Consider the following 141,807-nt stretch of genomic DNA (forward strand, 5'->3'; position numbering starts at 1 on the left):
TCCTGGGGGAGGGCTTGGGGGAAGCCCAGCGAATACCGAGGGCACCCTGACCCCGGCAGCCAGCAGGGGATCCTCCCAGCGGAGCTCCCCATCCCTGGAGTGAATGCGGCTGGAATGGGAGAGGGAGATGAAAATGAGGGAGCTGGAGGATCATGAAAAACAACGTCAACATGAGCAGGAGGAGAAGAAGCGGGAATGTCAGGAGAAGGAGCGGGAACATCAGGAGAAGGAGAGGGAACGTCAGGAGAAGGAGCGGGAACATCAGGAGAAGGAGAGGGAACGTCAGGAGAAGGACGAATCTGGCCAGGGAGAATCTGGCCAGAACCCAGAAGAAGCAGAAGGTCTGGTATGACCGTACGGCGCAGTCCCGTGCCTACGCCACCGGGGATCGGGTGATGGCTCTCATCCCTGTGAGAAAGAACAAACTACAGGCTGCCTGGGAAGGCCCTTTCAAGGTTGTCAAGCAGCTCAATAAGGTAAACTATGTGGTGGAGCTGTCTAACCGGGCGCACCACCACCGGGTGTACCATGTGAATATGATGAAGCCATATTATACCAGGGGGAATGTGGTGTTGGCCGTGTGTGGACAGTGGGAGGAGCAGGGAGATGACCCTTTAGTAGATCTATTCCCTGGGACCAGAGCAGGTTCCCCCCTGGAAACAATTCCCCTCTCGGATCAGCTAACCCCTGCCCAGCAAGCTGAGGTCAGGGGGTGCTGCATCAGTACCGACAGCTATTTTCCAACCAGCCTGGACGCACTAATCTGGCTGTCCACCAGGTGCAGACAGGGTCGCACCCGCCGATAAGATGCTCCCCCTTCCGAGTCACAGGGAAAACTGCTCAGGACCTGGAAAGAGAGGTCCGGGACATGCTGGCTTTGGGGGTGATCCAGGCATCTGCCAGCCCTTGGGCCTCGCCGGTGGTGCTGGTGCCCCAAAAGGACGGGTCGGTCCGGTTCTGTGTGGACTATCAGAAGCTCAGTGCCATCACTATATCTGATACCTACCCCATGCCCAGGCCTGACGAGCTCCTAGACAAGTTGGGAGGAGCTCGGTACCTTACCACCAGGGACCTTACACAGGGCTACTGGCAAGTGCCGCTGGATTCAGATGCCCGGCTGAAATCGGCCTTTATCACCCCTCTGGGGCTCTATGAGTTCCTGACCCTGCCTTTCGGCCTCAAGGGAGTGCCGGCCACCTTCCAGCGCCTGGTGGACAAGCTACTGAGGGGGATGGAGAGTTTTGCCATGGCGTATATTGATGACATCTGTGTCTTTAGCCAGACCTGGGAGGATCATGTGTCCCAGGTTTGCTGGACTGACTCAGGGGGCTGGGCTGACTGTAAAAGCGGAGAAGTGCAAGGTGGGGATGGCTGAAGTATCTTACCTGGGCCATCGGGTGGGGAGCGGCCGCCTAAAGCTGGAACCAGCCAAGGTGGAGGTGATCAGAGACTGGCCCGCTCCCCACACCAAAAAGCAGGTCCAAGCCTTTATTGGGATGGCAGGATACTACCGAAGATTTGTGCCCCACTTTAGCACCATAGCCACCCCCATCACTGAGCTATGCAAGAAGGGGAAGCCAGACAAGGTGGTCTGGACCAAGCAGTGCCCGGAGGCTTTCCGGGCGCTGAAGGAGGCTCTGGTCAGTGACCCAGTTCTGGCAAACCCAGACTTTGACAAGCCCTTTGTGGTGTTCACCAACGCCTCAGACATGGGACTGGGGATGGTGTTAATGCAGGAGGATGAAAAGGGGGAGAGACACCCCATCGTGTACCTGAGGAAGAAGTTGCTACCCCGGAGCAACACTACGCAGCCATCGAGAAGGAATGCCTGGCCATGGTGTGGGCCCTCAAGAAACTAGAGCCCTATCTCTTTGGGCGACACTTCACCGTGTACACCGACCACTCTCCCCTGACCTGGCTGCACCAGATGAAAGGAGCCAACACCAAACTCCTGAGGTGGAGCCTGCTCCTGCAGGATTATGACATGGATGTGGTCCACGTGAAGGGAAGTGCCAACATGATAGCGGATGCGCTGTCCCGGAGAGGGGGCCAGGAACTTCCCCAGGTCACTGGTCACTGGTCACTGGTCAGTTCAGTCTCGAAGGGGGGAGAGATGTAACGATGTGACGCAGCAGGGAGAGGGGAGTGTTGACCTGGGAATGTGCCCTGGGGATGGGAGACCTGAGAGCCTGTCACCTGAGCCAGGAGGGGGAGGGAGATGTGACACCCTGGGGGCTGCCCTGGAATGTGAACAGAGGCTGCAGGAGAGAGCCTGCTGGGGGGGGGTTTAGTTTTCAGTTTGGTGCTGGGTGGAGGAATGCAGGGAACCCCAGGGCTGGGGTCTAAGCTCCCTGCTCCCCCAGAAGGACTTGACTGAGGGGTCCTAGTTGTACCCACAAGCTCTGTTTTGGACTGTGTTCCTGTTGTCCAATAAACATTCTGTTTTACTGGCTGGCTGAGGGTCTCAGTGAATCCCAGGAAGAGGGATGCAGGGCCTGGAGTCCCCCACACTCTGTGACAATGGACAAATGTTTGGAGTGAAACAAGGCTGGAATTAAGATTTAGTTTGACAGTATCAGCAGCATTTTGCACAGGGCAGTTGAAAAGCAGCTGGAAACCGAGTAGGATGCCCATGGAATGATGGGATTGAGAAACTTGCATCATGTGACACTGAACCTGCCCTGACGAGGCACTGCAAACCCTTCCCCAAACACCCTGTAGCAGGTTGCACAGTGGGATAACTACCCACTGTGCGCTGTTCTCTGTGTTGATGCAAGAGCTGCTCCTGTGGATGTGCTCCACTGACACAAGGAACATAGTGTGGACATGAAACAGTGATATAATTACAGTGGTGATTGTACATCAACATAACTTAAATCAAATTAACTTTGTAGCATAGACATGGCCTTAGGTGTCATACTCACAGTGATTGCAATAGAAGTTAGGTGCCTAAGGAATTCTGAGGATCTGGGCCACAGTTTGTAAATAAGACATGGAGCAGAAAGGAAAACCAGGACGCTGGTATTATGATGCAGAATGACTTTAATGTGAAAAAGAAGAGAAGTACACAGGAAGAGACAGAAAGAATGCAAAGTACATTTGAGAGGATATATTTCCAGGGTTTCAAGAAGGTCTACAATGAATCACTGGTTCAAAGGTGATGCATTTCACACTAGATGTTCTTCTTTCTTCATTACAGTTGTTGAGTTTGACAATCAAGTCCTGTTTGCAACTATTTTAGGGTACTTGTTAGGTACTAGGGGGGCTAGTGCTAAATGGAAGGCAGAAATTTGGGGAGGGTATGTGATCCCGCATCCCCCCTCCTTACCCCACGTCACTTCTGGTTGCAGGCATGTTTGTGGACTCTCTTGATTATACTGGTGGACCTCTAAGGTTCCTGGCCAATGGGAGTTGCGGAGGGGGCACTTGGGGCACGGGCAGCACGCGGAGACCCCTGCCCCTCGCGGGGGCTGCAGGGACATGCTGGCCACTTTCGGGAGCAGCATGGGGCCAGGGCAGGTAGGGAGCCTGCCTTAGCCCTGCTGCGCTGCTGGATTTCTAGCAGCCTAAAATCTCCCGGATTGGCTTTAGTAGTCTCTGGGAGATAAAGCCCAATTTTGGGAGACTCCCAGCAAAAGCAGGAGGGTTGCAAACCTAAGAAAGGTATTTAGGCTCCTAACTTCCACTGATTTCAATGGGCCTAAATGAGCTAATGTGTCCTTTTGACACAAAAAGTAAAGGTTTGAAGCATGTTATAAAAACTAAAATGGTGCCTTACCTGAATTTCTTATTATAAATCTCTCAGCAGCTGAGAAACTGCAAATAAAATGTCAATGACATAACTGTGAGAAGTGTTTTTATGGAACGCCCCATTATGGGGCATGGTGGCATATGACCAGGCCAGCGCAGATCTACTTGACTCCACCTCTTGCAAATCATATCAAAGCACAGCCCTACGCCTACAGCACTGAGGGCATTTTGGGTCCCTATCAGCACACCCCTTACACAAACACAAACAAATGCACGGTGCTTGTTAAAGGGGCGTACTCACTGGGACGGTGAGCAAAGTTTCCAAGACCTCTGAAGCGTCATCGCCCAACTGCTGACAGATTTAATGAAGAAACTCAGATAAGGCACCATTTTTCCTTTCTTATGTGCTTAAAACCTTTGCCTTGTGTGTCAAGAGGCCTCCTTAGCTGATGCTCTTGAGCCCCCAAAGTTTTGACTGGGTGCCACATTCCCTAGCCATTTGCGTGACCAGTTTCTATCATCGGCACCTCTTGTTTACCCTTAAATATTTCTACTTGCAACTTAGCTGTGATTTGGCCCTATGCACCCTGACATTGGAATTATTCGGAGTCTCCTGATTAGGTTTTGGCGTCTCAAACAACAGCTGAGTCCAAGAGCTGTCCTCATGATCACATTCATTATCCATTACCATGGTTGTGTGGCTCTCATTACATGGTTCTGGGGTCTCAGACATCGGTTGCAACAACCATATAGTTGTGTATTGGGTTTTCACAACCTTGCCCATGTAACATCTCTTCGTGAGCCACTTGTCTACAGAGTGGTGACAAGGAAAGATTGAAGGGTCTTTTCAGCAGCTCCATCTTTACTCAGCAGGCCTTTTCAATGGCACATCCTTATTCATACCCTGGTCATTGTCTTAGCCAATCGTTTAGGGGCAGCACATCAAAACCCTTTTGGTATCAGGATTTATTTATCATAAACCATGTTGACTGGCATTTATAATATTACCCTCCAGTGACCAGTCCTCTTCATTATTTACCCCTCCGCCGTCAACTGCAAACTTCATCAGTAATGATTTTCTGTTTTCTGTGAGGTCACCGATAAAATGTTAACTAGCAGAGGACTACTAGTCAGGACTATTCAGCAATGTTGATGAAAATTATAGACAGAAACAAGCAAATTCAGTAAAAATGTCTGCATGGTTTTTAATGTGGGGGTCTGGGGAACTGGGAGAGAAACACAGTGCAAAGGGTGAGCGACTTCTCTGAGGGCTGATTAATGCTTCTGTGGCCGAAAGCAAGTCTGTGCTGGGATCCTGACCCACAGTGACTCTCACAGTCACCCAGCAGTCCCCGGGGCAATGGAAGCTGCCAGCCCCCTGAGAAATTCTCCAGAAGAAAAGAGAATGTGGGTCAAGCAAACCCTGTGAGCTTTCTTCCATGCCAGCGACGAAGAGAAAGGAGGGCTGCTCTCCCAAAAGGACATGCCTCTGCTCTGTACACAGTGTCAATTCCTAGACAGGGGCCGCGGCAGGCTCCGAGGCATCCAACAGCAATTTCGTTCTTTGCTTCCCTAAGGAAGGAGGAAACAAATGTCATTCCCAGAAGTTGCAGAGCTTTCGGGAAGGGGTGTGTGTTAAATATATTTGTTCTCCTCCCAGTGACTATTCACACACACACACGCACACACACACACACCCGAGGGGCAAGCACACCTTTGCATTTCTGTAGCACCTCACCAAGCCTCACAGGCTAAAGACGTGCACTGCTGGTGACATGTGGCAGTGTCTGGGGAGCTGGGAGGCAGCAGACACCCAGCGCAGCAGAGCGTCAAGATCACAGGGAAAACTCCAACAATAGCAGAGTCATGGGACGCACAATGTCTATGCAGATAGGACAGGTTTTAAGGTCACAGGCAAAAGACCCAACCGTCATGGGACTCGGCTCATTTACCTAACTGGCTGAGCTGCCCCTGCGGGGCTCACAACTGAGCTAATGGAGATTCAATCAGACAGCACTGGCATTCTCTCTGTGCTCCCTTTTGGCTTCAGCAAGGGAGTCAGCAGCCCCAGCAGACAAACAGCCCTTGTAGCTTTGTTCCAGCCGCGAGTTGAGTTGTCATAGGGAACCAGCAGGAATGTCTCCAAATGGCCATTCCACCACAGCTACAGGTCATTGTCTGAAGGCGGCTGGAAGCCACCCCTGCAGCTCTCTCACAGGGACTATGGTGCAGCCAGTCCCTGCCTTCCAGTGGAGCCACTGGGTGGGACTGGCCTGGCAGTCTAATGCCAGCGCCTTATGGGGAGGAGGTTTGGGGCCATGGCTTGGCACTTGGCCGGACAGGCTGGGAAGGCTGTGGAGGCCACAATCCAGTCTGGTGGTAGAAGGCCCTTCATGCTGGCTTTGTGGCATCAGACTCCACCTGAGCGAAGAGGGGAAGCTCCCTGTGCACAGAACTATGAAAATCAGATTTCCTGTTTGTGTCACAACCCCTGAGCTGCTGGAGGGTGGGGGTGGGAAGTTCCCACTTTTATTTCCTAAGGGGGAGATTTCCAAATGCACCGAAGGCTAATGGGGACTGAGCACCGAGCTTTCATGTTGTCTCTGGAAACCTGCCCCCACTGGCAGCAGCTGGTTTCTATGTGGGAGACAAGGACAGAGCAGCACTGTGACACCCTGCACCTCCCTCCCTTCCTATCCATCTGCCTGGGGATTTGCACCATGCCCATCCCCGTGGTATCAGAGTGCCCATCCCCCTGCATTCTCCTGGCATTGCGTCCCTCTCCTGCAGGTGTATACAGCTCACAAGAGGGCTCTTCAGTACTTGGCAGAGCAAAGCCAGGGAACAGTGATTCTTGTGATAGACAGCTCCTACCTGAGCGCTTCCGAGAGAGAAGGAGCCCGAAGACAACCACTGCCAGGACCAGGACAGAGAGGGGCAGAGCAATGAGCAGGATGTTTCTATAGTCGTACACGGCATCTTCCGCACCTGAGCAGGGAAGAGGAAGATGTCATGAGTGCCGTGGGCTCTTCTGGGCAGGGAACCCCAGCCAAGTACGCACAGGCTCTGTAGCTGTGCTGGCGCCAGGCATTGGGAAGAGGAATTCCAGCCACCTGCTGCACCATGAAAGCTTCTCACACTCCATGAGCCAACAGACCATGACAGAGTGGCGGAGGATAGTCACAGGGAAATTCAGACTGCCCAGAACTTTAGCCTGTCTACTCTTTAGCCTGCATTCCCAGCCCCCCCGGTGCTGATCCACAGCCTTCCTGCTGTTCTGCCAGGAAAGTCACAGAACCCGGCTAAAAGCAGCTGCAGGAAAAGCCAGAGGAAAAGCATTCTCCAAACACCCCCGCTGCCCTCCACCTCCGGACGGTGCCAAGAGTGAGCTGAGGCAGCAGGAAATGCGGGGGAAGCTGAAGTTCCTCTGCAATCCAGAGCGGGGAGGATTTCTTGCAGCTTCTTTAGATTTGTGGAATTTCCTCGCCCTTCCATGGATCTTCTTGTCCTGTGTTTGCAACAGTCCAGGCCAAAGTCTACTCTCAGCTACACTGGTGAAAATGCAGAGTGAGGCCAATGACTGCATTGGAGTGACTCTGGATTGACAACCATGTAAATGAGAGCACAGTGTGGCCATTACTCGTGCATTCCCTTGTATCAGCTGTGGCACTGAGGGGCTGAGTGACCTGGGCTGCCAACTCCCAACCTTTAAACTCAGCCATTGTGCAGGTAACCGAGAGCCCTCCTCCAGTGCTGCAGATGCTTCCACAGCTTGAACCCATGTGGGGGTCTGACCAGGGCTTGGATCATTCAGAACACCCTGGATATGCCTGTAGTTTTAGACTCTCTGGGTGATAATCCTCAGTGAAGATTCACCAGGGACCGTGAATCCCTCTCCACCTCATCCACCTTCACATGGTAGCAAATCTGCTATCAAAAGTAAATGCCCTCCCACAAAATCCATCTCCCAGGCACTGTCTTGTGGCTGCAGACAGCTGGGCCATTGGCTCATGCCAAGTGGCTAGGCACTGGGCTGGGCATGGGAGATGGGTGAAACATGACATACCTGTTTCCCTCTGGCAGTGTTCCCAGGGTGCGATGGTAGCTGATTCCCAACTGACAGCATTGGCTGCAGTACAGGTATAGGATACCTGCCTATCCGAGGGGCCCAGCTTAGCCCATAGGACCAGGCCAGCCTCAAAGAGAGAGTGATTGTCCATGCTCAGCACCTTGCCATCCGTCCTGCCCCAGCTGTAGGTTACGTTGGTGCCACTGGCCGCCACACAGGTCAGGAACACCTCGCAGACCCTCGCAGAGCCACTGCGGCTGCTCTCTGATGTGAACACCTGCAGTGTCAGCTGGGAAACCACTTCTGGACACAGAGCAGACAGGACAGCAGAGGGGTCAAAGCCAGTAATCTCCCCCTGGCTGGATACTCAAACCCCACCTCCCTGCGGGACCACCCGCTGCACCAGCACACCTGGTATTAGTGCATGAATACATCCATTTGCACTCACTCACCAGATCTACCCCTAGAAATATCGGGCTCTGTCTGGGGGTTTGGTGCTGCTCTCCCACTGGGCAGGGCTTTCAAACTTCAGTCCTAGTAGCCCCAAGTGTATGTGTGTGTGTGGGGAGGGGGGGTGTAGAAGGCTGTGACAGCCTGTGTGGCCAACTTCATCTATTGCCGATCTCACAGGGTCCCTCGTCATCCAGAGCCAAAGGGCTGTGGTGCCAGCCTGGTAGTTGCTTTGTAAGAGCAGAAATAAAGGCAAGGGGGAAGTCACAGCCCCAAGTTCCCTACGTGCTGCCTTGTGCCTGTGACAGCATTTCCTGGTTAGCAGAAGGGCAGTGCTCCCCTGTCCCTGCCCTCTGGGACATGTCCATTGGGTGCCCAGAATGAGGGCGATGGGACACGCAGTCACCTCCCAGGGCAGGCTGGCTCTGGATGCCCAGCTGACGTGCCCCGTGATGGCAACGGCGCTCGCCTTCCATAGTAATGCAGGGAGTGGAGGGCGGACTAGACGATCCCTTCTGGCCTTGTAACCTGGGGAGTCGCCGAGTTATACCCTCTGCAGCAGAGGCTGGACCAGGCCTCACACCACAGGCTAATCCCCTTCGCCAGCCCAGCAGGACATTTGCCCCCAGAGCTTCGTATTAGAACATAAAATACCCAAGGAGTCTGGGTAGGGTGGGTGCCCTGTCCCGGGACTGCCTGCCTGGGAGCTCAGCACAGCTGCCCCAGCTCCCTCAGGGGGCCTCTGTCAGAGTCAGCTGCTGGGCCTGGCAGCCTGCGGGGACAGGGCTGGCGCCAGGCAGCGGGTTGTTCCCTGCTGGTTCAGGTGAGACTGTTAGTCTCTAAGGTGTCACAAGTCCTTCTTTTCTTTTTGCGGATACAGACTAACACGGCTGATACTCTGAAAACTGCACAGAGTGTTCGTCCATGGAGAATTTGGCCTAGCTCCAAACACATCACCCTCCTGCGCTTAAGTGGCAAGGAAACAGGAGCCCAACCCGGCGTACCGTAGACTGCCAGGTGCAGCATGCGCGTCTCCGTCTGTCCTCGTGTGTTCACCAGCAGGGCTGAGAAGGTGCCGCTATCTCCCAGTTCCACCTGACTGATCTCCAGGGTGAGGTTACTGTGGAGCCGGCTCCGCCCATAGAAACGGGATTGGTACAGGGTCTCCGCTGAGCCCCTGAAGTAGGTGGCCACTAGCTCTTCTGCCGGCGCTAGGTACCTCCAGATGGCATCCCTGACTTGGAACCCCAGGGGGATGTCGGCTCCCAGCAACACTGCTCTCCCCACCACTCCTGTCACCTTCACGGTGGCACGGGCTGTGGCCGGTGGGGCTGGAACGAGGCAACAGGCAGATGCCTTCATGTTAGGGTCATGGGAGGAGCTGGGATAGAAGCAGCATATCTGAGGCCACAGTGGTTCTCCTCTCCCGACACCCAGGGCAGCCTTCTCCTTGCTCCCCTGGGCATCTTTGGCATCTCCATGGCTGAGTCTGAGGCCAGTACAGAGACCCCACAGCCTCTCCCATCCCTGCCTCTGGTGTCACCTTCCCAAGCTCCCTCTTCCCCTGCCTACAGGCTTCCCATCTGCAGTGCCCTGGGAAGGTGAGGCTGCCAGGACCAAAGGCATCCATGTAACAGGAGTCCTAGGGCCTTTCTCCTGGCAGGCACCCACTGGGAAGCTCACAGATGCCGAGGGGCCTCCAGGCAAAAACAAGACCAGACTTTCCTAAGGCAAAAAGGAACCATCAAACAACAAACTTTGAATCACCCTCCCCCATCCCTGCCTCTAAACCGTCCACCTGTCCCACACCTCTCTGCTCTTTCTCCATCACAAAGAATCTAAAAAGAGCACAAGCCCCATTTAAAAAATCCTGTGCAGGTTGCCAGTTAAGAGCGAATGTTCCAGCAGTTGGAAGCAGCGTGGCCGTTACTATGGTGAGACAGGAACCAACAGAGCAGCCCCTGGCTTGCTCCAGATGCAGCCTGTGATGTAGCAACAAGGAATTATGCTGAAGTCAGATATTTAACTGACATATCCTTCTAAAGTTAAATGCTGCAGATTGAGACTCCCAATAAAAAGAAGGTCCAGGCCCCCACACAAACAGAATTTGACATTTCCACAAGGATAAACTCTCTCCAGAACACTTCCTCACCAGCATCAGCTTCCTGGCCACCACAATCAGCTTCAACAGTGGAACCCTACAGACAACTGTATACAAGACACCCATGGATCACCGCACCTACCTTCACAGATCCAATAACTACCCCAAATACACCAAGAAATCTGTTCTCTACAGCCAAGCCCTCAGATACCACAGGATATGCTCCAAGGAGAAAATCCAGGATACACACCTTAACACACTTAAAACTTCCTTCAACAAAAAAGGACACTCCACCAGAGAAGTAGATCTATTATGGAATGGGCCACCCAAATACCCCAAGAGAACCTGCTTCAATACAGAAATAAAACCCCCTCCAACCACACACCTCTAGTTGTCACCTATCACACCACATGGGAACCCATATGGGGGATCATCAAACTAGTACGACCCATACTCAACGGGTGTCCCATCCTGAAAGAAATTTTTCCTGAGCCCCCTCTTTGGGCCTTGAAGCACCTCCCCCCACCCCACCCCAGCCCCCCCACAGCCTTACCAAGCTCATCATCAGAAACAAGCTCCCCACAGACCAGGACCCACCAACTCAGAGTGACACCAGACCCTGCCAGAACAACAGATGCAAAACCTGCAGACATTGCTCCACTGCTACAATGATCAACACCCCCCACAACACACCTTTAAAGACCCCTTCCATGGGTCCCTACACATGACTATCAAAACAAATGATAGTAGGAGAACACTTCAATCTCCCTGGCCACTCAATAACAGATTTAAAAGTAGCCATACTTCAACAAAAAGCTTCAAAAACAGACTTAAAAGAGAAACTGCTGAGCTACAATTCATTTTCAAACTTAACACCATCAATCTGGGCTTGAATAGGGACTGGGAGTGGCTGGCTCACTAGAAAAGCAATTTTCCCTCTCTTGGTATTGACACCTCCTCATCAATTATTGGGAGTGGACCACATCCCCCCTAACTGAATTGGCCTTCAACACTGGTTCTCCACTTGTAAGGTAACTCCCTTCTCTTCATGTGCCAATATATATTTATGCCTGTATCTGTAATTTTCACTCCATGCATCTGAAGAAGTGGGTTTTTTACCCATGAAAGCTTATGCCCAAATAAACATGTTAGACTTTAAGGGGCCACCAGACTCCTCGTTGTTTTTGTGGATACAGACTAATACAGCTACCCTTCTGATACTTAAAACAAATGGTGTACCTAATCCAGTGCACTAAATGCCTCAGTAACTACTATGTGGGTGAAACAAGACAATCACTACACTCTCCAATGAACTCACCCAGAAAAATGATAGAAGGCAAAAATACTTCACAAAGTGATCACTGCATATCTGATCTCTCAGTCCTCAGCCTCAAAGGAAGCCTGCAAAACACCTTCAAAAGACAAGCCTGGGAACTTCAATTCATAACTTCGCTAGACACTGAAAATCATGAACTCAACAGAGATACTGGATTTGTGACTCATTACAACAATCTGTAACTCACTAGCCCCCTCCCCAGCTTTTTTTTTTTCTTCTCCCCCTATGACTGGAGAGGTGTTAATGGGCCACTTCAGCTTGAATGGTCCCTTGAAATGTGCTAACTACTTATGCTAAACAATCTGTTCCAGGTTGTGTTTAGCTGTGACACTCTGAGTACAGTTCCTAGATCTGAAGAAGAGCTTTGTGTAAACTAGAAAGTTTGTCTCTCTCACCACAGAAATTGGTTTAATAAAAGAGATTACCTCATCCCCTTGTCTCTCTAATATATTTTGTCAGCTTCTTGGGGCAGGGACTGTCCTTTTGTTCTGTGCACAGTGCCTAGCACCAGAGTTCTGGTCCTTGGCTGGGGCTGCTAAGCACTATGGTAATACAAATAATACACAATAAAAATTACAACTAGCCCTGAATCTGTAGCAACCCAGGGAGATCCAAGTGAATCTGCACTGGCATACGTGTTCATGTGGCTCACCCAGCTGCCCTGAGACACTGCTGGCTGCTCCCATGGGTGAAAGGAGCTGCTCCTCTCACTCCCTGATACACACACAGGTCTGACGTGTTCCAGTGATGCTCATATCTGCGGTGAGCCCTGTGGCTGAGTTAGCATCAGGGACTGGCTGAGAGTCAGCTCTCCATCCACTCACTGGTTAAAGGTCAGCCTACAGAGACCGCAGTAAGTAACAGCAGGGTGAGGAGGGGTGAGAACTCTTACCTTTGTGCAGGAACAGAGCCAGCACCAGCCAAGCCACCATCTCGCTAATCCAGAGCCTGCTAGGGTGCTTTTTCTGGAGAAAATGAAAGCTCTTGTTGATGTCTGGCAATGGGATTGCCTGATTTTCCCACAGGAAATCCCCTCTTCTCTGTCATCACTCAAACCCGCAACTCAAAGCAGAAGTGAGAGGCTGTGCTCAGCCTGTACTTCTCAGGAGCAGTTAATGGGCCCAAGACAGAGGCTGGAGATTCTGGTCTCATGCAACACCAGAGCAGTAGCTGGCCCCTCAGAGGAGGCAGGATAGGGCCAGACTGTGCCTTGCAGGTACCAGGCCACATGGAGGCTGCATTGGCTGGGGAGGAGCACAGTACAGGCCAAAATGTTTCCAGAGAAGACGCCAGTGGCCCATGAGTGCACGATTCAAACTGCTAGTGATGAGACCAAAGCACCATGGCAGAGCTAGGACCTTGGTGAACTCTGTCCTATTGAATGGTTCTTCCATGACCCAAATATCTGGGCGCCTTCCAGCCGGGCATTAAGTAACATGATCCTGGCTTCCTAGAGGGAGAACTCTGCATGCCAGGGAGGGGGTGCTTTGGGAGAGATTTCAGGGGAGGGGCTGTTTTTAAAGGTTCTGTTTCTTTCAGAGCAGACCAGGCAGAGCCATACTGCTGGCACTGGGAGCAGGAAGTGGTGAGTCCATAATTCCTGGGGGAGTTTGCTCCACAGTCTGGGAGTGGCCCCTGAGGAAGCCCTGTCTCCAGCACAGATGAGCTTTCCCTGCTGGCGGAGAACTCCATTGGACAGTAAGAACAGTAGGACAATGGAACAGATGCCTCGGGAGGTTGTGGAATCTCCTCCACTGGAGGTTTTCAAAAGGAGGCTGGAGCCATCTGTCTGGGATGGTTTAAACACAACAAATCCTGCATCTTGACTAGATGACCCTTGTAGTCCCTTCTAACCCTATGGTTCTATGGACCTGAGAAGCAGAGCTGTCAATCACAGCCCCCCGGCTGGAGCTTTAGGCTCTTTTAGGTGCCTTGGCCCAGGCCACTGTTATAGAAAAGTGCTTATATGCTATTTTATATAAACGTTGAATAAGTTTGTTCTTATAACTTAGCATAAGTTACTAACTTAGCATCAGCGATTAAAGTAGTTGAAGCCTTAGGCCAAGGTCAGGCTGACCTGAGAGAAATGCTGAAGAAGCAGCTGCAAAACCAGTTGAGACTGCCCGTTATCACTGGAGATAAGGGAGAAATGCAAAAAGAAGAACTAATTGTCTTCAGGAGTACATCTGGTACCCGGCAACGGACTGTCCACTCAGCAACAAAACTGTCCAATAGGAAAGGACAGAGACCCCTACTCAAATTAGGGGATTGGACTTTGAACATGGGCAAGGGCGGTGTTACCAACTGTAAAGGGTATAAATGCTTGCAATTTCTGAGGGGCGGAGTCCCTCTCCTGAGGCACCCAGCTCGAGCTGTATTTCTGTTGACTAATAAAGGATGCTTGTATAAATTGGACTCAGAGTTTAGAAGTTCGTGGGATCCTAGAGTCGAATCTAACACCTAGATTGGTTAGAGACCTGCTAATTCATTTTCCTTTACACCACTGAGCGTCCCAAAAAACAGGGCTGTGACCTTGCACCTGTTCTGGTGAGGCACTACAGGTCCTGAACCGGGGTGCATAGGTCCCCAAACAACCTTTGCCCCCAGCTGCCGCCCCATGGCTTGTTAGCAACTTGTGGGCTGAGTGGCTAATGGAACCCTGGCCCACGAGAGGCACCACCCACATGTGTCCTGATTGGAAAAGCACCCGGCCACACCGATTGGTCCAGCTGCACTATTTAAGCCAGAAGGAGGCACCGAAAGTTGTTTGTGCAAACGGATTAGTTCCTGGCTGGCTGCTTTGTCGGACCCTGCCTTTTTGACTGGCTCCTGAGCCCTGCTCCGCTGACTTGTACCCAGATCCTGCCTTCCTGACCTGTTCCTGCCTCTTGGCTGTGACCACTAGGTCTGACTGCCCAAGCCCCAGTTGTGACATTTCTAAGGGGAGTCTGTGCAGGGTCTCATGGGCTCATGGTAGTCTGTGTTCTTGAGGAAATGGACTGTGGCGTTCTGTACTAGTTGGAGTTTTCTAAGGGCTGAAGGCTTCATGCCCAGGTCTATCACACTGCTGTCATCAGATGAGTGGTGATGAAGGTGTGAATAACTGAGGCCAGGTGATTGTCTGCCAGGAAGGCATGAGTGGGCTTGCCAGCTGGAGGTGGGAGAAAGCACGACTCATGGAAGCTGCATTGTGTCATGTATTTCCCCTGCTCGACCTTTACCAATTCCACAAATCTTATTGATTCCAGTGCAGCCCCTCCTGATTTACACCAGATTGCTTCAGAGTAATGTGGGTGTAATCAAGATCTGAATGAGCTCTCCCATGACATCTAGTGATGGGCTGAGGAAGAGGACTTCAGGAGCTGACTTTAGAATCATAGAATCATAGAAGATTAGGGTTGCTAGAGACCTCAGGAGGTCATCTAGTCCAACACCCTGCTCAAAGCAGGACCAACCCCAACTAAATCATCCCAGCCTGGGCTTTGTCAAGCCTGACCTTAAAAACCTCTAAGGAAGGAGATTCCACCACCTCCCTAGGTAACCATTCCAGTGCTTCACCACCCTCCTAGTGAAATAGTGTTTCCTAATATCCAACCTAGACCTCTCTATGACAGACCCCCCCATAAAGCTTTATGAAAATATGCTTATGAATATATATATGATGTATCTGGAATATGTTTCATGCTACATATGCCATGTAACATATCTATGTAAAGGTTATGATCTACTGAATATATTCATCCTATTTGTATGCATGTGCCATTGTTGTATTTGAAGTTATGAATACTGGCTGTATACTTGTTTGATTTTAAATAACCTAAGTAAAGCATTTGGTCAGCTTCTTTAGAAGGGAATTTGCAAGTTAAGTGCCCAATCAAGAAGCACTTAATGCACAATGGATCTTGGAAGGCTCCAATCCACATAAGAAGTCTACCTGAGGACGTTCAAGGTAGCATGTAAGCAATGGCTGCTGCCTGTAAAAACTGAGTCATGCATGGACATGTGACTTGCCCATGTGACTCCAAAACTCCATCTTGGAGCTGGACTTTGCATAGGAGAGAGGAGCGGGTCTCCACCTACAAGAGAAAGTCTGTTTAAGCCTGTGGGAGACCCCTCCATTTGGTCTTCAGCTGGCTAAAGAGATAGCCTCTCCACCCCCAAGGATACCTGAAAGAAACTGGAACAAAGGACAGTAACTACAGGGGGTGTGAGTTATTGCTAGACCCAGACTAGAAGGAGACTAGCCTGTAAAAGGAAGCTTACTGGAACTCCTCTGAGGGTGAGGTTTTACCTGTTCTCTTAGAAATAGACATAGACTTGCATGTTCTATTTTATTTTGCTTGGTAATTCACTTTGTTCTGTCTGTTACTACTTGGAACCACTTAAATCCTACTTTCTGTATTTAATAAAATCACTTTTTACTTATTAATTATCCCAGAGTATGTATTATACCAGGGCAGGTGGGGGGGCAAACAGCTGTGCATACCTCTCTATCAGTGTTATGGAGGGCAAACAATTTATGAGTTTACCCTGTATAAGCTGTATACAGGGTAAAACGGATTTATTTGGAGTTTGGACCCCATTGGGAGTTGGGCGTCTGAGTGTTAAAGACAGGAACACTTCTTAAGCTGCTTTCAGTTTAAGCCTACAGCTGTTAGGGGACATGGTTCAGACCTGGATCTGGGTTTGCAGCAGGCTAGCGGGTCTGGCTCAAGCCAGGCAGGGTTCCAATCTGGGAGGGTAGGGAAAGCAGGGGCAGAAGTAGTCTTGGCACATCAGTTGACAGCCCCAAGGGGGTTTCTGTGATCCAACCCATCACACTCTCCCACTGCAACTTGAGACCATTGCTCCTTCTTCTGTCATCTGCCACCACTGAAAACAGCTGAGCTCCATCCTCTTTGGAACCCCCTTCAGGTAGCTGAAAGCTGCTATCAAGTCCCCCCTCACTCTTCTTTTCTGCAGATTAAATAAGCCCAGTTCCCCCAGCCTCTCCACATAAGTCATGTGCCCCAGCCCCCTAATAATTTTCGTTGCCCTCCGCTGGACTCTCTCCAATTTTTCCACATCTTTTCTATAGTGGAGGCCCCAAAACTGAATGCAATACTCCGGTTGTGGCCTCACCAGTGCTGAATAGATGGGAATAATCACTTCCCTCGATCTGCTGTCAATGCTCCTACTAATGCAGCCAATATGCCATTAGCCTTCTTGGCAATAAGGGCACACTGTTGACTCATATCCAGCTTCTTGTCCACCGTAATCCCCAGGTCCTTTTCTGCAGAACGGCCGCTTAGCCAGTCGGTCCCTAGTCTGTAGCGGTGCATGGGATTCTTCCGTCCTAAGTGCAGGACTCTGCACTTGTCCTTGTTGAACCCCATCATATTTCTTTTGTCCTGATCCTCTAATTTGTCTGGGTTACTCTGGACCCTATCCTTACCCTCCAGCTTATCTTCCTCTCCCCCAGCTTATTGTCATCCGCAAACTTGCTGAGGGTGCAATCCATCCCATCATCCAGATCATTAATGAAGATATTGAATAAAACTGGCCCAAGGACTGACCCCTGGGGCACTCTGCTTGATACTGGCTGCCAATTAGACATGGAGCCATTGATCACTACCCATTGAGCTCGACAATCTAGCCAGCTTTCTATCCACCTTATAGTCCATTCATCCAGACCATACTTTTTTAACTTGCTGGCAAGAATACTGTGGAAACTGAATCAAAAGCTTTGCTAAAGTCAAGGTATATCACGTCCAGTGCTTTCCGCATATCCACAGAGCCAGTTATCTCATCATAGAAGGCAATCAGGTTGGTCAGGCATGACTTGCCCTTGGTGAATCCATGTTGACTGTTCCTGATCACCTTCCTCTCCTCCAAGTGCTTCAAAATGGATTTCTTGAGGACCTGCTCCATGATTTTTCCAGGGACTGAGGTGAGGCTGACCAGTCTGTAGTTCCCTGGATTCTCATTCTTCCCTTTTTTAAAGATGGGCACTATATTTGCCTTTTTCCTATTGTCCGGGACCTCCTCCGATCGCCACAAGTTTTCAAAGATAATGGCCAATGACTCTGCAATCACATCAGCCAACTCCCTCAGCACTCTTGGATGCATTAGATCTGGACCCACGGACTTGTGCATGTCCAGCTTCTCTAAATAGTCCTTAACCTGTTCTTTCACTACTGAGGGCTGCTCACCTCCTCCCCATACTGGGATGCCCAGTTCAGCAGTTTGGGAGCTGATCTCGTCTGTGAAGATGGAGGCAAAAAAACATTGAGTACTTCAGCTTTCTCCACATTATCTGTTACTAGGTTGCCTCCCCAATTCAGTAAGGATCCCACACTTTCCCTGACCTTCTTGTTGCTAACATACCTGGAGAAACCCTTCTTGTTACCCTTCATATCCTTTGCTATCTGCAACTCCAGTTGTGCTTTGGCCTTCCTGATTACACCCCTGCATGCTCGAGCAATACTTTTATACTCCTCCCTTGTCATCTGTCCAAGTTTCCACTTCTTGTAAGCTTCCTTTTTGTGTTTAAGCTCACCAAAGATTTGTCTGTAAAGCCAAGCTGGTCGCCTGACATATTTGCTATTCTTTCTGCCCATTGGGATGGTTTGTTGCTGCACCCTCAAAAAGTCTTCTTTAAAATACAGCCAGATTTCCTGGATTCCTTTCCCCCTCATATTAGCCTCCCAGGGGATCCTGCCCATCGGTTCCCTGAGGGAGTCAAAGTCTGCTTTTCTGAAGACCAGGGTCTGTACTCTGTTGCTCTCCTTTCTTCCTTGTGTCAGGATCCTGAACTCGACCATCTCATGGTCACTGCCTCCCAGGTTCCCATCCACTTTTGCTTCCCCTACTAATTCTTCCCGGTTTGTGAACAGCTGGTCAAGAAGAGCCCTGCCCCTAGTTGGTTCCTCTAGCACTTGCACCAGGAAATTGTCCCCTACACTTTCCAAAAACTTCCTGGATTGTCTGTGCACCGCTGTATTGCTCTCTCAGCAGATATCGGGGTGATTGAAGCCCCCCATGAGAACCAGAGCCTGAGATCTAGTAACTTTTGTTAGTTGACTGAAGAAAGCCTCGTCCACCTCATCCCCCTGGTCCGGTGGTCTATAGCAGACTCCCACCACGACATCACCCTTGTTGCTCACGCTTCTAAACTTAATCCAGAGACTCTCAGGTTTTTCCTGCAGTTTCATACTTGAGCTCTGAGCAGTCATACTGCTCTCTTACATAGAATGCAACTCCCCCACCTTTTCTGCCCTGCCTGTCCTTCCTGAACAGTTTATATCCATCCATGACAGTACTCCAGTGATGTGAGTTATCCCACAAAGTCTCTGTTATTCCAATCACATCATAATTCCTTGACTGTGCCAGGACTTCCAGTTCTCCCTGCTTGTTTCCCAGGCTTCTTGCATTTGTGTATAGGCACTTAAGATAACTCACTGATTGTCCTGCTTTCTCAGTATGAGGTAGGAGTCCTCCATTCTTTTGCTCTCCTCCTTGTGCTTCCTCCTGGTATCCCACTTCCCTCAGGGCTTTGGTCTCCTTCCCCTGGTGAACCTCGTTTAAAGCCCTCCTCACTAGGTTAGCCAGCCTGCTTGCGAAGATGCTCTTCCCTCTCTTTGTTAGGTGGAGCCCGTCTCTGCCTAGCAATCCTATCTCTTCAATCAGACCCATAGCAGGTCCATAGCAAAACTATCTCTTCAATCAGACAGCTGAGCACGAAGCCCTACATTTCAACAGTCTCCAGGCACAGGAAGCTGTATGTTAAGGAGGTGGGAGAAGGCTCCTGAGGGGTAACACTACCTTTGTTTGTTTGACTCCTTACTTTTATATTTTTTAAAGAGCAGCTGCATTCCACACCTTGAGTAAACTCCCAAACGTTGCCAGTTGCATTAGAGAAGGTGGCTATTTCGGAAGCCATTTGCAGCAATGGTCGGTGTTGTATATTGAGACATTGATTTCTTTAGTCATTTCTGTTAAAAGTAAATAATTAAATTACTAAGAAACTATAATATCTAAAATTATTAAATGTTTAAATACTAGACCATACTGTGATTTACCCCATCTTACTATAAATTATTTCTAGGCTAATTTTAAGTAATTATAATTAACCTATAGATCAGCGTTTCTCAAACTGGGATCTGCGGACCCCTGGGGGTCCAAAAGGGTAGTCCAGGGGATTCGCGGGCCCCACTGATCAACTCCTCCCCTTTCCTCCCAGCACCTCCTGCATGCTGCTGAATAGCTGTTCAGCGGCATGCAGGAGGCACTGGGAGGGAGGGGGAGGAGCGGGGCTGGGGTGCTCAGGGGAGGGGGTGGAAAGAGGCAGGGAAGAGGAGGAGCAGGGGTGGAGCGAGGGTGGGAAGAGGTGGGGTGGGGATGGGGTCTTGGGGGAAAGGGGTGGAGTGGGGGCAGGGCCTGGGGCTGAGTGGGGGTCTTGGGGGTCCATGAAAATTTTTAAATCATAATGGGGGGCTTGGGTTGCTATAGTATGAGAACTGCTGCTATAGATTCAAAGTGGGGGTAGGGTTTGACAGACACAAATGGATGTCAGTGAAAATGTCACCCCCAGATGTTGAGGCCAGAAGGGGCCATTTCAGTCCTCCAGTCTGAGCTCCTGCATAACCCAGGCCAGAGACCCTGACCAAGGGACTGCAGGATTAGGAAATCATTTTTCCCTACTGCATAAGTGACACTGTGAGGTCCGGTGACTTTTAAAGACATCCAGCTCTGATGTAAAGACTCCAGGTGATGAAGGATCCACCATCCTGGGAACCATTGTCCAGTGACTAGCTCCCATCCCTATTAAAATGCGTCATATTTCCGTTTTGAATTGTTCTAACAGCACCTTCCAGCCCTTGGCTCCTGTTACGTGTGTGCCTGCTAGTGTCCCTAGTGTCACAGTGGATGGATGGGGCAGATATCTCCTCCATGCGGACTCTGGTTTCTTCTCTTGGAGCTAGAGCCAGGTTAGATATAAATATTTCTTCTGGTTCCTCTTCTCAACTCAGATAACAATTTTTGCAGCCTTTAAACAAAATTGCTGAGACCACAGAAGGAAATGAGCTCCCAGCAGGCTGCTTCTGCTCAGCTTTGTTTCTCTTTGTGCAGAAGAGGCTGAGGGATATTCTGTGCAGTGGATTCCAAGGGGCAGGACAAGCCATGATCTGGCTGGCTTGCTGCGTAACTGGTGTTCTTATCATTTTGTTAGTGCCCTGGAATCTACACCAGGGTTTGTCTTACTTCTGTAATTTGTCTGGTCTTTCTTAGCTAATTGATTTCGTAAGTAACTTCTATGATAGTTATTCAATCACTACACAATAGAGTCATAGATTACTGTGATCATTTAGTCCTGTATAACACAAGCCATAGGAAGTCCTGTTTGAACTAGAGTGTATGGTTTAGAACCTTACCTGATCACTCTCGTTACGGTGTGTATGGTAACACCCATTGTTTCATGTTCTCTATGTATATAAAATTCCCCCACAGTATTTTCAACTGCATGCATCAGATGAAGTGAGCTGTAGCTTACGAAAGCTTATGCTCAAATAAATGTGTTAGTCTCTAAGGTGCCACAAGTCCTCCTGTTCTTTTTGCGGATACAGACTAACCTGGCTGCGACTCTGAAAGCTGGTGTAGAACAGCATATGCAGCCCACAAAGTGTTACCTGGGCTGCAGGTTGAGAACCACAGTACCCCCCAAACTCCTATGCTCAGCACCCTCCACCCAGAGACACCCCCCCACAGAGTGGGGCCAGGAGCGGAGAGCTGGCCATGGGGCAGGGGGCTGGGACCCCGACCCTGGACCCTGCTGCGTGGGGTTGGGTGGTAGACAGCTGCCTAGACCCCAGACCCCGTCATGTGGGGCTGAGTAGCAGCCAGCTGCCCAGACCCCGCCACAAGGAGCCAGGGGGCAGCCAGGATCCTGGCCCTTACCACGTGGGTCCGGGTGGCAGCCAGCTGCCCAGACCCTGAGCCTCACTGGCAGGGAAGCCGGGACCAGCCTTTAGCACACAGCTGAGCTGGGCTGCAGCTGTGTGCTAATTGGGCCACATGCGACCCGCGGGTTGAGAACCGCTGGTTTAGAAAAACATCCAGTCTTTGTTTTAAAATTGTCAGTGATGGAGAATCCACAACTCTTGGTAAATTGTTCCAAAGGTTACTTGCCATCACTGTTAAAAATTTGCACCTAATTTCGAGACTGAATATGTCTAGCTTCAACTTCCAGCCATTGGATCTTATTATACATTTGTCTGTTAGATTTAAGAGCCCAGTTCCCCTTATAGGTACTTGCAGACTATGATCAAGTCTTCCATTAACCTTCTGTTGTTAAACTAAGTAGCTTCAGCTTCTTGACTCTAAAGCACTAATCGACATGTTCACTAATCCTTTAGTCATTCTTCTGGCTCTTCTCTGAACCCTCTCCAATGTGTCAACATCCTTCTCAAATCATGGACACCCAAACTGGCCACTGTATTCTAGCAGCAGCCACACCAGTGCCAAATACGGAAGTGAAATAACCTCTCTGCACCTGCTCAAGATCCCCTTGTTCATACATCCTAGGACTGCATCAGCCCATTGGCCTCAGCATTGCAAGGGGCCCTTGTGTTCAGCTGATAATCCACCGCGACCCGCAAGTCTTTTTCAGCGTCACTGCTTCCCAGGGGAGAGTCCCCCATCCTGTAAGAACAGCCTGCATTCTTTGTTCTCAGATGTGTAACTTTACCTTTGGCCACATTAAAACAAATATTGTATGCTTGCAACCAGAATAACAAGTGATCCTGGTCGCTCTGTACCAGTGATGTGCCCTCTTCATTGTTTACCCCTCCACCAATCTTTGTGTCATCTACAACAGTGGTTCTCAACTAGGGGTCCGAGGGTCCCTGGGGGACCACAAGCAGCTTTCAGGGGGTCCATAAAGCAGGGCCGGCAAAAGACTTGCTGGGCCCCAGGGCTGAAAGCTGATGCTGGACTATGAGGAGTTGAAGCCCAAGGCTCTGAGCCTCACCACCTGGGGCTGAAGCTGAAACCTGAGCACCTGAGCTTCGTGGGAGCCCTCTGTGGCATGAGGCCCCAGGCAATTGCCCTGCTTGCTACCCCCTAACGCAAGTCCTGGCTCTTATATGCAGAAAAACAATTGTGGCACAGCTGGGCCATGGAGTTTTTATAGCATGTTTGGAGGGTGGAGGGGGGGCTCAGAAAGAAACGGGTTGAGAACCCCAGATCTACAACCTTTATCAGTGAGGGTTCTGTTTTCTCCCAGGTCATTAATAAAAATGTTAAATAGTCTAGTGCCAAGAACCCATCCACCTGGGACCCCATTTGAAACACTCCTACTCCGTGACGTGAGTCACCATTTGCAATTGCATTTTGAGATCTGTCAGTTAGCCAGTTTTTAATCCATCTAATATGTGCCGTGTTAATTTTATATTGGTCTCATTTTTTAACCAAAACATTGTGCAGGACCAAGTCCAACGCCTTACAGAAGTGGAAGTATATCACATCAACACTGTGACTTTAGCGCTCTGTAGTTTATGTGCTTAGTATTTAATTTCAAGCAACCACAGTGAATTGCTACAAAGCCTGGCAGACGATTCCCTGACTGTGCCTGAGAAACGCTGTGGCTTATGGTGTGAATTGAGTATGGCTGGTGCCCGAGTCTCAGATGGGGAGCATTTTATGCCATGCACTTGTGGGTCACTTCATTCGCTGCTGTATTCTCCCCCTGGCCCACACCTGTCTTTATGGCGATCTTCTGGAGGCGACTGACTGTTAGTCAAAGATACAGGGGTGGTTGTGGTCTAAGGAGTAGATCCTCTCAGGAGAGGTAAAAGGGGCATGAAGTACGTGGGCTGGAGCCAGGAGTGGTGGAAAACTCCCTAAAATTGTGGGGCCACCAGAGCCCAAACCATGGCCCTGCCCTCACATCGCCCATTCCCCCTGAGGCCCTGCCCTCGTGCCACCCATTCCATCTGGAGGCCCCACCCTCATGCCACCTATTTCATCCTGAGGCCCCGCCCTCATGCCACCCATTCCCCCTGAGGCCCCGCCCCAACTCATTCTTCTCTGCCCACTCCCCCTGTCGCTTGCCCTTACGGGTGGGAAAAAGTGATGGGGCCCCTGGCGTCCCCTATTCTGGCTCCCCAGCTGGAGCATTCAGCCATGGTGCCTGTTTCCCAGAGGCACTGAGTCAGGGGCAGGTTACACTCCTGTTTCTTTGGCTGTATTTCCAGCTGGGGTGGGCTTGTCTCACCTTCTCCCCTGATGCTCTTTCCCTGCTGTGGCAACAGAGACACCATTCCTCCTGGGTCCCCAGCCTGCATCTCTAATGGCTCTGAGCTGCCCCAGAGTGCTCTGGGCTCCTGAAGATCACCCCTGCCCATCGGGGCACTGGAATGGGGGGAGGGAGCCAGGGGGCCATGGCCCCCCTACTTTCTACCAGCTGAAAGGGCAAGTGATGGCAGGAGGGGGTGAAGAGGAGCAAATGAGGGGCGGGGCCTTGGGGGGAAAAGGCAGTGCGAGGGTGGGGCATCGGAGGGAATCAGGGCCTTGGGGAGAAGGGGCGGTGTGAGGGCAGGGCCTCAGGGGGAATCGGGGTCTCGGGGAGAAGGGGCCATGCAGGGTGGGATCTCGGGGGGCGGAGGGTGTGGTGTGGTGCAGGAGGGGCCCTGTGGCCCCCCCTTCTGTGCCCCCCCCTACTTTTAGGGTGCTTCCCCTGCTCCTGCTCCCATGCTCCATGCTGAATGGAGACAACTCTGCCCCTCGCCGGCAGGGCGTCTGAGCCACAGCCATCGATGGGTTTTAGGCTTGATCTGCGTTACCAACTTATCTCGGTATCACTGCATTGCTCAAAGGTGTAACCTCTGGTGTAGACAGCGCTGTGTCGGTGGGTGGGATTTTCCCATCAACATAGCTACCGCCTCGCGGGGAGGTGAGTACCAATGCCAACAGGGGAGCTTCTCCCATTGGCATAGCTAGTGTCTTCTCTAAGTGCTACAAACCCTTAGTCTCAGGCCCCGCGGGCAGGGAAGGGCCACCCCCATTGTACAGATGAGAGCTGAGGCACAGGAGAGGCTAAGGGATTGGGTCAAGGTTATGACACAAAGCCAGTGGCAGAGCTGGGAAGAGAAACTCGGGCTCCTGCACCCCAGTTCAGAATGCTCTCTACTAGCCCAGGCCTATGTGCCAAGGGCAGGGGGAGGTGATGGGAGCTGGGCTGAGCAGACTGGAGCTATGGGGGGATAGTGTGCTGGAGCATTGATCATTTGGGGGTGGGGGATGGACCAGCATTAGGGGCTGCTGCGCCCAGTAGTCAGCTGCCTTCATCTCCCCTTCTTCCATTCTGTCACCTGATTGGACGCAGCTGGGGCTGATGCCCTTAGTAACCAGAGAAGAGTATAAAAGATTCATGGATTCCAAGGCCAGAAGTGACCACTGTGCTCATCTTGTCTGACCTCCTGGATAATCCAGGCCAGAGAGCTGACCGCAGGAGATTCCTAGCGCAGAGCTGTTAGAGAATCATCTCAGCTTGGTCTAAAAACTGTCAGTGATGGAGATTCCATCACAACCCCTGGTGAATTGCTCCAATGGTAATTACAGTCATTCAAAGGGTCAATCCGAGCCCCGCGGCCCCTGTCCCAGCTGGCCAGGGAGGCTGGGCAGGCAGTGAGGGCTCCCGGGCAGCAGGGAGAGTAGTTCAGAGGAGGAGCTGGGACTGGGAGCTCCCCTCTCCTGGGGGCTATGTGGGACCAAGAGAAAGAGAATGGGAACAAAGGGGTGACAGGGTCTGAAAGGAACCCATGTGCCCATGCAGGCCCAGAGCCTGCCACGGAAAAGGGGTGTGTGTGTATGTGAGTGAGCATGCAGTGAGAGGGCTGCGTGTGTGTGTATACGCACCCATGAGTGGCTCTAATGGGGCACAGCCCTCACACTCTCCCCACCCTGTAGCCAGGAGGGGAAGAGGTCTCAGCCCCATCCATTGCTTTGGGGAGGGGCGGGTCTCTCCTTCTGATGGTGTTAGAGGACACGTCCCATAAATGATTCAGTCCGTTTGACTCCTTTAATGGAACTGCTCTGTACATGCCACTACCTGTGGCCAGCCTGGTAGCCCCTGTGCGACACACACGATCTATAGGCTGATACCTCTCCCTTGGGAGCAGCGCTACTTGGCTCTTACACCACTCTCCACAGACGAAGTGTACATCACCAGCCGCAGTCTATGGAGGCAGAAACTGAGGCACAGCTTGGGAAAGGGACCTGCCCCAGGTCACACAGGGACACATCAGTAGCAGAGATGGAAACAGAACCCAGGAGTCCTGCTTGCCACACTAGAGCATGATGACTGAACCATGCAATAACCAAAGTTGGTGTGGAAGCTTCTACCCCACCTCACCCCAACCCCCTCCCCATCAGACCCCATCAACCCTGACCCCAGGGACCCCCCTCAACATCTGTCCCCATCACCCCTAGGAAGCCCTTCCCCCACCTGATTCCATCACCCCTGGTCCCCAGTTGCTCCCTCAATATCTGCCCCCATTATTCCTAGGAACCTCTTCCCCCCTGACCCCATCAACCCAGTCCCAGGAACCCCCCCTCCTCACCCAACCCCATCACCCCTGGTCCCAAAGTGCTCCCTCAATATCTGTCCCCATCATCCCTAGGAACCTCTTCCACCCCGACCCCATCATCCCAGCCCCAGGCAGCTCTCTCCCCATCTGACCCCATCATCCCTGACCCCAGGGAGCACCCTCCCCATCTGACTCCATGATCCCCAGCCCCAAGGAGTCCCCCCCTCATCCATTGGCCCAGAGAGCCCCCTCCCCATCTGACCCTATTGTCCCTGGCCCAGAGAGCCCCCCTCCCTACCTGACCCCCATCATCCCTGACCCCATCACCCCCAGCCCCAAGGAGTCCCCCCCTCATCCCTGGCCCAGAGAGCCCCCTCCCCATCTGACCCCATTGTCCCTGGCCCAGAGAGCCCCCCTCCCTACCTGACCCCCATCATCCCTGACCCCATCACCCCCAGCCCCAAGGAGTCCCCCACATCATCCCTGGCCCAGAGAGCCCCCTCCCCATTTTACCCCATCACCCCAGCCCCAGGGAGCCCCCTCCCCATCTGTCCCCATCACCCTGGCCCATGAGTAAGGTGTGTCTGTCATTCCAGCTGGAGCCCGGACAGGCTGTGCAAACCCCAGGGCCTCCTAGAGAAACAAGGTGTTGAGCTGTAGAGGGGCAGTTCCCAGGCTGCTGGGTGCTGTCTGCCCTCCCCCCGTCACATTCCATACTTGTATCCGGCTAGTGCCAGGTGCATCATGTCACGACACACGGCCTGACATGTCGTGATACAGTTCACCCCACTAAGTGTGTGTGTGTAAGGTGGGTGCGGGGGGTATTACCAGCCCTACGTCTTGTTTGTGTGCAGTAAGGAGTCTCCCTAACCGTGGGGTGCGTATGGCACGGGTGGGGGGTTCTCCCACTCCCCACTGGTGGAAATGGGGCAGGGGCTCAGCAACCCTGTGAAAGAGGCACAAAGGTCAGCGCTAGGTCCCTGAATGTTGCTACCGCCCTGGGGTCTCAGCCCAAGAGCTCTGCCCAGTGTCAGCACCATCATGGGGATGCCCCCGCAGCAGCTGGGATTGTTCATGGGCTTCCCATGGGCAGGAGCAGCGTCGGAGCTCCCTGGATCTGCGCAGAGGGTGGATGGAGCCGTGGGGCTGGGCACACAGTGGGGAGGTTCTTGCTTCTTGGGTTGCTTGGAGCTGGAGCATAGCTGGGAGTCCCGCTGCTTGCAGGGGGTGCTCTCCTCCCCACCCCTGGGGGTGTTACTTCTGGCATGGCGTGTAGCTGATGTGATGCGAGCAGCCGTGGCTGGGGTGCAGGTGGCCACCTCTGTATGGGCCAGCAGGGGCACAGTCTCTGTGGGCAGGGATAGGCAGCGTGAGGTCACTCCTCCCTGCCCCTTTAGCACCCAGCCCCCTCCGCTGGCTCATTTTGAGCCAGTGCCAGGCCTACCTGGCCTGCCACAGTCTGCTCGCCCTCGGGGCGCATGCAGGGTCTCTGGGTGCCAACGCAGCCGCTTCAGGTCACACTGTCACCCTGAGCCTCGGGTCTCGCTCTATCGTTTCAGCCTCTTCCAGGCTTTGCCTGTTTCCCCTCTTTTTCCTTAACCCCCTTTCTTTCCCTGCCCCTTCCCCCTTATTCCCCACCTCCCTTCCATGGCGCCCCCTTCCCCCAGCCCAGAGGCGTCACCTGATCTCAGTAGGCACCACGGGCTGGCTGCGCCTCCGTCTGCAGTACCACAGCAGGGCCCAGAGGATCGAGAGCAGCAGGACCAGGAGGAAAATGGCCCCCAGGACAGAGCCCACAATGAGCCCCACGTTCCTTGTACCTGCAGAAGGGGAGCAAACCTGTCACCTTCTCCCCTCCCCATACCGGGCTGGGACCTACACCCAGAAAGCACCGCAGGGACCCCTGGCTGCTGAGCCCCATCAACACCCCTGCCCACCGGGCACTGTTCCCATATTCGCTCTGCATGCCCAAGGGGCGTCCCCTGCTGGGCTGCCCATGAGGCCCTGGCCAGGCCCATGTAATCCATGGGGCCCTGCATGGGCAATAGCTCCTGTGAGAAGGTGCCTGCTGCACGGGGTCAGTGCATTAGCCTGGAGCTGCAGCTTGGCCCCAAGAACCTGGCCGTCCCTGGCACCTGGTCAGCCCCAGCGATGGGGGCAGAGATGGGGCAGTCGCCTTTGCTGTCTATGGGTCATTGTTCCCAATGCAGGAGGCAAGGGGGATTAGAGTCAGAGAGCTTAAGGCGAGAAGGACCCACCAGATCATCCAGTCTGCCCTCCTGCACATCACAGCTCACCAGCCCTCCCCCCACAGCACCCCATAGAACCGGGATTACACTAAAGTACCACAGCCCAGCAGAGCCCTAGCTGTGGGGCACCAACCACAGAGCCCAGGAGGGGCCGAGTCTCCATTGTTCTCTACGGGGAAGGGGGTTCTCCACTGTTCTCTATTGGGGGGGGTTCTCCATTGTTCCTTATGGGGAAGGGGGTTCTCCATTGTTCACTATTGCAGGGGGGTTCTCCATTGTTCCCTTTGGGGAAGCGGGTTCTCCATTGTTCCTTAGGAGGGTCTCCATTGTACCCTATGGAGAGTTCAGAGTCTCAGCCGTGTTGGTCTGTATCCGCAAAAAGAAAAGGAGGACTTGTGGCACCTTAGAGACTAACACATTTATTTGAGCGTAAGCTTTCATGAGCTACAGCTACTTCATCGGATGCATCACGAAAGCTTCTGCTCAAATAAATGTGTTAGTCTCTAAGGTGCCACAAGTCCTCCTTTTCTTCCTATGGAGAAGGAAGTTCTCCATTGTTCCCTATAGGGGGGCTCTCCATTGTTCCCTATAGGAAAGGGGGCTCTCCATTGTTACCTACAGGGAAGGGGGGGTCTCCAGTGCTCCCTGGGGGCTGCTGGGGGCTGAGCTCTGTTCTGGCTCTGGCCCCTCAGGCTGCCCCTCACACTGATATTTTTGGACATGCCCCTCCCCTCGGGGTGCTCACAACGCCAGGCTGGTCCCGCTCCCAGCCCAGCCTGGGGTCCAGGCTCAGCTTCAAGAAGCTGCTGCCAGATGCTTGGGTCCTGCCCCGCTGGGCGCTCGGGTGCTTGCCCCCTGTCTGGGCCTTGTGCCCCCCATCCTACCTGAGTAGCCGATGCGAGGGATGGAGATGTGCACCATGCACTGGGAGTAACCCACCCTGTTGGTCACGCGGCAGCAGTAGGTCCCGGCGTGCTCCTGAGACAGGCTCTGGATCATCAGGTCTCCGGAGCCTTGCCCTGCTCAGGAGAGACCCAGCCCTGAGTGGGCCCCCACAAAGTACCCCCGACAGGGCGGCGGAAGCTCCTCCACCCCTAGGTGGCCCTGGGACAGCGCAGGGCAGCCAGAGCCCCCTGGCAACACATCAGGGCCATGTATGGGCCCACCCCCAAAAACACCCCAGCTGCTCCATCCATGAAAAGGGTCCCCCCGGTGCCAAGACCTCAGGAAACTCATGTCACAGACATTGCCAAGGGGATGCTCCCAGCTCAGCACAAGAGCATCCCACCCTCTGGGGGCCCCCACCTCTCCCCTGCACCATCCTGGGGCACACACCCCATGATGAGCTCAGCAAAGTGAGCAGCCCACCTCCCAGGGACCCCCCGCCCCCACTGCTTACCCTGCACTGTCCTGGGGGGCAGCCAGCCCATGGCATAGTCCCCTCCCATCTTGGACCACTGGTAGGAGAGGGGAAGGGAACCCCCATCAGAGCAGCACCTGAGCATGAGGTCCCCGCCCCTGGCCGGCTCCCCATCCATCCAGCACCGAGGGGCGGCCGGCTTCTCTGGGGAGAGACACAAATCACATCAGTTAATGGGAGCTAGTAAGGAGCAGCAGGGATGAACAGGTGGACATGGCCATGCTCAGAGACAGGCAGGCAGGCAGGCAGAGCTCGGGTACAGCAGGAATGGGGTGGCAGTGCCCCCTGAAAGGGGGAGTCAGAGGATGGGGATTGCTGATGGACAGGCAGATTGGTGGGCAGGGTCAGTGGGCTGAAGTCAGCATATGGGGACTGGCAGGCAGGGTCAGATCAGTAGGCAGTGTCTGTCCACGGGGAATGGCAGGCGGGGGTGGTGGGCAGAGGTAGGTCTGGAGGTGGCGGGGGCAGTGATAGTTGGGTCAGCGGTTGGAGTTTAGATCTGTGGCCGGGCTTAGGTTGTGGGGGGTTCGGTCAGTAGGGGGAGTTTGGGTTAGTGGGTTGGGTCCGTGGGTGGGGATTGGAACTCACCTAGCACAGTGATGGTGACCTGGTGGGTGTTGGCAGTGGGTGAGGGTGGGTCAGTGGGTGGGGGTGGGTTAATGGGTGAGGGTTGAGTCAGTAGGTGCAGGGGGATCAGCAGGGTTGCTGGGCCTCACCTAGCACAGTGACGGTGTTGGCAGGGGTTGGTGTTGGGTGAGTGGGTGGAATTTGGGTCAGAAGGTGGGGTTGGGTTAATGGGTGGGGTTGGGTCAGTGAGTAGAATGTGGGTCAGTGGACCATGGGGTATCAGCGGGGGGGTGGGACTCACCTAGCACGATGAGGGTGACCTGGAGGGTGTTGGCAAGGGTTCGTGTTAGGTCAGTGAGTGGGGCTGGGTCAGTGGGTGGGGTTGGGTTAATGGATGGGGTTGAGTCAGTGGGCAGTGGATGAGTCGGGGTCAGAGGCAGATTAAAGGTTTGTGGGGCCCTGGGTCAGAGCAAGTGAGGGCCCCTTCTGCCTGCAGAGCAATCCCCCACTCCCCAGAAGGAGAGCTGGGTGGCCAAGTAAGTCGGGGCATGGGCACCCATTTCTCTGGGGGGTCCCCAATTGGCTGGGGGCCCTGGGAATGGGCCCTGTTGGCCCAGTGGCTAATCTGCCACTGCTGGGGGTGAGGGGCCAGCAGTTGGGGGCGGGACTCACCGAGCACAGTAATGGTGATCAAGTGGGTGTCGACAGTGGCTTTCTTCACCCTGCACTCGTAGGTGGCCGAGTCCGACACCTGCAGGTTTGCCAGGTGGATGGAGGCATCATACAGGCTTGGGTCCTGGGCCACAAATGCCACCCTCCGCTGCAGGCCTGGGACGCTGCCATACCTGATCTTCTGGTCCTGGTAGATCAGGAACTGATGGGGAGGAACCGAGCAGCAGTGAGCAATGGTGAGTGGTGAGCAAGGGGGACTGGAGACCTGCCAAGGGGCAGAACCAGGGCAGGAGCAGCACTGGGGGCTGAGAATCCAGGTCCTTGGGGACCGTCCTGTACAGGGAGCTGCTAGAGATGCATGTTCTACACCAGTGGTTTCAGACTGTGGGTTGGGACCCCAAAGTGGTCACAACCCGATTTTAATGGGGTCACCAGGGCTGGTGTTAGAGTTTCTGGGGCCTGGGGCCAAGTCCAAGCCCCAACTCCAGCTCCACCACTGAGGACTGAAACCCGAGCCCCACTGCCCAGGGCCAAAGTCCCACGGCTTCTGCCCTGGGTGTCGCGGGTCAGGTTACAGGCCCCGCACCTGGGGCTGAAGCCCTCGGGCTTTGGCTTTGCCCCCTCCCCCAGCCTGGATCGGTAGGGCTTGGGTTTTGCCCCCCTCCAACCACCCCCCACCCAGGATGGTGGGGCTTGGGCTTTGGCTTTGGCCCCCAGGGCCAGGGTGGAGGGGCTCGGGCAGGCTCAGGCTTCAGTCCCCACTGCTGGGGTTGTGTAATAATTTTTGTTGTCAGAAGGAGTTACGGTGCAATGAAGTTCGAGAGCCCCAGTCTACACTGATGGTGCTGGGTGGTGGGGCAGGGAATGCCCTGCCCAGGGACTGGGGCCAACTGGGAGCGGAGAGGCTGGTGGAGCCCAAGCCAGGTGAGCTCAGAGTCCAGGCATGGGGCGGCGGGGGGAAGGGGATGTAAGGGATTCTGTGGAAGGCAGAAGCGCAGGGCCCAGGGGGAAGGGGTCAAGGCCTCAGGAGCAGAGGGTGACAGCCCCTCTTGAGGGAGGCCTCTCGCTGGGGCAAGTCACAGGGGGCAGCTGGAACAGGACAATTCAATGGGCCCTGGGGGAGACTCGGACCTGCTGCTGGGGCTGTGCCCGAGGGAGGGACCGGCACCGTGAGGGGGCTCAAGAATATGCACACACTCAAGGGTGAGGAAGGGTGGCCGGGTGCCATCAGCCAGGTTGGCAGAGGGGGCAGTGCCCAGGGGTCTCCGCAATCAGACTGGATCCGTGGGAGATGGAATCTGAGCAAGGACCCAGTGCTGGGCAGGGGGTAGCAGTCCATGAGGCAAAGGCAGGGGCAGGAACTCGACCAAGGTGTCCCAGCAAGCCAGGGGCAGAGCTGGAAACAGACCCCAGCACAGATTCCAACCAGGCATTTGATGTGTCTTGCTAAGGAAGTGGGATGAGGGGCAGGACTCAGACTCACCGGCAGCCTCTGGTCAGGGTTCACCATGGTCCATATAATGTCCAGGTTGTTGAGTCCATTGTCCTCAGGCTCCAGGATGTAGGGGCAGCCCAGCCTCACCGAGTCCCCCTGAGCCAGGTACAGCACCTGCTGGCCCTTTGCATTGATCCGCACGGCCTCCAGCAGAGCTGAGGGACAGACAGATAGAGCCACCCATCAGGACAGACAGGCTAGTGCTGGGCAGAACAGCTGCAAAGAGAGGGAGGAGTCCCCGGGCACCTTCTGCGGAGACTGAGCCCTTCCTGCAGTGCCCAGAGCCAGCTATGCAGGGAGCCAGTCCTGTGGCCTGCCAGTGTGGGAATGAGTGAGGGGATTGTCAGAGAAGGGGCTCTGGGGGAAGCATGTCCCATCAACTTTTAGAAGATGCTGCATAGGGGGGCATTATCCATGCAGGGACCAGGCTGTGCCCTGGGCAGAGATGGGCTCCCTTCCCCGGAGCTGGGCTCTATTGCCCAATATTTGTCAAGCTGTGGACATCTTGCTGCAAGGATCCCACTTGGCCCTGTCAGAATACAGCGAAGCAGGGTGGGTTTTGCCCTGTATCTGAGGCCAGTGCCCCTGGGGTGATCTCTGGTGAATACTTACCTCAGGCCAGTGAGCTCAGACAGCCCCTAGGGGGAGCCACACTGCTGATACTGGGGCTCGATTTGAAATGCCGTGCAGCAGGGGGCACTGCAATGAACAAGTGTGCACATAATGCACTCACGAGTGTGCCAGTCCAACACATTCCAGCCAGCAGAGGGCAGCATCCTGCACAAAGGCCCCCCCCGCCCCCGCGCTGATGAAGTGAACAATTTCACTCAACTGATTTTTAAAGTTGCCAGTTTCAGCAACCTGCTGGGTCCTGACTCAGCCTCGGGAAAGTGAGCGAAGGTCCTGCAGGGAATGAGGGGGCGGGGGTGTTGTTATTTATTGCACTGCTTCATTAAGAGGCTTCTCCAACTTGCACCAATTGCCAACAGCAGCCAGGGATCCACAGGCCCGGGAAGCCCAGCCATGCCCCCTGCCTGCAGCTTGAAAAGAGTCCACAGGGGAGGTTCTCAGAGCTAGATCTGCCAGGGCTGATGTGTCTAAGCCAGGTATGTCTGCAGAACACACCCAGCCTTGGTACTCTGGGAGAGCTGCCTGCTACCAGCCTGAGGGGACCTCTCCAGTGTTTCATTGTTGTGTAATTAATTGGTGACTCTTTGCAGAGCACTTTCTAGGTGCAGTGTAATCCAGGTGCAAAGGACTCTTGCTTGCAAAGTGTCACTATATGGGAGGACAGCACAGGAAGGTAACATGCCTGGGAAAAGGGTGCTGCTGGCTGATTGTCACTCCTGCGGCAGCTGAGGGGATTCCAGCTCAGGTAGATACACATATTCTAGCTTTGATGGAGCTGCTAGCTCAGTAAAAATAGCAGTCCAGCTCTGGCAGCACTGACGGTGGGATGGGCTAGCCACCTGAGCAAGCACCTGGAGTCCTGGGCGGGACTGTACTCGGGGTAGTTATCCCAAGTGTCCTACCACCCATGCCGTGGCAGCTACACTGTTCTGTGTAGCTCAGTGGTTCTCCCTGAAACGCTGCGGGTACACAGAGATCTTTCAGGGGGTACATCAACTCATCTAGATATTTGCCTAGTTTTACAACAGGCTATATGTAGCGAAATCAGTACAAACTAAAATTCCATACAATGACTTGTTTATACTGCTTTTTATATTGTAAGTACAATATTTATATGTCAATCAATTTATTTTATAAATACATCGTAAAAATGAGAAAGTCAGCCGTTTTTCAGCAGTAGTGTGGCTGTGATACTTTTGTATTGTTATGTCTGATTTTACAAGCAAGTAGTTTTTAAGTGAGGTGAAACTTGGAGTTACACAAGACAAATCAGCCTCCTGAAAGAGGGACAGTGGCCTGGAAAGGTTGAGAACCACAGATGTAGTGCACTAGCTCAATCAAAACTACTCTGTGTACACCGACCTGAGCTGGAAATTACACTGCCAGCTCCAGTGTAGACGTACCGTAAGAGGTTTCTCTCTTGCTGCATTTTGTCAGCGCTGCGCCATACGGGAAATGCCCAGATTTATGGAGCCGGAGCAGTTTTGTGGCGCACTAAGGGCTTGAGTACACACAGGTGTAAAATGACAGCTATAGGGGAAACTATTCGGCTCTAGCTCTGCCTGCTAAACTGCCCGGTGTGGACGCTTCTCTGGAACGAGAATGACTGTATTCCAGTATAATTGCTCCTGTTCCATAATGAACTCCCTGTTATTCTCGAATCAAGTGTCCACACAAGGAAGTTATTCCAGCACAACTATTATTGTTATTATTTATTAGGTGTATTACCGTAGCACCTAACAGCCCCAGCCAGGGACCAGGCCCCATGGTGCTTGGGGCTGTGCAAATGCAAAACAAAGAGACAGTTCCTGCCCCAAGGAGCTCACAGGCATTATTCCACTACAGCTATGCTGGGCAATTTCCCCATGTAGATGAGCCCTAAATTGCCAGGCTGGGAGCCATGGGGAGGGAGGGGGGTTTAGAGCCAAGTTCAGTAGCGTTCCCACCCTCTCCGGCTCCCTGTCGCTGGCTGGGGAGGGCCTGAGGGGTCCCTTGGAGAAGCCTACCTGGTGTTAGACACAAGAGGAGGAGCTGGACAGTCCCTCGCCCAGCCATGGTCCTGCAGCCTCTCCCAGCGTATCCAGAGCAGCAGAGAAGAGAGACGATCCTGAGTGGGGAGCTCGGAGACAGGGAAGCAGAGCGTCTTGGGGCTGCTTTTATCTGCCGGGGCTGGGTGTTCCTCCCTCCAAGGAGAATGCCTTTGGGGTGAGTGAGGAGGTGAGTGAGCGGCTCCAAGCCGTGAGTGTGAGCTGCCGCCCGCTCTCTCCTGTGCCTACCTGATAATTAACACTGGCTTGGCTGGCGTGGGCTTTCCTGCTAGCCGGGCTTGTTGCCCTGCATCCTTCTCGCACAGGGAGGCCTGACAGGTGGCTCTCTAGGCTCAGGGCTTGGGAGGAAGGTTGGCGACAGCTGGCCTCAAAGCTTTTAATGGGGCCTCAACCCATCCGCTGAGCTTACACCTACAGTTTCCACCTGCAGCGGCGGGCACCAGTGACCTGGTAGCAGGGAGATGTCTATTCTCCCTGTGTGGTGTGTGTGGCTGCCAGGCTGCCGGCCCCTCCCCCTGCACCATAGCCAGTGGGACACTGCCGCAAGCCCATACCAGGCGCCCGCTTGTCACACAGAGTCTCAAGGGAGAGATAGGGTTGCCAACCCCTCCAGGATTGCCCTGGAGTCTCCAGAAATTTAAAGATTAATCTTTAATTAAAGATTATGTCATGTGATGAAACCTTCAGAAATATGTCCAACCAAAATTGGCATCCCTAGTGAGAGAACATCCCAGGTCTGGCCAGGCAGTGGAGGAGGGGGCAGGGCAGGCTGCCTGTGCCGGCAACACATCTGTCTCTGGTGCCAGGGGCAGAGGGACCATCTGCAGAATGAGCAAAACCAAAGGAGGATTAGAAACAGCCAGGGAGGGAGAGTAAACATGAGTCCACCTGAGCGGCCAGTTTGGATGTGAGTGTGCGACATAGGGAGCACCAGTGTGTGACAATGAGCCTGTAACACTGTGTGTGAATGTGCAACTGTGAGCATGTGACGGGGTGTCATAAATATAAAGGGAAGGGTAAACCCCTTTAAAATCCCTCCTGGCCAGAGGAAAATTCCTCTCACCTGTAAAGGGTTAAGAAGCTAAAGGTAACCTCGCTGGCACCTGACCAAAATGACCAATGAGGAGACAAGATACTTTCAAAAGCTGGGAGGAGGGAGAAAAACAAAGGGTCTGTGTCTGTCTGTGTGATGCTTTTGCCGGGGACAGAACAGGAATGGAGTCTTAGAATTTAGTAAGTCGTCTAGCTAGATATGCGTTAGATTATGATTTCTTTAACTGGCTGAGAAATTAAGCTGTGCTAAATAGAATGAATATTCCTGTCTGTGTGTCTTTTTTGTAACTTAAGGTTTTGCCTAGAGGGATTCTCTATGTTTTGAATCTAATTACCCTATAAGGTATCTACCATCCTGATTTTACAGAGGTGATTCCTTTTTTACTTCTATTAAAAGTCTTCTTGTAAGAAAACTGAATGCTTTTTCATTGTTCTAAGATCCAAGGGTTTGGGTCTGTGGTCACCTATGCAAATTGGTGAGGATTTTTACCAAACCGTCCCCAGGAAGTGGGGTGCAAGGGTTGGGAGGATTTTGGGGGGGAAAGACGTTTCCAAACTACGTTTTTTCAGGAACCCAGATAAAGTTTGGTGGTGGCAGTGGAAGTCCAAGGGTAAAATAGTTTGTACCTTGGGGAAGTTTTAACCTAAGCTGGTAAAAGTAAGCTTAGGAGGTTTTCATGCAGGTCCCCATATCTAGAGTTCAGAGTGGGGAAGGAACCTTGACACGGGGTGTGGGACTGTGGGCATGTGACGGGGTGTGAAAGGGTGTGATGGGGTATGTGTGAATGTGAGCATGTGATGGTTTGTGGGACTATGTGTTACAGTGTGTATGAGAGATGGGATGTGACAGGGTTTGTGACTGAGCATGTGATGGGATGTGACTGTGAGGATGTGACTGTGTGTGATGGTTTGTGTAACTGGGAGTGTGTTACTGTCACACCCCATCTCACACACACTGTATGTGACTTTTGAGTGTGTGATGGGGTGTGACGGTGTGCGTGTGACTGTGAGCATGTGATGGGGTGTGATGAGATGTGTGTGAAAGTGAGCGTGTGACAGTGTGTGACTGCATATGTGATGGTTTGTGTGACTGTGTGTTACAGTGTGTGTGAGATGAGGTGTGACAGTGTGTGTGTGTGACTGCGCATGTGTGATGGTTTGTTGACTGTTACAGTGTGTGTAAGATGAGGTGTGACAGTGTGTGTGTGACTGTGAGCATGTGACAGTGTGTGACTGCATGTGTGATGGTTTGTGTGACTGTGTGTTACAGTGTGTGTGAGATGGGGTGTGACAGTGTGTGTGTGACTGTGAGCATGTGACAGTGTGTGACTGCATGTGTGATGGTTTGTGTGACTGTGTGTAAGATGAGGTGTGACAGTGTGTGTGTGACTGAGCATGTGACAGTGTGTGACTGCATGTGTGATGGTTTGTGTGACTGTGTGTTACAGTGTGTGTGAGATGGGGTGTGACAGTGTGTGTGTGACTGTGAGCATGTGATGGGATGTGTGACTGAGTGTGTGATGGTTTGTGTGACTGTGTGTTACAGTGTGTGTGAGATGGGGTGTGACAGTGTGTGTGTGACTGTGAGCATGTGATGGGATGTGTGACTGAGTGTGTGATGGTTTGTGTGACTGTGTGTTACAGTGTGTGTGAGATGGGGTGTGACAGTGTGTGTGACTGTGAGCATGTGATGGGATGTGTGACTGAGTGTGTGACAGGGTGAACCCAAATCTAGATGTTCCCATGCTCGTGTTGCTCCTCCAGGTGCTCTGAGTCCCCCCCGGGGGCCTGGGCACCACATCTCAGGTTGTATCTTACCCACAGTGTTTGTGTGCGGGTGTGAGAGGGATAGTGTGCATGTCTGGCACCATGTACATGTGCTGGGGTGTGGCTCACCAGTTAGCACTGACTGCTCGTGGGGAGCGCCCCCTACTGAGCCCCCACCCCGCTCCCTGCAATACGGCACGCCTTAGGACCACACTGTCATTGGGGCCACCACTGACTGCTCGTGGGGAGAGCGCCCCCTACTGAGCCCCCACCCCGCTCCCTGCAATACGGCACGCCTTAGGACCACACTGTCATTGGGGCCACCACTGACTTCGAGGGGAGAGCGCCCCCTACTGAGCCCCCACCCCGCTCCCTGCAATACGGCACGCCGTAGGACCACACTGTCATTGGGGCCACCACTGACTTCGAGGGGAGAGCGCCCCCTACTGAGCCCCCACCCCGCTCCCTGCAATACGGCACGCCTTAGGACCACACTGTCATTGGGGCCACCACTGACTTCGAGGGGAGAGCGCCCCCTACTGAGCCCCCGCTCCCTGCAATACAGCATCTTCTAGCACTGCACAGGGTCATTGGGGTCAGCACTGACTCTGAGGGTGGTGCTCCTGCCTCACTCCCTGCACTTACTCTTCCTTGAAAAACTCTGCCAGGAGCTGAACCCGCCCAGCTGGGGTAATCCAGGGAGATATGCCTAGTAGCAGCCCGAGGGGATCTCCCCAGCGTGCACTTATCATGTAATTAACTAACTTATCCTCCCAGAGCACTTTCAATGGAATTCAGGTGCCAATTGTTATTGTTGTTATTGTCACTGTGGAGGGAGACGATCAGGAACAGGAAGGCGTATGGATGCCTGGGGAGAAGGGTGCTGGCTGATGGTCTTTCCCGCTGAAGGGATCTGAGCAACCCCCCATGGAGGAGTTATGTCATTAAATCTGCCTGAAGCCCCCCATGAGGCCCCCAGGGCTGGTGAAGGCCCAGGATTTTCCAGCAGGTCAGAAAATGGGGACATTTGCACAAGAATTTGTCTCTTTTTCCCACCAACTTATTTTTGAAATTTTCCGGCCTGCTCTGTCCAGGTGAGAATCTGCCCGTGGCCAATGCGGCCAGCTCTTGCGATTTCATCCTGAGATTTGCAAGGTTCTTCATGCCTCGGCTTCTGGAATTGTGATGTAGCAGCAGGACCTCGGCTTTTATTTGAATAGAAAGTTAGTTTCTAGCACTTGTGGCTGAAGAGAAAAACATGGACTGAGTGCGACCCTTGAGCTCCAAACCAGGGGACAAAGAGACAGAACCCAACATTCACTAGTTTTAAAATAATCTCATGATTTTAAACCAATCTCACAACTTTTGGGCCTGGACTCCTGATTTGGTACCATTTGGGGCTGGCAGTGCTGCATGTCCCTCTGTGCCCGGCCATAGGGACCGGCGCACTCCTGACCTCCGGACTCAAGCAGAGCCACTCGCTACCTCTAGGGAGAAGCCTGCCCCGAGGATGCCCCCCAGTACAAAACACCAGAGCCCATCTGGATTTCAGTGGGATGAGCAGTGTTGGCCGCATGCTGGGCCTCCTGAACTGTGGGGAGTTTCGCTTGGAGAAACAAAAGGAGACCGGGAATCTTGTCTGTTCAGCCCCGGCTGCTGGAGCGGCCCTGGGAGCCCCAGCTGAGCAGCTCTGCTGGTGCCTATACAAACCAGGCTGCATGTCTCCCTTCCCAATCCCGTCCAAACCATTCCTGCTGGTACCAATGTGGACAGGCCCAGCTCTCCACTAATGGACAGGAAGTGGGTAGGACTCACCTGGGCAGCACCTGGCACCTCGCTGGTAGGGCTGATGTTAGAATTAAGGGGGACTCCTGTGGGGTGGGCACTGAGACCACGAGGGAGCTACTGGAGAGGATGAGGAGGGAGGGAAGTGTTATTGGGAAAATGCCCCAGGGCTGCCCATATCCCATTATCAGGCACATCGATCCCTGTATGTGGGATGGTGCAGGACTGCAGCCCTCCCCCCGAGCCTGCTGGTTTCAGAGGCTGAGGTGTGATTTGAACACTGAAGGAAGCAGGCAGGAGGGACCTTGGCTAGGATTGTTTCATCTCAGGGCTTGTCTTCTTCTTCAAGCCGTAGTTCCATCTACGTGGGGCCAGCTCTTTGAGTCCTTCTTCTCCATTGCAGTCGATCTGCACAGATCTGCCCTCTGTGGAGATAGAGGTGGTTAGGGACTATTTAGAAAAGCTGGACGTGCACAAGTCCATGGGGCCGGACGAGTTGCATCCGAGAGTGCTGAAGGAATTGGCGGCTGTGATTGCAGAGCCATTGGCCATTATCTTTGAAAACTCGTGGCGAACGGGGGAAGTCCCGGATGACTGGAAAAAGGCTAATGTAGTGCCAATCTTTAAAAAAGGGAAGAAGGAGGATCCTGGGAACTACAGGCCAGTCAGCCTCACCTCAGTCCCTGGAAAAATCATGGAGCAGGTCCTCAAAGAATCAATCCTGAAGCACTTGCATGAGAGGAAAGTGATCAGGAACAGCCTGGATTCACCAAGGGAAGGTCATGCCTGACTAATCTAATCGCCTTTTATGATGAGATTACTGGTTCTGTGGATGAAGGGAAAGCAGTGGATGTATTGTTCCTTGACTTTAGCAAAGCTTTTGACACAGTCTCCCACAGTATTCTTGTCAGCAAGTTAAGGAAGTATGGGCTGGATGAATGCACTATAAGGTGGGTAGAAAGCTGGCTAGATTGTCGGGCTCAACGGGTAGTGATCAATGGCTCCATGTCTAGTTGGCAGCCAGTATCAAGTGGAGTGCCCCAAGGGTCGGTCCTGGGGCCGGTTTTGTTCAATATCTTCATAAATGATCTGGAGGATGGTGTGGATTGCACTCTCAGCAAATTTGCGGATGATACTAAACTGGGAGGAGTGGTAGATACGCTGGAGGGCAGGGATAGGATACAGAAGGACCTAAACAAATTGGAGGATTGGGCCAAAAGAAATCTGATGAGGTTCAATAAGGATAAGTGCAGGGTCCTGCACTTAGGACGGAAGAACCCAATGCACAGCTACAGACTAGGGACCGAATGGCTAGGCAGCAGTTCTGCGGAAAAGGACCTAGGGGTGACAGTGGACGAGAAGCTGGATATGAGTCAGCAGTGTGCCCTTGTTGCCAAGAAGGCCAATGGCATTTTGGGATGTATAAGTAGGGGCATAGCGAGCAGATCGAGGGACGTGATCGTTCCCCGCTATTCGACATTGGTGAGGCCTCATCTGGAGTACTGTGTCCAGTTTTGGGCCCCACACTTCAAGAAGGATGTGGATAAATTGGAGAGAGTCCAGCGAAGGGCAACAAAAATGATTAGGGGTCTGGAACACATGAGTTATGAGGAGAGGCTGAGGGAGCTGGGATTGTTTAGCCTGCAGAAGAGAAGAATGAGGGGGGATTTGATAGCTGCTTTCAACTACCTGAAAGGGGGTTCCAAAGAGGATGGCTCTAGACTGTTCTCAATGGTAGCAGATGACAGAACGAGGAGTAATGGTCTCAAGTTGCAGTGGGGGAGGTTTAGATTGGATATTAGGAAAAACTTTTTCACTAAGAGGGTGGTGAAACACTGGAATGCGTTACCTAGGGAGGTGGTAGAATCTCCTTCCTTAGAGGTTTTTAAGGTCAGGCTTGACAAAGCCCTGGCTGGGATGATTTAACTGGGAATTGGTCCTGCTTCGAGCAGGGGGTTGGACTAGATGACCTTCAGGGGTCCCTTCCAACCCTTATATTCTATGATTCTATGATCTCAGAGCAGTTCCCCAGAAACTCCACAGATAATCAGTCCTTTTGGGTGACACTGCAGTGGGGCCTGCTCCATCCCCACCCTCTGCTGCCCAGAAACCAATCAGATGCTCCAGTGGATGGCACCTCCACCTTAGTTCTTTATAGTCCCGTCATCAACCCCAACACAGTCTTGTGCAGCAGTGGTTTCTTGTGCTTTCCCACAGGACCAGAGGGGACCAGAGCTCTCCCTCCTGTGGGATCTGAGAGCATACTAGGCTTAGCTAAGCCAATCCTCTTCCTCCTGTTGCCGGCACCCAGTGCCAGAGGCAAGCAACAGCAGGGGGTTCGCTGCTCGGTATGCATCACCCAATAATCACAATGGGGTGGAGAAGCAGAAAAGTTTATTTGAAGCTTCAAAGAAGGTACAGGGAGAATAGAATCTCAAATCCTGCACACAGAGCAGGAAGTTACGTAGGCTTTTATACATCCTTTCTTCAGCATACTTATCCAATAGCAAGCTGCCCTAAGTATCCATATAGCCAGCCAATCCAGTTACCAGCTAGTTCCCTTGTTCTCTGTACCAGCTGTTAAATCATACATAAAGCTGCTTTATTCAGCATTGTTCTTCCATATCTGTCTTGTTTGGCCTTGTTTAGTTTCAGGCAGTCTGACTCTGCAAGATATTGTTGCAGATCCTCAGCATAACTGCTGCGAGTGCCTCCAGGCGGGGGGGCCAAGGACACTTGGGCCTAATGCGCATAACTGCTGCGAGTGCCTCCCGGCGGGTGGGGGGGCCAAGGACACTTGGGCCTAGTGCGAGGGGGCTTCATCGACACTCGTGGTCTTCCATCGCCTCGAGTTACCTAGTGGCCATGCCCCAGTGTCCCCAAAACTCCCCACCCTCCTTCCTTCCTTCCTTCCTTCCTGTGTCTTCTTTTACAGCCCTCAGCTAATGGCCCCCAGACTGATCAGCTAGTTTTCCCCGGGGGTGCTCCACCCCAGCTCAGCCCTGAGGCCCTGCCCCCACTGCGTTCCTTCCCCCAAGGCCTCACCCTTGTCCCACCTCTTTCCTCCCTCGCTCCTCCCACTCCCCCCAGCACCTCTCATCCACTGCCAAACAGCTGATCAGTGGCAGGCAGGAAGCACGGAGCGGGGAGCTGAGCACCCACTATTTTTCCTGCTCCAGGGTGCCACTCTCAGGACATTTTCTGTTAGTGTCTGGAGCACTGACGCGAACGCAAAGGTGATTTGTGCCAAGCCTACATATGCTCCGACTCTTACTACAAACTGTTCACTTCCTCCACATGGCCGTCTGACTGTGGTGACAGCATCTTGTGCATGTCCTGGACGAGTCTGACAGTCTCCAGGTACCTGTTTCATTCTCATACACCACCTGATGCTTGTCTACACAGAGAAATGGACCAGAATAGCTGCCCCTGTGGACACAATAGAGTCCACAGAGGGAGCTCTTCCAGAGCAGCTGATTTCACCATAGCTGTCAGTCAGTTTCCCTGTGTAGACAACCCTCAGAAAGGAGGGACATAGCAATGGAGCTCTGGACATTCTCACCACAGGATGGGTGCCAGGAAACTCACGGTCCTCAGGCCAGATTCACAGGAGTATTTAGGCACCTAATGATGCAGGTAGGCACCTAGTGGCATTTGCAAAAGCACCTGGGTGAGTTAGGCCCCTCAGCCTGATTGATTTCAATGGGAATTAGGCACATAGGAGTAAAGACCCCCCCCCAGGGACTAGATCCACAAAGTGGCTTAGCCATTGCAATGCTGAACTCCTCGGCACCCTGCTGCACATTGGGATGCTCAGTGCTGAGCTGTGCACCCAGGCTGCCCGTACAATGCATGGGGAGAGTTGGGCGCCAAAGGAGGGGATCCTCTGACACCCGCAAGCTGAGCAGGGAGCCCCCTAAGCTGGCCAGGAGCGAAGTGTGAAGGGATGGGATTTAGGGCCCAGATCCACAAAGGGATGTAGGCGCCTAACTCCCATTGACCTAGGTCATTGGCTGATGGGCTGGATGGAGGCACCTCTCTCTACTCAGGTGTCTTAGCCGTGAACCCGCTGCAGGAGTTAGGTGCCTGAGCCAGGTCCGCCCATTCTCACGAAAGAGGGAAACAAACCCCAGCCTGTTGTAGCCAACAGCCCAGCATTTAGGACACTCACCTGGGAGAACCACATTCAAACACCTGCTCTACCTGATTTGGAGTGAGGAATGAACACATCTCCTGCTCCCAGCTGAGGGCCCCAACCACTGGGCTATTGGCTATGCTAGGGTGAGGCTCTCTCTGCCAGGAAACATGGCCTGCAGCAGAGCCAGTCTCTGGCAACCTAACGAGCGCAGCTGGCCTGTAGCGGGCTCCCTAGTTGGCTACCCTGCCTGATTGGTGGGGAGAGTGGCAGACTGACTCTTCTGCCCAGCAGCAGTAGCGGTTCATGGGCTGCTCAATGCATTTGTCCACAGCTGAGATAGTTCCCGCAGCTGCTTGTTTCCTGCGTTGTTCCAGGCAGGCCCCTGCCCTGCCTGACTCCAGGTGCCCTGGTTCTGACCCTCGGCTCCAATTTCTGACTTTGGCTCTGAGCTGGGCTCCAATTCCTGGCTACGGACGCCTGCTCCAGCTGTTAGGTCTGACTCCTGCTCTGAGCACTAGGCAGACTGCCCACGTCCTGGTCACTGACAGTTGGCTCAGCCCCAGCACAAGCCCTAGGAGAACTAGAGCTGTAACAGCGAGCATGGATCCTGCAAAGGCCAATCTCTCTCTGACAGACAGAGTGGGAGCCCTACAGACTTTGCAGGCCCAAGCTGCCATCCTGCAGACCCAGAATGATGTCCTGTAAGCTCCAGCTGTGCCACCATCAACTCCTCCCCCACCCCCTGCAAACGGCTCCCTCTGTCTGGCAAGTTTCATGGTGATTGTGACAAATTTCGTGGGTTCCTAAGTTAGGGTTGCCAACGATCTAATCACATAATCCAAACACCCTTGCCCGCCCCTGCCCCGCCCCTTCCCCAAGGTCCTGCCCCACTCACTCCATCCCCTCTCCCTCCATCACTCGCTCTACCCCACCCTCACTCACTTTCAGCAGGCTGGGGCAGGGGGTTGGGGTGTGGGAGTGGGTGCAGGGTACAGGCTCTGGGAGGGAGTTTGGGTGCAGGAGGGGGCTCAGGGCTGGGCAGGGGGTTGGGGTGCTGGAGGGGGTTTCGGGTGCTGGCTCTGGGAGAGGGCTCAGGGCTGGGGCGGGGGTAGGGCTGGGGGAGGGGGTGAGTGGTGCAGGCTTCAGCTGGGAGGTATTTACCTCGGATGGCTCCCAGTTGGTGGCACAGCGGGGCTAAGGCAAGCTCCCTGTCTGCCCTGGCCCTGTGCTGCTTCTGGAAGTGGCTGGCACATCTCTGCGGCCCCTGCGGGGACAGGGAGCTCTGCGTGCTGCCCCTGCCTGCAGGTACTGCCCCCGCAGCTCCCATTGGCCGCAGTTCCTGGCCAATGGGAGCTGTGGAGTCGGCGCTCAGGGAGGGGGCAGTGCACGAAGACCCCTAGGCCCCCCCTGCACCTAGGGGCTGCAGAGACATGCCAGCTGCTTCTGGAAGCAGTGTGAGGCCAGGGCAGGCAGGGAGCCTACTTTAGTCCTGTTGCGCCGACAGACTTTTAGCGGCCTAAACTCTCCTGGTTTGGCTTCAGTAGCCTCCAGGCGATAGAGCCCGATTCCAGGAGACTCCTGGGAAAACCAGGAGGGTTGGCAACCCTATGATCTAAATCAGTGTCAGCTCCTGTTTCTGCTACGCCCACAGTCATATCCCACTGACCAAGCCCAGGTGAGATTAATTGTCAGCCTGCTTCCCATGGAGGCCCTGGCTTGGGCACCTCCACTCCTGGGAAAATCAAGCCCACGTCTGGGACAATTTGAGGACTTTGTCAGAGCTAAGGCAGCGATCTTTGATGACCCCTGCCATGAGGACATGGCGGAAGTCACTCTTCAGGGGTTGTGGCAGGGACAGCAGAGTCCAAGCACTTGGTAGTGGACATCAAGTGGCATGAGGCCACTCAGCATTATTATGTCTGGCACGGCCTCATCCGTGGTATTAAAGATGAACTGGCACAGGAGGAGTCCGCATCCAGCCTGGATGCCTTAGTCAACCTTTGCATCAAGATTTACGACCACCTGACCAAATGCTGCCATGGAAAAAGATGGTCCTCCTGGCTCCAGCCAGCCCTCATGGCTCTGCCCTACCCCCCTCACCCGTCCTGTCTCCATCTCCCAAACACATGCAAGTCGATCAGGTCCAGCCCCACCTCTCCAATGTGGAGAAGAATTGACACAGAACATCGGGCCTATACTGCAGGCCACCAAGTCAAGCTGCCCTGTCTAGGTCCAATCTGCACCCAGGTCAGGAAACACCAAGCCCCAGCTGCAATAGGAAGGTCTGAGCTGGGCTGGTGTCCTTCTCTTTTCCCCAACAGTCCACACCAACACTCATCCTCCAGTGCCCTGGTGATGGCCAATCAGTACCCAACACATCTTTAACTCCCTCTCCAGCACCCTGTGATGTCCAACACCAACTTATAGGGTGCTGGTGGACTTGGGTGCCTCAGGCAATTTCATGGATCTGGAGTTTGCCCAAGCACACAATATCTCCTCCCAGTGCAAGGACTCCCCAAGTTAGTGAAGTCCATAGATGGGTCATGCCTTTCTATAGGATTGGTCACCCACCAGACAGCTTTCTTAGAGATAATTACCCCTTGAGGCCACTGAGAAACCCTCCAGTATGGGCTAAGTCATGCACCACATGCATGTTGTCACTGGCATCCTGTGGCTCATTGCACATGACCCGCATGTCTGCTGGCAGTCAGGCACAGTATGCTTTGACTCCCCATCTTGCCGACAATCCTGTTTCCCAGAGCTGACCTTGGACCAGCAACTCTTTATGGCTTACTCGGACCTTCAAAGAATTCAGAGATAGTCCAGTTAAATATCAACTTTATGCTGACATGTTCAACAAAAAGAAAGCCAACACCTTACCACCTCATCACGGCTATGCCCATCCCAATGAGCTCCATCTGGGAGCAGAGATTCCTTTCAGATGCATTTACTCCTTCTCTGAACCCAAACTACAAGTACTCTGGACCTATCTAGAGAAAAACTTGCAGAAGGGATTCATTTGCCCTCTACATCCCCATGAGGGGCCACAATCTTTATCGAGATGAAGGCTTTGGCCTTTTGTGGACTACTGAGTGCTGAACAAGATTACAAACTGAAACTCGTCCCCTTACCACTGATTAATGAGCTGTTCAAAAGCTCTGCTCTGCCAAGGTCTTCATAAAGTTGGACCTCCAAGGAGCTTATAACCTGGTGAGGATCCAGAAAGGAGATGAATGGAAGAGAGACTTTCATACCAGGTATGGTCGCTTTGAGCATTTGGTCATGCTGTTTGGGCTGTGCAACACCCCAGCAACTTTCCAGTATTTCATAAATGACATATTTAGGGACATACTAGACCAATTTTTCATTATTTATTCTTAAAAACATCCTCATTTTCCCTGAACGTCAGGCCCTCCACAATTATCATGTGCTCACTGTCTTGGAGAGATTCTGCCAAAATTACATTTATGCAAAGCTCAAGAAATACAAGTTTGATAGGCTACTGTAGAATTCTTGGGATATATTGTCTTTCCCAAGTTATTTACCATGGACCTATGTAAGGTGGCAGCAATAATCAACGGGGCATCACCCAAGGACGTATGCATAGTTTAGCAATTCCTGGGGTTTGCCAATTTTTGTAGGTGGTTTATTAAAGAATTCTCTATGGTTGCAGCCATAGTGGCATTCTTGCAAAAAGGGGCCTGGTTCACCTGGTCTATGGAGGTTCATTTGGCCTTTCATTGACTATAGAGGGCATTCACCTTGGCACCTGTCCTGATTGACCCAGATCCCATTAAACCATTTAGGAACAAGGCCAGTGCCTTGAACTTTGCCGTTGGTGCAGTATGGCAACATGTGGGCCTCCACAACCAACCCCACCCCTTTCCTGTGCTTTCTTTCTTGGAAGCTAACCCTTGCTGAGAAAAATTACAATATTTAGAACAAGGAGGTACCAGTTATCAAGGTGGACTATGAGGAGTGAAACCATCTTGCAGAAGGAATCCAATTCCCAATCCAATAAACCATAAGAACCTGGAGTACCTACAGATTGCTAGAGGCCTTAACCAATGTCAGATCCACTGGTATCAGTTTTTCACTCACTTTGAATTTTTGGTAACCTATTACTCAGGGACAGGAAACTGGAAGGTGGAAGCCCTCTCCAACAAAATGTTGAATCTGGTGAAAGGCCCTCTGCCACCCTCTGACTATTTAGAAAAGCTGTACATGCACAAGTCCATGGGGCCGGACGAGTTGCATCCGAGAGTGCTGAAGGAATTGGCGGCTGTGATTGCAGAGCCATTGGCCATTATCTTTGAAAACTCGTGGCGAACCGGGGAAGTCCCGGATGACTGGAAAAAGGCTAATGTAGTGCCAATCTTTAAAAAAGGGAAGAAGGAGGATCCTGGGAACTACAGGCCAGTCAGCCTCACCTCAGTCCCTGGAAAAATCATGGAGCAGGTCCTCAAAGAATCAATCCTGAAGCACTTGCATGAGAGGAAAGTGATCAGGAACAGCCAGCATGGATTCACCAAGGGAAGGTCATGCCTGACTAATCTAATCGCCTTTTATGATGAGATTACTGGTTCTGTGGATGAAGGGAAAGCAGTGGATGTATTGTTTCTTGACTTTAGCAAAGCTTTTGACACAGTCTCCCACAGTATTCTTGTCAGCAAGTTAAGGAAGTATGGGCTGGATGAATGCACTATAAGGTGGGTAGAAAGCTGGCTAGATTGTCGGGCTCAACGGGTAGTGATCAATGGCTCCATGTCTAGTTGGCAGCCAGTATCAAGTGGAGTGCCCCAAGGGTCGGTCCTGGGGCCGGTTTTGTTCAATATCTTCATAAATGATCTGGAGGATGGTGTGGATTGCACTCTCAGCAAATTTGCGGATGATACTAAACTGGGAGGAGTGGTAGATACGCTGGAGGGCAGGGATAGGATACAGAAGGACCTAAACAAATTGGAGGATTGGGCCAAAAGAAATCTGATGAGGTTCAATAAGGATAAGTGCAGGGTCCTGCACTTAGGATGGAAGAATCCAATGCACCACTACAGACTAGGGACCGAATGGCTAGGCAGCAGTTCTGCGGAAAAGGACCTAGGGGTGACAGTGGACGAGAAGCTGGATATGAGTCAGCAGTGTGCCCTTGTTGCCAAGAAGGCCAATGGCATTTTGGGATGTATAAGTAGCGGCATAGCGAGCAGATCGAGGGACGTGATCGTTCCCCTCTATTCGACATTGGTGAGGCCTCATCTGGAGTACTGTGTCCAGTTTTGGGCCCCACACTTCAAGAAGGATGTGGATAAATTGGAGAGGTTCCAGCGAAGGGCAACAAAAATGATTAGGGGTCTAGAACACATGAGTTATGAGGAGAGGCTGAGGGAGCTGGGATTGTTTAGCCTGCAGAAGAGAAGAATGAGGGGGGATTTGATAGCTGCTTTCAACTACCTGATGGCTCTAGACTGTTCTCAATGGTAGCAGATGACAGAACGAGGAGTAATGGTCTCAAGTTGCAGTGGGGGAGGTTTAGATTGGATATTAGGAAAAACTTTTTCACTAAGAGGGTGGTGAAACACTGGAATGCGTTACCTAGGGAGCTGGTAGAATCTCCTTCCTTAGAGGTTTTTAAGGTCAGGCTTGACAAAGCCCTGGCTGGGATGATTTAACTGGGAATTGGTCCTGCTTCAAGCAGGGGGTTGGACTAGATGACCTTCAGGGGTCCCTTCCAACCCTGATATTCTATGATTCTATGATTCATGTTCAAGGGTGTGAAGGGGATGATCAACAGCAGTCCAATGTCCTCCATCTGTTCCTTGCTCCCCAATGACCTGTTTGCAAGCCAGATCCACCAAATCCTGAATGATGCAGGTATTCAACTCGCCTTCGAGTTCCAAGTACAGAATCACAAGGATTGTCTTCATGTTCCACGGGGACAAGAAAAGGTTATTCACTTTGTGCGGTAACTCAGTTGCACATGCGCCTCTCAAGCCCTTCATCGGAGATTTTTAGTTCGCGGTGTAGGCCTTGCTGGAGCCCTAAGCTAAGTTTCACTTCAAGTGACTTCCAAGCAGTATCCCCAGATGGAGGAGGAAGTTTCAGAATAGAGTCCAGAACTGAAGTCAGTACTGCAGAAACACGGGCTGCATCAGATCTGATGGCTTGGATCAGGACATAATATTTCAGAAACATACACATTAAAGCCCAAGTAGCCACCCTACATATTTCAGATACTGGTACATTCTTCAGTAGGCTGTGAGCCAGAGTACGCCTGGCTTTGGCAAAATAGCAACGCACCAGGATTCAGCTAACCAAGTGAGCACATTCCTGACCAGAGACAAGAGTACAAAAACACACAGATCTCTCAAGCAACCACAGGGACACTACTCAAAGAAGAAGAGGTGACTCACCTTGTGCAGTAACTGCAGTTCTTCAAGAAGTTTGTCCCTGTGAGTGCTCCACTACCTGCCCTCCTTCCTCTCTGTCTCAGGGTATGTCTACACTATGAAATTAGGTCGAATTTATAGAAGTCGTTTTTTTAGAAATCGTTTTTATATATTCGAGTGTGTGTGTCCCCATAGAAAATGCTCTAAGTGCATTAACTCGGCGGAGTGCTTCCACAGTACCGAGGCAAGCGTCAACTTCCAGAGTGTTGCACTGTGGGTAGCTATCCCACAGTTCCCGCAGTCTCTGCTGCCCATTGGAATTCTGGGTTGAGATCCCAATGCCTGATGGGGCTAAAACATTGTCGCGGGTGGTTCTGGGTACATATCATCAGGCCCCCGTTCCCTCCCTCCTTCCGTGAAAGCAGCAGCAGACAATCATTTCGCACCTTTTTTCTTGAGTTACCTGTGCAGATGCCATACCACGGCAAGCATGGAGCCCGCTCAGGTAACCGTCACCATATGTCTCCTGGGTGCTGGCAGACGTGGTACTGCATTGCTACACAGCAGCAGCAACCCCTTGCCTTGTGGCAGCAGACGGTGCAGTAGGACTGGTAGCTGTCATCGTCATGTCAAAGGTGCTCCTGGCCACATCGGCCAGGAGCGCCTGGGCAGACATGGGTGCAGGGACTACATTAGAAGTGACTTGACCAGGTCATTCTCTTTAGTCCTGCAGTCAGTCCTATTGAACCATCTTATGGTGAGCAGGCAGGCGATACAGATTGCTAGCAGTCCTACTGTACCATCTTCTGTCAGGCAGGCAAGAGATGAGGATGGCTAGCAGTCCTACTGCACCATCTTCTGCCAAGCAGCCATGAGATGTGGATGGCTTGCAGTCCTTCTGCACCATCTGCTGCCAGCCAAAGATGTAAAAGATAGATGGAGTGGATCAAAACAAGAAATAGACCAGATTTGTTTTGTACTCATTTGCTTCCCCCCCTCCCCCATCTAGGGGACTCATTCCTCTAGGTCACACTGCAGTCACTCACAGAGAAGGTGCAGCGAGGTAAATCTAGCCATGTATTAATCAGAGGCCAGACCAACCTGCTTGTTCCAATAAGAACAATTACTTAGGTGCACCATTTCTTATTGGAACCCTCTGTGAAGTCCTGCCTGAAATACTCATTGATGTAAAGCCACCCCCTTTGTTGATTTTAATTCCCTGTAAGCCAACCCTGTAAGCCATGTCGTCAGTCGCCCCTCCCTCCGTCAGAGCAACGGCAGACAATCGTTCCGCGCCTTTTTTCTGTGCGGACACCATACCAAGGCAAGCATGGAAGCCGCTCAGCTCACTTTGGCAATTAGGAGCACATTAAACACCACACACATTATCCAGCAGTATATGCAGCACCAGAACCTGGCAAAACGATACCGGGCGAGGAGGCGACGTCAGCGCGGTCACGTGAGTGATCAGGACATGGACACAGATTTCTCTCAAAGCATGGGACCTGCCAATGCATGCATCATGGTGCTAATGGGGCAGGTTCATGCTGTGGAATGCCAATTCTGGGCTCGGGAAACAAGCACAGACTGGTGGGACCGCATAGTGTTGCAGCTCTGGGACGATTCCCAGTGGCTGCGAAACTTTCGCGTGCGTAAGGGCACTTTCATGGAACTTTGTGACTTGCTTTCCCCTGCCCTGAAGCGCATGAATACCAAGATGAGAGCAGCCCTCAGAGTTGAGAAGCGAGTGGCGATAGCCCTGTGGAAGCTTGCAACGCCAGACATCTACCGGTCAGTTGGGAATCAATTTGGAGTGGGCAAATCTACTGTGGGGGCTGCTGTGATGCAAGTAGCCCACGCAATCAAAGATCTCTGATATCAAGGGTAGTGACCCTGGGAAATGTGCAGGTCATAGTGGATGGCTTTGCTGCAATGGGATTCCCTAACTGTGGTGGGGCCATAGACGGAACCCATATCCCTGTCTTGGCACCGGAGCACCAAGCTGGCGAGTACATAAACCGCAAGGGGTACTTTTCAATAGTGCTGCAAGCTCTGGTAGATCACAAGGGACGTTTCATAGAATCATAGAATCATAGAATATAAGGGTTGGAAGGGACCCCAGAAGGTCATCTAGTCCAACCCCCTGCTCGAAGCAGGACCAATTCCCAGTTAAATCATCCCAGCCAGGGCTTTGTCAAGCCTGACCTTAAAAACCTCTAAGGAAGGAGATTCTACCACCTCCCTAGGTAACGCATTCCAGTGTTTCACCACCCTCTTAGTGAAAAAGTTTTTCCTAATATCCAATCTAAACCTCCCCCACTGCAGCTTGAGACCATTACTCCTCGTTCTGTCATCTGCTACCATTGAGAACAGTCTAGAGCCATCCTCTTTGGAACCCCCTTTCAGGTAGTTGAAAGCAGCTATCAAATCCCCCCTCATTCTTCTCTTCTGCAGGCTAAACAATCCCAGCTCCCTCAGTCTCTCCTCATAACTCATGTGTTCCAGACCCCTAATCATTTTTGTTGCCCTTCGCTGGACTCTCTCCAATTTATCCACATCCTTCTTGAAGTGTGGGGCCCAAAACTGGACACAGTACTCCAGATGAGGCCTCACCAATGTCGAATAGAGGGGAACGATCACGTCCCTCGATCTGCTCGCTATGCCCCTACTTATACATCCCAAAATGCCATTGGCCTTCTTGGCAACAAGGGCACTCTGTCGACTCATATCCAGCTTCTTGTCCACTGTAACCCCAAGGTCCTTTTCTGTAGAACTGCTGCCGAGGCATTCGGTCCCTAGTCTGTAGCGGTGCATGGGGTTCTTCCGTCCTAAGTGCAGGACCCTGCACTTATCCTTATTGAACCTCATCAGATTTCTTTTGGCCCAATCCTCCAATTTGTCTAGGTCCTTCTGTATCCTATCCCTCCCCTCCAGCGTATCTACCACTCCTCCCAGTTTAGTATCATCTGCAAATTTGCTGAGAGTGCAATCCACACCATCCTCCAGATCATTTATGAAGATATTGAACAAAACCAGCCCCAGGACCGACCCTTGGGGCACTCCACTTGATACCGGCTGCCAACTAGACATGGAGCCATTGATCACTACCCGTTGAGCCCGACAATCTAGCCAGCTTTCTACCCACCTTATAGTGCATTCATCCAGCCCATACTTCCTTAACTTGCTGACAAGAATACTGTGGGAGACCGTGTCAAAAGCTTTGCTAAAGTCAAGGAACAATACATCCACTGCTTTCCCTTCATCCACAGAACCAGTAATCTCATCATAAAAGGCGATTAGATTAGTCAGGCATGACCTTCCCTTGGTGAATCCAGGCTGTTCCTGATCACTTTCCTCTCATGCAAGTGCTTCAGGATTGATTCTTTGAGGACCTGCTCCATGATTTTTCCAGGGACTGAGGTGAGGCTGACTGGCCTGTAGTTCCCAGGATCCTCCTTCTTCCCTTTTTTAAAGATTGGCACTACATTAGCCTTTTTCCAGTCATCCGGGACTTCCCCGGTTCGCCACGAGTTTTCAAAGATAATGGCCAATGGCTCTGCAATCACAGCCGCCAGTTCCTTCAGCACTCTCGGATGCAACTCGTCCGGCCCCATGGACTTGTGCACGTCCAGCTTTTCTAAATAGTCCCTAACCACCTCTATCTCCACAGAGGGCTGTCCATCTCTTCCCCATTTTGTGATGCCCAGCGTAGCAGTCTGGGAGCTGACCTTGTTAGTGAAAACAGAGGCAAAAAAAGCATTGAGTACATTAGCTTTTTCCACATCCTCTGTCACTAGTTTGCCTCCCTCATTCAGTAAGGGGCCCACACTTTCCTTGGCTTTCTTCTTGTTGCCAACATACCTGAAGAAACCCTTCTTGTTACTCTTGACATCTCTGGCTAGCTGCAGCTCCAGGTGCGATTTGGCCCTCCTGATAACATTCCTACATGCCCGAGCAATATTTTTAAACTCTTCCCTGGTCATATGTCCAACCTTCCACTTCTTGTAAGCTTCTTTTTTATGTTTAAGATCCGCTAAGATTTCACCATTAAGCCAAGCTGGTCGCCTGCCATATTTACTATTCTTTCGACTCATCGGGATGGTTTGTCCCTGTAACCTCAACAGGGATTCCTTGAAATACAGCCAGCTCTCCTGGACTCCTTTCACCTTAAAGTTAGTCCCCCAGGGGATCCTGGCCATCTGTTCCCTGAGGGAGTCGAAGTCTGCTTTCCTGAAGTCCAGGGTCCGTATCGTGCTGCTTACCTTTCTTCCCTGTGTCAGGATCCTGAACTCAACCAACTCATGGTCACTGCCTCCCAGATTCCCATCCACTTTTGCTTCCCCCACTAATTCTACCCGGTTTGTGAGCAGCAGGTCAAGAAAAGCGCCCCCCCTAGTTGGCTCCTCTAGCACTTGCGCCAGGAAATTGTCCCCTACGCTTTCCAAAAACTTCCTGGATTGTCTATGCACCGCTGTATTGCTCTCCCAGCAGATATCAGGAAAATTAAAGTCACCCATGAGAATCAGGGCATGCGATCCAGTAGCTTCCGTGAGCTGCCGGAAGAAAGCCTCATCTACCTCATCCCCCTGGTCCGGTGGTCTATAGCAGACTCCCACCACTACATCACTCTTGTTGCACACACTTCTAAACTTAATCCAGAGACACTCAGGTTTTTCTGCAGTTTCGTACCGGAGCTCTGAGCAGTCATACTGCTCCCTTACATACAGTGCTACTCCCCCACCTTTTCTGCCCTGCCTGTCCTTCCTGAACAGTTTATAACCATCCATGACAGTACTCCAGTCATGTGAGTTATCCCACCAAGTCTCTGTTATTCCGATCACGTCATAGTTCTTTGACATCACCAGGACCTCCAGTTCTCCCTGCTTGTTTCCAAGGCTTTGTGCATTTGTATATAAGCACTTGAGATAACCTGTTGATCGCCCCTCATTCCCAGTATGAGGCAGGAGCCCTCCCCTCACAGACATTCCTGCCTGTGCTTCCTCCCGGTATCCCGCTTTCCCACTTACCTCAGGGCTTTGGTCTCCTTCCCCCGGTGAACCTAGTTTAAAGCCCTCCTCACTAGGTTAGCCAGCCTGCTCGCGAAGATGCTCTTCCCTCTCTTCGTTAAGTGGAGCCCGTCTCTGCCTAGCACTCCTTCTTGGAACACCATCCCATGGTCGAAGAATCCAAAGCCTTCTCTCCGACACCACCTGCGTAGCCATTCGTTGACTTCCACGATACGACGCTCCCTACCTAGGCCTTTTCCTTCCACGGGGAGGATGGACGAGAACACCACTTGCGCCTCCAACTCCTTTCACCAACTCCTTTCACCAACATCAATGTGGGATGGCCGGGAAAGGTACAACTCCAACTCCTTTCACCAACATCAATGTGGGATGGCCGGGAAAGGTACATGACGCTCGCATCTTCAGGAACTCTGGTCTGTTTCAAAAGCTGCAGGAAGGGACTTTATTCCCAGACCAGAAAATAACTGTTGGGGATGTTGAAATGCCTATAGTTATCCTTGGGGACCCAGCCTACCCCTTAATGCCATGGCTCATGAAGCTGTACACAGTCAGCCTGGACAGTAGTCAGGAGCTGTTCAACTACAGGCTGAGCAAGTGCAGAATGATGGTAGAATGTGCATTTGGACGTTTAAAGGCGCGCTGACGCAGTTTACTGACTCGCTTAGACCTCAGCGAAACCAATATTCCCACTGTTATTACTGCTTGCTGTGCGCTCCACAATATCTGTGAGAGTAAGGGGGATACATTTATGGCAGGGTGGGAGGTTGAGGCAAATCGCCTGGCTGCTGGTTATGCGCAGCCAGACACCAGGGCGGTTAGAAGAGCACAGGAGGGCGCGGTACGCATCAGAGAAGCTTTGAAAACCAGTTTCATGACTGGCCAGGCTACGGTGTGAAAGTTCTCTTTGTTTCTCCTCGATGAAACCCCCCGCCCCTTGGTTCACTCTACTTCCCTGTAAGCTATCCACCCTCCCCTCCTCCCTTCGATCACCGCTTGCAGAGGCAATAAAGTCATTGTTGTTTCACATTCATGCATTCTTTATTCATTCATCACACAAATAGGGGGATGACTACCAAGGTAGCCCAGGAGAGGTGGTGGAGGAGGGAAGGAAAATGCCACACAGCACTTTAAAAGTTTACAACTTTAAAATTTATTGAATGCCAGCCTTCTGTTTTTTGGGCAATCCTCTGGGGTGGAGTGGCTGGGTGGCCAGAGGCCCCCCCACCGCGTTCTTGGGTGTCTGGGTGTGGAGGCTATGGAGCTTGGGGAGGAGGGCGGTTGGTTACACAGGGGCTGTAGTGGCAGTCTGTGCTCCAGCTGCCTTTGCTGCAGCTCAGCCATACACTGGAGCATACTGGTTTGATCCTCCAGCAGCCTCAGCATTGAATCCTGCCTCCTCTCATCACGCTGCCGCCACATTTGAGCTTCAGCCCTGTCTTCAGCCTGCCACTTACTCTCTTCAGCCCGCCACTAACTCTCTTCAGCCCGCCACCTCTCCTCCCGGTCATTTTGTGCTTTCCTGCACTCTGACGTTATTTGCCTCCATGCATTCGTCTGTGCTCTGTCAGTGTGGGAGGACAGCATGAGCTCAGAGAACATTTCATCACGAGTGCATTTTTTTTTCTTTCTAATCTTCACTAGCCTCTGGGAAGGAGAAGATCCTCTAATCATTGAAACACATGCAGCTGGTGGAGAAAAAAAAAGGGACAGTGGTATTTAAAAAGACACATTTTATAAAACAGTGGCTATACTCTTTCAGGGTAAACCTTGCTGTTAACATTACATACATAGCACATGTGCTTTCGTTACAAGGTTGCATTTTGCCTTCCCCCACCACAAAGCTACCTCCTCAACCCTCCCCCCTCCCCGTGGCTAACAGTGGGGAACATCTCTGTTCAGCCACATGCAAACAGCCTAGCAGGAACGGGCACCTCTGAGTGTCCCCTGAAGAAAAGAACCCTATTTCAACCAGGTGACCATGAATGATATCTCACTCTCCTGAGGATAACACAGAGAGATAAAGAACGGATGTTGTTTGAACGCCAGCAAACATACACTGCAATGCTTTGTTGTACAATGATTCCCGAGTACGTGTTACTGGCCTGGAGTGGTAAAGTGTCCTACCATGGAGGACGCAATAAGGCTGCCCTCCCCAGAAACCTTTTGCAAAGGCTTTGGGAGTACATCTAGGAGAGCCGCGAATGCCAGGGCAAATTAATCCTTTCACATGCTTGCTTTTAAACCATGTATAGTATTTTAAAAGGTACACTCACTGGAGGTCCCTTCTCCATCTGCCGGGTCCAGGAGGCAGCCTTGGGTGGGTTTGGGGGGTACTGGCTCCAGGTCCAGGGTGAGAAACAGTTCCTGGCTGTCGGGAAAACTGGTTTCTCCGCTTGCTTGCTGTGAGCTATCTACAACCTCATCATCATCTTCTTCGTCCCCAAAACCTGCTTCCGTGTAGCCTCCATCTCCATTGAAGGAGTCAAACAACATGGCTGGGGTAGTGGTGGCTGAACCCCCTAAAATGGCATGCAGCTCATCATAGAAGCGGCATGTTTGGGGCTCTGACCCAGAGCGGCCGTTTGCCTCTCTGGTTTTCTGGTAGGCTTGCCTCCGCTCCTTAAGTTTCATGCAGCACTGCTTCGGGTCCCTGTTATGGCCTCTGTCCTTCATGCCCTGGGAGATTTTGACAAAGGTTTTGGCATTTCAAAAACTGGAACGGAGTTCTGATAGCACGGATTCCTCTCCCCATACAGCGATCAGATCCCGTACCTCCCGTTCAGTCCATGCTGGAGCTCTTTTGCGATTCTGGGACTCCATCATGGTCACTTCTGCTGATGAGCTCTGCATGGTCACCTGCAGCTTGCCACGCTGGCCAAACAGGAAATGAGATTCAAAAGTTCGCGGGCCTTTTCCTGTCTACCTGGCCAGTGCATCTGAGTTGAGAGTGCTGTCCAGAGCGGTCACAATGGAGCACTCTGGGATAGCTCCGGGAGGCCAGTGCCGTCGAATTGTGTCCACAGTACCCCAAATTCGACCCGGCAAGGCCGATTTAAGCGCTAATCCACTTGTCAGGGGTGGAGTAAGGAAATCGATTTTAAGAGCCCTTTAAGTCGAAAAAAAGGGCTTCATCGTGTGGACGGGTGCAGGTTTACATCGATTTAATGCTGCTAAATTCGACCTAAAGCCTAGTGTAGAGCAGGGCTCAGACTGCTCCTTAACGGATGTTTGGGTGGAGAAGGAATTGAGGGCAGCTTGCCACACACGCCTGTTTAGCCTTGGTGTCCTCGCAAGGAGGCATAGGGCGCATCCACAGGCTGAATGGACACTGGTTGTTGTTAGTAATGTGGACTGTTGCTGAAGCTGCAGCATTTATACTGCTGTTACTGTTGCTGTTCTTGGAACTCCGATGTCAGCTGCATGAGCAGAGAGTGCAGCATGTTAATTCAGCAGACCTCGAGTCCAAGTTATTCGTAAAAGAAAGACCACGGGGTCAGTTTGATGGCAAAGGTACTCGGCCAGGTTTATTGTCAACAAAGCACAGTACTAGACCTCTGGCTCAATGGTTACAGGTACAACAACATTGGTACAACATTGTATAACAATGGTACCAACTCAGTCAGCACACCAGAATGCTGTCCCCTCAGCAAGTATAAAGATACCCCTCCTATGACTTCTCCTTTTATACACTGTTACAAACAAGGTTACGTATACACTCCAGATGTTGTTAGTTACCATCCTTATCCTTGTACTTGCTAGTTTGAACAAAGTATTGTCACCCATTAGCCTGTCATTCACTCCTTATCTTATGAGGGGTCAATGTGTTCTTCTGCCATCTCTTAGGAATGTGCTTGCCATAGAAGTTGCCTGTGATCTGGTTGAATGTGCTATCACTCCAGAAATCCACCTTGATAGTCTTTGAGTAGAGATGAAGGATCCCTTGGATCTATCCGCAAAGGAAATGAAGAGTCTTGGTGACTTCTAAATTGCTATCTAAGTGAAAGACCAATACCCTTCCAACAGCCAGAGTATGTAAGCAGGACTCCTAGAGGGAACAATGTGGTTTTGGGAAAAATACTGGTAGATGAATGCATTGACTGAGGTGAAACTCCGATAGAACCTTAGGTAAGATTTTAGGGTTTGGACGTGTAGAGACCTTGTCCTTAAAGAACACCATGAACAGGAGGTCTGTCATCAAAGTTCCAATCTCCTCAACCCTACAGGCCAATGTGACGGCTACTAAAAAGGCTGATTTTATAGATAAATGCAACAGTGGACAGGTTGCCATAGGTTTGACTGAAGATCTCATAAACTAATTGAGTACCAGGATGAGGTCCCAGGTCAGGGTAGGGTTCCTAATCTGTGGATAGAGATTCCCCAAACCTTTAATAAACCTAGATGGCAGCTGATGGGCAAATATAGAAAATCCTTCCACCAGAGGATGAAAGACTGATATTTTGGCCAAATGGACCTTAATTGAACTAATTGATAACTCTGATTTCTTTAGATCAGTGGTTTTCAAACTGTGGGTCAGGACTCCAAAGTGGGTCATGACCCCATTTTAATGGGGTCACCAAAGGCTGGCATTAGCCTTGCTGGGGCCCAGGGCCAAAGCCCGAGCTCCACTGCCTGCTCTAACATAGGTGGGGGGCTGGCGGGGACTCAGGTTACAGGCTGAAGCCCTTGGGATTTGGATTTGGCCCCCCTGCCAAGAACAGTGGGGTTCTGGCTTTAGCTTTGGCCCTGGCCCCCCTGCCTGGGGCGACAAGGCTCAGGAGGGCTCAGGCTTCAGGTTCCTGTCTTGCAGGTTCCTGTATAGCAATTTTTGTTGTCAGAAAGGGGTCGTGGTGCAATGAAGTTTGAGAACCCCTGCTTTAGATCCAGCAGATAATCCAGGAAGACTGAAAGTGGCAAAAATCAGGCATGAGGTAGCGATGACAACACCTATGGAAGAGCCTCTTCCATTTCTGCAGGTAACTAGTGTGGGTTGATCTCTTTCTACCATTCAGTAACACCTGTTGTACTTCCAAAAAGCAGGGGGATTCTAACCCTGTGAACCATTGTGGAGCCATGCCCTGAGGCAGAGAACTGCTAGATTGGAATGAAGCACATGACCTGCATCCTGTGACCTGAGATGAGTAATGGTCAGGAGTTTAAATGATGGTTGGTGTGATGCTATGCACCCCTGTATTCACACACCCTATACAGTTCTGTACTAATCTTCGTACAAGGCATGCCTTCTGAGGTGTCACTTGAAAACATAACTTACTCATCAGTAATATCATGGTAAAATGCATGTTGCAACATTATGTGTAAAATGATGAACGTAAGCTGAAATCATGACTGAAGTGTGTTTCCCACATAAGTCTGGGCACTGAATAAACCAGTTTCTCAAAGACAAAGGGCAAGATGATTCCTCAGCCAAGTGTCAACAAAGCTGATGGGCCATCACCTATAAAGTGGCCATTCTTTGGCAAGAAATGTGGTCAGGAACAAAGAGACCTGCACCTTAGCAAACAAACAGCATGCGGTCTCCTTCCTCCACCAGCCCCCAGTCTCTTGGTTCTCAGCTGGAAATGCTTTTCAAAGGGAGACTGAAATTATAAAAAGGAGGGGCAAATACCCCAAGAGACCTTCCACCTGCTCATCTTATTCTCTGCACCTGAAAAGACAAAAGAAACAGCCATTGGCCTCTGGGGCAGGGGTCCTGACCTGAAAGTTTGGTCAGTGATGCTCTTGGAAGCATGTGGTGAGAAACTTTGCTTTGAATCTAACATAGTTTGTTATGCTAGGCAATAGAAAGTTTTTTACCTTTATTTTTCTTGTAACCATTTCTGACTTTTATGCCTCATTACTTGTACTCACTTAAAAGCTGTCATTCTGTAGTTAATAAACTTGACTTGTTTTACTGTTTTATTTAATCCAGTGTGTTTAAATTAAAGTGTCTGGGTAACTCCATTTAAGGTGGTAAGCTGGTGTATATTATTCCCTTAAAGGAATAACAGATGTTATGTACTTATACTGTCCAGGAGAGGGTTGGGCAATACAGGACATACATTTCTGGGGAAAATCTGGGGCTGGGAGTGTGAGGGGTCACCCTGCAGTGTAAGCCAGGCTGGTGAGAGCCAGAGTGTAACCCAAGTGTGGCTGGCAGGCTGCAGTTACACACAAACACTCGGGGTGTGGCTTGCATGCTGGAAGGCTGTTTGTGAGCAGCCCAGGAGGGAGCTACTTCAGAAAGGCATTGTAAGGCACCCAGGGTTGCAGGGCAAGGTTGCAGAGACACAGCCTCCCAACTAGTCTTGATTGCACACCAATATGTCACAAGTGGACACACAGGTGAAGCTGGTAAGGGTATAAAGCTAGTCTTGGTCCGGTTGGCTCTATCCTGTCTGATCTTGTTCATCACCTTTACTATCAGCTGTGTTGGAAGGAATGCGTAGGACAGACCCCTCCTCCAAGATAGAAGAAAGGCATCTCCCAGGAGCGGTGGCCCAGGCCCTCTCTTGAGCAGAAAAGAGGCACTTTCTGTTCCTGGAGGTGGCACAGAGATCCACCACTGGCAGTCCCCTCCCTGGAATATGCTATGGAGAACTTGGGTATCTAGCTCTCATTCGTGAAAGGGAAAGGGATTAACCCTGTGAGACGTGTCTGCTGAGGACATCATCTGTGATGTTCTGAACACCTGGGAGTAGACTGCTGAAATTTGGATCTGATGATCTATGCACAAATTCCATAGCTTCATGGCTATGGCACACAAAAAGGGAGATCTTGCTCCTCCCTGCTTGTTGATATAAAACATGCAGGATACATTGTCTGTCATGACCCTGGTTGATCTGCCCCCGATGAGTGGTAAGAAATGAAGGCAAGCGTTCTTGACAGCCCTGATCTCCAACAATTTCGTGTGGAGATTGGTTTCTTGAGCTGTCCATCTGCCTTGGGTCCTGGCATTGGGGAGGGCTCACCACCCCAATAGTGAAGCATCTGTTGTTAACATCACCGATGGAGCTGGGTGACAGGAAGGAACACCTGCACAGATGTTAGGCTGAGCCTTCAACCAGTTGAAGGAGTTTCTTACTTGTAGAGGAACCGTCACCTGTCTGCCCAAGGTGTCTCTGACCAGAGAATAGGTCATTCTGAGCCAACCCTGGAAGCAGCGGATTCATAGCTTTGCGTGATCAGTCACAAGGCTTCAAGCTGCCATATGCCCCAGGAGTTGAAGACAGTTTCTTATTATGGTCCGAGGACTTCCCTGAATTGCCCGTACCAGCCTGGACAATGGTATGAATCTGTCTGAGAGAAGGTAGGCTCTGGCTGTCATCAATTCCAAATGTGCCCCTATAAATTAAATCTTCTGCACAGGGGTTCATGTGGACTTTTTTTACATTTAGTTGCAGACCCAATGTCTGGAATAGAGCAAGGGCCGTCTGGGGGAAGATAGCACTGCTTCATAAGAACAGCCCTTGAGTAGCCAGTCACTGAGGGAAGACTAGGATCTCATCTTGTTACTGGTAAGCAGCCACTACTGCCAGGACCTTTGAGAACAAGTGAGGGATTGGTCGTGACATGGTAGCTGAGGCCATGGTTGCTGCCACCAATGGTGCCGTTGGTGGGCATACCAAAGACAACAGCAGTGATGCCTGGTGCCATTGCCTGCTCCATGATGAAGGTGCCAAATGCATAGATAGTGACAGCTGAGCACAAGGCATAGGTACTGACAGCTGAGCACAAGGCATAGGTAGTGATAGCTGGGCAGAATGCAAAGGTACTGACAGCAGGGCCAAACTTGACAGTGCCCATCCTGAGTGTCTATGTTTGCCCTCCTTGCTTGAAGATGGTACCAAGGTCTTATCAGAGCCGTGTCCTTTCCCCTTGGCATCCCAGGACTTCATGGTCCTGCCAGTACAGAGGAGTCCTTTGACTCAACAGTACCCAGCTGAGAAGACAAAGCTTTGGAAACTGTAGATCTCTCTGGGGACCCGGTCTTTTTTAGAGCTGGCTCCTTAAGGTGAGAGTCCACAGTCCTCTTTTTGAAAGCTTTCCTTGGTGCTTCCAAAGTCTCCCCTTTCTTAGTGGAAGGTTACGCCAAAGTAGAGGGGGCGCTGGATCTATCCAGGGATAGATGTGGTGTGCGGGGCAATGGCCTCTCCTGATCCGGCTCAGACACTGGTCAAATGGAGCACTCCATCTTAAATGGTCTGAGCTTAATCTCCATGGTCTTCCTTGCCCTGAACTGAGACGTGCGCTTCTGGGAGATGAGGGACCCCCTCCCCCCGCAAGCAACAGACACACTTAGAGTGGCCATTGCTCACCAGTATGGCCTTTTGGCAGGTGAGGCAATGTTTGAAGCTTGGAGAGCCAGGGATGCCCTGCCAGGAGAAAACAAGTCCCCAAAAGGGAAAGAGGAGAGAAAATTATCCTCTCCTTATTTCACTCTACTAACTAACCATAATAACACTCAACCTAACTAACTTCTGCACAGGCCTGACTTCCTCTGGGCCCCAGGAGTGCTCAACCCCCTGCCCTGTCTCAGGCCCCACTCTCACCCACCCTCTTCCTCCAAGCCCCCCCTGCCCCACCTCTTCCCATTCCAGCTCTGCCCCAGGCCCCACCCCAACCCCATCCATTCTCCCAAGCCCCCACCTCTGCCCCGTCTCTTCCCACCCAGTTCCCCCCCCCCCGAGCACGACCTGTCCTGTTCCTCCCTTCCGCCTCTCCTCCCAGTGCCTCCTGCATGCCACGGAACAGCTGATTGCGACAGGCGGGAGGCACTGGGAGAGAGGGGGAGAGGTTGATCAGTAGGGCCGCAGGCAGATGAGAGGCGCTGTGGGGGTGAGGGGAGCTGACTATTGGTGGGTGCTAAGCACCAGCTAATTTTTTTCCATGTGTGCTCTAGCCCTGGAGCACCCACGGAGTTGGCGCCTATGAACTACCTAAGTATTCTAAGAGCGGTTTAAAAGCCGAGGCACGCTCAAGGCGGACACACTAAGGCTCCATCTCAGGCCAAGACAATTGAGGGCGATTCACCCATGCACCCCTAGATAGCCTGAGTGTCCAGCACAAGGAGGATGCATGCATGTGCCAAATGGAAGCTGCAAACTGAAAGTCTCTGATCAAGGGCTCGAGAGGTGCATGCACCTGAAGTGGAGCAGCCATAGGGATGCTACTGCAGGAAGAATGTAGGCTTCAGGTATTAACACCATCCCACAATTGGCCACTCCTGGGCCATTGTAAGAACAGGAATCTGATCTCCAGGTGCTGCTGGTGGCCAGGCCTACTAGTTTACATCAAGGATTCTATAAGGTCCTGTGACGTCTGCACCAGTACCAAGAACTCACAATCAGCCCCTGCCCACACCTCCACAGCTTGGGTCTATGATCTCAAAGGGCTTCATTGTAGAACAGCTATACTCCTGTGGACACTTGCCAAGCCTGGTTGTCGTTGACCTCCCAACAAAGAAGGGGCACTTTGTCTCGTGCCATGCTGTTCCTACTGCACAGGAGATGACTTGGCTCTTCCTGCAAACAGCGGGTTGATCAAAGATTTAGTTGGGGATTGGTCCTGCTTTGAGCAGGGGGTTGGACTAGATGACCTCCTGAGGTCCCTTCCAACCCTGATATTCTATGGTTCTATTGGAGGAGGAGAACTTGGTCCACTGAATTCTTGACTTTCAGCAAGTTAGGGGAAGGCTCCAATACTTGATGGACTGGGAAGGCAACAATACAGACGAGTGGTCTTGGGAACTGGTAGACAACATCCACGCTCTAGACCTATTGCAAAAGTTCCATTGGAAGTATCCTGAGAAATCAGGCCCCAAGGCCCCTAGAGGCACCTTCGAGGGGTGGGGAGGAATCAGGGCCGCAGCAGAGCCAGGCCACTGAGCACAGATGGCCTGTAACAAGCTACCTAACTGGCTATACTGCCTGATTGGTTGGAAGGGTCCGCAGACTGGCTCCTAAGCCCAACAGCAGCAGCAGTTCAGTGGCTGCTCAAAGCACTTGCCCACAGCTGTGATAGCTTCTGTGCCTGCTTGTTTCCCAGCCTTGTTCCAACCCTGCTTCTGCCTTGGACCCAACCCTGCCCTTGTCTTGTCTCGCTCCAGGTAGCCTGGTTCTGAGCCTTGGCTCCGATTCCTGACTTCAGACTCTGGCTTTGACCCTTGGCTCTGACTCCTGGCTACTGACACCTGCTCTAACCACTGCCCTGGTCCTGGTCACTGACACTCTCCATCACTCTTGTTGGAGCAGTTCCACTTTGTGCGCAGTTCACTACTCACTGGGCCAGAGAGAGAAGGACTTTCCTTGCTAGGTCAGGACACTCCGGGGTGTGGGAGAGCCAGGTTTAAATCCCTGCTCCAACTCAGATAGTGCAGGGATTTGAAGCTGTATTGGCCACAACTCTGATGAGCACTCGAACCCCCAGGCCTTTGGGTTCTCTGGAGACACACACGTGCACACCCAAGACTGAAAAATGCTGGACCTGGTCACCCCAGCTGTCTCTTGTGCGCAGGGGAGCTAGGCGGGGGAATGCCTGGCCTGAGAATCCCACTGGGTCTTAGGCACGAGCAAGGGGTCTGCACTGCTTGTTTACAGGGGGCCGCATCAGAACTTTGCCTATGCCAACCAGCAGGAACTTAGGCACTGGGGGACTTAGACACCTTCAGGGTTAGGTAGCCACTGAGTGCTGGTCCTAAGGATGTCAGAGGTGCCTAAACGTTGGACGTAGGCACTTAATGTGGCAGGTAGGTGCCTAATCCCCTTTGTGAACCTAGTCTTAGGTGCCTGTCTGCATCTTTAGGAGCCTCAGTCTCAGTGCTTAATGTGTAAGGAAAGAGGTGCCAGGGCTCAAGCAACATTTTTACTTTCATGCCTGATGTGGCAAGCCCAGAGGTGCCGGGGCTGTGAACTGCCAGGCCCAGAGGTGCCAGGGCTGTGAACTGCCAGGCCCAGAGGTGCCGGGGCTGTGAACTGCCAGGCCCAGAGGTGCCGGGGCTGTGGACTGCCAAGCCCAGAGGTGCCGGGGCTGTGAACTGCCCAGCCCAGAGGTGCCGGGGCTGTGAACTGCCAGGCCCAGAGGTGCCGGGGCTGTGAACTGCCAGGCCCAGAGGTGCCGGGGCTGTGAACTGCCAGGCCCAGAGGTGCCGGGGCTGTGAACTGCCAGGCCCAGAGGTGCCGGGACTGTGAACTGTCAAGCTTAGAGGTGTCGGGGCTCAACCTTGGCAAGCCCTAGCACAAATTAAACACTGCTTAGTCCCTTTGTGAGTGACAGCTTTGTAACTGGTTTGCCCAGGTCTGACCAGCCCAGCCCAAGTGTCACTCAATCCCAAGACGGCGCCAGGAGAACTGGCCTCTGCCAGAGAGCTGGGCTGCCTAGGGAGTGGCCGTGTTACTGGGAGGGGCAAGGACAGTGGGAGGCACGAGGGGCAAAGGAAGCAGTAAAGTGAGGTTCAGTCCTATGGGCATGGGTGGAGATTGGGGGGTATGGGAGGGCCTTGCCTCCCCAAATTGAATAGGAGGCAGAGGTGACGCATGGAGGGGCGCCCAGTTTTCTCCCTTAGCTCTGGAACTTTCGGGTGGGGGGAGCAGTGATGCCGGAAGCTCTGTGCCTGCTGGTCACTTTCCCCAACTGGGCTGTGGCTATTTTCACCGAGGATAGCCAGGCGCCTAAGCTGCTTCCCAACCCAGGTGAGCTGTCAGTTGTTAGTCCCGGCTGGGGGTGTGGGGGAGAGGATGACTGGACTGCCCCTGCTGGGAGCCACTGGGGCCAGTCAGAACCACCCCCGGCTGCAGGAAGCTCTGCACCTCTCCCCAACTTCCTGTCCCCATCACTTCTCAGCTGCGGTGGGGAGGGGTCACTGTATGGGGACCCACTCCCCCCGCCCCGTCTGCCCAACCCCTGTGCACCCAGACCCCTCCCCCACTGAGCCCCACCCACCTTCACCTGGACCCACCCCCCTGCAGAGTCCCATTCCTTCTGCACCCAGAACCCCACAATGAGCCTCTATGCGTTCAAATTCCCCCTGCATCCGGACCCCGCACTGAGCCACTTTGACGAAGTGGGAATGTTCTTAATGTTTTCTCTGAATACTGTGTGGGTGCCTCAGTTTCTCCTATGCATTTCTTAAGTATCTTAAGTATAAGGTGGTGGGATAAGGGTGTGTGATAGTTGCAGAGCTCTAGGCAGGTGTGATGCTGTCTGCACAGAGAATGGCCGACACCCTGTCTCCTAGCAACTGATAGCCTGGGCCCCTCCCCTGTTTGTTCTCCAACAACTGAAGGTTTTGGAGAACAAAGAGATCAGGTGGTGTCCTGGCCCGGGGAGAGACAAAGGCCAGAGGAGGGGCTGGAGGGGGCTTCAGTTTGGCTGGCCAGGGAAATGGAGAGAGGCCCAGAACCGGGGTCTGGGCTCCCTACCCTCCAAGATGGACCTGACTGAGGGGTCCTGTTCTCTGTACCTACAAGCTCTGTTTTAGAATGTGTTCCTGTTGTCTAATAAACCTTCTGTTTTACTGGCTGGCTGAGAGTCTCAGTGAACCTTAGGAAGTGGGGGGTGCCGGGTCCTGACTCTTCCACACTCCGTGACAGCCACTCACACCAAGATTGCCCCACACAGAACCCTCTTACCCCGCACCTGCATTCCCCCACACTGATCCCCTCCACCCTTGGACACTGCCAGGCTGAGGCTTGGACACTGCCTGTCCCACACCTGGATTGCGGGGCAGGGCTGGGCATTCCTGTGAGACTCTGTCCCTCTCACTTGCTATCTTGGTGCACCTGGTGTGGAGGGGCTGGGGACAGACTTTAGCAATGGGTTTGTTTGATGTGTGCAAAAGACATTAGCCCTCCCATTTCGGGGGAACAGAGCGTATTTCTTTCTAAAAAGGTGACATAGGAAAAGAGAAAATCGGAGCTACCAGTCTTTCTGAAAGACATATTTTGACACGTCATATGAGGATTTAATTTCAGTTTAGTATGGTTAATAAATACAAAGTGTTTATTAAAAATGCAATTAACTCTGTGGCAAGCGATGCAGGCAGATCTGCTTCATGCAAAGGGTGAGAAACGGGGAACTTATGTGCAAGACGGAGATCTCAGTTTGGAGTGGGCTGTACAAATCTTGTTTTGTTGATGTTGCTTTCCCTTTTCTTCCCCTCCCGCATGCTTGCCTGGAGTTTGGGGAACAAACTGAAAGCTGAATTCAACTGCATCAATAGAGGTGGAACCAACAGGTGTCTTTAGCAACATCGTGGGGCTCTGTGGCCTCTTCTAACACCCCTAGAAAAAGCTAGACGTCAAAGGGCAGGTCCACACTTGAAAATTACATCAGCGCAGCTGCACTGATGTAGTTGTGCCCAGGGCTGACCTTCATGAAAATGGTGCCATAGGCACACTTGTATTTTGGCGCTCCTGACCCCCGCAGGCACACCACCCCCCATTGTCCCTGACCCTCAGAGCTCTCCCCCATCGCCCCTGATCCCCACAGTTCCCCCCCATCACCTCCAGGCCCCACTGCCTCCCCCCAGTGCTTAATTTGTATTGGAAGAGATGCCGGGGCTGAGCCCCCCCCCACAAATTCAGCACTGGCGGCTGGTGCTGGCCAGGCATCCCTCTCTGAGCGTTTGCGGGCCGGGGGAGTGTTGGGGGGGGGGTGTGTATTGTATGTTGTAGGGTGACCATATGTCTCATTTTGGCCAGGACAGTGCTTTTTTGGAAAAAGTCATTTGTCCCATTTGCTCTTGATAATTTGATCAGTTGGAAAGAGCAAACGGGAGAAATGCCCCTTTTGTCAAAAAAGGTGGGGTGCAGAGGAGCGTGAGTGGGGGCGAGCGGCGATGCCAGCCCTGTGCAGGGGGGAGGCAGGACTCGCATGAGCAGCAGTGCCATTCCCAGCCTTTGGGAAATATGGTCACCATGTGTGTTGCTGCTCACCCGAATCCCGCCTGCACCTGGCGCAGGGACGGAGGCTCAGGTGAGCGGCTCGGGCCAGCCACACGTGGGCGGGGGTGCTCGGATGTGTGGTCACCCTAGTGTACTGGGGGAGTGTGTGTGTGTGTGTGTGTGAGAGAGGGAGTGTGTGTACTGGGGGAGTGTGTGTGTGTGCCGAGTGTGTCAGTGCGCTGTCTGTTTAAGAAGACCACGAGGAGCCTGAACAGCAGCGCCAGCTCCCACTCCAGATATGGAGGCACCAGCACAGACAGGCTCCCCCTCACCCCCACCCCAGCTCAGCAGAGACTGGGTACACGGGTTCGGGGGAGGGGGACAGCCTGACAACAGCAAGCCTCCTCTCCAGCACACAGGAGCCACGCTCCAGGTCCTGAGCTTGGCCAGGGCGGCTCCATGGGTGGGGGCAGAGGGGGAGGCAGGAGCAGCGGTTGCTGCAGACTCAGTGGAGCAGGGCAGCGGGGAGGAGGGGCACCCCCACTTCAGAGCAGTTACCTGGCTGCTCCAGCTGCCCCCCCTTCTTTCCCCCTCCCCCCGCAGCTCAGTCCGTCCACCCTCTCCAGACGCTGCCATGCCCGGCTGGCTGCCTCTAAGCCCCGCTATCGGCAGGTCAAGTGGGTGGGATTTACCAGCACTGTGCCCTCTTGGCTATCCACCCTGGGCAGGGGCCTAGCCAACCCACCCCTAGGGCCAGCCCTGGCTGCACTGCTGTAGCACGTCTGGGGAGGATGCTTTAAGCCGATGGGAGAGAGAAGCCCTCCTACCAACATAGCTCTGTCTACCCGGGGGGTTAGGTTCGCTATAACTACATCGATCAGGGGATGAATTTGGCACACCCCTCAGTAACATGTTACCGCAGTGTGTGTAGTGTAGACCTCACCAGAGACTCCTATTGACTTCAATGGGCATTGGATCAAGCATCTTGAGAAATTACTCTAAAAAGCTACAGCATAGTTATAATTTTCTATTAGATGCTATAGGATGATGCAAAACACCTGTGGAAAAGTGACTCTGTGGCCTATGAAAGTTTTAATTTGAGTAAAATATTACTCTGTTTTAATTTAGAGCCATCAAATTATTTTACTTTAGCTAAAACCGAGAAAAGCTAACCGTAGGGAAAGACAATTGCTTCTACATTAAGATAAATACAGTATTTCTATATTAAGACAATCTTTATGTAACTCTCAAACCAGGGAGTTATGAGCCATAGTTACATGAAAGTGCTCGGTTCTGTTTATTCAATAATTTGTAAAAAGAAAAGGAGTACTTGTGGCACCTTAGAGACTAACCAATTTGTTTGAGCATGAGCTTTCGTGAGCTACAGCTCACTTCATCGGATGCATACTGTGGAAACTGCAGCAGACTTTATATACACACAGAGAATATGAAACAATACCTCCTCCCACCCCACTGTCCTGCTGGTAATAGCTTATCTAAAGTGATCATCAGGTGGGCCATTTCCAGCACAAATCCAGGTTTTCTCACCCTCCACCGCCCCCCACAAATTCACTCTCCTGCTGGTGATAGCCCATCCAAAGTGACAACTCTCTACACAATGTGCATGATAATCAAGTTGGGCCATTTCCTGCACAAATCCAGGTTCTCTCACCCCCTCACCCCCCTCCCAAAAACCACACACACAAACTCACTATCCTGCTGGTAACAGCTCATCCAAAGTGACCACTCTCCCTACAATGACAGGTTTCAGAGTAACAGCCGTGTTAGTCTGTATTCGCAAAAAGAAAAGGAGTACTTGTGGCACCTTAGAGACTAACCAATTTATTTGAGCATGAGCTTTCGTGAGCTACAGCTCACTTCATCAGATGCATACCGTGGAAACTGCAGCAGACTTTATATATACACAGAGAATATGAAACAATACCTCCTCCCACCCCACTGTCCTGCTGGTAATAGCTTATCTAAAGTGATCATCAGGTGGGCCATTTCCAGCACAAATCCAGGTTTTCTCACCCTCCACCCCCCCACACAAATTCACTCTCCTGCTGGTGCTAGCCCATCCAAAGTGACAACTCTTTACATAATCAAGTCGGGCTATTTCCTGTAGGAAATAGCCCGACTTGATTATGTAAAGAGTTGTCACTTTGGATGGGCTAGCACCAGCAGGAGAGTGAATTTGTGTGGGGGGGTGGAGAGTGAGAAAACCTGGATTTGTGCTGGAAATGGCCCACCTGATGATCACTTTAGATAAGCTATTACCAGCAGGACAGTGGGGTGGGAGGAGGTATTGTTTCATATTCTCTGTGTATATATAAAGTCTGCTGCAGTTTCCACGGTATGCATCTGATGAAGTGAGCTGTAGCTCACGAAAGCTCATGCTCAAATAAATTGGTTAGTCTCTAAGGTGCCACAAGTACTCCTTTTCTCCCTACAATGTGCATGATAATCAAGGTGGGCCATTTCCAGCACAAATCCAGGTTTTCTCACCCTCCCACCCCCATACACACACAAACTCACTCTCCTGCTGGTAATAGCTCACCCAAACTGACCACTCTCCAAGTTTAGATCCAAGTTAAACCAGAACATCGGGGGGGGGGGGGGGGGAGGAAAAAACAAGGGGAAATAGGCTACCTTGCATAATGACTTAGCCACTCCCAGTCTCTATTTAAGCCTAAATTAATAGTATCCAATTTGCAAATGAATTCCAATTCAGCAGTTTCTCGCTGGAGTCTGGATTTGAAGTTTTTTTGTTTTAAGATAGCGACCTTCATGTCTGTGATTGCGTGACCAGAGAGATTGAAGTGTTCTCCGACTGGTTTATGAATGTTATAATTCTTGACATCTGATTTGTGTCCATTTATTCTTTTACGTAGAGACTGTCCAGTTTGACCAATGTAAATGGCAGAGGGGCATTGCTGATGTATATCATGCTGATATACATCAGCAATGCCCCTCTGATATACATGATGGCATATATCACATTGGTGGATGTGCAGGTGAACGAGCCTCTGATAGTGTGGCTGATGTTATTAGGCCCTGTGATGGTGTCCCCTGAATAGATATGTGGGCACAGTTGGCAACGGGCTTTGTTGCAAGGATAAGTTCCTGGGTTAGTGGTTCTGTTGTGTGGTATGTGGTTGTTGGTGAGTATTTGCTTCAGGTTGCGGGGCTGTCTGTAGGCAAGGACTGGCCTGTCTCCCAAGATTTGTGAGAGTGTTGGGTCATCCTTTAGGATAGGTTGTAGATCCTTAATAATGCGTTGGAGGGGTTTTAGTTGGGGGCTGAAGGTGACGGCTAGTGGTGTTCTGTTATTTTCTTTGTTAGGCCTGTCCTGTAGTAGGTAACTTCTGGGAACTCTTCTGGCTCTATCAATCTGTTTCTTTACTTCCGCAGGTGGGTATTGTAGTTGTAAGAAAGCTTGACAGAGATCTTGTAGGTGTTTGTCTCTGTCTGAGGGGTTGGAGCAAATGCGGTTGTATCGCAGAGCTTGGCTGTAGACGATGGATCGTGTGGTATGGTCAGGGTGAAAGCTGGAGGCATGCAGGTAGGAATAGCGGTCAGTAGGTTTCCGGTATAGGGTGGTGTTTATGTGTTTACCCTATGTGTTTATGTGTTTACCACACGATCCATCGTCTACATCCTTGTGTAGAGAGTTATCACTTTGGATGGGCTATCACCAGCAGGAGAGTGAATTTGGGGGGGGGGGGGGGGGCGGAGGGTGAGAAAACCTGGATTTGTGCTGGAAATGGCCCAACTTGATGATCACTTTAGATAAGCTATTACCAGCAGGAAAGTGGGGTGGGAGGAGGTATTGTTTCATATTCTCACTGAATCATAGAATATTAGGGTTGGAAGGGACCTCAGGAGATCATCTAGTCCAACCCCCTGCTCAAAGCAGGACCAATCCCCAATTTTTGCCCCAGATCCTTAAATGGCCCCCTCAAGGATTGAACTCACAACCCTGGGTTTAGCAGGCCAATGCTCAAACCACTGAGCTGTCCCTCCTGTGTGTATATAAAGTCTGCTGCAGTTTCCACAGTATGCATCCGATAAAGTGAGCTGTAGCTCACGAAAGCTCATGCTCAAACAAATTGGTTAGTCTCTAAGGTGCCACAAGTACTCCTTTTCTTTTTGTGAATACAGACTAACACGGCTGTTACTCTGAAACCTGTCAATAATTTGTGTTTAAGCAAATGCTGATTTTTTAAGTGGTAGCTGGTAAACATGGCAAATAATTAAGTTAAAATAAAAAAAGGGTGATTAAATAATGAATGTAAACTGTATTTGTGATTTTGGGTACACTGTAATTTAACTACCACTAACAATTGTACCACGAACAATCGGTAGATCTATATGTATGATTAAAGTCCTTCCCTCCCACCCCCATGCCCCCAATAGAGAAGTCAAACTACACCTAAGCCTATGGGTGCAATTTGCTTGTTAATTACAGTCTTGTGCTTGGTGCTCAGAGCCTGACTCAGGTGGCCCCACATGTGCTGATGTTCCCAGCACACCCATGCAGCATAGTTAGTGCCTCCATGGCCTTGGCGTCTCCTTGTTAAGGCTCAGGGCGCTTGTATTTAATGCCCACATCAGTTTATTTAAGCATTGCAGAATTCACCCGACAGCCACCAAAGCCTGGTCCTGTGGCTGAGTGCAGCCCTCCGGCCCCCCTCCCATGGCCTTCCAAGATGGCTTGCATCTCATTGTTAATGCATCTCATCTCTGCAGCCACCCTCAGCTTCAGCAGCTTCCCTCCATGATGGGCCCCACTGGAGTCCTGAGAGCCCCCTTGCCCCTCATTTTGCTTCCACCCTGTTTCTGGGCTAGGACAACAGTGCTGCCTGGGGCGGGGGGGGGGGGGGTGAGCAGGGCTGACCTAACCCTAGGCTAAGAATGCCTGTCATTTAACCCTCTGAGTGCAGTACTGGGGTTAGTGAGAGTCCGGCATTGATCAGGGGCTGTGGTGTCTGCCATGCTGTAGCTGTGTGGTTAATCACAGAACCCTCCCTGCCCTGGACTCTCAGCTCCTCTACAATAATGCCAGCCCTCCTGGTCACAAAACCCCCCTAGAAATGTGAGCAGAATGAGACCAAGAAGCAGGGACAGCCTGAGCCTGCAGAGAGCCTGAAACAAAAGAGGTGAAAACAGCCTGTTCATTTCAGTGGGGGGTTGTCTCTGAAACCTACGGATAATTTAAATGACAGTTAACTGCTTCACAGCTGAACATTTTAGCAGCAACATCCAGCTAGCGTGCTTATCCCCCAATCCGAACCTGCTCCTCTGGGGACCAACCCCACAAGGGTCCCTTCCCAACTACCAAGCCGCATCCCCAGCTTCGCCTTGCTCCTGTTTCCACGCTGCAGTTCTGAGGCTGGGATACAAAGATCCTTGGCATCTCGAAAGCTGAGTGTGTGGGGAGATAAATTGACCTCATCTGAATCGCAAGATAAACCACCCGGGCACAGCTTTTGTTTGTGTATCCAGTAAAAACCTCCTGCATCTGGTGCAGAATTGCCCCCAGCAGGGGCACCGAAATCCAAGGATTTGGCTCCAGCCCTGATACCCTGCACCTGGGCATTAACTCACAGGCCCTGAATTCCAGCCCCTGCCAATCCAGGCCATGGCAGCACCATCCACCTGCCTTGTCAGCTCCCGCTGCCAGCACAGGCAGTGCGACCTAGCTCCTGCTCAGTAAAAGCATCTGCCCTGGGCACTGGGCACAGCCTGGGTCTGTGGTTTCCCAGATGGGCCCCACGCCCATTTGTGAGTGATGCGGAACCAGCCTCTTCAGTGCTGCCCGGCCTGCTCCTCCAGCCAGACTCACCCACAGCCTGATTATTAACACTCTGCTGGGTCATCTGCTGCACCGAGCTCAGTCTTCTGATTTAACCCTTAGAGGGGTGGATCCACGTGAAGGCTCTGAGCCAGCCACACGCTCTGCAGTGTCTGTGATTTATCCAGCCCAGACTAGATCTGGTTTGAAGAGAAGTGTCAGGTGGGGAAGCCAGAATGACTGTTGGGAGGAATGCCGCGCCCAGCTTGGATGCCCTGGCAGCTCCTCTGCTCCACACCCCTCCACAAGGCTCACGCTCATGAGGCTTCACTCTCTGGGGGGCCGCTGACATAATCTCATCACAGCGTTCTTCCTTGTTGCACCACAAGGCTGAGTGGCTTCTGGATCCTGAGCTCAGCAACAATCTGTCCTGGCCTCCTGCCCTCACCAGAACCCCCCATGGAGCCCCCCAGCAGCAGCAGACACAAAGAAATCCCCCAGGGCCTTGCAGCCGGGCCTGGGGACCCAGACCTCTATGACCCAAGGTGCTCCAGAGCCAGGCACAGCTCAGTTATTAGTTATTTATTTGTGTTACCGTAGAGCAGTGGTCCCCAAACTTTTTATGTCATGCCTCCTGTGCCCCCCAGGAGCCGGGCGGCCAGGAGTAGGGCTGCACTCCTGGGGGCTGGGGGGTGTGCAGACAGGGGTAAGGGGGCTGAGGCTGGAGCCACAGCTGTGGGTGGGTCTGGGGCCAGGAGTAGAGCTGCGGCTGGGGGCTGGGCGGGGCAAGGCAGGGCGGGGCTGGGGCGGGGCAGAGAGCAGAGCCGTGGCTGAGGGAGAGACCGGAGCAGAGCTGGGCTGGGTGGTGCTCCCTCCGCAACCCTGGCCCAAGCCTCCCTATACCCCACAAACTTTCCTCCATGCTCCCATAGGGGCATGCCCCACAATTTGGGGACCACTGCCGTAGAGCTTATGAGGCTGAGTGCTGGACTGTGCTAGGCGCTGGTAGCGGCAGAGGACTGGGAGGCTGTGCGTCTCCTCTCCTGAGGCTCTGATGGGAACCTCAGAGCTTGCCTATGGCTTCATCTCCTGTCACCTGCAAGCACATTGATAAATAAATCTAAGCTCAGTGGCAGAGACAAGACTAGAAGCCCAGAGCCTTGGGGCCCAACCCCCTCTTTGCACCACTCGGCAACATGTCCCATGTCATGGGATCTGCAGAGAGGCGCAGCGTCCTTTAGGCTGGCTGAACCCAGTAGCTCAGCGTCCCTGTAGACTCTAAATCAAGATTCAGCATCTTTGTCCCTTGGGTCCGTTCTCACCCACAGACAGCAGCAGTATTCCCCCAGCTCAGCACTGTCCTTGGGACCTTGGCTGGCAGAGCCCTCTCATTCCAGCCGGGAGCGTCCCTTCACTGAGCTGCTGGATCCCATTCCAGGACAAAGGGAGCTGGAGTGGGTACGAAAAGCTGTTGACTCAGAGTGGGGACGCTGCAGCCAATGCACTGGTATAATTGGCTGGGCTGGGTGCAGAGAATTGGCACCAGTGTGACAGGTGCCTGAGGATCACCAGAGAAAGGCAGCAATTACTCAGAGCAACCTGCTGAGCAGCAGATTCACTGCTTTTCTCCCTTCCCCATGGGCAGGTCAGCAGGCGTAGGGGAGCAGACCCACGGCTCTCCTGGGCTGCAGGAGGATAAGACTAAGGAAGGAGTTCTTTGGGCCCCAGCAGCAGGAGAGGACTGGAGCTGTGGCAGTAGGACACAGGCTGGCTGGCCAGCAGGCCAGGCACAGAGCCTGTGGGGAGCAGAGACTGGGGGCCCTGCAGCTGAATGGATGAACAGAGGGGCCTAAAGGGGTTCTGAGTAGCATGGGCTGGCAGCTCCCCACAAGGCAGGACCTGAGAATCAGCTGTTGCACCCCTGGTGTTACAGCCTGGGAATGGGGCAGGCGCAGGGTACACTTAATGGGGCTGGGGGTGGAACTTGCAGCCTAAGTGTGGCTCACAGGGCAAACAGCCCAGGCAAGAGCTGCGGGAGAGTCCCTGTGAGGCAGCAGTGTGGGAACGGACCCCCCCAGGGGGACCTGCAGGCCAGAAAGTAGGGGGACGAGGGGCTCCCTTGGGAGCAGGGCTGGCTATATGGATGATAAAGGGGGGGGTGCATAGGGCTGAGAACACAGTGTGTGCACTCTGGGGGCACACACGAGTGAAGCAAGAAGTGGTGTTCACCCTAGAGGCCAGTCTGAGGAATAATGGTGGACCGCTCCCCCCCCCCCTCCCCCCACACACACTTTGCGCCTGGGCTGGGCCTGCTGCCGCGAGATGGTGCTTGTTTCTGGCTGGGGTTGCCAGTGCTGGTTGGACGTATTCCTGGAGGTGTCATCACACAACATAACCTTTAATTAAAGGTTAATCTTTACTCCTGGAGATTCCAGAACGATCCTGGAGCCCGGCAGTCTATTTCCGGGTGGCGCTGTCTGCCGCCCCTAGGCTGTGGCGGATTACCACACGGGCCCATGGGACACCTGCCCAAAGGCCCCAGCCAATTGGAGGGCACCCCGCAAGAGCACCGGAACTCTGGCCCCTACCCCTGCTCCTCCTCTTCCCCCGAGGCCCCACACCCTGGCCAGGCCAGAAGCTGGAGCCTGGCTATGGGAGGGTGACCATATTTGCCTGCCCCCACATGAGGCGCTGGCCCAAGCCCCTCCCCAGCCCCCGAGTGGAGCTGGCCCAACCCCCTTGCTCCCTGTGTGGGCCTGGCCCAAGTCCCACTGCTCACCCCCCCCCCCCAAGCCCTGCCACTCAGCCCCCCAATCCCCTTTTTGGCAAAACTGGGCATTTATCTCATTTGCTCTTGCCAATTGATTATCAGTTGGCAAGAGGCCAAACCGGGGCCAAAATTGGACATATGGCCTAGGCCAGTAGTTCCCAAACTTTTTTGGTGCCCGCCCGCCCCCCTCCCCGCTTACCCAGTCTGCATGCCTCTGGGAGCCAGAGCCAGGAGTAGGGGCAGAGCCAGGATTGGGGGTTGGGAGCCAGGGGCCAGGGGCCAGGAGTGGGGCTGTAGCTGTGGCTGGGGCCGTGGTCAGGAGCGGCACCGTTACTGGGGCACGCTCCCTCCCCACTCCCCATGGGGGCTGACCCAGGCCTTGCCATACCCCTCCCAAATGTTGGCATATGACGCATATTGGGGACCACTGCCTTAGGCTGTGGTAAGAGCCACCCAGGGAGCCCAGGCAGCTGTGAGGAACCCCAGATCCTCCACCTGCCCTGGGTGGGGGGGCCAGGGGCCCTGAGAGCAGCCCCCAGCCCATGTCCCTACCCTCCAGGGCACACTGCCCTGGGCAGGTAGAGGGTTCTGGGCGCACCAGACAGCTCTTATCATGGCCCTGCTTCTGGCCAGGGCAGGTGCCGTGGCCTTGGGGAGAAGGGGAGAAGCAGGGAATGGGGTGGGGGGAATATTCTTTGTGCCCAGGGCCCCAATAAATCTTTATCTGCCTCTGCCCATAGGCATGTGTTGGGGCAGAGAAGACTCCATGCACCTCAGCTAAAGATAAGGAGCCTGAGACCTGCCCGTTCTTGCAGTGCATCCCCAAGGGCTCTGCATACTCCCCTCCCAGACACTTCCCCTGCACTGCTGCTCCCAGGCAAAGGGCAGGCCTGGCTGGAGTCCAGATTTCTTGGAGGAGTCCCTGCTGGCTGAGACATGTAGAGCATTCCCAGCTGCCCTTGCTATTCCTGCACTAAAGAAAGTTTTGCAGATTCTCTCTCCCTCCCGCACCTCCTGAATGCAATCACATATCCGCATGCACACAGGTTTCTGACCCTGCGTCAGTTTTAGAGGATAAATAATTAGAGGAAATGGTCACTTTTTGCTGTTATTTTTTTAACAAAGGTCATCAGAGGTTGCAAAATGAAATCAGCTTCCAAGAAACAGCACTGGTGAGGCCACACCTGGAGTATTGCGTCCAGTTTTGGGCCGCCCACTACAGAAAGGATGTGGACAAATTGGAGAGAGTCCAGGGGAGGGCAACACAAATTATGCGGGGGCTGGGGCACATGACTTACGAGGAGAGGCTGAGGGAACTGGGTTTATTTAGTCTACAGAAGAGAAGAGTGAGGGGGGATTTGATAGCAGCCTTCAACTACCCGAAGGGGGGTTCCAAAGAGGATGGAGCTCGGCTGTTCTCAGAAGTGGCAGATGACAGAACAAGGAGCAATGGTCTCAAGATGCAGTGGGGGAGGTCTAGGTTGGATATTAGGAAACACTATTTCAGTAGGAGGGTGGTGAAGCACTGGAATGCGTTACCTAGGGAGGTGGTGGGATCTCCATCCTTAGAGGTTTTTAAGCTCAGGCTTGACAAAGCCCTGGCTGGGATGATTTAGTTGGGGATTGGTCCTGCTTTGAGAAGAGGGTGGGACTAGATGACCTCCTGAGGTCCCTTCCAACCCTGATCTTCTGTGAAGAGTTCTCTTTCAAAATGGCTCCTACCTGCTGTTGCTTCCAGCAGTGAAAACGGTAGCAGCATCCTGTGTTGCTCGGAAGCAGATTCAGGAGCCCTGCAAAGAGCCAGCAAATGGAGGCAGTGGACATATCTGCTGAGGGGACCTGGAACTTCGGCCCTATTGAGAACAATAAAAGATGGCAGCCCATTCTGAAATGGGGCAGCTCATGGCATTCTCTGACAGGCTATAGGCCAGCCTCTGCTGAAGGAGAAACTTTCACTCTGAGTAATGTCAAAAATGGCCATTGCCTCTAAAACGTGGCTGGAAACATGGTCAGTGTGCAGGATTTCAGTGCATCCTAAGTCTCTGATGACCTCCTGAGGTCCCTTCCAACCCTGATATTCTATGATTCTGGGAAGTTGGAAGAGTTAGAGTTATTCTGTTCAGATCATCTCAGACAGAAAAGGTCTGACATAGGGTTCTCAAAATCTTAGAGGATCCCTTTTTAATTAGTTTTTATTCAAACTATTTAACAGATGTTGTGGTACATTCTCAGAAAACCCATTCCACACTCAGAGCACGTGCTGTCATGTTGAAGGCTATTCGCACTTTTCACATTAACAAAGTGGTTGAATCCCTGCTGTAAGAGCAAAACTCGGCCCAAACTGAGCTGTGGAGCCCAGAGAGGCACCTGCACGATGCGGCACGGCGCAACTTGAAGCTGGGGTTGGGTGGGGGGATACGGACTGCTGCTCATGGTCCCTATCGTAATGTGCTGCTAATGGTCTGGCTGAGATATCCCCCTCAAAGAGCTGGCATTCCTCCACCTCCCCGCCCTCCAGTTTACACCAAGCCCTGGTGTAAATATTTTCTCCAAGCTGTACCGTTTACAGAGTTCTCTACAAACTCCGCCTGGAGGCAGCAATAGCCTCCTGGAGAAAAGCCAGCGACAAGCCTCGCACCACCTGCTTCCTCCCATTATCTTCGCAAACCATGGCTGTGGTACAACAGGTTAGTGCGCTGGCTCTTAGTCAGTGGGCTAAGCCTATTCAGGGAGGTAGCTGTTTCGTCTGGGTTTCTTTGGGAACGCTTGGTGCACACGTCTCTGAACGTCTGGCTCTGACGTCTCCGACAACGTACAGGGTTGAGGGAATCTCCTACTGAGGAATTAATTCTTGCACAGTTCCTGCTGGGGAGGGTCTGCTCGTGAGAGATCACAAGATGGTACGGGGCCTGGGACTATTCATACGTAAATGCTTCTGGAAAAGCACTTCGAGTTCCGAAGGAACAATGATACAACACCCAGCACCACAGAACCTATTCTAAAGCCACGGACTTCCCACAGCACCTCTTCTATCACACACAGTCCCTGCCCTCCTAGGCCAGACAACCTCAACGCTCTCCTCTGTGCGGGTGTCAGCTGGGCCTTATTCCCTGTCCTGTTGTAACAGATAGGTCTGGGACATTTTGGGCTCTGGAAAGAATTGCCTGGCCTGCTTCCCCCATGCAGGGGATTCACTCTCGCTCTGGGGATACGTTGCCCCTGCTAAGCTGTGCAAAGAGGATTGGATCTCCCAGCTCTGTGCCACCCCTTCAGAAGCACTGGTACAGGGAGCGTTCAGGGACAGGAGACATGGCCTGCGGAGTCTTGCACCCCAGCTAACCTCTGCTGCCACAATGCTTAGAAAGCCTATTACTTAGGGCAGCCCTCAGGCTGCTCTAGCCTTTGCCAATCTGTCCCCATCTGCCTCTGCACAGGAGAGGCACACAGCCTCTCTGAGGCCCCTGTGCTGATTGAGGCCCGCAAGGCACTGTAGAGATTCACACGCTCTCAGATCTGTTGGGTCCATCACGCTGCTCTGAATTATTCAGCAGAACAAGCCCTGAGCTCCATGTCCGATGCCATACACTCAGAGAGGGAGAGGCAGCCCCACTAGCTGAGATCTCAGCCCGCCCCTGTCATAAATATAAAGGGAAGGGTAAACACCTTTAAATCCCTCCTGGCCAGAGGCAAAACCCTTTCACCTGTAAAGGGTTAAGAAGCTAAGATAACCTCGCTGGCACCAATGACCAATGAGGAGACAAGATACTTTCAAAGCCGGGGGGGGGAGAAAAAAAGGGTCCTCTCTGTCCGTGTGATGCTTTTGCCGGGACCAGAGCAGGAATGCAGGTCAGAACTCCTGTAGAAAGTTAGTAAGCAATCTAGTTAGATATGCGTTAGATTCTGTTTTGTTTAAATGGCTGATAAAATAAGTTGTGCTGAATGGAATGTATATTCCTGTTTTTGTGTCTTTTTGTAACTTTGCCTAGACAGATTCTCTATGTTTTGAATCTGATTACCCTGTAAGGTATTTACCATCCTGATTTTACAGAGGTGATTCTTTTACTTTTTCTTTAATTAAAATTCTTCTTTTAAGAATCTGATTGCTTTTTCATTGTTCTTAAGATCCAAGGGTTTGGGTCTGTGTTCACCTGTGCAAATTGGTGAGGATTTTTATCAAGCCTTCCCCAGGAAAGGGGGTGTAGTGCTTGGGGGGATATTCTGTGGGGGGGAGACGTTTCCAAGTGGGCACTTCCCCTGTTCGTTGTGTAACACTTTGGTGGTGGCAGCTTTTAACCTAAGCTGGTAAGAATAAGCTTAGGGGGTTTTCATGCAGGTCCCCACATCTGTACCCTAGAGTTCAGGGTGGGGAAGGAACCTTGACAGCCCCTGACGCCATGTATAGGACCATGCAGTTCTGGGACATGGGGACAGAGCTGGACTTGCAGGAGCCAGAGGAGGGAGGTAAGCCAGTCTGTGCCTCCCTCTATCAAAGACCCTCCGGTGATTTTTCTCATCTTTCCATTCCCCGCTTGCTCTCTCTCTCCTCCTTTCCCCCTCCTCCTCCCGCCCAGAGTCTCTCTGTAACAGCAAGGTTTATCACCTCTGGGGTTCAGGCAGATGCTGTTGTATGAGGTGGGAGGAGCAGCTGGAGAAACTTCTGTCCCAGGGATATGGGTGCCTGGAGCCTTCAGTTAGGCAAATTTTCCTGCCTCAACCCCTCTGACAGTGATTCTTCTGGAGAAAGCTCTCTGTGGGGTATGTTGCTGTGCCTGACACACTGGCTCCTGGCACTCCTGTGTAGCACAGCTGGGAGCAATCTATCCATACTCAGGGATTTTCTGCTGTTGCTGCACTTGGCGCCAGTCCATTTCCCCACGCAATGTGACTCCCTCCAATATGTCGTTCTCAGAGTATACATCAAGAATTTGCTCCAAAAAACACTGACAGCAGAACAGAACTAGACTGCAAAGGAAAATCCGGTTTCAACTTTAACTCTAGTGCTGCTCTCAGCACCAATCCCTACAGCACTACAGAGCCAATACTGCATGCAGGACGGGTGGTGGGACTGTGCGGGGACTGTCAGCCATCGAAGTGGGAATCGGGAGCCAAGGGCAGGGTGTACTGGGAGAATGAACCTGTTGAGAGTTCTTGATGGTGTTCTGGCAGCTGCTACACTGTTCATCCAGCTTTAATGACAAGGGTTATTAAAGTCCAGGGAGCGCTGCTTGATGCTAGGGGACCTGGAACTGAGCTGAGAGCCATCAATTCACAGTCAAGCCAAGGAAGGGACCCACCTGCGCTGTATCTAACTCTGTCCAAAGAATTGTTTGGGGGTCCGGAGCCAATGCCGTCCGGAGGGCAGGAGCCCAGCAGGGTCCGGAGCCAATGCCATCTGGAGGGCAGGGGCCCAGCGGGGTCTGGAGCCGATGCCGTCTGGAGGGCAGGGGCCCAGCAGGGTTTCCAGGAGCGTATGGTTTCTCTTGCTCTTCTCAGACATCAGCGCACAACTCCAGCCTTTAGCATTCTATACTGATGGACATGGGGATATGGGAACAGATCAAGCCGGGATTTTTCCCTGCTGCCAGTGACTGGCTGGTCTGGCTCTGGCCACAAGCTGCAAGCTGGCTGAGCAGCCCCATGTAACTGAGCTAAGGACTGTAGCACAGTGAAGAAAATGCCCATGTACCTTGCCCACAGTAACCCAGGAAGCCTGTGGTTGGACCACCCATGTCCAGGACCTGACATAAGCCCCTCCATGGAAGCGGAGGGGAGGTACCCTCTAATGCGTCCCTCTCACCTGGGGAGCATGGGTGAGCCACTCTCCACAGCCCATAGAGCTGGGTCGAGCTGGAGAGGGGATGCTGTTCCCACCTTCCCTGGTGGGGTTGGTTTGGGGACACAGTAAAGCGAAGGACACCAACACCTCCATAAATATCTCTATTCAAAAAACATACTCTCAGAAACTAACAAAATATACAATCTAGGCCCCTGGCGAGGCTGGGCTGCTATTCCTTTCTGTGCGGTGGAGCCAGGTTGGGCTAGGCAATGCTGCCTTGGAGACTCTCAGTGCATGGAGGCTGGCCCAACGAGGGCTCGGCGCTCCACCTGGGCACAGTACTTCTCAGGCAGGCCAGCAGCTCTAGAAACAAAGAAAACAAGGGAAGGGATGTCACTGAAAGCCCCAAGGCCCTGCTGCAGAATGCTGGGGTATGGGCCCAGCCCACAGTCGGAGCCCCCATCTCTCCCAGGTCCCACAGAGTCAGCTGGGAGGGCCACACTGGACTTGGCACTACCAGCCTCCTCACCATGATCAGTGGGGCCTCTGTCTGGTGGGGCAGGGGGCCTCTTCACCATGGAATTTAAATCTGTCCCTCTGGCTGCTCCCCCTGGGGCCCCGCTGCCTGGTCACAATGAAGGAGTTGGCAGATGTGATTGCAGAGCCCATTGGCCATTATCTTTGAAAACTCATGGCGATCGAAGAAGGTCCCGGATGACTGGAAAAAGGCTAATGTAGTGCCCATCTTTAAAAAAGGGAAGAAGGAGGATCCTGGAAACTACAGGCCAGTCAGCCTCACCTCAGTCCCTGGAAAAATCATTAAAAGAAAAGGAGGACTTGTGGCACCTTAGAGATTAACCAATTTATTTGAGCATAAGCTTTCGTGAGCTAGAGCTCACTTCATCGGATGCATAAAGTGGAAAGTACAGTGAGGAGATTTTATATATACACACAGACCATGAAAAAATATACATTGTAAGCAGAGTGATCTCTCAGGATGAGCTATTACCAGCAGGAGAGTGGGGTGGGGGGAGAGAAAACCTTTTGAAGTGATAATCAAGGTGGGCCATTTCCAGCACATTTCCAGGAGTTAACAACAATGTCTGAGGAACAGTGGTTGGGGGGGGGGGAGGGGCGGGGGCGGGGGAGGAATAACAACAAGGACAAGTGCAGAGTCCTGCACTTAGGACAGAAGAATCCAACGCACCGCTACAGACTAGGGACCGAATGGCTCGGCAGCAGTTCTGCAGAAAAGGATCTAGGGGTTACAGTGGACAAGAAGCTGGATATGAGTCAACAGTGTGCCCCTTGTTGCCAAGAAGGCCAATGGCATTTTGGGATGTATAAGTAGGGGCATTGCCAGCAGATCGAGGGACATGATCGTTCCCCTCTATTTGACACTGGTGAGGCCTCATCTGGAATACTGTGTCCAGTTTTGGGCCCCAAACTACAAGAAGGATGTGGAAAAATTGGAAAGAGTCCAGCGGAGGGCAACAAAAATGATTAGGGGACTGGAACACATGAGTTATGAGGAGAGGCTGAGGGAACTGGGGATGTTTAGTCTACGGAAGAGAAGAATGACGGGGGATTTGATAGCTGCTTTCAACTACCTGAAAGGGGGTTCCAAAGAGGATGGCTCTAGACTGTTCTCAGTGGTAGCAGATGACAGAACAAGGAGTAATGGTCTCAAGTTGCAGTGGGGGAGATTTAGGTTGGATATTAGGAAAAACTTTTTTACTAGGAGGGTGCTGAAACACTGGAATGCGTTACCTAGGGAGGTGGTGGAATCTCCTTCCTTAGAAGTTTTTAAGGTCAGGCTTGACAAAGCCCTGGCTGGGATGATTTAATTGGGGATCGTCCTGCTTTGAGCAGGGGGTTGGACTAGATGACCTCCTGAGGTCCCTTCCAACCCTGATATTCTATGATTCTATGATAAACAAGGGGAAATAGTTTCACTTAGTATAATGACTCAACCACTGACAGCAGGATTGTCTGGCTATGTAGACTCCCTCTTCAGGCCCTACGCTACCAGCACTCCCAGCTATCTTCGAGACACCACTGACTTCCTGAGGAAACTACAATCCATCGGTGATCTTCCTGAAAACACCATCCTGGCCACTATGGATGTAGAAGCCCTCTACACCAACATTCCACACAAAGATGGACTACAAGCCATCAGGAACAGTATCCCCGATAATGTCACGGCAAACCTGGTGGCTGAACTTTGTGACTTTGTCCTCACCCATAACTATTTCACATTTTGGGACAATGTATACCTTCAAATCAGCAGCACTGCTATGGGTACCCGCATGGCCCCACAGTATGCCAACATTTTTATGGCTGACTTAGAACAACGCTTCCTCAGCTCTCGTCCCCTAATGCCCCTACTCTACTTGCGCTATATTGATGACATCTTCATCATCTGGACCCATGGAAAAGAAACCCTTGAGGAATTCCACCATGATTTCAACAATTTCCATCCCACCATCAACCTCAGCCTGGACCAGTGCACACAAGAGATCCACTTCCTGGACACTACAGTGCTAATAAGCGATGGTCACATAAACACCATCCTATACCGGAAACCTACTGACTGCTATTCCTACCTACATGCCTCTAGCTTTCACCCAGACCACACCACACGATCCATTGTCTACAGCCAAGCTCTACGATACAACCGCATTTGCTCCAACCCCTCAGACAGAGACAAACACCTATAAGATCTCTATCAAGCATTCTTACAACTACAATACCCACCTGCTGCAGTGAAGAAACAGATTGACAGAGCCAGAAGAGTACCCAGAAGTCACCTACTACGGGAAAGGCCCAACAAAGAAAATAACATAATGTCACTAGCCGTCACCTTCAGCCCCCAACTAAAACCTCTCCAACGCATTATCAAGGATCTACAACCTATCCTGAAGGACGACCCATCACTCTCACAGATCTTGGGAGACAGGCCAGTACTTGCCTATAGACAGCCCCACAATCTGAAGCAAATACTCACCAGCAACCACACACCACACAACAGAACGACTAACCCAGGAACCTATCCTTGCAACAAAGCCCGTTGCCAACTGTGCCCACATATCTATTCAGGGGACACCATCATAGGGCCTAATCGCATCAGCCACACTATCAGAGGCTCGTTCACCTGCACATCTACCGATGTGATATATGCCATCATGTGCCAGCAATGCCCCTCTGCCATGTACATTGGTCAAACTGGACAGTCTCTACATAAAAGAATAAATGGACACAAATCAGATGTCAAGAATTATAACATTCATAAACCAGTCGGAGAACACTTCAATCTCTCTGGTCACTTGATTTCTGATCTCAAAGTGAGTATCCTTCAACAAAAAAACTTCGAAAACAGACTCCAACAAGAGACTGCTGAACTGGAATTAATTTGCAAATTGGATACAATTAACTTAGGTTTGAATAGAGACTGGGAGTGGTTGAGTCATTATACTAAGTGAAACTATTTCCCCTTGTTTATTCCTCCCCCCCCACTGTTCCTCAGATGTTCTTGTTAACTCCTGGAAATGGCCCACCTTGATTATCACTTCAAAAGGTTTTCTCTCCCCCGACCCCACTCTCCTGCTGGTAACAGCTCATCTTAAGTGATCACTCTCCTTACAATGTATATTTTTTCATGGTCTGTGTGTATATATAAAATCTCCTCACCGTACTTTCCACTTTATGCATCCGATGAAGTGAGCTCTAGCTCACGAAAGCTTATGCTCAAATAAATTGGTTAGTCTCCAGGGTGCCACAAGTACTCCTTTTCTTTTGGGAATACAGACTAACACGGCTGCTACTCTGAAACCTGGAAAAATCATGGAACAGGTCCTCAAGTAATCAATTCTGAAGCACTTAGAGGAGAGGAAAGTGATCAGGAACAGTCAGCATGGATTCACCAAGGGCAAGTCATGCCTGACTAATCTAATTGCCTTCTATGACGAGATAACTGGCTCTGTGGATGAGGGGAAAGCAGTGGACGTGTTGTTCCTTGACTTTAGCAAAGCTTTTGACACGGTCTCCCACAGTATTCTTGCCAGCAAGTTAAAGAAGTATGGGCTGGATGAATGGACTATAAGGTGGATAGAAAGTTGGCTAGATTGTCGGGCTCAGTGGGTAGTGATCAATGGCTCCATGTCTAGTTGGCAGCCGGTGTCAAGTGGAGTGCCCCAAGGGTCAGTCCTTGGGCCGGTTTTATTCAATATCTTCATTAATGATCTGGAGGATGGTGTGGATTGCACCCTCAGCAAGTTTGCAGATGACACTAAACTGGGAGGAGAGGTAGATACGCTGGAGGGTAGGGATAGGTTACAGAGGGCGCTAGACAAATTAGAGGATTGGGCCAAAAGAAATCTGATGAGGTTCAACAAGGATAAGTGCAGAGTCCTGCACTTAGGATGGAAGAATCCCATGCACCTCTACAGACTAGGGACCGAATGGCTAGGCAGCAGTTCTGCAGAAAAGGACCTAGGGGGGTTACAGTGGACGAGAAGCTGGATATGAGTCAGCAGTGTGCCCTTGTTGCCAAGAAGGCCAATGGCATTTTGGGATGTATAAGTAGGGGCATTGCCAGCAGATCGAGGGACGTGATCATTCCCCTCTATTCGACATTGGTGAGGCCTCATCTGGAGTACTGTGTCCAGTTTTGGGCCCCACACTACAAGAAGGATGTGGAAAAATTGGAAAACATCCAGCGGAGGGCAACAAAAATGATTAGGGGACTGGAACACATGACTTATGAGGAGAGGCTGAGGGAACTGGGATCGTTTAGTCTGCAGAAGAGAAGAATGAGGGGGGATTTGATAGCTGCTTTCAACTACCTGAAAGGGGGTTCCAAAGAAGATGGCTCTAGACTGTTCTCAGTGGTAGCAGATGACAGAACAAGGAGTAATGGTCTCAAGTTGCAGTGGTCTTCAAGTTCAGGTTGAATATTAGGAAAACCTTTTTCACTAGGACGGTGGTGAAACACTGGAATGTGTTACCTAGGGAGGTGGTGGAATCTCCTTCCTTAGAAGTTTTTAAGGTCAGGCTTGACAAAGCCCTGGCTGGGATGATTTAGTTGGGGATTGGTCCTGCTTTGAGCAGGGGGTTGCACTAGATGACCTCCTGAGGTCCCTTCCAACCCTGATATTCTAGGATTCTAAGATGGGGATCCTGCTAACCAACTTCCTCTTCTGGCCTGCCCAGCTCTGCCCAGCAGCTGTTCCTCCCCATCTCCCTGTCGACTCCATCATCTCCACAGCCCCCATCTACCCTGCTGGGCCCAGAACCAGGGAGTGGATATGGGGAGAGAAAGCAGGGATGGGGTTGTGACCCTACGTACCCCTGTATTCACACCCTACGCCAGGGGCAGGCAAACTTTTCGGCCTGAGGGCCACATCGGCTTTCCAAAATTGTATGGAGGGCCAGTTAGGGGAGTCTGTGTCTCCCCAAACAGCCAGGTGTGGCCCGGTCCCCGCCTCCTATCCAACCCCCCCGCTTCTCGCCTCCTGACGGCTCCCCCAGGACTTCTGCCCCATCTAACCCCCCTGTTCCCTGTCCCCTGATGGCCCCCCTGGGACTCCTGCCCCATCCACCACACCTTGCTCCCTGTCCCCTGACCACCCTCAGATCCCCCACCCCTGCCACCCCATCCGATCCCCACCTCATTCCTGACTCCCCCCCCCCGGGACCCCTGCCCCATCAAACCCCCCCGTTCCCTGCCCTCTGACCCCCCCGACCCCTATCCACCCACCTGCCCCCTCACAGCGCTGCCTGGCGCACCGGTGGCTGGCAGCGCTACAGCTGTGACGCCCAGGGCATTGGGTCAGGCTGCAGCTCTGCAACTGCACTGCTCGGCCACCCAGAGCGTGGCATGGTGCGCTGAGGCTGGCAGGGCGGGGGCTAGCCTCCCAGGCCAGGAGCTCAGGGGCTAAGCTGGAGGGTCCTGTGGGCCGGATGTGGCCCGCGGGCCGTAGTTTGCCCACCTCTGCCCTACGCCCACAGCACGGATCAAACTATCCTTGTGGGGTATCATCTGAAAACTACTAATACACAGGTCAATACTATCATTGTAGAATAGATGTGACAAAGCTGCATGAAGAGTTATGAACATCCCTTGAGACTATGTTTTAAAGTCTGTATTTGAACAAAGTAGAAACAGGTCTGCCCAGGGCTTGCATACCAATGAAGCAGGTGACTGGTGACAATGGAATTGTAAACAGAACCATTCAAAAATAACGAGGAGTCCTTGTGGCACCTTAGAGACTAACAAATTTATTTGGGCATAAGCTTTCGTGGGCTAGAACCCACTTCATCAGATGTATGGAGTGGAAAATACAGGAGCAGGTATACATACATGAAAAGATGGGAGTTGCCCTACCAAGTGTGAGGTCAGTCTAACGAGATGTGCCACTCTCATTACCACTATAAAAGTTATTTTTCCTCCCTTGGTATCCTACTGTTAATTGGGGTTCTAGCTCACGAAAGATTATGCCCAAATAAATTTGTTAGTCTCTAAGGTGCCACAAGGACTCCTTGTTGTTTTTGCTGATACAGACTAACACGGCTACCACTCTGAAACCTAGAACCATTAAATCTCACCTGGTGGTTGGGGAGTCAGCATGTCTAGACCATAAACGACTGTGTATTCACTTGTCTAACCAGCCTCATCACCAGGCAGAGACAATGAAGCTACATTTACATGAAAGGTAACAAAGCCATTCAGTGAACAAGGGGAAGAGGCGAAGACTAAACTATCAACGGCTGATGGAGACACCACCCCCAGGAAGCCTTCATCCTTGTTGAAGCAGGATCAATGCACTTTAAGAGAGAAGCTTTTCAAAGGTTTACTGGACCATAAAGAGAGGGACAGTGAACCACTGAGTTATTATCCTTCACCATGGAGACAAGGGAACCAGTGCCCTGTATTTCTGTGATGGTCCTGACTGAAGGACAGTCAGCCATGCTGGACCATGAGTAACTGGTCAGTGACACCATCTTAAGCAAAACACAGTGCCTTGCTAGATAAAGTTTCAGTCTTTTAAATACGGGTTTTCACTTTGATTTCTTGAAACCATCTCCCCCTTTATATATTTTACTTGGCATCACTTAACCTGTGCCCTGTTGCTAATAAACTGGTTTTATTTTAATCTAAACCAACCCAGTGCTGTGTCTGAATTGAAGGAATTGTTAACTCCAATTAATAGGGCAAGCTGCTGGGTACTGTCTCTTCAAAGGAATAAACGACCCTGATTTCTCTGAGTGATCCAGGACAGGGCTGGACGCTTCAAGGCAGATGGTTTTGGGGAAATTCAGGACTGGAAGGGTGTTGGGGTCTGTAGCGGGGCAGTTACCCCGCTCCTGAGAGAAAAGGCTAGGCTGATTGGGGAAGCAGCCACAGCTGGGGCCACGCCCCAATCAGGCCACAGCTGGCCCTGTTATAAGGGCTCAGGGAGGAGCTGGGTTGGTCTCTCTCTAGCTATGGCAAGAGAAGGACCTAGCTGTCAGGGAGAAAAGGGTACGCGGAGCGGAGCGGGGCTGGGGGAAAGCTCCAGCCTGGCAACTCCCCAGGCTGAGGTCTTGGTAAAGGCCTATGCAGGGGCTGGGAGGTACAGACCAGAGAGGCAGAGGCAGCTGGTCCAATCTCCTTGCCAATGATGAGTGGCCATGACAGACTGCAGTTAGCCCCAGTAAGCGGGGGCTAAATGATGACTGGCAGTAGTCACTGAGGCAAGGTGAGTGAGAGGGTTGGGGCTTCCACTGGGAGGGGAGACCCAGAGTGTGGGGGTACTGCAGGGGCAGAACCCCAGGGCAAAGGGCACCGGGATCTGGAGGGAAACAGGGGCCAGCGGCAGGCAAGACACTGGCCAGTAGAGGCGCTCTGTATGCTAAAGAGCTAATTCCCAAGACAACCAGCAGGAGGTGCTGTACCAGTGAGTTGGCGGTTTGCTACAGGGTCGTCCTCCCAGGTGTAACCAAAGTTGGTGGACGGCAGGGTGGGACTGTTATGTTGTGACAGGCTGCTGAAGTCAGAAGTGCTGACCCAGGGCTGCACAGCACACAGACACTCAAGATATCGCATGCCTGTCCGCTGGCTGTTGGTATCTGAGCTGTGAACTATAGCAGCAGAACATTTACAGCACTCAGGGTTACAGGGCACAACCCCTTACTGGTCTGGATTACACCCCAAAATGTAACGGGGTATCCTGCTGGACTGTGCTGCATGAGCAGTGACCCTCTAGGCCCTTCCCATGGCCTTTCCCAGCACTTGGAATGGGCTGATATCATGCCCAGCCCAGCCCAGGAGCCCAGACTCCCAAGGCACAGGCCTCCTGCTTGGCCCTGCAACCTCACCTGAGCTCCACTATCTTCTTCCTCTTGATCTCGCTGATACGCTCACTGCGCCGGCGTGCCTCTTCCTTCAGCCGCTTGCCCTCCTCGAAGGTAGCAATTCTCTCCTGCACCTGCTTCTGCTGATGCTCACGCACTTGGCGTCGCACCTGGTCGGCGTGCGTCACCTGCAGGGCTGCGCGTCGCTCCTGCTCCTTCCGTTCCTTCTCAATCTGATCCCGCTGGGCTCTGCAGGGAGACATTGGGCTGCATGACCCTTGTGCTTGAACTGCCGCCTGCCCCAGCAGCAGCGCTGGAAAGGCAAATAACCCTCTGTCCAAGGCTCTGGCCCATGCTGCAGCCATAGGTTCCTCCCGATGCATTCCGGTTTCACTTCCCCACTCTCATGCTACACACCCTCCCATGCAGACAAGGATTTCCTTGTTCCTGCTGCTGACTGCCCAGGCTGTGTCCTCCCCACCATGGCTTCATGGGGGAAGCTGGGCTCCCCAGGCAGATCTGTAATGGGCAGGCTCCCCGTGCAGTCCAAGGCAGATTGCAGTCTGAGCAGGCAGCTCAGGCCCAGTGTTTTGGCTGATGGCTGCTCAGCCTGGGAGCTGGGTGGGCACAGAGAGCAGCGTGAGCCTGACATACAGAGGGAGATTTTCTACAGAACCCTGCTTCCCACTATGCTGCTCAAAGCTGGAGGGGCAGAAATGACACAGTGCATGCTGGGTAGAATTTTCTGATCATGTGATCAAAGATCCATAAAACCATTGTCCATATAAAGAAAATTAATGGTTTGAAAAGCCTCTGAAGGAAACCCTGGTGCTGAGGGGGCAGGAGATCAGCCCCCAGTCCCTTCAGCACTGGACAGGGCAGAAGGAAGGTGCACAACCAGGGGTGCTTTGCAACATCACTGGGAACTTGGTCCCTGAACTACCTGGCTCTCCGGGGCTGGGCCTCAGTTACTACATCAGTGACCCCACCAGCGCCACCTGTGCTACCTGAGGATCCTCTCGAACTCCTTGCGGTCCCGCTGCACCTGCACAGCCAGGCTATGCTCCTTGTAGGCTATCTGCTCCAGCCGGCTCCTCTTCAGCATGGCCTCAGTCTCTGCCTTCCTCTGCGCAGCTTCCTTCTCCTTCTGGCGCAACTCTCGCTCGGTGGCCTCTTGGTTCCGCTTGGCCCGCAGCGCATCCTGCCAGGAAGGGAGAGCACTGACTCCCACTGTGAGCAGAGCAAGGACCCTAGCCCCACACACCTGATGCGGGGCCCAGGACAGACAGCCCCTGTTGCTGCTCAGGACCTTGGGCTCCCTTTGTCTGGGTTACAGAGGAAACAGCTGGATTCTGTCCTGCCTCTTGCCCCACAGCACAGCATCCAGCTATGTGTATGCTCCTACTAGTGATGCAGGATGGACCCAGCCAGAGTGGCTGAGCATGGGCAGAGCCAGTGGTGCTGGACGTTACATCTGATGAAGTGAGCTGTAGCTCACGAAAGCTCATGCTCAAATAAATTGGTTAGTCTCTAAGGTGCTACAAGTACTCCTTTTCTTTTTGCGAATACAGACTAACACGGCTGTTACTCTGAAACCTACAGAAACCTTGTTAGACTTGGGATCTGAGCTGAACGGAGAGAAGAAAGATACAGAACAATGTGCTGGTGCCATCTATGAGTTATGCTGGCACCCAGCTCACAGCCTCAGGGTCCTCATGGTCCTTCAGAGCCAGTGATCATCTATAGCAGGGGTAGTCAATACGCGGACTGTGGGCCAAATCCGGACTGCCAGATGCTTTTGAACAGACCCTGAAATTTTTTTTCTGACTTATTATCGTTGTTGTTGTGTGTGGTTTTTTTTTAAATTTTCTCTGGAGTGTGGATCTGGACTGTACCTTGACAAAAAATAGTCTATCCCTGATCTATAGGACGCTGCAGGCACCTCCTGAGCAAGGCAGGCTGCTGGGAGCGCATAACACAGGTTCTAGTGGGTCCACTGAGGGGCTGGTAGGATCTCCAGAGCTGTGGGCTGGGGCCACCTGAGAAACCTGCCTCCTACCCCATTATGGCAGCAAGGCCTGGCTGTGCTCCTGAGGTTGCCTCTCCAGGACAAAGAGCAGAGCTTTCTCAGCTAGGTTACAGACCCGTGGACACAGGTTTCTCATGTCTCCCTTGCTTTGCTGTGAGACCCCCAAGAGGTATGTGAGGCAGCAGCATCATTCCTGGTCCCTTGCCAAGGCGAGGGATGGGGTGAGACCTCCTCCCAGGGCAGGGGAAGGGAAGGCTGCTCTACACCACAGTGCCTCAACAGGGCAACACAACTGGTTTAACAAAGTCCATTTCTCAGTGCGTTTCACTGAAATATTCCCCCTCCTCGCAGCAGCATGGGCTGAGTGATGGGCTCCTGGCAGGACAGCCAGCAGAGAAGAGAAGCTCCAGCTTCTCCATCTTATCTCTGTCCCAGCTGCCCTTGCTAGCCCCTTGCCAGCTCCAGCAAGGGGGACAGACATTCTGTGTGAAGGGAAGCTGCTAATTCCTTGGGGCTGGGGAACTTGCTGCTCAATGCAAGTCTGTTAAGAGAATGCAGCATCTCCCCTGGCCCCTTGCTTGGCCCCTCCGCCCACTGGCTCTGGAGCGTGCAGATGTAATGCACTCTGACCAGGTGTCCTGGCCAGGGGGTGCCGCCCACCCATGCCCCCTTCACCACTAGGGCTCTAGGGACTGGCCTGGCAAGAGGAACCATTCCCCTGCTACTCCCATTGGGTTTCTTGAGGTTTTGACATGGCTGGGATGGGATGGAAGCAGGGGAGAGAGAGGTAGGGAGGGAGACGGACTGGCATGGGGGCAGGCTTTGCGAGCATGTTACCTGCTCTGCTTGGTAATCCTGGGCCTTTTCCTGCATCGCCCTTAGACGTGCCGTCTCCATCTCCTTCTCCCGACGGATCTTCTCCTGTTCAGCCTCGAACTCTGCTTCCCGTGCCTGGGCCAGGCAAACAGCGCCGGGTCAATGAACTGCACCCGGGCTGTTAACAGTAACCCTTCCCCGTCGCCAACCCGTGCGAGTGCACAGCATAATACACACCCAGCGTCTCTGTCTTTTGCTCACACACACATCTCTGACCCCCTGTATAACACTGGCCAGAGAACTTCCCCCAAATAATTCCTAACACAGATATTTAGCTACACATCCAGACTCGTCAGTGATGGAGAATCCACCACGACCCTTAGTAAATTGTTCCCCTTCTTGTCTGGACTCCTTACAGGGGCCAGCATCTAGCTCTCCAGACATGCTCCCTCTGTTCTCAGCCGAACAATGCTCACGAGCAGAAAACGTGGTACATACAGATGTGTGTCTCTGCCTGTGGGATATGGACATCCATCAGCACAGACGGATCTCGCTGACAGATTCACAGATGTTAATGCCAGAAGGAACCATTATGATGATCTAGTCTCAATTCCTGCATAGCACAGGCCAGAGAACCTCAACCCTCACCCAGTAATTTCTGCACCAGGCCCAGAACTCCTGACTAAACTAGAGCAGAACCTTCATGGTGACATGCAGCTCAATTTACTGGGCAGGAATGCCACCTGGTCTCTTGTCCCCCTGCCCACAGAACATACTATTTTCTGCTTCTGGTACTGCAGCACCCGCTGGTCAGCCATCCTCTCCTGGGCCAGCTGCTCCTCCTTACGCTGCTGGTTTTCATCATTGATACGTTTAATCTCAGCCTGAATTTTCATCTTCTGCTCATGTCTGTGCTCCATGTCCTGAGAAAGGTACAAGACAAGGTGGCCATGAGAGAGGGACCCCAGGAAGATGGCCCCAGCCCCGGCCCATTCTTGCTTTGGCATTTGCCTGGAGCCTTCCTGGTACCATGCACCAGGAGGGACAGAGGGGCCAGCTACTGGGCTGGGGTTGAAGAGCCCACTTTCCAATTGCTCACTTTCCAAGTGGGCTCCTTGTCTGCTTCCCATAGTCCTCAACCGTGAGGAGATTAACTAGCTCTGGGCTGCCCCTTCCCCTGGCCCCAGGGGATACTAGAGAGCCGGAGTCTGAGTCTCCTCTCACATGCGCTGGGTTGGCAGCAGAGCTCCTCCTCACTTACACCGCTGGGAGTGAGAGAAGAGTGGTTGGACGGGCTCAGAATCAATCTGACACCTCACCTTACATATATCTCTCTTACCCTCAGGTCTTCCATCTGCATTTGCTCCAGATAATCCAGCATCTCCTGGGCCTCCTGATCCCGCTGCTCCGCCTTCATAGCCCTCTCCTCTTGGTTCTTCTCTATCTGCTTGATGATATGTTGCCTCCCTCTGAGAACAGGACACAACAATGTCTCTGGCAGGGAGACATGAGTGGCCCATCATATTGTCCCCGGCACAAATGCCTGCAAAACCTGCCTTGAGGGCTGCTATGCTGGCCATGCCCCATGGCCACACAGGCAGGTATCCCTGGGTGCCTGTCACCTTGCACTGGAAGTGGGAAGTGCTGGGAGAAGGGCTGCACTATGACTAGCTCTGCCCAGTGCAGGGGGAGGGGCATTCCTGCTCACCTGATCTGCTCCTCCTTCCTCTTCTGCTCCAGCTCCTCCTGCATCTTGGTGGCTTTCTGCCTCTCCACCTCCATCATCTGGTCCAGGCGCTTCTCCTCCTCCTCCAGCTCCTTCTCAATCAGCTGTTTCTCCAGCATCTGTGCATCGCGGATCGCCTGGCACTTTGCGTTCAGGATCATCTGTGGGGACATAGGGGTGACAGTGGACGAGAAGCTGGATATGAGTCAGCAGTGTGCCCTTCTTACCAAGGCCAATGGCATTTTGGGATGTATAAGTAGGGGCATAGCGAGCAGATCGAGGGACGTGATCGTTCCCCTCTATTCGACATTGGTGAGGCCTCATTTGGAGTACTGTGTCGAGTTTTGGGCCCCACACTACAAGAAGGATGTGGAGAAATTGGAGAGAATCCAGCGAAGGGCAACAAAAATGATTGGGGGTCTGGAACACATGACTTATGAGGAGAGGCTGAGGGAACTGGGATTGTTTAGTCTGCAGAAGAGAAGAATGAGGGGAGATTTGATAGCTGCTTTCAACTACCTTAGAGGTGGTTCCAGAGAGGATGGTTCTAGACTATTCTCAGTGGTAGAAGAGGACAGGACAAGGAGTAATGGTCTCAAGTTGCAGTGGGGGAGGTTTAGGTTGGATATTAGGAAAAACTTTTTCACTAGGAGGGTGGTGAAACACTGGAATGCGTTACCTAGGGAGGTGGTAGAATCTCCTTCCTTAGAAGTTTTTAAGGTCAGGCTTGACAAAGCCCTGGCTGGGATGATTTAATTGGTCCTGCTTTGAGCAGGGGGTTGGACTAGATGACCTCCTGAGGTCCCTTCCAACCCTGATATTCTATGACAAAGAACCACACTGGCTCAACCTTGCACACGGGGGAGGAGAAGGGAGAGACAATTCAAGGAGAAAGAAACAGACCATGATCTATCCGGTGGTTAGAGCAAAGAATTAGCTCTATTCCCAGCTATACCACTGATTCACCGTGTGCCCTCAGGCAGGTCACTTAACCTTTCTGCACCCAGGTTTCCTCACATCTGAGTACAGCAAGGACTGCATGGCACAGGAGGCTGGTAATGACCCAAAGAGCTTCCCCCCACAGGTAACCAGTTCATATCCAGCCCAGGTCAGTGGTGACCGTAAGTCCTTGCTATCAGATGGCTGGCCAGTGGTACCATGTGGAATGAGTCTTGGTCCCACTCCTCGTAGACAAGTCATGATCTGCACCATCACAGCAGGCACCTTCACTGACAGCTATCGCACAGGGGCCAAGAAGACTCAGCTTCCCTCTCCCTGTACAGCGTCCCTCCAGGGCAAGGCTGAGCTTGCCCTGCTTTGGATAAACCTGGCTCTGAGTGCCATGGGTCAGTGGGTACAGCACTGACCTGCTTCACAGAAGGGCCTAGTTATTGGGGAGAGGGGCAGACTGCAGAGCAGAGAGCCCGGGACCCCACCTCGCTGAGCTCCTTGACCTCGTCCTCCTGCTCCATGCGCATCCTGTTGGCCCGCTGCAGCAGGTACTGGGCTCGCTCCTTGGCCTCCTCCTCCAGGTCACTCAGCTTCTCCTTTTTCTTCTGCACTATCCCCTTCAGCTTCATGACGTTCTTGCGCTCATTCACCCCAGCCTGGAGGGGAAAGGCAGGCTGCTGACAGAGGGATCCCCACACCACATTCCTGGCGCTGAAGAGACTGGCTGACCCTCGCTCCAGAGTGCTGTCACAAGCCAGATTCGTCTGGGCCAGCACCACCATGACACCATATCTGGGTGGGGTTGACCTGAACTGTGGGGAGTGCTGGGCCTGCCTGGGGGGTGCTTCAGGGAGGCAGCAGTGCTGAGGAAGACGCACGAATCCTATCGTCTCCGAGACAGGAGAGCTGCCTGGAACCATGGGCTCTGTGATATACCCCCTCATCCTGTGTTCATGAGCCAGCGGCTTTGTACAGAAGGCTCCTTCCTACATAGGATCCCTGAGTTTGGTAGCAACCACCCAAGCCCATTAAATGAGCCACTCTCTCCACTGCCAGAACTTCCTGAGATTGTAGCACTGCTGTCTCCCCACCCCACAGGGGGTGAGGATTCTCACTGGGATATGAACTGTGGGGACTGGCTGATCCCTACACCCCTCCATCAGAGCCTGGGCTTGCTCCCTTGGGTCCCAGTGTAGGGTACAAGTTCCATGTCTCTGCTGCTAGGAGCATTTGGGTGGAGAGCTCTTTCCAGATCTCTGCCAATTGCTAGGAGTCACCAGAGGTCACTCTGGAGCACAATGACCCTTCTCCCCTGACAGGGAAGCAGTTTGGGGTTAGCAGCATAAACAATTCGCTGGCCCATAGACATGAACTTGTCCAGGGGCTTCCTCTGTAAAGCCCTACATGATTTGGGGCCTGGCTGCTCACAAACCCCACCCCCTCCTTGCAGTCTGCACCCCACTGTGACACTCTGTACCTCGGGGGAAGACCCTACACCCCCACGTTCATCTTTCTAAAATGATGGTGTGGTATCCAATGCAAACTTTGTCATGTTGGGTGTCTTCACAAGGCTCATAATGCACCGAGCATAGTTGTTATAGTAAGGTGTCAAGGTTCCTTCCCCACTCTGAACTCTAGGGTACAGATGTGGGGACCTGCATGAAAGACCCCCTAAGCTTATTCTTACCAGCTTAGGTTAAAAACTTCCACAAGGTACAAACTTTGCCTTGTCCTTGAACCTTATGCTGCCACCACCAAGCGTGTTAAAGAAAGAACAGGGAAAGAGCAAGTACATCTTCCCCCCAAGCCCTACACCCCCTTTCCTGGGGAAGGCTTGATAAAAATCCTCACCAATTTGCATAGGTGAACACAGACCCAAACCCTTGGATCTTAAGAACAATGAAAAAGCAATCAGGATCTTAAAAGAAGAATTTTAATTAAAGAAAAAATAGAAGAATCACCTCTGTAAAATCAGGATGGTAACTACCTTACAGGGTAATCAGATTCAAAACACAGAGAATCCTTCTAGGCAAAACCTTAAGTGACAAAAACACACAAAAACAGGAATATACATTCCATTCAGCACAGCTTATTTACCAGCCATTTAAACAAAAGGAAACCTAACACATTTCTAGCTAGATTACTTATAAACAAGTTCTAATACACCATTCCTGTTCTGTTCCCGGCAAAAGCATCACACAGACAGACAGACCCTTTGTTCTCCCCCTCCAGCTTTGAAAGTATCTGTCTCCTCATTGGTCATTTTGGTCAGCTGCCAGCGAGGTTATCTTAGCTTCTTAACCCTTTACAGGTGAAAGCGTTTTGCCTCTGACCAGGAGGGATTTTATAGTTCTGTATACAGAACGGTGGTGACCCTTCCCTTTATATTTATGACATAAGGTTACGGGGGGGATATTTTGGGGGGAAGACGTCTCCAAGTGGGCTCTTTCCCTGTTCTTTGTTTAACACGCTTGGTGGTGCCAGCATAGGGTTCAAGGACAAGGCAAAGTTTGTACCCTGTGGAAGTTTTTAACCTAAGCTGGTAAGAAAAAGCTTAGGGGGTCTTTCATGCAGGTCCCCACATCTGTACCCTAGAGTTCAGAGTGGGGAAGGAACCTTGACAGTTAAAATTTCATGTATATAGTTATGAGGCTGAAAATGCACCCTCATGGCTAAAAGCAAGCCCATGCAAAAACTCTCCAAGAACAGAGAGGCAGTTCATGCCTCGTCAGGGCATGCATGGGACAAACCCAGCCCAGCCTCACAGGAACAAAGGGCACTGGCCTGCGCATCAACAAAAGAATCTGTTATACCCGTGAGGGAGTCACCCCCTTCCTTTGGGCATTTTTGGGACTGCAATGAGGTAATGCTCACCTGACTCTGAAGGGGGGAGGGAGGAAGCCAAGAGGGAAGAAAGGACATGATAAAAGGGAGAGACATTTTCCATGCTCATTCTCACTCTTCCACCTACATCTGCAGACACCACCACCACCAACTGAAGTGCTGATCAAAGGGGCGAGCCTGACTGAAAAGTAACCAGCCAGCCTGTGGTGAGAAGCATCAAAGTTTTTAAGGACATTGAAAGTGTTCAGATCAGCTTAGAATGCGTTTTGCTTTTATTTCATTTGACCAAATCTGACTTGTTATGCTTTAGAAAAGAAAAGGAGGCAGCCAGGGAAGAAGCTGCACACAGAAGGGCCATGCAAGACAGAGAGAGAGAGAGAGCAGGAAGAAAGGAGAGAGAGCGAGAGTGAAAACATCAACTGGACCTGCTAGAGAAGCAGAACCAGAACCTGCTGACCTCAATGACTCCCGTCACTCCAAAAATTCACAAATGGGAACACTTCTGTCCTGCATACAGTGAGGACAATGATATTGCTGAATATCTGACTACCTTCGAAAGGCTGTGTGTAATACATGAAATCCTTGATAAGAGTTCCTACCCTGATTACAAAATTAACTGGTAAAGCTGAAAATGTATTCAATGGAATGCCTATTGACGATGCTTTAGACTATTGTAAATTTAAAGATACTGTTTTGCGAAGTTTTCAGATTACCCCTGGAACATAGAGTTAAATTTAGGAATCTTAAAAGGGATATTGGTATGAATAATGGGGAATATGTAAGCAAAATGGAAGATTTGTTGAGAAAATGGGTGAGGGGTAAGGAGGTGGCAAGTTTTGAGGGAATGTTGGATCTTGCTGCTCAAGAGCATTTCCTAAGCATATGTGAGGCTGACGTGAAGCAGTGTCTATGGGACAAAGATATCAAGTCTGTGGATGAGAGAGCTTTTTTTGCTGATGCCTTTGAGCAGACTCAGAAGTCTATTGAGGGCAGGCCCCAGAAAGAGGGGTTTAAAACTGGTGGGAAGGAAGGATCCCATTTTGCCCCTGGGAAGAGAGAAGGGGTCTGGGAGCCTAAACAGTCTCTTACCCAAAAACATTCCTCTACTGACAGGTTTCAGAGTAGCAGCCATGTTAGTCTCTATCTGCAAAAAGAAAGGAGTACTTGTGGCACCTTAGAGACTAAAAAATTTATTTGAGCATAAGCTTTCGTGAGCTACAGCTCACTTCATCGGATGCATGCAGTGGTAACTCTCATCCCAAATCTCCTGTAAAAGCAGAAGAGCCCAGAAGGTGCGATCAGTGTAATTACACTGATCACCTGAGCAATAGATGCCCTGTGCTAGGAGGAAGCAGGCAAACAATAGCTCATGTTAGTTCTGCTGTCCTCAACACAGAAACCCCCCAAGCAACGGAAACCTATTATACTTGTTCTGTGAGGTTAGTCTCTGCAGAACCAGATATGGAGCATGTTAAGGCTGTCTGTCCAAACTGATGGCAGGGAATACTTGGAGCAGAGGGATACAGGGGCCCAGATCTCTCTGTTTAAGTGGAGTGTGGTCCTAAAGGCCACTATGTTGCCTGGCCAAATGGGAGAGATTGTGGGGGTGGGTGAAAGCAGATTCCTCATACCACTAGCTAAAATCCATTGGTTTGGAAAGTGTTTTGACTGTGGGGGTAATGGAACACCTCCTATTTGACCTGCTCCTTGGTAATGATTTTTTTCTGTGTAGCTCAGGTTAAAGTATTTGCCTGTAGCAGGAGGGAGTGTTATGCTGGGACCCGTGAGGGGAAGAGGGGAGGTCTCAGGAACTGCTGAGAGAATGGGAAAGAGTCTCCTTGATACTTCTGCAGCTGGGGGAAGCAGTGTGCTTCCTGGTGGGAGGGTGGTTGAGACCAACTCCTGCACTGCAGCTGGAGGCAACACCACATCAGGAAGGGATGGGAGTGTAATACCTGCCGGAGAGAGAATTGTTCAGGTTGTTAGTTGCTAGCAGGTCGCAGCTGAACCAGAGGCAAAACCAGCTCAAGGGAGCAGAGAGCAATGTGTCCAGAGGAGAGCCCAGAGAAGGGGCAGGAGATCTCAGAAACCACTGAGGTGGGTGAGGATTCCTGTGACTCTGTAACACAGGGAAGCAGGGTGCTGAGGGGCTGAGACTAGCTCCTTTCCAGCAGAAGGCAACATGTCCTCAGGCACAGGGGCAGGAGAGGTGCTGTCAGTGATTAAGGAAACTGTCCCAGTTGTTAGCTGACAGAGTTCTGCAGCTGAAGGAAGGGGCCCAGAGGAGGAAACTGGGGAAGGAATAGTGGGGGTAAAGGAATGTCTCCTCACTAGTCACTTGGGGCAGGATGCCCAAGACACTAGGAGGATGGCTGGGTCAGCATCTGTGCACCCAGGCACTCAGCCTGTGACCCAGGTTTTGAGAAGGAACTGTGTCACTGACCTCCTGGAGGGGAGCAGTCACACAGCTGACTTCTCAGGGACAGAGACAGGGATGATGGAGGGTACCCCAATCCAAGTCCCAGTTTTTCAGGATGCTATTCCTGATAAGAAAAGGAGTACTTGTGGCACCTTAGAGACTAACAAGTTTATTTGAGCATAAGCTTTCGTGAGCTACAGCTCACTTCATCGGATGCATCTTGTATTCCTGATAAGTTTTTGGAAAGTAACTGTGTCTCTTTACATCAAGATGCAGCTCCAACGCCTGTAACAACAGAGGAGTTGAGACCAGGAAATTGCGAGGTGGTTGTCTGCCAGAATACAGACGACCCAACTCACCGAAGTGGGGGTGCTTTCCCCCAGGCTGGTGAGACACAGAGAGCAGTTAAGGGAAAGCTGCTGGGAAAGGTTGAATCTGATCAAAGGGTAAATACACCTAGCCCAGAGAGCACAGATCACAGCCCTCCCGGGGGCAGGGAAGGACTCAGTGCTGGGAGGGGGAAACACAGGGTAATCCCAAAAGGGGAGCTCTATTACCTACATATGTACAGTCCTGTGGTTGGGAGACAGCTCCCCAAAGGGCCTTCGAAGACCTAGACCCTTATCTTGCCAGACCTTGAGATACCAAAATGCCAGAAACATGATTAAATTAAGAGCCCACACAAAGGGAAACACTGGAGGGAAAAAAGCCAGTGACTAATTACATGGGAGAGAGTCAAAGGACACCATGGGTAATGAACAAACTAACCTCAAACTACACTAACTGAACAGAGGGCATGGTATCATAAAGATACTTGTAAACACCCATCTGTGATAAATATTTGGGTATTAATGTTAAGTTTTGGGGATAAGAATTTCAACACAGATGTTAAACCTTATGATAACGCTACTTTTCAATTAATACCTGTAAACAGGTTTAAAGCTTATCACAGCAGAGAAACCATTAAAAAAAAACCTCCTGGTTTGCTGTGTGTGACTGGGAAAACTGAGGCATGCTGCGTCATGGCCTTAATGGCAGGACGCCAAGAGAACTATAACAAACTGCCTTCGAGAAAGTTTACTGCAAGAGGGTTAGTCACTGAATAACAGGGGAGGTGTGATGCTCTGTAACCTGGGGGAACACCCTACATCCCCATGTTCATCTTTATAAAATGACTGTTTGGTATCCAATGCAAAGTTTGTCATGTTGGGTGTCTTCGGAAAGCTCCTAATACACTGAGCATGGTTGTTATAGTGATGTTATAGTAATTGTTGCAGTAATGTTATAGTAAGGTTATAATTTCATACATAGGTATGAGGGACATAGGACATAGTTATGAGGCTGAAAATGTATCCTCATGGCTTAAAGCAAGCCCATGCAAAAAGTCTCCAAAAACAGAGGCAGTTCACGCCTTGTCAGGGCATAAATGGGACAACCCCAGTCCAGCCTCACAGGAACAATGGACACTGGCTTAGGCAGCAATGATAGAATCTGTTAGACCCTTGAGGCAATCACCCCCTTCCTTCGGGTAGTTTGGGACTGCAATGAGGTAATGCTCACCTGACTCTGAAGGGGGTGGGGGGAGCAAAGCCCAGATGAAATGCTGATCAAAGGGGCGAACCTGACTGAAAAGTAACCAGCCAGCCTGTGGTGAGAAGCATCAAAGTTTTTAAGGACACTGAAAGTGTTCAGATCAGTTTAGAATGCGTTTTGCTTTTATTTCATTTGACCAAATCTGACTTGTTATGCTTTGACTTATAATCACTTAAAATCAATCTTTATAGTTAATAAATCTGTTTATCCTACCTGAAGCAGTGTGTTTGGTTTGCAGTCTCAGAGGCTCCACTGGGATAAGAAGCCTGGTACATATTAATTTCTTTGTTAAATTGATGAACTTATATAAGTTTGCAACATCCAGTGGGCATAACTGGACACTGCAAGACTGAGGTTCCCAGGGTTGTGTCTAGATATGGGCTAGTATCATTCGCTTGCAAGTAGCTGGGAGCAGCTGATATGCCAGAGGCTGTGCATGAACGGCCCAGGAGTGGGGTTCTCACCGCAGAGCAGGGTAAGGCTGGCTCCCAGAGTCAAGGATGGGAGTGGCCTTTACTGGCCTAGCAGATCAATGGTCCAGACAAACACCAGAGAGGAATGTCACACCCCCCTCCCCCTCTGTCTAGCCCAATGACCTCTGGCAGGCAACAGCTGGACCCAGCACACCACGAATGCCTGGGGTGGCTGCCTTTCCCCAGCAAGTCAACCCTACATGGCCATTTCAAACAGCATCCTGGAATCTGCCTACAAACCAGCTGACAAAAGGAAGCAACAGGAGACACATACTATAACAGCTTCCTTCTCTGCCTTGAGGGCTGCTATCCTGGCCTCACGCTCCTCCTTGGTCAGTACTCGGGATGCAGTCTTAATGCGGTGGAAATCCTCTGGGCTCATAATGAGGGATTCTCCTGATGGGTCCTCTGCAGGAACACTGGCAGAACAAGTGAGCAGGGCACAGAGAGCAGAGTCACTGACATAGATTCTCCCTACCCCACACCTCGCACACACTTCCCCATAACCACATCAGCCTGGGCAATGTCTGGTGGTTTCCTGTGTGGAGAACAGACCCTGTGGTGCTGCCTGCAATAAGGGTTACCGGATCCATGGAAGGACCATGAGGGATTTGGGTGTAAAGTCACTGGCACTGCCTTTGGCCCAATGCCTATTTCATTATTTATACGAAGTGGAACACCTTCACCAGGAGATATGGAGAGTCTGGCTCCAGAACACCCCATAGCCCTGTGATTAGGGCACTCACCTGAGAGGTGAGAAACCCTTGTTCAAATCTGTTCTCCTCATCAGGCAAAGGGGGAAATTGAATCAGGGTCTCCCACACCCAGGTGGGTTCATAATCGCTACACTGAAGGGTATGGGGGAGTTCCTCCTTGTCCCCTCTCCCTGGCCAGTTTGTGTAGTTAGGCATTCTTAGAGCACACAGATCAGAGCAGGCCCTGCAGGCAGGATAGGTTTGAGGATCACATTAGGAAATAGGCAGACACCCAAACCCCCATGGGAGTAGTGTCCATGCCTCGAGGCAAAAACTTAAGTGCCTTGGGGACTTTTACAATGAACATGTAGGTGTCTACAGGGTTAGGGAGCAGCTGAGCAGGGATTTGGTGAACTGCCGTGGTACCCAAATCTGGACCTTTGTGTATATGGGCCAAAGTGCCTGGGCATAGTCTAGTGTGGGGAGTAGGCAAGTAGGAGTGCTTCAGGAGAAGCACTGTCAGATTAGTGGGGAAGGAAGATCCCCAAACCCCAGTGAGAGCAGCATGATGCTATCACATGCTGGGCAAACTGACCTCACTCCAAGAGTGACTGTGTTTAGACATGTTCAGTGATACTGTGTAAGTGCAGAAAATCAAAGACTCCCCTTCATGCGACTCCAGTGCAAACATTGAAACCATCAAACACATCATAATGCAGAACTCCAAATACGGATTCAAAGGTGAACTGGGTGATATCCACAATGGCACAGAGCAGGCCTTGAAATGGCTTATCGACCTGCAAGTGCATCTACAGAATGTTGCTCTGCAGATCCCATACATGCACATGAGAGAGAGGGGCAGCACAAAGACAATCATGACTAAGCCCAAGCCCAAAGCCTATAGGCCAGCTTTCCTCCAGGGACTGGATTTGATCCATACGGAGTTTGGATAGAAGCACATGGTACCGAACAGCACAAGGTGCATCTGTGACAGCATGATGCCAACAGGTCATTTCCTGTGGACTCCCCATAAGTTTGACTGGAATCACAAAAACACTACGTGTGGAGCTATTTAGCCCCTGATAAAAGAAGTTCAAAACATTTCAGAGTCGGACTTGAATTTCCCAACTTTTTGTGAAAGCAGCTCAACTGTCATCCTGGTGCTTTCACCAGTTTCAGTGGGACATGATCATCTTCACTGCCTGTCCTCAACAGCAGGTCAGCACTGCTGTGCACTGTCAAACAGCTGTTGTCCTCCACTGTAGTAGTAGGATTTTGTGTTTGTATTTTGTATAATTTTAAATAAAAAATAATAATGTAGCATGCATTAAATGTATTGATGTATGATTCAATCATATTCTGCCAGCCACCCTTTCTGAAAGCAGAAAGGAATGGCCTAGTGTGCCATTGGTAAAGATGCATTAGCCAAAATCTTGTGTCCGAAGCTAATTTCAAGGCAGTGACAGACTTTTAGGATCACCACTTTGTTGTAGGTTTAGCATTTTAAAATAAGTAAAAAAATGCAATGATCAACCTAGCTGTCCACTAGATTGATCTGGACTCTGGACTGGTAACTATAACATTGACTGGCAGGACAGTGTGTGTGTGTATTTGAATGCATATGCTAATTGTTGTATATCCAATAAGCATGGCGTATTGCCTTTTCCCCTGAAAAAGATTCCGTGTACTTCTTATAAGCATAACACCACCCCAGTGATGTTTGCATTTCAGAAATGGATGATATAATCCCTGTGCCTAGTTTGTATGGCAGTTTGTTGAGATTTCAAAGTGTATTGAATCTCTAGGGAAAGAAGATACCAGGAAAATATAAGGACACTCTCCTAACCAGGAAACAGAAAACACCTGTATACTGCACACATTGCTGACAAATGACCCTTAAAGGGTTAATATCTTTATAGAAGGCAGTGTAGTTTCCTGTAATGAGAACAGAATGAGGAAGCAGAAGCAACTGAATTCTAGTCCAGGTTCTGCAGCTGACTCACTGCATGACCTAGGGGAAGCTGACTGTGCCCCCATTTTCCCAGTTGTAAAATGTGGATAATATGGGTCTAATTCCTGGGGGAGTTCTAAGAAATAAATGACTCTGTGTATTACTCAGATACCATGGTGATGGGCGCGGTATAAGAACTCGAATAGAAGAGAATGTGTAAGGCACTTTGAAGATGTTCCGTGCTAAGTATTTAATAATTATTAGTAGTATTATTATATGTTGCCTTTCATCCACCCACATAAATAGTGATACCTGCTGAACGATTTCTTCAAAGAGAGCAGCAGCAGACAGGATTCCAGAAACACTTCAAAGAATGGTTAATAGTAATAATAATAATATCATTGCTGTACTCAGAACCTTTCATCCCACAGGATCCAAAACAGCCACCTTGTCAAATGAGACATTAACCTAAGTGCCTCGGTGTTTGGTTGCCCAGTCTGAGACATCTTGGGCCTGATTTTCAGGCACTCCCATTGACTTCTGTTGGCGCTCTGGCTGCTCAGCATCTCTAGAAGTCAGCTCTCCGGGGTCTCAAACCGGGTGCCCAAAAAATTGGAGTGCTCAGCATCAGTAGCCACCTTTGAAAACGTTAACCAGAGTGCCTTGGATCATTTCACCTACCACAAAAATGAACCCACCTCTGGAGTGAGATGTGATGGCTGTTTAACAATGCACAGTAACATTACACAACAGTTCAAGCCAGGAGGTGAAGAAGCCTGCATGAAGTTAAAACTGCAGGGAAAATTTAGGGAGGCAGAAAGTAATTGTCCTGGCCAAATACCAATTCAGACAATAGCCCACAAAGTGGTTGTGCAGGTTCTTTAATGAGTAATCATGGCCCTTCTTTTACATTTCAGTCCTGCTTAGAAAACATTCCTGGAGCAATCCACAGCCCTGTCTGCTGGGTGTTGACAATGCACTATTTTCTGTACTTAGGCTGCCTTTCACACATAGGGGGACATATGGGACAGTGTTTGACCAATCACTGCTTATGTCTTGAAGGTGCTCTGTGCTGCTCCTGCCCTGCATATACTATTGACTGAACAAGAGGGGCCTGTAATGTGGCCACTGAGGAAGGGAACTTTATAGAGCAGGGTGCTAACAGTGCTCTCTGACCGGCTCTCAGGAGGAGTCATTCCCCTCCACGGTGGGTAACTCACTTCACACCTCAGACCAGACATTCCAGGGGATTGCCACTTGCTTCATCTACAGGAGACTACACAGTAAGGGCTAGCCTAGCACTGTAGCACTTTCATGGGACAGGCATGCAGCCCCATGGGGTCCCTAACACAACCTCAAAGCAGAGGCTCAGGTGCTGGCTTACACGAGATCACGGATGAGGTCCCTGGTGATGAGGCGGATGGTCTCAGGTTTGTGGCCCCAGCCACAGGCAGAGGGTGATTTCTGGACAGTCTGCACATCCCGTAGGATCACTAGGGGGCTGCCAGAGCATGATCGCTGCAGGTTCTGAAAGAAAGAAAGAAAGAAAGAAGTGGGGTCTTCTCAGGGTTGCTCATTGCTCCCCGCACAAAACACACCTTTGGAATCCTGATGTGTCTCTCCCCTGGCTCCTGTGCATGGCTGTACCATTGTGTGAGCACTAACCCCCAAGCACTAACTTACCACAGAACATTCATGACCCTTTCTGGCAAACATCCTGACAGACTACTGGGTCAGGGAACTGGAGCTGAAGCTTTTCACCTGGTTCTAATCCAGGCCAAACACCCAGCCCCTTTCTAGCCCCAGTCACCAGAACCTGAAGGATATTCTCTCCTAACAACTGTTTAGGTGCCAGCATCAGCCCTAGTCCATGAACATTTGGCTGAACTGAGCTGACATTGTTCACAATCCACCTGCCTAATGCCCCAGAAATAGCCGTACTTACTCTGATTGGGGCCTGGCAGAAGCAAAAAGCTAAAAGCAGAAAGGAGTGACGACGAGGTTTGGATTCTGTAGGAGCCAAGCATCCAGCCCCTGTCATAGACACTGGATCCTGCAGAACAGATTAATTCAGCCCTAGAAATGAACCTTCCAAAGAATAACTTTCCCTAAAGCTGGTCCTGTCCCCATTCATTTGAGCTGACATTGCCACCTAGTGAACAATCCAGCACACTCCAGGGGTGATTCAGCTAGACCAGCCTGAAGGCACTTGTGCTGTCTTCTAATACAAAAACATGTATCAGTACAAGCGGTTTGCTAATGCACCATGGAGGTAAAAAGTTCAAATGCACAAACCCAAGAAACTGAAAGGTGATGGTCTCCAGAACAATGCTAACGGAGCCATGCAGCACTCCTGGAGATCAGAGATGGACTGTGGTGCTGGGACAGACCCAGTGCAGAATGGTCCCAGGGTGGCGAATGCAGCGTACTGAATAGTGCTGCGTCTGTAGTACCTCAAAGCTCTTTGCACACCTGGACTAATTAATCCCATGAGACAAAGCAAACCTTATTACACCCATTTTACAGATGGGGGAAACAGACCCAGAGTGGGCAGACTGGGTCCTGTGACACATGCCTAGAAATAGATGTGCAATGTGGCTAAGATAAATGCTGCTCTGGGGATTGTAACTTTGGATCATCCTGATTTGTCTGTGTCAGAATTCTCAAGATTAATATAATCTACCTGTCAATATAGCATCTAAGTGGCAAATGATGAAATAACAGTGTTAGCACTGAATTACCTACCCTTTAACACAAAGAAAACAGTGTCATTTATTCCAGTCTGTGACTGAGTCAGCCAGTCCCACAGTTCCTCTTGATCCCACAGAACTCATCAGAGTGGCTGTGTTTACTCTGTGCTGTCACACATATCAAGGAACTCAATTAATGCTACAGTGATTACTACACTAATCTCCCTGCTGAAAAACAATATCTGCCTGGAGGCTTGTGTGATATCAGATCATAAACCTGTCTAGAGCTCTTCTGGCACTAGTCTGGCCTTTAATACAGCAAGTCCCAGACTTCAGGCCAATGCTCATTCCCCAGCTAAAGCTGGACTCCTCCTCCTTGTGGATCAGGGTGCCTCTTGAGAAGCCTGAAGTGTGAAAGGGCTGTTACTGTTCATTTAACCACATTTTCTACCTCTGCTTTCCTAACTCAGAAATGGCCAAAAGGGTTTTACTCGATCTTCTCTGAAAGAATCATCTTGGGAGTGAGGCAGAAATAGGAAGTTTTAGCCCAAAACAGCCATTTTGGATAAAAGAATGGAACACGTCCTTCACAAGTTGCTAGAGTGCAGCAATCAGCACTTACGGGACTGGGAGCCAGCAGCCGCTCCTGGCTTATACAGCTCTTCCCCTTGTGACTGAATAAAGATGTTCTCAATCTGTGTTGACTAAGTAGCTACTAAAGCCTTGCCTTCTCTGCTAGAAAGGAGTATATAGCACATGAGCTATCCCACAGGGAAAACCCAGTGAAGACAAGGCACTAGTTTCACTGGGAGGTAAGCCCCAGGAGTGGGTACACTGCTGACCTCACGTAGTTTACTTGATGGTAAAACTAAAGGCCCAGATCCACAGAGGGACTTAGGCATGGCAACACCAAGCTTTGCAACACCTAACTTTTAGACTTCTAGAAAATCACTGGAATAAACAATGTGATCCACAAAGTCTGACTTAGGCACCTAGGCGCCGCTACAATGAACTGGTGCCTTACACTGTGACTCACAAAAACCAGCATGTTAGGCGGGGTACCACCTAAGCTTGCCGACAAGATGGGCATGTCCTAGCCCCCTGCCCCTCAGAGTTCAGCCCCTAAATCTGGGCTGCAAGGGAAGTGCCTCTCTCTGCTTGGGATCCAGAGCCGGGAACTCCTCTCGTGGAGTCAGATGGCTTAGGTGCCTCAGCTGTTTCTTATGAGAATGAGTAAGGGTCTCCCTAACTATGCACACAATGGCTAGGGTTGAGGGAGAAAGGCAACCACTCTTATAATCTTTAGCCCAGTGGTCAGGGTACTCACCCAGTATATGGGAGACCCTTGGTCAATTCCCCCTCTGCCTGATGAGACAAAGCGATTTGAACAAGGATTCCCCACCTCTCAGGTGAATGTCCTAACCACCGGACTGTGGAATGACTGTTGCTCTGTGTCTGCCCCAATTAATAACAAGATAAAATTCAATAACGATAAGTGCAAAGTACTTCACTTGGGAAAGAAAAATAAATGCAGAACTACAAAATGGGGAATAACTGGCTAGGAGATGGTGCCACTGCTGAAAAGGATCTGTGGTTATTGTGGATCACAAATTGAATACGAGTCAGCAATGGGATGCAGTAGTGAAAAAGGCTAATGTCATCTATGGTGTATTGACAGCAGGGTCATATGTAAGACATGAGAGGTGACTGCCCACTCTGCTCCGCACTGGTGAGGCCTCAGCTGGAGTAGTGTGTGCAGTCCTGGGTGCCACACACTAGGAAAGATGTGGACAAATTGGAGAGTCCGAGGAGAGCAACAAAAATGATAAAAAGATTTAGAAAATCTGACCTATGAGTAAGGTTAAAAAAACTGGGCATGTTTAGACTTGAGAAAAGACCACTGAGAACGCTTCACGACTGTGCACGTCATCCTTGTACAGGGGCCATGCTAATCTTCTCTGTATTTTTCCTATTTTCGTATATGTGCTGCTGAAGCGAGAGGAACCTGATAACATACTTGAAGACTGTTAAGGGCTGTTATAAAGAGACTGGTAATCGATTGTTCTCCATGTCAACTGAAGATAAGGCAAGAACTAATGGGTTAATCTGTGGCAAGGGAAATTTAGGTTAGATATTGGGAAAAACATTCTAACTATATGGAGAGTTATGACGGGAAAAGGCTTCCGAGGGAGGTTGCAGAATCCTCAACATTGGAGGTTTTTAAGAACAGATTGGAGAAATACCTGTCAGGGATGGTCTAGGCTTACTTGGTCCTGCCTCAGCAATGGGGACTGGACTTGATGACTTCTCAAGGCCCCTTCCAGCCCTGTGCTCCTATGAGTCTATGAATATTTAAATTATTGAGAATATTCAATTATTTCATTATAGTAGAACTATTTCAACAGGAGAGATCACGGAACCCACATCAGAATATCCCATAGTTCAATGGCTAAGACACTTGAGAGGGGACATCCCTCCTCCTCCTATCTCCCCCCTCATATCTCCCACCAGGCTATAAAGCCATTCCCTCTCTCTGCCCCAATGACTATTTAATCCAAAATGGAATGGCTTTAACAGGAGAGATTGAGGAATACCCACATCAGACTATTACATAGCCCAGTGGTTAAGACACTCTCCTGAGAGACCTGAGACTGGCCCCTCTCCAGCCCCGTTTCAAATCCTTTCTCCACATCAGACAAAGTGGGGAATTGAACTTGGGTCTCCTACATCCTAGATGAGTGCTCCAATTAGTGGGCTAAAAGTTACAAGAGAGGAGGCAGCAGCAGCACCACCACCTTTTAGAAACCTAAACCACCTGACTCCAGGAGACAGATCCCCATCTGTGCATTGCTAAACAGACTTAGGTACTTCCTTGCTGTCTGGACTTCCATGAGAGGGGTGGGGCTTAGGACACACCCTTCTTGTCGGCATATCCCACTGGCTAGCTTAGGTGGCTCCTCGCCTAGCATGTTGGGAGCCTGTGGGCCTAATTCAGCCTTTGTGGATACCATTGTTCTTCCAGTGTTTCTAGGCATCTAACAATTAGGTATTGCAACACCTAAGTACCTTTGGGAATCTGGGTCTAGATGCCAAAGTCTGGGGTTGTGGATCAGGGCCAAGGTGCCTTGTCTTCATGGTGTTTTTACTTTGGGATAACTCACATGAATTAGTTAGCCTGAGCTTTAAAAAAAACAAAAACAAAAAACACCCCACACTTTTTTTTAATCAGTGAAAACAAGCAAGAAAGCCCAGAGCCATAACGAGACTTACGTGTTGCAATGCCTACATTTTAGGCATCCAGGAAATCACTGGAACAACCCATGGGACCTACAAAGTCCGAGTAAGGTGCTGGGATTCCCTATACAGTAACTCCTCACTTAAAGTCCTCCCGGTTAACTTGTTTCATTGTTACTTGCTGATCAATTAGGGAACATGCTCATTTAAAGTTGTGCAATGCTACTTTATAATGTCTTTGGCAGCCGCCTGCTTTGTCCACTGCTTGCAGGAAGAGCAGCCCATTGCAGCTAGCTGGTGGGGGCTTGGAACCAGGGTGGACTGGCAGCCCCCCCATCAGATCTCCGCTCCCCTAAGTTTCCTGTGCAGCAGCCGCCCAGCAGGCTATCAATTGCAGCAGTTCAGCTGTCCCTCCCCCCACTGCCATGTGCTGCTCCTGCCCTCTGCCTTGGAGCTGCTCTCCAGAGCCTCCTGCTTTCGGGGGGAGAGGGGGGCTAATGTCAGGGTGTCCACCTGCACCCCGCTTACCCCATCTCCATAGAGTGGGGGGGGACACACGACAGGGCTCAGGACGGAGGGATCTTCCTGGCAGCAGCTGCTGCGGTCTCAGCTTGCTGATTAACTTAACAAGGTAATGTACTTAAGAGTGGTGTTAGGTACTTAAAGGGGAAATGCACATCTCTCTCTTTCACACAAAGGGTGTGTGTCTCTGTCTGCCATGCTGTCTCCCCTCTCTCCATTTGTGCTGCTTTGCAGAGCGTGAGGCTACATTAACAACTAGTTAACCCTTGAGGGCTTAGCCAATTGCTAGTTCATCATTTAGCAGTAAGACATTCCCTGGGAAATATCCCACCCTCTGACTCCACCGACTCAACCAAGCTTCACAATCATCATCGTGTACAGTATTAAATGGTTTGTTTAAAACAGAGAGAGAGAGAGAGAGAGAGAGAGAGTGTGTGTATGTGTGTTCGTTCTTTTGTCTGGCAAAAAAAAATTTCCCTGGAACCTAACCCCCGCTATTTACATTAATTCTTATAGGGAAATTGGATTTGCTTAACATCGTTTCACTTAAAGTTGCATTTTTCAGGAACATAACTACAACGTTAAGTGAGGAGTTACTGTACCACAAATGGGGAGAGACAGAGGCCTGAGAATGCGAGCCACAAAAGCAAACATGTTAGGCAGGGAATCTCCTAAACTAACCAATGGCTGTGTCATAAATATAAAGGGAAGGGTAAACCCTTTTGAAATCCTTCCTGGCCAGGGGAAAGCTCCTCTCACCTGTAAAGGGTTAAGAAGCTAAAGGTAACCTCGCTGGCACCTGACCAAAATGACCAATGAGGAGACAAGATACTTTCAAAAGCTGGGAGGAGGGAGAGAAACAAAGGGTCTGTGTGTCTGTCTATATGCTGGTCTTTACCGGGGATAGACCAGGAATGGAGTCTTAGAACTTTTAGTAAGTAATCTAGCCAGGTATGTGTTAGATTATGATTTCTTTAAATGGCTGAGAAAAGAATTGTGCTGAATAGAATAACTATTTCTGTCTGTGTATCTTTTTTGTAACTTAAGGTTTTGCCTAGAGGGGTTCTCTATGTTTTTGAATCTAATTACCCTGTAAGATCTCTACCATCCTGATTTTACAGGGGGGATTTCTTTATTTCTATTTACTTCTATTTTTATTAAAAGTCTTCTTGTAAGAAACTGAATGCTTTTTCATTGTTCTCAGATCCAAGGGTTTGGGTCTGTGGTCACCTATGCAAATTGGTGAGGCTTTTTATCCAACATTTCCCAGGAAAGGGGTGGTGCAAGTGTTGGGAGGATTGTTCATTGTTCTTAAGATCCAAGGGTCTGGGTCTGTAGTCACCTAGGCAAATTGGTGAGGCTTTTTACCAAACCTTGTCCAGGAAGTGGGGTGCAAGGTTTTGGGAAGTATTTTGGGGGGAAAGACGCGTCCAAACAGCTCTTCCGCAGTAACCAGTATTAGTTTGGTGGTGGTAGTGGCCAATCCAAGGACGACGGGTGGAATATTTTGTACCTTGGGGAAGTTTTGACCTAAGCTGGTAAAGATAAGCTTAGGAGGTTTTTCATGCAGGTCCCCACATCTGTACCCTAGAGTTCAGAGTAGGGGAGGAAACTTGACAGGCTTATATCAATGAGAGGGGTGTGTCCTAAGCCCTGCCTCTTTCAGGGTTAGGTGTCTAAAAGCCTTGGCTGCAGGGAAGCATGTGACCCAGAGTTGTACACCCCTCTCCTGGAGTCAAGTGGCTTAGGCACCTTAACTATTTCCTGTGAATTAGGCACCCACCTAACTCCATATAAAATAAAGCATGGTAGTGTTATAACACTTATCACAGTGGTTAGCACACTCACCCAAGCAGTCAGAGATTCAGGTTCAGTTCCTCCCTCTGTCTGATGGGGGACAGGGAGCGGAAAAGTATTGGAACAGGGGTCTTCTACCTCTCAGGAAAGTGCCCAACCACGGGGCTATGTGATAGTCTGATTTGGAGATTTCTCAGTCTCACTTGTTGAAGCCATTCCACTTTGGATTAACTAATTAAATAATCATTAGGACAGAGAGAAACTGAATGAGAATGACTCTATAACCTAGTGGCTAGGACACCCACCAGGAAGGTGGGAAATCCAGGATCCCGACCCCCTACTCCAGTGACTCTTCAATCATTGTTGTGGATACAGACTAACACGGCTACCCCAGTCATACTTCCATCATTTATCATAAGTGGAACAGCTTCAACAAGAGAGATTGAGGGTGCCTCCCATCAGACAGAGAGGGGAATTAAACGTCTATCTCCCATATCCCAGATGAGCATTCTAACCACTGTGCTAAAACTTGTAAGATCATCACTACTACCTCCCCCGCCTCCTGGATTTTGAATGGCGCCTGATGTGGTGGGCATGCTCTAAGCACATTTACTGGATCAGGCAAGGTAGGTGGAGGAGCAACTATCTGCTCCTGGTTTTTGGTTTGCAATGGGTATCAGGCATCGAGATGCCTAGAATGAGGCAGCAGCGTGTGTGCCCAGAGGCAGACTCATAAGCATCTAGGAAATCTTTACAGAGAAAACAGGTGTCAAGGGAGTTTAGATGTCTACAGGGCTAGACACCAGCTGAGCAGGTTTTCTGTAGATCATGGTGGTACCCAAAATTGGGGCACAAGCCCCTAAATCCCTTTGTGACTCTGGGCCTAAGAGATTAGAATACAGTTGGATTTAATTAGGAACAACTGATTCTTTCAAAGCCTGATTGCAGTGGGGCCATGAGCGTAAGCTATGGGCCACCTGTGGGCTGACTACCCCTGCCTATAGTTTCAGGGTAACAGCCGTGTTAGTCTGTATTCGCAAAAAGAAAAGGAGTACTTGTGGCACCTTAGAGACTAACCAATTAATTTGAGCATGAGTTTTTGTGAGCTACCGTGAGCATCTGATGAAGTGAGCTGTAGCTCACGAAAGCTCATGCTCAAAAAAATTGGTTAGTCTCTAAGGTGCCACAAGTACTCCTTTTCTTCCTGCCTATAGTTACAGCACAGGCTATAAAAGCCCTCAAACAGTCCCTTTCCTGAGTCTCATCAATAAAGGAGCTGGAAAGGTGCTTTAGTGGAGCTCCTTTATATCCAAGGAAAGAAGGGAGTAAACGGGTATATTCGTTTTCGCTTCTTTCTAGGGTGTTTTATACTTGATGATTGTGCTTTGGAAATATTGTTTGCATTGTTCTACTGGTGTCTCAACACCAGCACAGGCCGAAAGGGTGGGACAGTTGCCCATACAAGCCCCTTTCCTTACCTTGGCAATTCCAAACAGGCTCTCGTCCACCTCTGAGTTCATGGCCTTGGTTCTGTAGCGAGTGCGGGTCCTGGACCTGTTGGATGCACTGGATGAAGCGCTCATTGAGCCAGACACGCTGGCCGGCTGGGGAGCAGGGAGAGAACCCAAGCCCTTGTTAGTCACAGCCGCTCCCAGCACGGGGCCAACACAAGCCTAGAAGCCAGAGGGTTCAACCTGGGATGCGGACGTGCCCTTGCCCTCGGGGCGGGCCTGGAACAAGGGGGTCGCCCAACATCCACGCACCGCCCAGGCCGGGCACTTCCGAGGGAGCGGCGGGGCTGGGGGCCTGGCCCGCGGGCAGGGGAGGGGAACACCCCCAGCGGGCGCAGGGAGCGGAGCGGAGCCTGCTGGCGGGGGCCTGGGCTGAAGGCTCCGCCTGGGAGAGCCCCGGGAGTCGGCTGGGCTGGGGCTGCGGGGAAGCCCGCCGCCGGGAAAGAGGCAGGACGAGGCCCGGGGCGCGGCCCGTCGTTAGGGGTCAGTGGAAAGGTCCCAGCGTGCTGCGGGAGCAGCCGGCCGGGATGGCGGGACGCGGGGGGCCGGGCCGGGCTCTCACCATCTTCGCTGGGGCCGCCGCGGCCGCCCCTCTCCCGGCTCGGCGCCGGCCCCCGCCCCCGGTGTTGACTGGTCGCCTTGGCAACCGCGGAGCCCGCGGCCTCTCCTAGGCAACCGGAGCCAGGGCGTGGAACGTTGCGGGTCAGCCGGAGGTGATCCACCCAGCCCCGCCCCCTTCCCCTCCCTCTGTCCTGGCTGAAGGGAGGCCGCTTCCGCCTCAGTCGACGGGGGAGGGGGCGGGGTTGTACTTCAGAGAGAGCGGTACCATGGAGGTGTCGGAGGAGCTGACGCTAGAGCGGCCCGCTTGGGGGCGCGCTGGGCAGCGGGAGCGCGCGGGGGGGGGGTGAGTGGAGTCCAGCCTGGGCGGGGCACGCGGGGCGGGGCCCGGCGCTGCCCTGAGCCCCAGGTTGGCAGGGGGCTGAGAGCCATTGAACCAAACTGTAAACCCCGAATATGATGGAAACCGCTTCAAGCTGGGGCACGGCAGCGTCACCAGCACCCCCTAGTTCCAGCACCTCTGGCCCAGGGCCTCCCTGAGCCCTGCCTAGCGGGGCCCTGCCTCGGTACTCGCTGCAGCCTTCGGTCCCAGTGCCGTGGGCACTGGGCGTGTCCGTTGGCTCGGCTCCTTGCCTCAGGGCAGAGCAGACGGTGGCTGCCTTGGCTGTGGCCCTACACTGTTTGCGGTGCTCCGGCTGGCCCATGGGTGCTGGATCAGTCCCTCTTTGTGCCTCGCTGCTGCCCCAGGCGCTTCAAAGCAGGGTGACCTCCCTCCTGTTGCCTTGAGACCTTTGAATTACTCCCGCAGCTTTTCTCTGGCTCTGTCCAAGCACTTACGCATCCTCCTGGGGTGATCGCTTGTTTCTCCCGCCCAGAGAGGGCGCATCAGCCTTCCTTGGGTCTAGTTATTCCAAAGATCTTTGCTTAAACTACCCTGACCAGTTAGTAACCTCAACCAGAGCACCTGGCTTTTCCTAACCAAGACTTGAACTATTTTGTTATCCTTAACTCTAGGGCACAATTCAGAAAAGCGGCTTCCTCTTTTTTCCTTAATCCGAATCCGATTTTTTTCCATTCCTCTTTTCCATTTTTCTGTAGGAGACTTTTGAATTCCTGTTCGTTCCTGGGTATTTCTACATCAGTCTTTCCATTTTTAAAGCCTTTTAGCAGCTTTGTCCACCATTTTGTTCTCTGTTATCCCAGTATGCGCTGGGATCCAAGCTAATGCTACGTGTATCCGTCTCTGTACTAATGCTGTTATTAGGAATATAATTTCTTTGATTAATCACTTCTACATACTGAGACACCTTTTTTATCACCCTAAAGCCTGAGATTGAGTCCAAAAAAATGACTACCACTACTGGATGTACAGTCCAATTTCAGTTTAGTGCTAGGATTTATTGCTAGTAGTTTGGCTCTCAAGACGGCTATATAATCAAATATTCTTTTAGATGTACTAATTCCAAATTTTTGCATAAAATATGCCATTCAGACTCCTCTTGTTTTCTTTTTAGGATCTATCTGTATATTTTTGGTAAAACCCACACCAATTTTCACACATATATATATATATACACACATACACATGGTTCACTTCATTTTTAATACCCACTGTCTCTTTTTTACTCTTAAATTTATAAAAATAAATCTAAATCCATATTTGGACATGCGACTTTCCATCCATTTAGTTTTTCCCTGTGTTTCTGCATCCACACTTTTAACTTGTGGAGTTCTAATACTGTAACATAGAATCATAGAAGATTAGGGTTGGACGAGACCTCAGGAGGTCAAAAAATAAGGTTGGCTGTACTGGGTCAGACCAGTTGTCCATCTAACCCTGTATCCTGTCTACTGGCAGTGGCTGATGCTAGATGCTTCGGAGGGAGTGAACAGATCAGGGCAATTATCAAGTGAACCCATCCCTTGTTGTCCTGTCCCAACTTCTGGCAGTCAGAGGTTTAGGACACCAGAGCAGAGGGTTGCATCCCTGACCATCTTGGCTAATAGCCATTGGTGGGTCTATCCTCCATGAACTTCTCTAACATTTTTTTTAAACCCATTTTTTTAAACTTTTGGCCTTCACAACATCCCCTAGCTGGCAATGAGTTCCACAGGTTGACTGCGTTTTGTTATGCTTGTTTTAAACCATTTCATTTGGTGATGCCTGGTTCTTGTGTTATGTGAAGGGATAGTTCCTTATTCACTTTCTTCACACCATTCAAGTAATCTCTTTTCTAAACTGAACACTCTGTCTTTTTAAACTCCTCCTGTGGAAGCTGTTCCATACCCCTAATCATTTTTGTTGCCCTTCTCTGTATTTTTCCAGTTCTAATATATTTTTTTGGAAACGGGGCAACCAGAACTGCATGCAGTACTCAAGGTGTGAGAGTACCAAGGATTTATATAGTGGCATTATTATATTTACTGTCTTATTATTTATCCCTTTCCTAATGGTTGCTGACATTGTTAGCTTTTTTGACTTCCACTGCACACTGAGCAGGTGTTTTCAGAGAACTGTCCACAATGACTCCAAGATCTCTTTCTTGAGTGGTAACAACTAATTTAAACCCCATTATTTTGTATGTATAGTTTGGATTATGTTTTCCAATGTGTATTGCTTTGCACTTGTCAACACTGAATGTCATCTGCATGTTGTTGCCCAGTGACCCCGTTTTGTGAGATCCCATTGTAACTGTTTGCAATCAGTTTTGGACTTAACTATCTTGAATAATTTTGTATCATCTGCAAATTTTGCCACCTCACTGTTTACCCCTCTTCTGAATCATTTATGAATATGTTGAACACCACTGGCCCCAGTACAGATCCTTGTGGGGGCCCCACTATTTAATTTTCTCCACTGTGAAAACCACCATTTATTCCTACCCTTTGTTTCCTATCTTTTAAGCAGTCACTGATCAATGAGAGGACCTTCCCTCTTATCCCATGACTGCTTACTTTGTTTAAGAGCCTTTAGGGAGGGATCTTGTCAAGGGCTTTATGAAAGTCCAAGTACACTATATCCACTGGGTCACCCTTGTTCGCATGCTTTCTGACACTCTCAAAGAATTCTAATAGATTGGTGAGGTGTGATTTCCTGTTACAAAAGCCATATTGGCTCTTCCTCAACATACTGTGGTGATCTGTGCATCTGATAATTTTGTACTTTACTATAGTTTCAGCCAATCTGCCTGGTACTGAAGTTAGGCTTACAGGCTTTTAATTGCCTGGATCTCCTCTGGAGCCTTTTCTAATACTTGGCGTTGCATTAGTTATCCTCCAATCATCTGGTACAGAGGCTGATTTAAGTGATAGGTTACATGGTAGTTCTGCAATTTCATATTTGAGTTCCTTCAGAACTCTTGGGTGAATATCATCTTGTTCTGGTGACTTATTAACTTGTAGCTTCTCTGCAACACCTTGTCTTCCTTTGAGTGCTCCTTTAGCACCTCCTACATCCTGTGGCACCACTGATTGTTTGGCAGGCTTCCTGCTTCTGATGTACTTTTTATTTATTTATTTATTTTTGCTGTCAGTCTTTGTTTTTTGCTAGTGTGCTATAGTTTGCCTGTCAAATTCCCCACAATCCTGATATATTTGTTTGATACTATCATTGCAATTCCCGTTAACTCTGGCCCCAAAAGTTAGGTCTGGTAGTTTCATTCCTAGTGTAACTAGCATTTCACTAGAAGCTATCCATAGTTCGCTTATAGGTGCTATAATAGATGTGCTACATGCAATTAGCTTGAATTAAAGCTAATTTTTTAAGTTCTGATTTTGATGCTGACCCAAAATCTTGGCAGCCATAGTCAGTAACGGCTCAGATTAAGGCTCTATATACCCTCAGCAGTGTTTACTTATCTGCCCTTTGGTTAGTCCCAGGAAGATTCTTATATAGGTTAATCTTTCCTGTATATTTATCTTTAACATCAGTTATAAGATCATTCCAAAGTAATTTAGTATCAAATATTACCCCCATATGAATTTAAACCTTTTAACAATATTTGTTCTCCATACAGGTGCAGTTCACATTCCTTTATAACTTTCCTTTCTTGTAAAGATCAGTCCTTTGCTTTTAGCAATGGAGAACTTAAAACCCCAGGCATTTCCCCACTCAGAGGTCTGTTGTAACACTTTCTCTTTTCTGCCATGCCAACAGTCCTGTTTCTAACCCACAGAGCACAATCATCTGTAAACAGAATGACACCTCCCCCAGTACTTATTCATTTTGGGAGATCATTTATTATAATAAATATCGGGTGGATAATACTTCCCTGTGGTGTACCATTTTTCAATATTGTGTACATTAGATATAACTTTCCCAACTCTGACCTGCATGGTCCTTTTACTCAAAAAGTGTCTAATCCACCCAGACCTGAAGAAGAGCTTTGTGTAGCTCAAAAGCTTGCCTCTTTCACCAACAGAAGTTGTTCCAATAAATGATATTACCTCACCCACCTTGTCTCTCTAATCTACCCATACATTCTTCCCTGTATCTCTAGGCCACCTATTTTGTACAACAGCATGTCACACACCTTTTCAATATCTAGAAAGACCACTCTCGTAAAACCTTTCTCCCTCATACTTAATTAAACACTGGGATCAATGGTACATCTTCCTCTCCTGCAACCACGCTGCACCTTGTCTATTATGCCATTGTTTTCCAAATAGGCAACTGATCTTTCATTCACCATTCTTTCTCTGTAATTTTACCCAGACAGGATGTGCGGGTAATTGGTCTATAGGCATCCACTTTCATGGCTACTTTGCCTAGTTTTCACATTGGAATTACTGCTGCGTGTTTCCACCCTACCCCACCTTTTTTCCATATGGCGTTATAGAATTCCAAGATAACTCTCAAACTGCTTTTAGGGAGAGATATAAACATTGTTGCATATATTATCTTTAACTGGGGATGTAGTCTTGTGACTATCAATAGCTTTCTCAAAGTTCCTGCATACAAAACCATTGATTCAGTATAATACTTTGTGTTTACTACCCAAAGGGTTTCTTCTCCAGCCCTGGCAGGAAACGGCCTCTGAGCAGCTTTGGTTACCAAGATGCCTGGCTGCTCCCTGAGAGCTCCGTAGGCTGCATGGAACGCTGCCTCCTGCAGGACAGATTTGAAAATGTGTGTACATTTTGAGAAGAGAGGCTAGAATGGGTGGCTCCTACAGGAGATTCCCCTTCACCTCAGTGGTTGAGAAGAGGGTTGTGGCTTCTCTCCCACACCAACCATTCCCTGTATAGAGAGCTACAGCAAGCATTGAAGGGTGGCAAACGCAGGTTAATGGGAGAGCAGCAATACTAGGTTAACAAGGGTGCTGTGGTGCTGGGCCCGCCCTTAGGAAGGGGCCTGTAATCCCTCCCCGACTACTGGCAGCTCTCCCTGGGGCTGGGAGGTAAGAGGGGAAGGTTGGGTCACATATGTGGTGAGGGCAGCAGGGGAGAGGCTGCAGGGGGGGGAGCCAGGGGATGTTTGTCTGTCACTCAGCTGAAGATGGAGCACGTCAGTGCCTCACACCGACTGAAGGGCTCAGGGGAGCACAGCAGCTCTGCCACACCTGGCCTGGGGAGGCAGCAAGCTGTAGGTGGTGCGGTTTGTCTGGCCCTCTCTCCTCCTGGTGGCTCAGCAGGCCCAAGTCAGGGTTTTCTGGCTGCCGTGCAGACGGCTGGGCTCCCCTGTGTGCCGATCGCATGGCCCTTGCCCAGCCTGGGGCAGCGCTGGCAGGAGGGTGCTGAGCACTTGGGAGTGCATCCACCCTCAGTGCATCCACCCTGGCCCTGCCATTATATGAATGCAGAGGCCAAACCAGGTGGTGCGGGAGCACAGGGGTCCCAGACCATGCTGGTCAGGGGGTGGTGCCTGACGCATAGAAATATAGTGCGTGCTCAGCATCCACCAGCTACCTGCCAATCAGCTGTTTGACGGACCCCACCCTCCTGCCATGGAGCATCCCTGGGAAAAGCTGAAAGTCTCCACCTGTGGCCTGGTGGATGCACACTCCAACTTGTGAGTGTTCGTTGCACGAGGTAACCCCGTGGGGAGGGATGTGGATCAGGTCTGGTCTGATCTGGAGGGTTGGCACGGTCTTGGGGGCATAGTTGGTCCTGATCCTAGTCTCTCTGCCTGACTAGCAAGACCAGTATGAATAATGATGCTGTAAATAAAATGTGTTAAAGTTTTTCATACATTTTATTTTTAAAATGTTTTAAAGAGTTGTAAATCTGCCCCAATTTCATACAAAAATGTGATTCAAGCCCTGGTGGTTCAGATGAGAAATGTGAAGGTTCCCTTTTAGTGAGATCAGCACATAGCTGGTGTTTTTGCTGCTTTGGCTTTTGTTATCCACTGTCTTTTATTTTGTATTTTTTTCTTTTATAATGGATTTGATGTACACTTGTGTGTGTACCTTTTGCTCTAGGAGTGGGGTTCTCAAACTTCATTGCACTGCGACCCCCTTCTGACAGCAAAAATTACTGCAGGACCCCAGGAAGGGGGAGTGAAGCCTGAGCACCATCACCCTGGATAGCAGGGCTGAAGCCCGAGCCCCACCGCCCTGTGGGGTAGGGGCAAAGCTTGAGGGTGTCAGCCCTGGGCAGGGGACTCTAACCTGAGCCCCAGCGCCCAGGGCTGAATCCTTCTGGTTTCAGCTTCCACCCTGGGCGTTGAGGCTTCGACTCTGGCTTCAGTCGTGGGCCCCAGCAAGTCTAACGCCGGCCCTGGCAACCCCATTAAAACGGGGTTACGACCCACAGTTTGAGAACCGCTGCTCTAGGGCTACCGTGGCTGGAGCCCTAGTGGCAGCCACCTCCATCTGTAACTTAAACTCGTAAATAAAGCCTGTGTTGCTGTGTGAAGACAATGCCTACATCGCTCTGCTGTCTCACACAATCGTTCCCCGGGGGACCCACAAAGAGTTGATCTGGCCCCTGGAGAGCAGGCACTCCAAGCATGCTTAATCCCCAAATCCTTGCACCTACACCTGGGGGCTTTTAGCCCAAGTGCCTCAGCTGATCTTACCCATGCAGGTGGTATCACAGTTGGGTCTCGCTGGCATATTGGGGGAGTGGGAGATGGGTATGAGGGAGCCAGCACCTGGACCCTAAAGGGCTTCAGGAATCCAAACAAATATCTAGAAAGGAGGGGGTGGCAGAGTAGGCTTTGGGTCCTGGAGGGTTGATGTGCCTAGGAGAGAAGATGGGCTTGTGATTAAGTTCCTTGTCTAGGTTCAAATCACACACACCCCACACCTCCCCTTCAAGGAGAAGAATATGGGGCACTAAAGCTGCATGCTCTCTGTCCTGCCAGGCCTGCAGAGATGTCAGCACTACCTGTGCTAGGTTACAGAGAGCTTAGCAGCACCCCCACTCAGACCCACCTTGTGGAGAGCTCCCCACAATTTCCATACTTATGGCATACATCAGCAGCAGGAAGCCTGCCTTTTCTCTCAGGGGCAGGGAAGTGGAAGGTTGGACATATGACCAGGGAAGAGTATAAAAATATTGCTCGGGCATGTAGGAATGATATCAGGAGGGCCAAATCGCACCTGGAGCTGCAGCTAGCAAGAGATGTCAAGAGTAACAAGAAGGGTTTCTTCAGGTATGTTGGCAACAAGAAGAAAGCCAAGGAAAGTGTGGGCCCCTTACTGAATGAGGGAGGCAACCTAGTGACAGAGGATGTGGAAAAAGCTAATGTACTCAATGCTTTTTTTGCCTCTGTTTTCACTAACAAGGTCAGCTCCCAGACTGCTGCGCTGGGCATCGCAAAATGGGGAAGAGATGGCCAACCCTCTATGGAGATAGAGGTGGTTAGGGACTATTTAGAAAAGCTGGACGTGCACAAGTCCATGGGGCCGGACGGGTTGCATCCGAGAGAGCTGAAGGAATTGGCGGTTGTGATTGCAGAGCCATTGGCCATTATCTTTGAAAACTCGTGGCGAACGGGGGAAGTCCCGGATGACTGGAAAAAGGCTAATGTAGTGCCAATCTTTAAAAAAGGGAAGAAGGAGGACCCTGGGAACTACAGGCCAGTCAGCCTCACCTCAGTCCCTGGAAAAATCATGGAGCAGGTCCTCAAAGAATCAATCCTGAAGCACTTGCATGAGAGGAAAGTGATCAGGAACAGCCAGCATGGATTCACCAAGGGAAGGTCATGCCTGACTAATCTAATCGCCTTTTATGATGAGATTACTGGTTCTGTGGATGAAGGGAAAGCAGTGGATGTATTGTTTCTTGACTTTAGCAAAGCTTTTGACACGGTCTCCCACAGTATTCTTGTCAGCAAGTTACGGAAGTATGGGCTGGATGAATGCACTATAAGGTGGGTAGAAAGCTGGCTAGATTGTCGGGCTCAATGGCTCCATGTCTAGTTGGCAGCCGGTATCAAGTGGAGTGCCCCAAGGGTCGGTCCTGGGGCCGGTTTTGTTCAATATCTTCATAAATGATCTGGAGGATGGTGTGGATTGCACTCTCAGCAACTTTGCGGATGATACTAAACTGGGAGGAGTGGTAGATACGCTGGAGGGGAGGGATAGGATACAGAAGGACCTAGACAAATTGGAGGATTGGGCCAAAAGAAATCTGATGAGGTTCAATAAGGATAAGTGCAGGGTCCTGCACTTAGGACGGAAGAACCCACTGCACAGCTACAGACTAGGGACCGAATGGCTAGGCAGCAGTTCTGCGGAAAAGGACCTAGGGGTGACAGTGGACGAGAAGCTGGATATGAGTCAGCAGTGTGCCCTTGTTGCCAAGAAGGCCAATGGCATTTTGGGATGTATAAGTAGGGGCATAGCGAGCAGATCGAGGGACGTGATCGTTCCCCTCTATTCGACATTGGTGAGGCCTCATCTGGAGTACTGTGTCCAGTTTTGGGCCCCACACTACAAGAAGGATGTGGATAAATTGGAGAGAGTCCAGCGAAGGGCAACAAAAATGATTAGGGGTCTAGAACACATGAGTTATGAGGAGAGGCTGAGGGAGCTGGGATTGTTTAGCCTGCAGAAGAGAAGAATGAGGGGGGATTTGATAGCTGCTTTCAACTACCTGAAAGGGGGTTCCAAAGAGGATGGCTCTAGACTGTTCTCAATGGTAGCAGATGACAGAACGAGGAGTAATGGTCTCAAGTTGCAGTGGGGGAGGTTTAGATTGGATATTAGGAAAAACTTTTTCACTAAGAGGGTGGTGAAACACTGGAATGCGTTACCTAGGGAGGTGGTAGAATCTCCTTCCTTAGAGGTTTTTAAGGTCAGGCTTGACAAAGCCCTGGCTGGGATGATTTAACTGGGAATTGGTCCTGCTTCGAGCAGGGGGTTGGACTAGATGACCTTCTGGGGTCCCTTCCAACCCAGATATTCTATGATTCTAAGTGGCCAGAGGTAAGAGAGGAAGGAACCTCGATCATGTGTTCCCAGTGTGAACAGGGCCTGACTGGAACAGACTTCACTCTCCTTGCATGAAACAGCTGTGCTGGGGCCTTGCTGCTGCTAACTTCTGTTCTGATTGCAACATCCCAGCCCCCTAACTGAGCTGGTCTGGCTGATAGAGCAGGGCTGCCGCTATCATGAAGGGGTATCCAGCTGCTGGGCTGGAAATCCACATTCTCCAGCATGCAGCCCAAGCTCCACTCCGAGCTCAGCTGCTTAATTAACAAAAAGAAGGTTCTGGGGTGACTTGGTTACAGTCTGTAAGAACCTACATGGGGACAAATATTTGACACTGTCTAGCCAAGAAAGGTCTAACACAACCCAATGACTGGAAATTGAAGCTAGACAAATTCAGACTGGAACTAAGATGTACATTTTTAACTGAGACTAATTAACCATTGGAACAACTTACCAAGGGTCATGGTGGATTCTCCATCACTGACAAACTTTTCAATCACGATTGGATGTTCTTCTAAAAGCTCTGCTCTGGGAATTATTCTGGGGAATTTCTATGGCCTGTGGTATCCAGGAGGCCACAATGGTCCCTTCTGGCCTTAGGATCTATGAAAAGTGCAGAGGCTAGGGCAGGGGTGGGCAAACTACAGCCCCCCAGCCTTTTTAATTCGGCCCTCAAGCTCCCGCCGGGGAGCAGGGTTTGGGGCTTGCCCCGCTCTAGCCGGGGAGCAGGGTCAAGGGCTGCCCCGCTCTAGCCGGGGAGCAGGGTCAAGGGCTGCTCCACACTGCTCCCAGAAGCAGTAGCATGGCCCCCCTCCGACTCATGTGCGTAGGGGCAGCCAGGGGCCTCCGCTCTGCACGCTGACCCCACCCCAAGTGCCGCCCTTGCAGCTCCCATTGTCCAGGAACCGCGGCCAATGGGAGCTCCAGGTACGATGCCTCTGGATGGGGTAGCGCATAGAGCTGCCTGGCCGCGCCTCCACATAGGAGCCGGAGAAGGGATATGCCGCTGCTTCCGGGAGCCGCTTGAGGTAAGCACCGCCCAGAGCCTGCACCCTGAGCCTCCCTCCATGCCTCAACCTCCTGCCCTCCAACCCCCTCGCTCCCAGCCCGGAGCACCCTCCTGCACCCCAAACTCTTCATCCCCAGAGCCCGCACCCTCAGCTGGAGCCCTTACCGCCCCCCACATCCTATCCCCCAGCCTGGAGCCCCCTCCTGCACCCTGAACTCCTCATTTCTGGCCCCACCCCAGAGACCGCACCCCCAGCCAGAGCCCTCATCTCCTCCCACACTCCAACCCCAGTTTTGTGAGTGTTCATGGCCCGCCATACAATTTATATTCCCAGGTGTGGCTCTCAGGCCAAAAAATTTGCCCACCTGTGGGCTAGGGAATTCAGTTCCTGGGTGATGCCTCATAAATGCCCATAGTAGAGATTACCTGGCTCCTGGGGGAATGCGGTGCAAAGCTCTGGGTTTGGGCAGGGCCATGGCATTTGGTTCTGGAGAATCTTATGAAGTTCACACCCTAGAAGCAGGTTGAAAACAACATGGAGTTTTTGTTCGAAGGGGAAGTGGAGGATCTTCCCAAACAGTTGGATCATATGGTCCTGACTGACCCAGACAGACAGCTGCCTGGTCTCTCTTTAACTCTTTGGGTCTTGCATGGCGTTAGCTGATGTCTGCCTCCTTGAATGTATCACAGGCATGAGGGGTAGGTACATAGCAATGGGTGACTTGGGGCCTATGCCAAAGACCCTGGCTTCTGTGCTCTGGCTCCTGCAGCTCTGGCTCCGGGCTCCAGAGCCCCTGTGCTGATGGCCAGCTCTCAGGAGGGAACAGGTGCACTGTTAACCCTTCAAATGCTGGGAATAAACAGGCTGAGCTCTCCCCAAAAGAGGCTGACTCCATCCCATCTCCTTCACCTTCTTGCAAAGTGCCCCAACATGAGACTCCCCTCCCCTGTCAGCAAGTTTGTCCAGCAGCAGGGCAGTCAGGCATGTTCACCCCAGAGTAAGGGGGTATTTCTTGTGTCCCCTGGTCTGTAAGACCATGGAGGGGCACCCTGACCCCATCAAGCTGCCATTCCATAGCATCTCAGCCACTTTTCCGCTGAGCTGGCTCCCTCCTGTGAATGTGCCAAAGAGACGGGTGGCCTAATGAGGCCAGTCAGGTCAGTGACTGGGGCCAGCACAAGATGCTGCTAAAGAAGCCAAAGAAATGTCAGCCCAAGCCAGGAAAATACCCTGCCAATCCTTGTCCTGGTTCAGCAGGGTTTGTGACTTCCCCCACCCCCATTGTAGCTAAATGCCCAAATGTCTAAAACCAGCAAGAGCAGCACCCCTCAAATGGCACCTCAGCAGCAGCCCCCCCGAAGCACCGGCTGTGCAGAGCTAGCCAGTGCAGTGGTGCTGTGCTGAGGGGGAATGGTTACACTGCAATAAAACAATCTGCAGCACCAAGTCTCTCAGCCCTGGGCTGCAGGGCTAAAAATAGCAGTGTAGCTATTGGGTGGACACCTGGGCTCTGAGACCCTCCCCCACTGTGAGTCCCAGAGCCCCCAGGCCAAACATCTTCACTGCAATTTTATAGCCCTGCAGGCCTGACTCAGCTGACCTGGGCCAGCTGAAGCCGTGCAGTGGGCCTTTTATTGCAATGTGGAGGGAGCCAGGGGGACTGCAAGGTAATGCCAGCACAGCTGAGAACAGGGGCTCATCACACTGCCCCTTGCCAAGAGGCAGAGCTGGTTCTTGACTACTCAGGGGATGAGGAAACCTGACAGCCCTATGGAGGTGGGAATATCAGCCCCTCTTCCCTCCTGGGGCCGGAGGCCCAGCCCCTTCCCAGGTCCTCGAGAGAATGCTGGGTCACAGTGTGTACGCACATGAGCACACGCATGCAAGCTGGAGCTGGGCCCTTTTATTTCCTCCCTCCCCCGCCCGCACTGGGAATGTCTCATTCACTCCATTACACTCCAGTGCCTCTGATCTGAGGGCCTGCCCCGGACACAGCCCTTGACAATGATTTTCCACTACGTGAATGAAAGGAAATGACTCACTGGGATATTGTGTCACCTCCTTGCCGCTGCTCCCAGCCTCACACCCAGCCCAACTGTTGGTTCACTGCTGACTGGCGGCTCTTTAGACAGGATTAGGAGCCGGCCTCTGTGTCTGGCCAGTGCACATAGGTGAGCTGATGTGCACCAATGACAGTAGAGCAAACAGACACACCCTGACACCCACCACATGTGCACACACACTGAGTGCAAACACCCTGCCCTGTCCTCACGCTGCCCCCCCAGCCCAGCTTTCTTCCTATCAGCTGGTTCTGGAGTTGTGCAGGGGTCTCAATTCAGCCAGGGAAGCCTGTAAGGAGGGGTTGGCTCTGTGCCTGTCCTGCTGCAGTGACCCTGCAGGTTTCTGTTCCCTTCCCCTCATCCCAGCTGGGTCTCTCCTCCCTGCCCCCTCCCCAGGGCTGGAGCAAGGGCCTGTCAGTCTCAGGCCAGGCCTGCACCCAGTTCTGCCGGGATGGCATGATGGTTGGTGGGATGTGAGTGTTACTGAGTGAAATTGGCACAGCCCCCCCTGTGGACTTAGTTAGACTAGGCTAAAGGGGCCTTCTACCAGCCAAGCGTATGTTGCAGAGGAACAGCACCAACATATGGCCCTTCACCCCAGGTCTGCGGTGTCCACACCAGAGGCCGGCCCGGTCCAGTGGTGCTGGGTTCAAAGTTCTAGCGTTAAAGCAGTACAAACCCTGCCTCACCCCTTGCCAGCTGCAGCATGGAGCCATGCCTGAGCCTGTCGTCATCCCCCAGCACCCACTCACACATGCAGCAGGTACAGTCTGCCAGCCCAGATGCTGCAGCACAAGCCCCATGTTGGCACATGCATCCCTGGAGCCAAGACTCAAAGCGAGGGGAGGAGCTGCCCCACCCCCAGGCCTGGCTCTCTACTCCCCTGCATGCCACAAGGGGGTTGGGTCTGACCCCCTCTCCTCATCCAGGGACCCCCTCTCCTCATCCCTGCTCCCATTGAGCCATCCACCCACCCTGTGTGCAGGCATTCACACCCATGCAAAGCGCTGCCAGGTCAGCAAGGTGGTGCTTTGCACGCCCTTGGCATTGATATAAATGATAACAGGCGTAGGGCATCAGGCCAGCATGGTAACATCCTGCCTGACCTACAGCTCAGCAACAGGCCTGCCTGGTGCAGGTGATGCTGGTTGCCTGGCTACAGCAGCTGTGGCCAGAGTGGGTTTAACCTGCATCAAATCCCCACTCTAGCCCAGCTAAGTCATGGTTTAACAGTGCTGACTCAAAGCAGGCCTTCTCCATGGCTGGCCTCTTCCTCAGCACCATGCCCTGGGGCCAAGCTACACCAGTCCTAGGGGTGGCCTTGCCCTGGCACCCACAGAGAGCATTCCATCAGGGGTTCTTGCTCAGGAAAATTTTGGCTGGTGGCTGCAGGGATCCTGACCCAGGCTGGTCAGTTAAGGCAACACGGCAGCAGCAGAGAGTAAATATTTGCGCTGGGAGGTGGCTGCATGTTCAGCCTGAGCCTGTGGTTTGAGAGGGCTGCAAATGCCTTGATATCAGACTCTGCAATTAGCTAGCACAAACTGTGCCAGCAGGAGGGGGCAGTGACTGCAGGATCAGTCTGGCTGCAGGGGCAGATGCTGGGAGGGTGTACTTGCCCCTCTGGCTGTGCTTTCTCCAGATCCAGGATACTGGAAAACACAGGGTGTGGTGCCTTGACTTGGAATCCCCTCCAGGTGGGCCCACTGCAACTCCTCAGGGGGGTGGGGGTGCCTGCACCCCAGGGTGTTGAAGGCATATTCACTGCTGCTTGTAAAGGCCCCAGAATGTGCCCAGGGTGTCTAAGCACGGGCCATGGGAGTTGGGTGTGTTCACTGTGCCTAGCTGAGGGACCAGGGATGTTCCAGCTGGAACTCCTGGACTGGCTGTGTGTGAGCATGGCCAGGGCCAGGTGCTGCCTGCCTAGTGTTACTTCGCAACACACATGCAGACAGATTGCACCAAGGCAAATGCTCTTCTGGGAGCGTTGCAACTTACCAAGCCACTTTGCTTCCTAGAATTCAGACTGCTGCACCCAACCTGTAGAAGATAGAGAACCCAGGCTCCCAGCTTGGGCTAGGGTCCCCCTACTACCCACTCCTGTCCATCAGAGGGTGGAAGGCAGCAAGGCACAACTCACCCCCCCCTTGCTCCAATTTGACTCTTTAGACTGACTCTGCTCCTGAGCCCCAGAGCCTGCAAGCAGGACCAGGCAATCCCACCACCCCAGTCTTAAAGCGATAGCTTGCAATTCCCACAGTGCTCAATACACCACACCATGGTTGAGAAGGGGCCCAGGGCCTGCCTGTCTTTTGGGAGGCCAGAGTGGGTAGGTGGCTGGCTCCACGGGCTGTAGCTGAGTAGGGCCAAGGAGCTGTCTGCCTGCTGGGAATAGGGTTAAGAGCCTGTGTGCATCTGATGAAGTGAGCTGTAGCTCACAAAAGCTTATGCTCAAATAAATTTATTAGTCTCTAAGGTGCCACAAGTCCTCTTTTTCTTTATGTGGGCTCAGTTTGTTCTCACCAAGTTTTAGGAACTCAGGGCTCCCAGACAGGTGACTGGAGAGAGGCAGGCCTGCTGGTGCTGCTGCAGCACTTGGCTCCAGGTAGTACATGCACTGATCAAAGCAGGCTCTTGGCAGCGAGCTGGGCCTGAGCCTTGGCTACAATGCAAACCTTGTTCCTACCAGAGCTGGGATGTGGGCAGCAGCTCTGCTAATATCATCAACCTTCTGTTCCCCAACAATGGCTGGGGCTGCCCTTCTGAGCAGAGCCCTGCCCTGACCACGCTGGGCCAGGCCCTTGTCAGGGTCACTATTGCCTCTATTGTATGGAGTGACAGACAGATAAGACGTGCAGAGCTGGGAGGTGCCACATCTCCTGCTGCCCAGGCTAGTACATTTAGTGAACCAGATTCCACTCTGCTGCAGCTCCCAAGCTGCTGCTTTCAGCAGTGCAGAGCGTGCTGGACCCAGCTCCAAAGCAGAGCCAGAGCAAGCCACTTTGCTTCTGAGAATTCAGACCACTGCACCCAACCTGTAGAAGATGCAGAGAACCCAGGCTGCCAGCTTGTGCCAGGGTTACTAGCCTCTGCTCTGAGCAGCCCATCCTGACTGCAACAGCATTAGCTCTCTGCAGCTTCTCTCAGAGCTGGGCACCCCCAAATACCAGGGAGCAGAGTGACCCAAGGGCAGAAGAACCTGCCATGCACTGCCAGGGCCTGAGGTGACTGGCTCCTCCTAAGCCAACTGCCAACTGTAAAGAGCAATGAGTCCCAGGAACAGCAGATATGCCTGTGTAGATGGGCCACCCAGCACCCCTGGGTCAAAGCAGCCTAGAGGGGAGAAGCAAAAACAGCTCCAGGGACTACCCCCTCCAGTACTTTGGGAGCAGAGCTGGTGCCCCACCACAGCTAGTTTCCACACCTGGTGCTGAGCAACCCACCCAGATGAACAGCCCATGAGAGGTCAGGACTCCACCCAGACACCCATTCTACAACCAAGAGCATCCTGCCACTTCAGGGAGCCTACAGTCACCAAGGGACTCAGCAGGCTGAGGTGAGGGTGACTCCTGACAGGTGCTGCCCCATTATTCAGGGGCCCAATAGGGGCTTCCAAAACTAGGGGCCCTGGTTTTGGAATACCCCCCCACAGAGTCCTGGGAGGGGGTGAGCCACACACACCGTGCTCAGCTTGCTGCTGCCCGGCCATTACTGTAACAGTGGCTGGGCAGCAGGCTGCTGCTTGCAGCCCCTACAGCATGCCCAGGTAATTACCCCCATCTCCCCCTTTTGCCCATTTCATCCTCTTAGAGATCACAGGCCATGGCACAGCCAAGGCAGAGTGCCCCTCCCACCCTACCCACTTGGTCCAGCTGCTTGAAGGCACAGGCTGTTCTGCATGGACATGCCTGATCCTTTGTGGATTGCCCCTCAATACAGGAACGGAGGCCCAGCTGGGGTAAGGGCCTAATGCCAGCAGGCTGCTCCCACCAGTGAAAGTCTAGCCTCACTCCCTTTCAGGGGGCCTCTTGTGTCCTAGACAGAGGAAGCTGGGCCAATAGGAGCAGCCAGCTGGTCTCCACCAACTCATGCTCCCTCCAGCACAGAAGGACCCGAGCCTGAGCAGAGTCCTGGCACTAACCCTTCCTGTGCTCCCCTTTCCCGCAGGCCGTGCAGAGGTGGCCGTTTGCTTGCACTGTCATTTTACTCTTTGCTGCCCCAACAGTGTCTGAGAATTGGAAGCTAAGCCAATCCTGCATGAGCTGCTCAGACCCCAGTGCCACCCCTCCACCCCCACCCTGCTTTGTGCTAGGCTTCCCCATCACACACAAGGACTCAGGGATATAAACAAGATTTGGGTGACCTTTATTCTGATTGGTGACCTCAGCGATACATTCCAGTCAGAGTGATCAGAGCACAGGTGACAGCTACAGCCTAGCTACTGAGCTGGGCATGCAGCACTGCTGGACCAGCTAGGGTTAGGGTCAAGCCACAAGTCAGCCAGGAGCAATGGGGCCCGCTGGTGTTGGAGCTAGCCCCAGTGTCACAGATGCAATGCACTTCCTAGCTCCTCCACCCGGGAGAGCACAGCACACAGCTGCTCCTAACCCAGAGGGAGGACCTGGACCAGCTGGCTGACAATGCCCTGTCCCAAGCCCCAGGGCAGGGTATTGCAGCCCTTTCTTCACAGCCCGAGCTGGGCAGCATTCTGCCTCCATCCCAGCTACGGGAGCCTGGGACATCAGGTTACATGTTTTGTTACTAGCACAGGTGAGTTACTCGGAGACAATACAGACTGCTCTGCAGCACACGTGCGGGATTAGAGACAAGACAGTTGCTAGCAGGTCTTACAGCTGAACAGGTGGACGGAGCCCTGCAAGGGAGATTTTTGGTCCTAAGACTATTGACAGATCAGCAAGAGCCACTGGCCTGGGTACCTGGAATGCAAGAAGTGGGTTTGCTGCTTCAGGCAGAGCCCCAAGCCCGAGGGAGGAGAGATCTGGCTAGCAGCCATAGCTTTGGCACTTTGCTTTGATGGCAGGGTGGGAGGGGGCAGCCTTGAGTGGTCCCAATGTCAGTCTAGACAGTCATTTGGTCAAATATGGAAATTTGTTTGGTCCCTACAGAACTAGGGTGTAAGACAGCTGGGGGAGGGAGTTCATGGTGCTGGGATAGGGAGCTCTGAATACAGACTGTCAGGGCATGAGGCCCTGGCCCATTTCACTGTGGTGGTTTGTGGGGGGTGTTCAAGGCACCACTCCCCAATTTTCTAGACTGTAGACGAATATATTAAACCCTGGGAGTGGGGTGGGGGGGAAGATGGTGGAGAGGGAGTGCTGCCATGCTGGGCTGATCAGAGGATCTGGCGTGGCATCCCATAGCCTGTCATGCCTGCTTGTGATGCACCCCGGTTGGTGCCCATCTGCAGCCCAATCACGTTCTGACCCTCCTTCAGCTTGTCTTTAGAGAAGTCACGGCGGTTCTCCTGGGATTTCCTGGGGGTGAGGAGAACATGAGTCAGACCAGAGGGGTCACAGGGAGAACACCTGGGTGGCACCTAATGGCTAGGCAGAAGTGCATGCTGAAGAGGAGCAGCAACTATGCCTTCGTTGTATTGGCTACACTACAGGGCCTTCCAGGACAGTCAGGCTGTATGAGCCAACACCCTGTTCCTCTGTAGAGGGACTGAGACCCAAATCACTTTGCTTCCATGTAGCCAAGTCCCCAAGCCAGTCACAGACTGAGCCCCAGAGTCCCTCTTGCAGGCTGGGCGAGAGGGGCACCAGAACACTGGCAGGTGCTTGCACCACTTCTAGCCCTCCTGCTGGAAGAGGTGGCTCCTGCACAGCAAGGCTGTCCAGCTCTACTCCCTGACTGGAGAGTGGAATCTACTTCCAGTGGCTCCAAGATCAGCTAGAGACAGGGAGCCCCAAACCTTACTGCACCCAGGGCTGGGCCACACCCACTTGGCCTGACACCCCCCACCCTGTTCTGAGGGGCTGGTTTTCTGTTACTCTCAGAAGTTCAAGAGCCACTTACTTGGGGAACCAGTTGGGATCTCCAACGAACAACCCATCTTGCTTTGTGACAGCCAAGCCCCCCAGGTTCATCAGGGTCCTCTGCACACAGGCCATGTTCTTTCCTGGCAGGGCAGAGAGCCCATGAGTGATGTGCTGTGATTTGACCTAGGTGCAATCAGCACAGAGCCCAGCCTCTGCAGTGAGCCCAGGCAGCACTTGGATGGGGTCAGTTACCCAACCCTGCCAGTGGGGCCTGCTGCTCATCTAAGTTCACCCCCAAGCTCTCTGGCCCATGTACAGAGCCCTGGCCAGGGTTCAGGATAAGCAGCCATTCCAGAGAATGGTGACAATACCATCCCCAGACAGATTCTCCTGGGTCGAAGTACAGCCTTTGGATGTGCCAGAAGCATCTGCTGACCCAGCAGGTGTGGAGCCTGCTGGGAAAGGGTCAAATGGGCTCTGCTAACTCATGAAGGCAGGAGACCCAGTGTCACCCAGATACAAGGGAGGCAGGAGAAGATCTAGGGTATGGGCTGAGTCACCCTGAGGAGGAGCCCCAGGACAAGCAGAGCCTGGGGAGGCAGCTTTCTGCTGATGAAGCCAGACCCCATGAAGGGGAAGAGTTTGGATTTCTGCACAGCACAAGGGCTGGATCTAGGGCAGGCTGCTCATGTGGAGTTTCCAACTCAGGGGTTCCCTGCTCATCCCCATGCTAGGGGTTAAGCCTCCCACATAAGCCAGGGCAGTTATGTGCCAGGCCACCCCCGCTCTCCCTACCTTCCCAGAGGTCCACAGTCTGGAAGATGTCAGTGGGTGCAATGCCATACTGCTCAGCAGCCCGCAGGAACTGGGAGATCTGTTCCATTTGCTTGAAGGCCTTGTTTGAAGGCTCTGTGTTGGCAACCGGCCCCTGGCCCTTTGGGTAGAGGCTGTTGATGAGTTTGCCGAGCACCTGGGCAGGAAGAACAAGGATAAACCCAGGACTCAGCCAGTGTGCTGGGCAGGTCTCTGTAGCAGTCTCCACAGCACCCTGTATCTGGGGACAGGACCATCTGTGGGGGTTACTTCAGGGCAGAGTCCACCCTTGTTAGCTCAGCACAGCCAGTGTGTGCCCTGGCATGCTCCAGCCGTGCTAGGGGAGGCTCAAGGGGCAGCAGGGAGGACCAGGTGCCCCTGGTCTATGGAGCTGTGCTGCCCCCGCACAGAGACCCTGGAGGATGCTTGTATCTCACTGCCCCATCAAGGAGGGGGAATTGCCTGGGGCTCCAGCTCCCTGGAGGGGAAGGGATGTCGCAGCTCATGCAAGAAAGCCCAAGCTGCTGGGGCACACAGGGAGATCCTTCTGCCCCAGTGATACTCACTGTGCCATCTTTCAGCCACTCCTGGAATTTCTCTTTCCCGGGCTCAGGTGGCTGGATGCCCCCACACTGTGCCAGGATCCACTGGGTGAGGATCTGCTCCAGCTCTGGGTCGTACTGCTTGTCGATCCTCTGCTGAACCTCCCAGCTGAGTCCGTAGGCTGGTCCCCTGTTTGCCATGGCAAAGATGCAGTGTCTGCAGGGCCAACACAGACAGGGCAGCTGAGTGAGGCACCCTCTGCAGTCTGAGCCATGACAGCAGCATCCATCAGCCAGACCTTGCCTACTGTGTGGCAGGGATGGGCTCCAGATACAGCTTCCCTCTCCCTACACCCAGTTCCTGCTTCTGCTATTCCAAGACTTGATCCCTTCAGCTTTTGGGGCGCTGTAGGGTCAGCACTGATCGGGGCACCTCTGCACTGGGCCCAGCAGAGCATCATTCAGATTCAGCCCCTCCCTCCACCCACCCAAAAAAACACCTCCTGGGCCAAAGCCCACTCCGCAAGGTCAGGGCAGGAGAGGAGACAAAAACATGGTGGGTCAGGATTGTAAAAGAAGTGGCTGCTGCCTTGGCTGCAGCCCGGACCAAGGTCTCTCCAGACGGTGTGAAAGTGCCTGTCCGAGAGCCCGTCTCTCCCACCCATCCTATACACTGGGTGCTGTATCAGGAAAGTCAACAGCCCTGCTGGCCAGGCACATTCCAGCCCTAATCTCTGGAATGCAGCTCTGTGCTGGGGCCAAGCAGGACATGCCAGAGCCTCGGCCCAGCCCCAAGCTGCCTGAGGAGCCCAGCAGCTGTTCTGTAGGGGAGCTGCCCAGCCCCACAGGCTGCTACATGGAGCCTTAGGGGGAAACTAGGGCTCCAGGACAGATGCAGCCAGGCCAGAGGCACTGGCTCAGGCTGCCAGTCCAGCCCTTGGCTGGCTCTTCAGCTCACACCCCATGTAAGGGGATAGGTGCCACGCCCTTCCCCACTTGCTGGGATGGTCATCTCAATCCCACTTGTTCTGCTCCCCCTGCCCAGGCCAGCTGGTGGCAGGCTGGGGTCTCAGATGGGACCAGGCTTTCCAGGAAGAAGAGGGATGAAGGAGCTGCAACTCTGATACAATCCACCCCATTGCTCCACCTCCCACCACTGCTGAATCATGCTTGCACCTCTGGGTGAGGCCTAGGCTGGAGTTCTCAGCCAGGAGACCTCATCACCTCTGTAAGGGCTGCCAGCGTCACCACCACCACCTGCAGCATGGGAATGTTGCTTGGCAAGGCAGTGACAGGCGCTGGAGAGAGCGAGACTGCACAGGGTGCGATACAACAATGCTGCACTCAGCCAAGGGCTCTCCTGGCTGGGAGAGACTTGGGATTCCTGCCTCACAACATGGGAATCCTGCCTCACAACATGGGAATCCTGCCTCACAACATGGAGCAGCTGCTGGTCTGGGTCCTGTGTTGAAGACATCTGCAGCACATGGGCAAGATGGAGGCAGAGGGGGGCCATGCCCAGGAGCTGCAGAGAAGGCTAGACTGTAGGGAGGGCAGCTGGCAGTGCTGGGCCAGAGGAGCTCTGACCAGTGCTGCCATGGCAGGCCCCTGCAGGGCTTGTGAACGTGAGCAGTTCTGCTGTGGCTCCTGGAGGGAGCAAGCAGCAGCATTTGATGTGCCAAGCCTGGGTACCCATCCATGCCTGCAGGACAGTTCTAGCAGAGTCATGGGGAGAGGGAGGGCACGCAGGCACCAGCAAGGCCTGTCCTTGCAGGGATTTTTGGCCCATGCTGGACACAGTGGGCAGGACGACAGCCACCACCCTCTAGACTAACCAGGAACTGCCTCCGGCTGGGATCTGAACAGACAAGCCCCAGTAAATGATCCTGCAGGCCAGCCAGCCCCAAGGCAGGCCTAAGCCAACAGCCCCCACCATGATGCTGCACCAGCACTTCCTGGACAGCAACTTATCACCATTGCAGGGAACTTCCTACCCAAGCAACCCCTACCCCTACCCCCAACCAGTGTCCATGGCAGCCCCACTCACAGGCACCACCCCTAGGAGCAGGAAGTGGTGTGGGGGGTGGGTATTTCAGCTCCTGCAGCCATTCTGAAGGGAGAGGCTCCAAGGGAAGGCTGGGAAGGAAATAATCAGCATTTGCTGGTCCCTGCCCTGGTGCCAGATGGGAGTGAGACCTTTCTAGAGATTCCCCTTATTTATAGAGCCCCAATCCTCCCTGACCGCACCACTTCCCCCAGCAGCTCAGTCAGGGGGAGCTCCTTATAATCCTGACCCTCAGCTGGTCGAACAAGGAGACAGCACAACCCAGATGCACATGGGCACCCAGCAGGCTGGCTCCCCACCCCACCCATCACTATGGAGCTGACCTTGCAAGAGCCCAGTGGACCCAGCACCCCACCCCTCCCCTGAAATGTTTACCAGGGTTGTGAAATGGCTCTGGGGCCCAGAGGCAAGCAGGGGAGGGGAGGGGTGAATCACTCCCATTCAGGGACAATTGCTATTGAGCAACTTGGCGATTTAATCATGTCTGGAGATTGTCAGTAGTTTGGCTCCCTCCAGATCCCTCAGTGTCACTGAGACCTAGCCCATGCTGGATGTTCAGGGCATGCATGGCTCTGGCAGCTGAGAGGAAGGGGCAAGGATGCCACAGGCCAGGGACGCTGCAGATCTGGGCACCGTTCCTGTGGCAGGAAGCAGGCCCTCCCCCACCCAGCCTGGTGCCAATATGGCAAGGGAGGGGTAAGAGGGGAGAGCTCTTCTAGACACAATGGCACATGCACCCATCCAGGCAGGGGCTCCCACCCCAAAAGGCTGGGACCCAGGGGCTGTGCCAGATGGGAATGTGGTTCCCAGGCACACACAGGAGGGAGGGGCGCTATTCCAGAGCTGGAAGGCTAGGCACTCTACCCCCACCCAGGCTGCAGATGCCTAGGGAAAGAGGCCTGAGCCAGTAGCCTGAGCCTTTGCTAAAGTGGCCTGAAATGCTCCTTCCAGAGGTACTTGAGCATTCGGGGTGGGGGTGAGGGGAGGAGCTGGTTATCTCCAGAACCCCCAGCACCACAGATCCCACCAGGCCTGTGGCTGTTGGGTCACACTACAGCTCCCTTGAGAGCTCACCCAGCTTGCTGGGCACAGGGGAAGGTTTGAGCCATCCCCAAAGCTTGTCTGAGAAAGAACTGCAGTACGAACCTTCTGTCCTGCTGGCTTTTTTCCCCCAGCAGCAGCCTTACCAACCCTCCTCATCGATGGTCCCTGCCTGCCTGTCCTCAGCAGTCCCCAAAACCCCAGCCACAGCTCATCCCTGCACCAGTGGCTGCCCTCCACAAGCACCAAGCCAGTGTTACTGAGGTAGAGACCATCTGTCCCCAGCAAGGTGCCTGCATGGCTGACAGGTTGGAGTGAGGCAGGGAAGGGGAAGATCCAGCTCAGCAGCTGTGGAATTGCTGCTCTGGGTCTGCACGCCACCTCTGCAAAGCAGGCAGATCTGAGGCAGGAGAGCCAGTCTGAGGGGGTGCAGACACACCCAGCTAGGACCCAGTCACACAAAGGAGCCAGCCCTGAGGGCTCCAGCCCCTCCCAGCCACATGCCAACTCCCAGCCCTCTGTGCTGCAGGCAGCTCCTTCCAGTTCAGTGTAGCTGGCCAGAACCACCCAGGCAGTGGGAAACAGAGATGGGGGCAAGTCCTGTCTCAGCATGTTCCAGAAGCTCCTCAGGCTGCACTTTGGTGGGTTGTGTCCCCCCCCATGCAGGGAGCCCAGCTCTCTAGGCAAGTCTCCCAGCCAGCAGCACTCAAGTCAAGGAGTGGGCTATCTCACCCCGGATCCCAGCCTGTTCAGGGGACAACAGCAGCCAGTCCACTCAGGATGGCCAGAGCCATGATCATCCTCCCAGGTCAACCCTAGCCAGGCTCCAGGCAGTCACTGCTACTGGGGGGAAAGGTGCTGCATGGGTTCAACTACAACCTGGTGTTCACTACACTCCTCTGTGGCACACAGTCCAGGAGTGCAAGTGTACAGCTCCTGTGGGGGTGGGGAAAGAGACCAGGGCAGCGCTGCTAGGAGGCGGCTGGGAACAGACCTTCCCTACCAGATCAGCTCTGCAGAG

The 141,807-nt window shown here is 51.8% G+C and overlaps 4 protein-coding genes and 1 non-coding gene across 10 annotated transcripts in view; all 5 read right to left on the reverse strand.

The window, feature by feature from the left end:
- Window positions 1-4,930: 4,930 nt before the first annotated feature.
- Window positions 4,931-12,753, reverse strand: SLAMF8 (SLAM family member 8). Its single transcript, XM_048828917.2, is given in 6 exon segments — window positions 4,931-5,322; window positions 6,625-6,738; window positions 7,817-8,122; window positions 9,274-9,600; window positions 12,599-12,701; window positions 12,703-12,753. Coding segments are annotated over 6 exon segments (960 nt in total). The 3' UTR covers window positions 4,931-5,263.
- A 15,197-nt stretch (window positions 12,754-27,950) lies between these two features.
- Window positions 27,951-35,361, reverse strand: VSIG8 (V-set and immunoglobulin domain containing 8). Its single transcript, XM_048828819.2, has 6 exons — window positions 35,313-35,361; window positions 32,629-32,831; window positions 31,182-31,383; window positions 29,922-30,086; window positions 29,407-29,541; window positions 27,951-28,093 (listed from the first exon to the last, which is right to left on the reverse strand). The coding sequence occupies exons 1-6, from the start codon at window positions 35,359-35,361 to the stop codon at window positions 27,951-27,953; spliced, it is 897 nt and encodes a 298-aa protein (XP_048684776.2).
- A 21,159-nt stretch (window positions 35,362-56,520) lies between these two features.
- CFAP45 (cilia and flagella associated protein 45) lies at window positions 56,521-118,033 on the reverse strand. Of its 6 annotated transcripts, none has more exons than XM_048828904.2 (12): window positions 117,875-118,031; window positions 117,280-117,405; window positions 108,943-109,085; window positions 105,187-105,331; window positions 98,069-98,239; window positions 96,615-96,793; window positions 96,246-96,375; window positions 95,683-95,829; window positions 94,928-95,041; window positions 93,069-93,262; window positions 92,086-92,310; window positions 56,521-57,192 (listed from the first exon to the last, which is right to left on the reverse strand). In XM_048828904.2, exons 1-12 carry the CDS (start codon window positions 117,875-117,877, stop codon window positions 57,171-57,173), a joined length of 1,599 nt encoding a protein of 532 aa, XP_048684861.2. In that variant the 5' UTR covers window positions 117,878-118,031; the 3' UTR covers window positions 56,521-57,170. The 6 variants fall into 6 exon arrangements, with proteins under 6 accessions (XP_048684861.2, XP_074979120.1, XP_048684862.2 ...); XM_075123019.1 differs by lacking the exon at window positions 56,521-57,192 and adding an exon at window positions 61,142-61,169 and having other exon boundaries at window positions 117,875-118,030; XM_048828905.2 differs by lacking the exon at window positions 56,521-57,192 and adding an exon at window positions 68,727-68,781.
- Window positions 112,144-112,246, reverse strand: LOC125626233 (U6 spliceosomal RNA). The gene has a single exon (XR_007353705.1). It is a non-coding gene; the product is annotated as a U6 spliceosomal RNA (small nuclear RNA).
- Window positions 118,034-134,665: 16,632 nt separating the features above from the next.
- Window positions 134,666-141,807, reverse strand: part of TAGLN2 (transgelin 2) — a 13,600-nt gene continuing 6,458 nt past the window's right edge. The window contains exons 2-5 of the mRNA XM_048828923.2: window positions 137,705-137,897; window positions 137,121-137,295; window positions 136,363-136,465; window positions 134,666-135,818 (exon numbers count right to left, since the gene is read on the reverse strand). Of these exons, the coding sequence (XP_048684880.1) occupies window positions 135,677-135,818; window positions 136,363-136,465; window positions 137,121-137,295; window positions 137,705-137,881 (597 nt within the window). The 5' untranslated portion in view covers window positions 137,882-137,897 and the 3' untranslated portion in view covers window positions 134,666-135,676. The remainder of the gene's footprint in view (window positions 135,819-136,362; window positions 136,466-137,120; window positions 137,296-137,704; window positions 137,898-141,807) is intronic.

This window comes from Caretta caretta, chromosome 24 (assembly GCF_965140235.1).
Source record: "Caretta caretta isolate rCarCar2 chromosome 24, rCarCar1.hap1, whole genome shotgun sequence".
NCBI lineage: Eukaryota > Metazoa > Chordata > Testudines > Cheloniidae > Caretta > Caretta caretta.

Bases quoted from the DNA above. Each gene is read 5' to 3' on its own strand.
- VSIG8 (XM_048828819.2), bottom strand. From the start codon at position 35,361: ATGGCTGGGCGAGGGACTGTCCAGCTCCTCCTCTTGTGTCTAACACCA. The intron at 31,384-32,628 runs GCAAGACACATC...CCTCCCCATCAG, and splicing joins CCCCTCATCCCACTTCCTTA to TTCCTGATCTACCAGGACCA. The intron at 29,542-29,921 runs GTAAGCAGTGGG...TCTCCTGAGCAG, and splicing joins GCCCCCCAGGACAGTGCAGG to GGCAAGGCTCCGGAGACCTG.
- CFAP45 (XM_048828903.2), bottom strand. The intron at 96,794-98,068 runs GTGGGGTCCCGG...ATGTCCCCACAG, and splicing joins AGGTCAAGGAGCTCAGCGAG to ATGATCCTGAACGCAAAGTG. The intron at 95,042-95,682 runs GTATGTTCTGTG...TGCCTGGCCCAG, and splicing joins AGTACCAGAAGCAGAAAATA to GCACGGGAAGCAGAGTTCGA.